At 42.2% G+C, this 111,349-nt stretch overlaps 1 protein-coding gene across 7 annotated transcripts; it reads left to right on the top strand.

Annotated features, from left to right (window-relative positions):
* Positions 1–26,689: 26,689 nt before the first annotated feature.
* On the top strand, positions 26,690–65,733 carry ZNF438 (zinc finger protein 438). Of its 7 annotated transcripts, none has more exons than XM_042817146.1 (7): positions 26,690–26,739; positions 28,491–28,572; positions 29,023–29,077; positions 48,207–48,263; positions 55,768–55,872; positions 60,560–62,420; positions 63,973–65,733. In XM_042817146.1, exons 3-7 carry the CDS (start codon positions 29,035–29,037, stop codon positions 64,583–64,585), a joined length of 2,679 nt encoding a protein of 892 aa, XP_042673080.1. In that variant the 5' UTR covers positions 26,690–26,739; positions 28,491–28,572; positions 29,023–29,034; the 3' UTR covers positions 64,586–65,733. The 7 variants fall into 7 exon arrangements, with proteins under 7 accessions (XP_042673080.1, XP_042673079.1, XP_042673081.1 ...); XM_042817145.1 differs by lacking the exon at positions 26,690–26,739 and adding an exon at positions 27,109–27,245; XM_042817147.1 differs by lacking the exons at positions 26,690–26,739; positions 55,768–55,872 and adding an exon at positions 27,110–27,245.
* The last annotated feature ends 45,616 nt before the right edge of the window (positions 65,734–111,349 follow it).

Here is a 111,349-nt window from a genome sequence, read left to right as displayed (position 1 = left end):
TTGCTATGTGCACACACTGCTATGTGCACACACTGCTATGTGCACACGCTGCTGTGTCCTTCCTACCCGTCGCTCGCAGCCGGACCTGCAGGGCTCCAACACGGTGCCTTTCATTTTCTCCGCTCTATCCTTTTTTTCCCCAAGTTGCTCACCTGCAGACTCTGTTCGTATTGTTTTATGGTACTTTAGACAACGGGTTTTAACAGCTAAACATAAAAGCCACTGAGAGCATAAACAGGAAACTTGTGTTTAGGTGGGAGTGCCTAGGAATTTTATACCTCTGACCACAGAGGCCATGGGAGAAAGGAAATAGGAAAAACACTGTAAATACCTGGGTGACTAATGACTTGTGCTGCTCATCTGGCTCCTCAGCACACGACAAGTTCAGCGTCTTCCCGGCACAGAACCGCGCTCCGTCCCGCGCCCCTCCGCCGCCCCGCTCCCAGCTCCATCCCCACAGTCACCGCGCGAAGCGCCGCACGGAACGCGCCCCTCTGCGCTCGGATCGGCGCGGAGCGTGAGCGCTGCCCGCTGCTGGCGGTCACACCGCCTAAGAGGATTTGGATGAAAGTAACGCGCGCTCCCTCGCCGTGCCGTGAGGCAGCAGCTGCGGCCCGGTGCAGCCAGCGCCTTTGTCAGCAGCGCTCGGCCGCGGGCTCCTGAGGGACCGCCATTGTTCCGGAGGGGCCTCTGCGGGGCCGCTCCCGCTCTCCCGCTCTTTTCATCGCCGGCCGACGGCTTGCCGGCGGTTTTGTCTTCTGCCGACGGCGGCAGATTTCCCGAGCGGCGTCTCCCGTGCGGCGACGGAGCGGGCCGGCCAGGCGGGCCATCTGCGCGGGGGGCAGGGCCGCTCCGCTCCGGGGCTGCGCTGCAAGCGGGACCGCGGCTTCGGCTTTGCAGAGAGCTGCGGTCCCGAACCGGTGCCTCCAGGCAGTGCTGGTGGGCGGCAGGGAAGCACCGGCGTCGCGATGTGGGGCCCGGTTCAGCCACTGTGCTTCGCTGAAATCGTGTTACTGGGTAGGGGAGGGACTTCGCTCAGAAAGTTAAGCGTGTCTATAAGCATTTCTCTGAATCCAGGATATCCATAATGAACTTCTTGTTTAATTACTGCAGTGATCAGATAAGCGAAGTTTGGTGGGGTGCTGGGGAGGAGAGCTTTATTAGGTCAATAAATAATCATTTCTAGGCTGTAAACGCTACAGTTTAATTGATACAGATACGTATATCACATTTAGGTAAAGATACAGGTGGAAGTGATGCAGTCTGTAACTCCTGACGAGTGGCATTCCTCAGGGATCGGTGCTGGGATGGCATTATTTAGAACTCTGTAGGCAATATGGAAAGTGGGATCGAGTGCACCCTCAGCAAGTTTGCAGACAGCTGGCTGTGGTGCAAATGACACACGGGAAGGAAGGGATACCATCCAGAGGGACCTGGACCAGCCTGAGGAATGCACCCATGCCAACAACATGAAGTTCACCAAGGCCAAGTGCAAGGTCCTGCACCTGGGTTGGGGCAGTCCCAAATACAGATACAGACTGGGTGGAGAATGGCTTGAGCACAGCCCCGAGGAGAAGGATTTTCATCAATTTCAGTTGATGAAAGACTCTACATGAGCTGGCAGTGTGCTCTTGCAGCCCAGAAGGCCAACCGTATCCTGGGGTGCATCAAGAGAAGTATGATCAGCAGGTCAAGGGAGATGATTCTGTCCCTCTGCTCTGTTCTCATGAGGACCCCATCTGGAGGACTGTGTCCAATTCTGGTACCCCCACCTAAGGACATTATGCTGTTGGAGCGGGTCCAGAGGAGGGACACAAAAATGATCAGAAGGCTGGAGCACCTCTGCTATGAGGACAGGCTGAGAGAGCTGGGGCTTTTCAGCCTGGACAAGAGAAGGCTCCAAGGAGACCTTACAGAGGCCTCCCAATACCTGAAGGGATACCTGGACATTAGGAAGTACTACTTTTCAGTAAGGGTGGTCAGGCACTGAATGGATGCCCAGGGAGGTGGTGGAGTCACCGACCCTGGGGGTGTTCAAGGAAAGGCTGGATGTTGTGTTGAGGGACATGGTTTAGTGGGAGCTATTGGTAATTGTTGGACTGGATGATCTTTTAGGTCTTTTCCAACCTTGGTGATTCTATGATTCTATGATTCTAAGGGGGCCTGCAGTAAAGCTGGGGAGGGTCTTTTCATAAGGGCATGTAGCGTCAGGATGAGGGGAATAGCTTTAAACTGGAAGAGAGTGGACTTAGACTAAATACCAGGAAGAAATTATGTACTGTGGGTGGTGAGAAACTGGAACAGGTTGCCCAAAGAGGTTGTGGATGCCCCACCCTACAGATGTTCAAGGTCAGGTTGGATGGGGCTGTGAGCAACCTGCTCTAGAGGGAGGTGTCTCTGCCTATAGCAGGGGGTTGGAACTAGATGATCTTAAAGGTCTCTTCCAACCCAAACCATTCCATGATTCTATGATACATGGCTACCCTTCCTATGCAGTTGTAAAAATATACAGGGAAGGTTGCTCTGATCCCAGAGCAACAGACAAAACACCTACAAGCAGATTTCTTTATTCATATATGTAGCGCAGTGACAAAGAATCCTGGGTGCTCTTAAGGAGAAATACAGTATGAAGAATACTGCAACAGAAGCCAACCAGCACTGTGTTCCCATGCTGACCCGAGGAGACCCACTCAGATCCTGTGCTCTCTGCAGGCAATGCATGTCCAGAAGGAAGGAAAAAATCTTGCTGCTGCCAAAGGCAATAGCTAAACTCTTGTCAGGTAGGTGCAAAACTACATTACTAAATGACAGCCCCAAAGCAAAAAGTCTCGGAGGCACTTAATTATAGTGACATTGCAGTGCTGAAATTTTTCTCCTCTCTGTCTATTACGCAATGCACAGCTAGGTGAGTACCTTGCTCTCCTCATGTGCTGGAGGGAATTGCAGTGCTGCAGTACCAGCAAGGGAAGCCTGGCAGTACTGCACAGGTCTGCAGGAGATGTACTGCAGAGCTAACTTGGGTGGGCAGACAGGCCTTCTTCTTCACCTACCTGTGAATGCCGCATCTCACCTGTGGGCTCTGAAATTATGTGAAGAGCAAAGTGGTCAAAGCATTTCTCGAGGTTTTACTTGTGAATCCCATATGCTGCCTAATACTGAAAAGGGGCTCCAACCCAAGGCTCTCTCTTTTCCGTTAAATACCCAAGCTGCCGAGCCAGAAATTTCAGGGATTCCTTTTGAAACTCTTCCCCTCTGTACAAAGTGATTAAATATTCATGGCAGCAGACTAGAAACAGGCCTTCTGGATGTGCACCCCCACCCCAAGCCACAGATCCCTTTTCACTCCAATCCTCTGAATATTTAATTAGTTTGTACAAAGCAGAGCCCTTTCAGCAGGGAAGCCTGAAAGAGACCCGGGCAGTGAGACCTGCTGATTAAGGCACACCGCAGAAGGGCCTTATCCCAGGCCCCTGCTCCAAAGCAGGCAGAGGAAGGATTTAAGCATTCATCACAGCGTGGCTGCTAGCGTGTTGGCTATTCACAGCAGAGGATGTGACACTTCCTTTCTCTTCTCTCCCCCACCCGGCCTTCTATGCCAGCTAGATGTGGTGTAACCACCTTAGAGTCCTGTAGGAAGACAGGATGAGGAACGCTTCATTTGTGTCCTGAAAACTGTACAAAATTAATGGATGAAAATTTGATGAGTAGTTTTCCAGCCATTCAAGCACCTCTCTTAATAATTCAGATGTTTGATTTTCTTCTCCAGTACACAGTAAGGATTAATGCACTTGTGAGATGATATATAAACTTTAGTTTTCAGGAATGAAAAAACCCTCAGATTTTAAAACAAAAATACCACAGAGGAGTACTGTTCTGTGAGATGCTATTACCCTGATTCCCTTTACTGCTGACTGTCACTGTTTGCACTTAAATTTCAGCATACATGGATCTTCTTCAGCCAGCCTCTAATAAACAAAGTGCTCAGTGGAATTGCTGACAGGCTGTGATCAAAGCAGCACCCTCAGGTGTTGCTGTGATACACTGCTTGCTTACTGAAACAGAGCCTGCTTGTATTTAATTGGGATATGCAGTATTTCCAGCTTATACAGCTCAGTCCCAAAGAAGGTTTCTGTTAGATCTTTCACTCTGCTATTGTTCCACTATTTGCTCGAAAAGAAGAGAAGAGAAGGGAAGGGAAGGGAAGGGAAGGGAAGGGAATAGATTCAGACCTTTCTGAAAAGCAGACTGTTAGCTTTCTTTTCTTTCTTTCTCTTTTTTTTTTTTTTTTTTTTAGTATGAACAAAACCGCATCAATCCCCATTCTAAGAATCTGATAAAGACTTTAGCCTAAGGTTTTTTTTCCCCAAAAATCCAGCCTTAGGCATACATCTGGTATATAAAATACCTGCTCCAAAGGTTGAAGTTTGGCAGTGTCTGAACATGAGCTTTTATAATGGGAAATTTTGGGCACACTTCATATTATGTACTATTAGCTCTGCCTATTAAAAATATTTCCTTACATGTAGCAAAGAACTTTGTACTAACTAGTATTTGCAGATATAGTCATCATTTTGTAGTGTGCAATATCTCAGTCATTTTGACTTTTCAGAATTACCAAGTGCAACAAGACAACATGAGTGGAATTGCCCCCAGATGGTTTTAGCTTTTAAGTAAAAGCTTGCCTTGAATTTTTCTGAAGAACAATGTATCTGAACCAATTTCCACTTAATTACATGGATATTAGTTAAAAACAGCTGATCTGACTTTCTTATTTTTTAATTGTGAGAATTCTCTCCCAGGCTGAGCAGTGCTGTGTCAAGTTTCAGTGCCGACACGTTTTTACGGTCTAGTTATAAACCCTAGAAAAACAAAGTTTATAGGAAATGTTGACACAACCTTAACTAAAGTGGTGCTAGCTGACACCTCTATATTTTCAATTTGGGGATTTCTACTGGGAAAATATAAACGCTAATGCAGTAAGGAAAGCCAACTATAATAAAACCCTCATAGTCTTCCTGTTCACTCCACGAAGGCCTACTTCAAAAAGCACCGAATCAGACTGGAGATGAGTTGAAGTTAACTGCATTCCTCTGAGGGTACTAAAAATTACCTGCAGGTAGTTTGGCCTTGCAGTTATTTGCAAGACTGCAGTTTGGTCAAAGCCATGTGAATATCCATTTAAAAATCCGGAAAAGAAAATAAGAATGTGCATAAGCTTTAAAAAAAGGGTGCTAGTCCATTTATATCCCCCCTAGCGCAGCATAAAAAGAGGAAAATAGACTTTATAGATTGTAGTGAAACAAATTTAAGTATACACAGGGGACAAATACAAGGAAGGAAACCGAAAAGCAAAGTTAGCTTTCTTACCTGCATCTTTTAAGTCTTGCTGGCCCAAAATGATGAATAAAGGAAGGGCTGTGGCTTCTGCTCACTTTCTTTTTAAAGGTACCTGGACAATATGCCAGAAGGCACGCTCAGCACATTTGCAGACAACATCAAATGGGGATGAGTGGTCAATGGAGTTGAGGGTAGAGCTACCACTCAGGAGGACCTTGACAAGCCAGAGAAATAGGCTGTAGGGAAACTTACAGCATTTGCCAAAGGAAAATGAAAGTCTTGCAACTGAGCTGAAATCACCCCATGCATCAAGACAGGCTGCAGTTAGCTGGTGTGGATGTGGCTGGTCAGGAAAGAACTGGCATTCCTGGTGACAGTGGTCACCTCTGCTGCTGCAGGTTTTGATGAGTGTGGCATGTAGGCCCTTGTTCATTGCTGGCAAAAATGCTTAGCTCATGGTTGCAACTATGTTGAAAAATAGTGTTTTGAAGCTGAGAATTTGCTCTGTCAAGCAGAGTTACTGTGCTTGTACCTGTTGTAGTTTCCATGGAAATAAATAGGAGGCATTACTTTCAGAGTGATTTATACATATGTGGCCCTGGACAATTCCTCTTCACTCAGTGAGGCCCAGGTGGCCCAAAAGGTTGAGCACCCATGCATTCTGAAAAGTAAAGCCAGTAGGTTGAAGGAATTGACTGTTTCCCTTCACTTGGCCCTCAGGGAGCTTGTATGAAGTATCCAGTTTAGCTTGGTGGTACTCTGGCCTGCTGCACTGCAGATGCTATTCAGATTCCTCCTTCAGAAAAAAAACATCTGCTGATGGAGCCTTCTGAAAGTCCAGCCTTCTCTGTTTTTATAGTAAGGCAAAAGAAAGGCATGCTGAACCCTAGTATCATTGTAAAGCATTGGTCTGATTTTTTATTTGTTTGATGTTATGCACAACCTTTACCTCTTGAGAGGCAAACACTGAAAAGTTGTATGCAAAGACAAAATGAATCATCCCAGTAAACAAATGCAAAACAAACGTAAACCAGATTGACCTCTTAGATCTTGCAATGACCTACCCTTGTCGATCTGTAACCCACTCTATTTCACACAGTTAACAAACTGGAGTGCGTTGATTCACCAAGGCACTTGCTGCTTTTACCATTACTTTTGTGTTAAATCTAATTGTCTATTGAGAAGGTGATTTGGGTTACACCCCAATTAAAGTCAGACATACCTAACCTTCTGCAGTCCCCAGAGACCTCTAGCCAAGGTATCTCTATGAGTTTTTGGTGACTTTTTTTTTTTTAACCTTGCTAACATTTCAGTCTTGCTGGCAGCAATTTAGATAGTTTCTGTTCTCTGCCTCTTTCTTCTTTTTTTCCCTAAAAGTTTAACGAGATATCAACAGTAACCTTGGCAAAAATGTGCGGCCTACCTAAAGGTTAATGCTAAACTTCTGTAGTACATTATTTTAAGGTTTAAAAGAAAGATAGTAAGTTTCAGTGTGTACCTGTCAGTACTAAATGATTGTTCATTTCCTGTGAATTGGGAATAAAGTAATAACATACATCTGGCTAGCTAAGACATGTTGCTTATTTCTTTTTCTTCTCTGAGCCGTATCCTTTACCAGCTGTGAGGCATCACCATGCTGAATCTCCAAACACCTTTGAGGAAAATTCAAACAAAGGAACAGAGGGCTGGAAGGGACCCCCTGTGTCTCTGAGCCCAGTCCCCCGCTAGTCCCAGGCCACATCACACAATGCCTTTCATCAGTTGTTCCCACTCCATCTTACAGTCGTTTATGTGCCCTGATACTTGAATTGGAAGTCCAGCCTTGATTGCTCAACTGGCTGGAAAACCATCTTTCAGTTTCCACTTAAAATACATTCATGGGCAGTTCATGCCCATTTGTTCTTGTGCCAACACTGTGCTTTATCTTGAAAAGATTTTTCCTTCCTTGATGTTTAACCTCTTGATGCATTTATAGGGAGCAATGATATTATATCAGCTTTTGTTTTGCTGCACTAAAGAAGCCAAGCACTCCCAGCCTCCTTGCAAAGGCAGGTTTTCCATTCCCCATCATATAGTGAATGTTTGCTGCACTTGTTCCCAGGACACCTTTGAACCAGAAGGCTATTGCTGTACATGGTGTTTCAGATGAGGTCTCACCAACTTGTTTTATCACTTGCTGATCATTTTCTCATGCAAGTTACGGCAGAAGATGACATGCTGAAAGGATATACATCAACAAATGTACCAAGTACCTGGAGAAAAATCTAGTTATAAACCTCCTTCCCTACTTTAATGTAATGTTTCTACATGTGAGGTGCTTGTAGTCTTTGCAAGACAGTGGTGTTCTGAGGATGGATCTTGAAGCACATATTAGAGCACAGAAAAGAAAGCTGAGGCTTGAAAACAGCCACAGGAATGCAGTGAGCAGAATGAAGGAAGAGGTGAAGTAGGATTTATTACTGCACTGCGAGGTATGATAAAGAAGTTGATCAGAAATTAAATGTCAAATTCAATTTCTTATATTCTCCAGGTACAAAGATCTCTTGAAACACAACAACATATATTTGTATGAATAAAAATCTTAACCTGTGGTATTTTCATAACATCTTACATTTGAAAGCATAAAAGATATTAAGTGAAATTTACTTCATGCCATACATACGGTTTTCTTCCTGCGTGTCTCTCAGTCAGAACAATAGAAAAATGTAACCAGAATGATTAAGTGGAGAAAATAAGGTCTTTAACGTTTTTCTCCGCATGCACTCAGTCTACTCAGCTCTTGTGTAACTTAATGTAAAAGTTTGAATTTTATGTCCTCATTGTTCATTTCTGAGTATGACTTGAATAAAATGCCTGGGAGGAAATAAAACAAAAAGCCAACAAGATCTTATTTAATGAATGCTGGTATATGGTCTTCTACAGAATAAAATTTAAATGCGTACATTGTTTATTATGATAGTAAAATAACAAATCTCTTCAGTTTTTCACAGCAGTCACAGAAATTGTCTCTTTCATGCTTCCTGCCAGCACTGAGCTGTACCCCAGCAGAGTCATTTTCTTTAGTATCATACACTGCATAAAAATCTTTTTTTTTTTTTTAAATTCCTGATAGTAATGAATCTCAGAGGCAAAGAGCTCTTTTCCATCCTTTCAATATTACGACTGTAAAGGTATGAGGGCAGCTTGAATCATTAAACTGAGGGCAACATTCAGGAGAGACCCAAATGGGACCTCCCTGATGGATTAAATGTAATGTTCTCATTGCAGAAAACGGCTAACATGGATGCAGGCAGGAGGTTGGCTCAATGCTCTGCTAGTTCTCAGCCTAAAGAAACTGGTTTGTGCAGTTTTTCTTTATGTAAGAAGCACATTCACAGTCACTGTTCAGACTCAGTGGCATTATGCAAACACTTAGGACCTTTTCCACCCTTTGTGGTTCTTTAGACACGAGTGCTGTGTTACTGCATGTATTCCTCTGCGTGTTCTGAAGGTATTTTTCCTTAGTGACCTGCTTACCGGACTGGCTAAAACTCAGATTATGGTGGCTTCCAATGGACATTAAGCACATATGGTACTTTCTCAGGCAGGAGTGACCTTTTGAATTCGGAGCTGTAAAGCGCAGCTACTGTGTTTACTCTGTTGAGGGACAAATCATACTCCGCAGGTCTCGTACTCCCAGGTTGGTTGTAAACCTTTTCCTTATGTTTACACTGCACTCTGGGACTCAAATTTCTCACTCTCATGAGGTCCCTGCGTGTATGAGGCTCTCTTGACAAATGTGACTGATTCAGCTCTTGTGCTGTCCTCCTGTGCCAGACACATGTCCAAATTGGCATGAGCTTCACTGTAATGCCTGATAAGAGATAAGTTAGCTGCACTGAAACAAAGTTGCCACACGGGATCATATTTTTTGTTCTCATGTCTCCAAATGAAGCTATTTCAGGAATTGAGAGTAATTCTCTTGGAGAAACAAAGTTTATATAGCCAACATAAACAATCCTATGCCTGCTTCATGCCAGGGAAGGAAGAAAGGGGTGATATTTCTTTTGCTACCAACATAGGCTCTTTTGCTTGAATAGTATTTTTGGCAGATGCTACCATATTTAACTTCCCACAATGGCACTGTTTACTTAAGGCCAATATAAAACATCCCTGGCCCTTCTCTTAGATTTTTCAGTCCCTCAGTGGACTTTCCCGTATCCTTTTAAGCACATTTTTTGTGGTGCCTTTGGAATCACTACTTGGTGCCGTTAAACGAAATACTTCCAAGCAATAAGAACTCCATCTCAGCAGGGCAAGGAAATGTGCTGTAGCAGCTGCGCTATTGTTCATATATTTCATGACCTTCTGTACACCCTGTTCTCAACAGTAGTTCTGAGGAACAAAATAACCGCCGGAGGTTACCTAGCCAAGTACCTTGTCACAGGCAGAGCTCAGTTGTGATTACTTAGAGAAGAGAGTAAAAAAAGGACAGTGGTGCTCTGTCTAATATGTATGGAAACGTCTGGCAATCACTTTAGGCAAAGCTATGCAGTTTTGTTTTATCAGACTGACATATGAGAAGTTTGCTCTCTGCATTTTTTTGCTATAGAAAATGTATTTGCATCTACAAATGCTTTGCATTTGATTTTAAAATCAAATATGTGTAGCTGTAAAAATAAGTTCCAAATTTTTATAGGAAGCATGCTAGGTCCTTCCTGATAATGGCTTACGGTCAGCCGACACAGCCTCTGCTTTCAACAGAATAGTCATTTTTCACTCATGATTTCAGGCTGAAGCCTCCCTCTCCAGATGAGCACAATGGCACTGCTTCTGTTTGTGCTCGCCGTGTGTCCATTGCTGGTCTATGGCTTTGCAAATGTTGGAGTAGAATGGCACTCCAACCAAAGCTCCTTCCTTACCCTGTCTAGCTGCTCTGCAAGTTGGCACTGCTGCTGATGAGCCATGAAGGGCTGTCCCAGTGAGTCACTGAAGGCAAAGTCATGGGACTCTATAGGCTTGGAGAAACACAGTTTGGACAGCCAGCATTTTCCCTGGCTTACAGGGACAGCCAAGGAATGCAGTTTTATCCTTTATGTGCTTGCCTAAATGTCCTGGGGTTGGCCTTGTGGTCACCTATCTATGTTATGCCTAATGTTTCTCCCACATGTGCTATTTCTGTTGAACAGAATTGATTGCTGGCATGGAGGTAAGGACCAACAGCTCTGGCTCTTGACACTCAGAGCTTCTGGTCATGTTTTTCCACTGATTTTCTCAAGTAAAAATACTGCCTATTACCTTAGAACCCTCACCACCATCATTACCTTTTTCTGTATTTTCCTGTGAAGTACTGTGGGTACCAAATACAATCCAAATAGCCATCTGCAGAAATAGTGTCTCTCAAAGGCAGTGCAAAACGTGTGCAAACGTGTTCTATTTTCCCAAGGACACCTGCCAGAATCCTGCTGATACATCAAACGCAGGAAAGTATTTGGCACCAGCCACGTCTCCAAAGATTTCTCTTCTTGCAGGTAGTGGAAAATGCTCCTTTTAAAATGTATTTATTTCATTTTTTTGTTCTCTCTGTGTATGTGAACCACTCTGACTTTCCCTGCCACAGTGTCCAATAAGCACAGCCACACTGGGAGGGCTTTTTGGATCCCTTAAAGCAATTACCCAGTCCCTCTCAGTTCCTGCCTCGAGGTGTGAACTCGCCTTGCTGCTGTGCCGCACTCTCTTTGGTCTGTCTCGTGCTTCTGAGAGCTTTCTTCTTCCCCGGAGGACATCCTCTACCTCATTTTCAGTTTTTTAAGTGCTTGGGTTTTCCAACAAATGCATCTTCTTAATGGCATTGGGATGCTTCAAACCCATGGATGGGTGTTGTTTTCACTGGTGCACTCACAAATTGTGCTGAGGTGGTAGCATGATAAAATACCAACAAACAAAGCTTTTGCTTGCTCAGGCAAGATTAGAGGGAATGAGACACACTGCCCTGCATTCACAGGTACATGTGTGTGCTCTGAGATACAGAACATGGAGAAGTCACGGTGTGTGAAGATAAGAGAAAAGTGCATGAGGGGTTTGACTGCAGGAACTGCTAAGCATGAACTAAGGAAGGTCTGAGGCTTTTTGTGTGCAAAATGCAGAATCAGCTGAAGGACAGGATTTTGTAGTAATGAGGGATGTTAACCAGGTATTCATTGGTGAAAGAATGCTGCAGAATGCTGACGGTCCAGTGGGTTCTTGGAATTACTGGCGGTGTCTTTATAAAAGTGAGGAAGGAAGCAGAAAGCAGGCTTTTCAAAGTTAATGCTAAGCAGTAAAGAATTACGAGAGTGTGAAGGTGAAAGACTGCATGTGTTGGAGTAACCTTGGAGTCAAAGGTATGTGATCTCTAGAAAGGCAATGAAGGGAACGGAGAATGGTAATGGCCTAGAAGTGTGGAGACTTTAATAAACTCTTGGATAGCTGGTAGCTAAGTGAACATAAGCATTAAAGACGGCTGTAAATGCCTCAAAGAAATATTTCTAAGTACAGCAATGTACATCATTTCACGTCACAGGAACTACAGAAAATGTGAGAAGAGATCAAACTGAGTAAGCCGTGATCATTCATAATATAAGCTCAAATTCGGAAGTAAATTGAAACTGCGTCAGATTACTTGGGACTGAAGAAAAGTAGCCTCGTCACACTGGGTCAGAATTTATGTTTTATCTTTTCTTACTCTGTTTTTCTGAGATCCAAACTTAGATGCAAAGAGCAAGAGTGATGAAGCTGATAAGTTCAGCAACACTGGGGGTGAATGCAAGGAACATGACAGTTTCTGCTTAAAAACAAAGGAGAGCTACAAAACCAAGAAGGCTTAATTGGATCGTTTTGCATCTGTTCTCATTCAAATGATTGCTCTAACCAGTCCTCCAGCACAATTTTGGCTAAGGACTGTGGGGTGTGGCTTCAACTTAGAAGAGAAAATAGCCTAAGGAATTCTTATGTTAGGTGTTTTCAGACCAGTTGCATCTGCTTCATGAACTTCATCTGTGGTTTCAACTGTAACAAGATGGCACAAAGCTTGGTTCGAGAACTGTATCTGAAAATCTGTCATTCGTTCTCTGTTAGAGAATAGATGTATTTTCAGAAGGATTCCACAGGAATCTGTTTTGGATCAATTTCTGCTTGATCTCTACCCCGAAGACCTGAATATTTAATGTTTGAGAATGACATGGAACTGGGGGAACTGCAGATGAGCTGCACAACCAGCTTGCAATTCAGTGTTCTTAAAGGAACTTCTTAAAGAAATGGTCTGAGAAAAGGCAGAATGAAAAAGAACAGGGATAAGGGCAAAGCATGCTTGTGCAGGTATGATCAACTGGGTAAATACCAGTTGTGGGTGCTGCCAGCTTCTCAAAAAGGAGTCTGGAAGAGATAGTGGATCATAAGCTGAGCGAGGCTCAGTACAGGCGTTCCATTTCAAAAAGGCAGACTCAACACTGAGCTACGTAAGCAGGAGTGTGGCTTAGTATTGGATGATTTTATCCTGCTCTCCTCAGCACTGCTGGGGCATCAGCTGGAGCATCATGCCCAGTTTTACCAATGGCCTTCAAAAAGCACATAAAATAGCTTGGAGCAATCCAGAGGAGCCTACAGAAATGATTAGTGCTGTGAAACACAACCTGGGAGGCAAACCTGAGAAAAATGTGCTTGTACAACCTACATAAACAACAGAGAGAAGATAGAGTGAAAAGGAAAGTGATAACTTCTCAAACGTGTGAAAGACCACGTTAAAAATTAAATAAATTTAAATATTAGATAAAACATCCTGCAGATAAAAATAGAGACAAGCTAGATCCAGTTGGTGAATGTGGTGAAATCACAGTATTTCTGTGACTGGTGTGACTGGATGGAGTCAGGAACAGATAAGACAAAACAAACAAACAAACAAAAAAAAAAACACTGTCAAAATTCACCAATAAATAATTTTTCCTAATTGTGGGTAGAGAGGTGGGCTACACAATCTCTTGATTGTCTTCTCAGCCACATATTCAGTTGTATGGATCTTACAAATTGTTTACATCCTCCTTTTGGGTAGAACTCATTACTAAGAGGCCCAAAGTGTATCACTTCTTTCTGTTTTTTGTGTTAGAATTCATGGTGTGTTCTTCCATCCTTCTTGTGGCTGTTCTATTTGCATTTTATATTCTTGCATTTTTGATGACATTTTCCACTGATCCTACACAAAAATCATCTTGGCTGTTAATGCTGCCATTGCCCTTTTTTATTCCTGCTGTGCACACTTCCCTGACACTTGCAGACTCTTACACAATGACGTAATCTTTTGGTCTTGCACCTCACTCCGTAGTTCAGCATTAATTTCCTTATTGTCTTCACAGAACACAGCTCCATTTACAGTCTTGGGGGCACTACTTCTTAATACTATGTAACTTCTTCTACATGATCAAACCCATTCCAGCTGTAATAAATAAAATTAGAAAGGATCAAGTGGATCACTGTTTCTATTCTTATAAGAGAAATGCTATAACTTAAGACTGTGATTAATATATAGCTTAAGACTAGATTAATGCTAAGTACAATCAAAATTTTAAGACGACAGGTGCTTGCCCTTCAAAATATAAAGAAGAGAGTGATTAGAAGAATGAAGGGTGGAGGCGGGAGCACATGGCCTGAAAGTAAATTCATGCTGCGGTTGCAGACTGTGTTCCCTGTAACATTTTCACTGGAGTAAATTGCAGGATAAGAATGAGAATCAGGGGAACTGGTGGCTGAGGCCAGCTCCTTCTGCTTTCCTTAACCCCGCTCTTCTTAGCAATTATTTCTTAGAGAATCAGACTTATGCTCAATTTCCCTAGCAGCAGAGTTCATATGTACTTGATTACTTACACAGGAGACAATTTAACCATGAAAACCTCATACGTGAGGGATTAGCTGAGGGCAAAGTAGGGCTCTTAAACTCTTAATGTAAGTATAGTCATGACAGCACAGTTTGATTAAATTGAAACATTGAACTTACTGAAGTATAGATTTAATTCTAATAATTTTAAAGGTGTCAAAAAGGAAGGGGTACTCATTTTACTCTGCATACAGTGTATATATGTCTCCCAGAGGGAAACAATGAACAGACCATGCAGGGGAAAGAAAATAAACTATTCTGTTTCCTGTACATCATTCTTCTTCTGGTACTCACAATTCTTATGGACACATCTGCATGATTTCTACAAATCCTGTTGCACCTCATAGACAGAAATGAGATTAGTGAATCAAAGTTTTATTTGAAAGGCAGAAAGCAGTGTTCATCTGTCTTGAGATAAAATGCACTTATAAAAGTGTTACAAGTTCTCATTTTCTGCAGATGTAAAAAATAACTCATTCATAATGTCATGCAAAGGGTTTTTCGAGATATGTCTGCCATCTTCTTCTTATTGTCACAGTTTCTGACTTCATGCTTAGTGTTTATGTTTGCCATCCATCATGCAATTCCAGCTGACATATGATTTGATTTTTCTGCTACATAAACCAATTGTACATCGCTGTAGTTTCAGTAACAGGGGCTACTCACACCATAGGAAGAGCACGGAGCCTTTATTTGTTTTCTTTAGGTTCCTTTCCTAAAGTTCTGGGGCCAGATTCTCAGATTTTTCCCTGGGGTCTTCAGTGTAGTTCTGTTGATGCTCTGTTGTTGCCAAACTCACCTTTCATCTCTACAAATCAACTTTTAAGTGAGTCATTCGATATTTTTGTTTTACTGAAATCTTTCCTCTGGGTTGAATGCTTTGAGATCTCTTTCTGTACTCATGGGCACCCATGTGATTTGCTAAAATAATCTGTGCGAAATTATGAATCCAACTTTAAAGACTGATGCCTAAAAATAACCACCTCAGAATCAATAGCCAGTTTGAAGAAACCTGGTTTGTACATTTTATGTGCTGTGATAAATGATTGTTGCACTGTATTAAGTTTACAGCGAGAGTGACTCAGGTGGATGGCATGAAGTGCTTCATTCACCAGCTACAAATCCGTTCTCTTTTGCCTTGAAGAGAGGGGAAAAGCAAACATGATTTCTGACCATTGCACAGCAAACAGCCGCACAGGTGTGTGCGGAGATGGATAAAGTGTGCAACTGTCACCATTGTGCAATTGCTCACGATTTAAGAGTCAGCCAGCAGCAGAAACAGGAAGAGAAAAGGTCATGGGAGGACAGTGTCCATGGCCAGGGTCAGGTTTCAGAGTGGGGTCCTTAGGGGAGAAAATGAAAAACATTTGGATGTAATTAAGGCACTAATCTGGAAAAATGAGGAACAGTTGAAACCTGCAGAGTTGGGACATTGTACAAACTTCTGTCCTTGGTTGCAGAGCAGCCTTGCAGTAGCTTCTGCTACCGAGAATAGGAAAGAAAGACTGGAAGAAACTATGGTTCCCAGCTCAACCCTAAGGCGCTATCATTTGTGGTGCAGTAGCATCAATAAAGGCAGAGAAAGGAATACAATAGGAAGGGGGTCTGGGAGGAAATGACATGCATTGCTTAGAGCTTTGCTTCTCTGAGGATAGCACTTTCACATCTCTGAAAATGTGTATTTCTCCTAGAAGTGGCTTTCCAGTTGTCATCTTCAATTTTCTGCTAGAAAGTTTGCCTTGTGCTTATAAATAGCATGTAAATAGCAGGTAGGGTTTGAGTTATATAAAATAACACTGTGGAGAGTATGCACATACATTTGCTGATCTTTATTTGTTGCTTCACCTCACTCTCACCACCATAAATAAATAAATAAATAAAAACCGAGGGAGGGTGAGAACAGCACAAAACGAGGCAAAGGAAGACAAGATGCTGGAGCTCCTTTTACCTTTTACAGAGCCTATTTACGGTACAGCTGCAAGCAGCTATGGGCATGGGTATCCAGCTTAGTTCCAGTGTTCTGTGTTTTGTCGCTAGGAAGTATAGCAACAGAGTTGAAGAAGAAAATTAGGGCACTTTGTTACACTCAGTGGCCTGCGCATGCTTTAGAAGGCACACTAGAAAACCCATAGTTCTGGGCATCCCAGACAGGCAGACGTTGAAGATGGTAGACTTCAAAGTCTATCTTCAACCACTGTGAACTGGCAGAGCTATACCTCTGAGTAAAGCAATGATGCTCAGCATGACAGTATCATAAATCTTCCTATTAGAAGCCGTATGCACATATATGAGGTTATTGAACAAACCAGGAATCTAGTTAGATGTGGGTCAGAATGGGTGTTGTATATCCTGTTATCTACTAAGAAAAAGAAGTATGTAATAACTTGATATTATTAAATGAGAAAAATGAAATATAGCTTAACATTTGATAGAAATATGTACTTTTCACTAATTAGATCTAAATGTTCATGAGTTTCACATGAAAGTAATTTTAAAATTTCATTTTGTGGTAATTCTTTCTAAAAGTAGCAGTGGCATGCAGCAAGGACTACAACTGTTGCTTTGAAGAAGTCTGTGTCTGCAGTGGTATGAAAATAAAATCCCACATCAAAGAATACGGTACGAGTCAGCCCTGACCCACAGACAAGGATATTTATGCAAGGATGTGTGTGCGTTTTTTTCTAAGTTATGCCTTACTGTTTTGTTCTTCTGACTTACAAATACTTTTTCTGTTCTTGTTTTCCCCTTGCTGGTGATATGGCTGTAGCAGAAAAATGCACAGATGTACCAAAAGCCCCAAACCTGCAGTTTAAGGGATGCTCTTCTGGCTCACCAGAAGCTGGTAGGGTGTATTCTGGTGTTGTTTGAACCAGATTTATGCTGATGGAACACCTCTGGGTGAAATCCAGGTCTTTCGGAACTCAGTGGCAAAGCCTGACTCCAAGGACAGCCAAATGAAATCAGCTTACAGAGAAAGCCTTGGAAATACCTTTGTTATTTATGCATTTGACTCGAGCCAAGTGATCTAACTGTTGATGAATTCCAGTAACGTAAGTCCCAACTGATGCCATTGAAGTAAACTGAGTTAATCTTGTTTTACATACATGGGACTGAGATCAGAATTTGTCCTAAATAATTTTTTTCATTTGTTTAAGTGGAAGAAGTGGAACTAAGGGTCCTTATTTACAGCTGGATAAGGATGTAAAGGTAAGGGGAGATGCAGGGAGAAAGGAGGAATAACAGTAATTTCTCTGAAGCATTCAGGCGCCTGGAGCAGCTGTTGCTGCCACTGCTGCCACCAGCCTGCACAATTACAAGGCATCCACATATTTCTTCTTAACAGAAACGTTACCTTGCTCACTTAGAATATCACAGCAGGTTTTTTACTCATTTTTGGCTCTTGAACAGACTGGTGACATTTTGGTGCTTGTAAGTTATACCAGTGTGAGAGGGCTACATGGGAACCCCTTATTTTATCCTCTTCTACTGCCTGAGGTAGGCTGAGCCACAGGTGCTGGGCGGCAGCAATCAGTGCTCTGCCATGCATGGGTGTGGGCTGCTGCAGAAGTGCTGGGAGCTCAGTCCTGTCCTGGATAAGTGGTGTGTTTACTTCCATCTAGCTGTCACTGAACACGGGCGTCTAGAAAGCACTGTCAGAGCAAATGAAGCAGAAAAGGTGCTCCCCAAAATCAGTGGAGACAAATACCTCCCCTCTGCTTTCTGAAGAGATGCCAGTTCCTCCTGTGTATGCACGTGGATGAGCAGCATCATTCAAAACAACATCTCAATCTCCCATGGCACCAAGCCCAGAAGGTGACCTGCCAGCCCCAGCCCAGTTAACTGCTAGCAGGCAGCAGGGCCTCCTGAAGGGTGAGAAGAAACAATTTCTGCCGCACTGTGGACAACTCTCACATGGTTGCTCTGGAGCTGCATCCCTCTGACCTCTGAGACAGATTTCTAGGAAGTGTCCTCTGTCTGACACCTGCTGTAAACACCAGGCACCTGAGTTCTGCTTCATGCCTGTCCCAGCAGCCTTCCTAGTGGGCTGAGTCCACGGGCAGGTTTCCTATCATGTGCAGTGATTCCCGAAATACAGCCTTGCAGACTTTGCCTTCCTCCCCCTTCCACATTAAACATATTCCCATGTCTTCAGAAGCCCTAAGAACCTACAATGTCAAATCCACCTGCCTTTATGCCTGCCAATGCCTATACACTGATGGACATTCTCGTGGCCTCCAGCAGCATCCCCTGCACTGCCTGTCAGCAGGTTCACCATGGCACTGGCAGAATTGCTAGGTGCCAGAAGAAACATGGGATTTATTGGTTTTAAGTCTGGTCTCTGCCGTTTCTTGTAGATATCCTAGAATTAACTGTTAGAAAGAAGCACTACAGAATAGCTGCATGGAATAGTGAGGGATTTATTCAAACAGAGCAGTGGAGACCCTACCTTGACTCCAGGGTGAAAAAAAGGTGGTATATGTGGATTTCCATGTGTTGTAGTGAAATCCTTTCACTTTTAATGAATGAATAAACTTGCTCCATGTAACAACCCCAAGCAGACATTGCCAGGAATTCCCCATCGGTGTTCCCCTGGCATACCCACTCTTTGCATATTTCCTGTCCATTGGCTGTAAAAAGAACTTCCAATTTTGTATACTTAGCTTTCCAGCTTATTCCAATTAGGAGCACCCCTACAATGACTTTCTTTCTTTCTCTCTTCTGTGGAGAGGAAAGCTTTTATGTTAAAAATCAAAATAACCCTTCTCTCTTATTCTGGTTTTGTGCTGTGTGTACTCTGGCATCTCAAATTTTACCACTGCAAACTCAGAGATGTGATCCCTCTGCACAAAGGAGTTCTACTGCTGAGTGTGCTCAAAAGCGTAACCAACCGAACAAACTGGCAGCCCGTGTAATGCTGCTGGGAAGGCTGCTTTCCATTGTGCACCTCTTGCATAGCATCCAGGGTCTGCTCCACTCCTCTGCTGCTCTTTGTACTGGAGATGCCACAAATTTTCCCAGGGCCAGCATCTCCTTCCTTTCCTCTTATGTCTGCTAAGTAATCCAGGCAGAGCACTATATCTCCCCTCATTTGTGTTCTTGTTACCATGCAGATTGTAACTGGTAGGAATTCCCTAGGATATCCTGCATCCTTCTGGTCACATATTTTGCCCTTAACCCAGGAGACAAATTACCACAGTGGTCTCATTTCTTTCCTTTCAGGACACAGATGTCTTGGCACAGGATTCTCAATGAAGAATCCCAGTTCAGAATTGCTGTCTTTTCCTTCCTCTCATTGCTACGCTACTTGTGGTCAAGAGCTGGACAGTCACAGGCCCGGTTGGCTTCTTTCCTTAACCTGGCTGCACAAGGAAATGAGACATTTACCACAGCACTTTTATTTTTATTTTTTTAATTGTTTTTTATTTTTATTATGACTTTTTTTTTTTTTTTTTCCTGTCTGTCAGTGCCCTGATAGTAACACAGAAATCCACCAAGAAACATCTGAGAAAGGCAGAACCTCAAGGAAAATCACATTCTTACTATGGTAATAAACAGATAGGGGAAGAAAGAAGAGTTAATATGTGGTCTAATACCATCACGGAGGATTACTGGACATAAATGATTACACATTTTAGGTGGCAGCAAGCTCAGGCAGGCTAGCCCAGCACCTTACCATCCTAGCCCTGGCACTGGCATTCCCTGCAAACCAGGAGTGCCAGCACGGTCCTGAGTGCAATGGAGGTGGAAAAATGCAGAGGAAATCAAGGTCCATGGATTCTGCTCCTGCTGGGACCTCTTTTCTTGCCTTATGGTATCCTTTTAAGAACACACCATTGTTGGTTTTAAAACTAGAATCAGGTATTTTATTTGCATAGCTTCTATATTTGAGATCACAATCTCCTATGTGAGTATTAGATTATTTTGCCTTCTGAAATGTAGCATTGGACTAATTAATAAATTAAATATGTAAACATTTGCTTAATTAAGTACAGCTCCATTTTTTTTTGATGGACCTTACTCAATCCATTTTTAATATACCTATGTTTATATATACAATACATATGAAAAAGAAAATACTAAAAACTAACGTGTTAACTATGTAAAATGTTCAGATAATGAACTATGAAAATTATTAGGCTTCACCATTGATTAAAAACTAAAACAACTGGTTTCACACGTGTGTGTGACATTAACCTTGAAAAGAGCTACTATAAAGAATAAAATAAATGTTGAATGCTTTCAAACTACAGATTTTAGGAGGGTTCAGAAGACAGACTTCCGTTTAATTGTATTTTTGGGCTGCTGCCAGGTTGTCATTATTCCCTAGAGCTGAATCTGTGGACATCAGAGGTTCTCCCCTGGAGCTGCATGTATAGACATTAAGGATTTGGAGTCATTACATACCTTAAGCTAGGGGAGACAAGGGACTACCTTCTAATTACAGCTTGTACCCATTTAAGGTTATTTAAGCTTGATGCACAAGGCTTGTTGTAGATGAAAATCAGCTCCTCAGTCAGTTCAAATGTACTCACAAAAAGGGTTACAATTCCGTTTAACTTCTTCTTCTTACCAAAATCTTGGGAAAAAAAGGATCTTTTCATAACCACCAGGGCTCTGTGTGTTTTATCTGAAATCTGCTGTATAAAAAAGGTGATTGATGTTTTTTTTCACATTAAGGGCAAAATGGCAGGAGCTCTGTGAATCACTAACTGTTAAACACATACCTGCCCACAAAAGAGCTCACTATTCAAATAAAAATGGGATTTCTGCATTTTAACTGTATGACTTGCAGGGCTCAATTATTTTGGATTTGTATTAAATTAAAAGCCTAAAATTATTTTCCCATGAATATTCAAGTCAGATTTTTTCCAAGGCCATGGGTCACTTGACTGTGCCCAGGAGTTTACTCCAAACTCTGCTGGTGATGTCTGACTTAATGATGTTTCAGTACACAATACTTCACAGTGACTAAAGCTGGTTCCCATGACTTTTTACATTCAGTTGGGGAGTATATCTTTCCCAGGCATTACTCCATGTTATTGTTTTCCAGAAATGCAACATTTTGTGATGATGCTTGATTTCTTACTTCTGTTTGTAGGCTGTAGATGTATTCATGGAAACGAAACTGCCATATAGAAGCAACAATGAGAAAAAATGTTACTAGTTAAATGTGGAGTGACATGTGTAACTATAATAAAAACTCTTGGTAATACACCTGGCCACTGTGGGACAGAATGTCATGCTCCACATGCCAGGGATGACAGTGTGATACCACAAGCATCCGAGAATCGATGGTGAGTCAGTACTCTAGCTCAGTGGCCTTGCTGCAGTGGGAACTGTACAACTGCAGGAGGCAACCAAGTAAATTGAGGTGTATTTCTAGCTCTCTTGTGTAGTAAGGTAAACTGAACCAAGGGATGTAGAAATGCAAAATTGACAGTAATGGTAAAAGAAAATAGGAAGAAACACAACTACACAAATAATTAGGTTGCACTGAAAGTAATGCCTCGTGTTTATTTCCATGTAAACCACAACAGATACAAAGAGTACAGTAACACTATTTGATAGAGCAAATTCTCAGCTATAAAGCACTATTTTTCAAAGTCACCACCATTGCTGTGCATTTCTACCAGCAATGAACAAGAGCCTGCATGCCCTAATGGTAAATATCTGCGCCAGTGGAGGTGACCACTGTTTCACAGCTGTTACAACAGCGTCACTGCCAGGAAAATGTTGTCCATGTAGCCCAGCTTTCTTTGAGCCAAAGAGACGGCAGTCAGAAGGTGCCAAATCTGTATTATATGATGGCTGTAGTAGAACAGTCCAGCCAAGATTGGACTGTGGAACACCCATGGTCTTTGAGCTGCTATGGGGCCTGGCATGATTGTGTCGCCAGAGAAAGGTTGTTTTCTTCTCTGGCCTGACTCTGCAAGTTTGAGCCTTCAGCTTAGTCAGCGCTGTAATGTAGCTGTCAGTGTTGACGGTTTGTCTGTGTTCCAGGTATTCCAGAAGGATCACCCCTTTCCTATCTCAAAAAAACAGTGCACATCACTTTACCTGCTGAGGGCTCCGTCTTGAACATCTTCTTTGATGGGAAATTCACCTGTGCCATGGACTGCAGTTTTGACTCTGGCTCAGAGCCTAACCAGAAAAGGAGAATAGTATTCTTGCTCTGTGGGTTCCATATAGAGAAAGCACTTGAATGATTTTGTTTTTAATCAAAGAAATTATATGTAAGAACTACCTACCTTAAGAGCTATTAAATTTAAGAGGTATTTCAAGTTTCTTGATGTTAAAATGAAAACAAATCCTCTATGCAGGAACCCTGCTCTGGCCACTGCTTCTCTTCCTGAGCTGTGTTCTTCATTCCAAGTAGTTAATTTTTATGACTTTATGAGGTTTCTCTTCATCATCAATGTGATGGTTTTACGAACTAACACAGAATTCTAAGCAAAAATAATGTAATTTAACACTTCTCTAATTACAGTATTATCTATTGGTATACTGCATTTACGGAAAAAGATGTATGGAGTATTATTTTCCAGATTGCAATTACAAGGCCATTTTCTTTGGGAAAAAAAAAAAAAAAAAAGGCCATAGTTGAGGGATGTTTTTAGTTGTCCAGTTTTTGTCCCTCTTTTCAGGCTTCATTAACAAGTGCTACGAGAAATTTTTTACAAAATACTGCTTGTCCCCTAGGATGCACAGCAGCTGGGCTGGCTGACCGGCTTACACATTTTTCAAGTGTTCTTTTAACTGCTTTTTAGGAACAACAAGTTTTATAAGCCTTTTGTTAATTGTAATTTGTTCAACCCTTATGGAAGTTGTTTCCCAAATGAACATAAAACATTGCTACTGCTGAGTCATTCGTTTCTATCCTTTCCATTTATCTTGTATCTATTTGCAGTTTCCATTTCTCTCCTCTTCATTCTGCTTGCTAAAGCCTACTTTCCTCATGGATGTATTATTTCATTTTTTCTGTTCTACCATTTTTGCTGTTTTTATTGACTCCATGTACATATATATGACTCTTAGTTTTCCATTTCCAAAAAATTCTGCTTTTTTATTCCTTCCCATTGCTGATAGTTTCATGCAGAGCCTTTTTATCCTGCAGCTGTAGCAAAACAAAAACAAAAACAAAAATCAAAACAAACCAAAAATAAATAAAAAAAAAACAAACTTAAAAAAAGTGATGCTGAGAGAAGTGAGGTTACTTCTTCCTGCTTGCAAGCTTGCACGTTTCCTCTCAGGTTTTCTTGGCTTCTCATCAAGAAAAATAAGAAAAGAGACAAGAACTATGTGTTCTTGGCTTGTCACAGTATTTTATTACCTTGAAGGATAGAGATCAACTTGTTGGGCATAAAACGAGCACTTTAGAGCAAGCAGTTTGTGGATTTTTTAAAACAATTTTTATTTGGCATCATCAGTCAAACCCTTCATGTTGCTGAAATCTATTGCTGTCTTTGAAAAATCCGTCATTCTAAGCTGATACAAAATCAGTTCAAAGACAGATTTTTCTTTATGAATTTATGATTTCTTACAAGCTTCTGAAAGCGTCTCCTCGAAAGAATAATAAGTACTTAAAATATGTTCTTACTTTCTTCTATGAACCAATAACAATGGATATAAATTCTGGCCTTCCTCATATTACAAAACAAAAACTAGTTTGAAAGAATATTAGAGGTTGAGAAATCACATTTGAGAAGTTAGGAAATGTCACCTAGTATTATTTTGACAATTATGCATTATGATACAATTCTCAGTTATGTTCCAAACATTAAAAAAAAAAAAGTTTCACTGGGTCAGTAACTGCCATGTGCTTACTTTCTTCTTATTGCTGGGACTGTGTGCAAGACTGCAGCGCATATTATCCCTAAATTTGACATTTCCTCCTTCTTTTCCTCCTGCAAGTCCATCTTATTCCACTTAAGCAGACTGAAGTCCATCCTCTGCTTAATGTCTGGATCTTTGTTCAGTCGCAGTCTCACCATGCAGTCAGTTTTAAGGTTAGATCAAAATGACCAGCTGAAAACCCCCATTCAGCCATCCCGTTACACTGGAGGTATCTGACCACTGAAGAGGTGGATTTTGTCAATTTCAGCTAGTAACCTTAGGCCCCTCCTATAGACAGAGAAACAGAAACTTACAGGGCACCCCTGATGACCACTCAGGAGTCTTCAGGAGAGAAACTGCAGCCCAATGTATTGGCCTTTCTAGTTGTGTTGATATATGGCAGAAGTATTACTACGCAAGCATACTTCTTGATTTTAGTCTAAAAATACACTACAGTGCTAAGAAAAGAATGTGAGATTTTGTACATCTATTTTTAATCTGTTTAATTCTCAACTAATGCTCTTCTAAGTAGTGCAAGTTTGTTACTTTCTCATATGATCAGAATTCTTAAATATGTACACATACTTTTCATTTTATTCTACGCGATTGCCCACTACCTTTCTTATCATTTGCATAAAGGATTGAGTAAAAACTTTTCTACCTAATATTTATTCTAAAGAATTGCCAATGTAATCTTTAAAATGGTTATTATCTCTGTCCATTGTAAGGTTGTAAGAAGAGAAAGAAATATTTTCACCAGGTACCATACTGCAATTTTCTTCTGCTATCATTGATTGTTAGCAAGTTCTTAAGTTCTACGTAATTTCACTGCTAAGAGTAAACTTCTACTACTTTGCTTCTAAGAAAAAGTCATTCTCAGAAAACCTCCAAGATGGAACTGAGATCTCTGACACACTTTCCCCTATGATAATCAAAGGGCAGTGCCTCAGCATATCATAAACTATGATGCTGAGGGGCTATTCCACACAAAATACCATCTTCAAAAAGAGTTGCAAGGAAGTCTTTTTCCCAGTATTCTGTTTTAAAACTTGAGGTCCCAGATTAAAATTTATTACCACTGCTTCAAAGTTTCTAAAGCTTATTGTGAAGTGTGGTCTTAGGAAAATTAATATACTCCATTAGAAGGAACTGATCTTTTCTGTGAATAATGAACAGTCTACAATGAAAGTTTATATTGTCTCACTATTCTCATCAGTTATCTTCTTTTCTTTCACCAGCAACAGATAAACCCACTGTAGAATTTTATGATGTTTTTAAATGAAAACTAATAGCTGGTAAAGGCACAGACACATTTGCACATCACAATGAATATTTTGTGTCTCTTCAGATAGCAGGTAAATATATCAACAACCATCGTATGGTAATTATGTCTCATTTATGGTTCAAGAAGTCAGTGCATATACTGAGTATAGCAACATTTTTGCTCAAGTAAGTTAGACACAAATGGCTTCAAAAGGAATTACAACTGTTTAGGACAATTTGAGGGTTCTCTTTCAAATTCATTGTATTTTATAGGCTCTGTAATTGCCAAACACTTTGGATTTAGTAGGCACAAAAAGGTGAGGAATAAATTTGTTTATTTTTAAACTTCAGTTCCTGCTGAAATTGTAAATGACTTTTACATGAAGCAGTTCAGATACCTACATTCCAAGCAGAACACCTAACTAAACAAAGTATCTTATTATAAATGTACTTCAATTCTCAAGTGATTCTAAGTCAATTTGTCTGTCCTATCACCAGATATTTCATATGCCACGATGAAGAAATCTGCACATATATTTACAGACTTAAAATATGTTAATGTACTGTTAACTAACAAAGTTTGTTTTTCAGCCTGAGGTATACATGGAGCAATACGGAGGTTTGGAAAGGAGTACATCGTTCTTGCATCTTCTCCTGTCTTGACCTCTATTTTTGCAATTTCTTGTGCTTTTTTTTCCAAGCACATGACAACAGATAGCAGAATTAAATGCTTCCCCTTCACAACTTCCACTTCCCAGAGATGTGCTAATGCAACTTTACAGATCCATCGCTCCAGCAGTGGCTGGGGTGATCCTATCCTCCTCTTTTTCAGCAAACGGCTGTGACCCGACAGAATAGCTGTGGTAAATGGGCTCAGGGGTCCTGGCAGAGCTCCAAAGAGTTTGTGGTGATGGAGACAGCAGAAGACACCAAGCTGAGAGGTGCAGCCGTATGACAGAAGGGAACAGAAGCTGAGCTAGGCCCCATCCCTGGAGGCACTCAAGGCCGGGTCGGGTGGGGTCCTGGGCAGCCCGAGCTGCTGGGGGCAGCCCTGCCCACGGCACAGGGATAGGACCGGTGACCTTTAAGGTCCCTTCCGGCCCAAGATGTCCGCGCGTCTGTGAGGACGAAGGAAACGAAGGGCCAGAAGGACCAGGCGAGGTGGGTGGCTCTGAGCGAGCGCAGCCACCCGCTACAAAGCGCAGGCAACAGCAGGGCGGCGCACGGGCAGGCAAACGTAACCCCGCGCCCAGGAGCCACCCACCGCAGGCCTCAGCCTCCCCTCGGCGGCCCCACTCGCCCGCCAACGCCGGCACCACGCCTGCGCCGCGGCGGCGGTTTCCCCGCGGGCCGTGACGCCACACCGTCTCCGTGACGCCGCGGCGGCGTGACGTGACGCGGCCACGCGGAGGGGCGCGCGTGTAAGTTCCCTTCCCCTGCAGCGGAGGGAGCCGCGGGACGGGGTGGGGGCGGGCGGGACCGCTCCCGGTTTCTGCTCACGCCGCCCCAGCTTCAGGAAGCCGTCGGCGGGGCCGGGCGGTCTGGCGGCCGCTCGGGGCTGGGCAGGAGGAGGAGCCGGGGCCGTCCGGCGAGGCTCTTCCCGCGCTCCGGAGGGTTGCGGCGGGGCCGGGCGGCGCTGAGGCGCCTGTGCTCTGGCCGGGCCGAGCTGAGCTGAGACGCGGAAGCGCCGCGCCGGGTGAGATCCCATCAGCGCCGTGCCCGGATCCGGGTCCGGGTGCCGTCAGCAGACCTCGCCGCCTCCTCCGGGCAGCGCTGCCGTCCCGTAACGCTGCCGAGGTCCGGAAGGAGCCTGAGGGCGCCCGGCCTCGGCTCTGTGGAAGTAGATGCGATCGGGGCGGAGGGCTCCTGCCCGGCCGTGGCTGAGGCCTGTCACCTCCACAGCTCCTTGGGGCTTCGTGTTAACGAGGTAACGACCGTATCCCAAGCACTGAGCGGTCCTGTGTGGCTGGTGTTGGAAAAGCAAAGAAGGAAGTGTGAGAAGGCTTCCTAGAAGCGTTGTGGGAGGGCTGTGAGCGTGCCCTCAGTGAGGCAGATGAGAAAGAAAGCACGAGAGAGGCTTGCTGCACTTTGTCTTGTCCCACGGTCACGACTGCTGGAAGACTGCCCAGTTCTGTGCCTGAGCTGGATCTGTGGGATGCGCCTTACATACTATCGACAGTCTTATCCCCTTCAAGTCAGGAGCCAAGCAGCAAGTAGCAGTTGTTTTCTCACTGCTCTCCTGGGAGCTGTGTAAGGAGCCCGAGGCTCACTCAGTGGTCCCATATCTGTGGTGCAGTTCACCTGGCTTAGTGTAGAAGTTACTGTCGCAGATTTGCTTACACTGATGCATTTGTAATGTGATATGAGCAATGGAATAATTACTATGCAATAAAATCACAGAGAGATGGCTAAAATAAGGTAAATACACAACTCCCCTGGATCACAGGATTAGCTGAGTGCAGCTTGGTTTTTTGCTTGTTCTTTTTTTTTTTTCCTATCTTTTTTTTTTTTTTTTATTTTTTTCCAGGGCTGCACAGCAGCCAAGATACTCAGTTGCTTTTTTTTTTCCCATCTAATCTTATCATAGCTACTTATTTTTAGTAGCAGTTCTGGTGAAGTTAGCTCTTTTTGTTTATTTTATTTATTTTTATTTTTTAGAAGCTATTTTTGTGCAAAGCAAAATGTACGTATCAGCACGAGGGCATATCTTGTTCTTCTTCGGCTGTTGAAGGAATTGGGTTTTGTCCAAGTTCCAGAAAGATCAGAAAGGGAAGAAAGGAAAAACCTTATAACAGTTACGATGCCAGTTTAAAGTATTTCTCACTAGTGATCTGGTGTAATGTGTTGGTTCAGAGAAAAAAAAAAAAAAAAAAGAGTTCTTGCATAATGATAGCTGGAGGGTCAGAATAAAAACAACATGAGTCAAAGGTTTTCAGCGTTTGCACAGTCTGCTTGAGTAACAGATTTTAAGGTGACCAGAAATTCTGTAGCTAGTGTTTACCCAAAAATTCATGAAGGAAATACTAATTTCCTATTTATCTTCTGAGTCTAATTTCTGGGAATATTGGAGCTAGCAATGGCAGTGACAGCATATGATGAGATTTTTGTCGTTGCCAAGTATGACTTTGGATATGGTTAGCAAACGTCATATGTATATGTTTTTAATGTGCAGGTTCAGTGATTGTGCTGCGTTAAACCAACAGGACTTCCTTCACCAGTGACTTGATGTGTTTTGAGGAGTTTTATGTGAAGAGGTAATGTTTATGGATGTGGCTTAATGTTTAAGTGTTTGTATGAAAATGATGATAGTTTTGTGTATGTGTTTGAACCTGATGAGATAGGTATTGACGGGTCAAAAGAAAATGGTCAAATAGTGAAAGCTGTAACGTTATTACCGTTACAGAAACTTACTTTTAAAAGTAAATGGTCAAATCAGGAATGTGCTTACTTACAGTTATTTCAGCAATATCGATTCAAGCATTTATTACTATGTTTTGTAACCTAAATGATGGGAAATGTATGCTGAGCCTCGAAGAACATGGTGTGTTTGCCCCAACTGAGAACAAACACATTTTAGGAGGAGTCTTGTTTATTTACTGCTTTCTTAAACGTATACCTTTGTTTCTAATTTAATATGATGTCGTGACCTTTGTGAAATACATTTTGTGAGAGATTGGGACTTTTCTGTTTTTTCTTTAAAACAGGAATTTAGATGAATGAAATACTTTATTGGCCATAGGAGGGATCAGGATGTGCAAGGTAGGTACTCTGAAAGAATACAGTAAGTATCCTTGCAGAATATTCAAATGATTGATTCAGTATTTAAGTACAAATTAATGGTGTACTGTGAGGGGGGGTTGAAACTAGATGATCATTGTGGTCCTGTTCAACCCAGGCCATTCTATGATTTTATGATTTTTTTTTTGGTGTTTGCTCATTTGAATGCATCTTTGACTTACCATAGTGCAGTGCTTGCAGGTGTTGGTTTGTCCTTAATAAGCTAATTAACTGAGTGGGGGAGGTGTTCAAAAATCTGTTTTAAAGGACTGTTTTCCAGGGTATTTATAGCATAATTAAACACTTTAGGAAATGTTTTCAGTTTGTGGAGCTGGACAGTGAGCTCAGACAGCATTTGATTCAAGTAGATGCAACAGATGTGGGAATAAAAAGCACCATATCTGACAGTTTTACCTGCCCTTAGCAATGGACTTGATTTGGGTTACTAGGTAGCTTCAGAGTTCATGGAGAGTTTTACCTGATCGGTTGAATTTGGCAGAGAAACATTTGATCTCTGAATTAGTCAGAGACACATTGCTGTGCCCAGTGTCCCATATGGAGTCAGACATTATTGATAACTGAAGATAGAAATATCTGTAGGAATTATTTTATGTGCCCTCTTAAAAAAAAAAAAAAAAAAAACCAAACAAAGTGAGCTCTGCATTCCTTTGATAATTCTTATTTGACAACATCCAAACATCTGGAACACATATATTGATGATGTGAGTAAATGAATTTAGCTTTTCTCTAGCTTGGTTACAAGTGGTTGCATCTCACCAATCTGTGTGTCTGTCTCTGCATCAGGTCACATCTCAGTGGAATCCCCTTTAGGTAAATGACTTGTTCTCCCGGGACTGCCCACTTACTGCTTTGATCTTCTCATCAGTGGGGACACTGAGAACTTTTAGGCAGTAACACAGAGTCCTTGTCAATTTGAGCCACATCAAGAGAGAAGACTGACAAGTCTAAGAAGCTACATTTGCTTTTGGTTTCTGTCAAATTTAAACCTAAATATACAAAAGTATCAAAAGCAGCGTTCAGCAGGAAAAGACTACAGGAATTGGCTCCTGCTCATTCCCGCTGAACTGTTCTTTTCATTCCATTTAATGGAGGTTGCAGTTTTTACTTTTTGGTGTAGTTAGCAACAGACTGTCTGAAACTTCTTGCATTTGGCTCTGGAACAGCAAAGAACAAATGTCAGGGAGGTGCTGCGACAGGAATAAAAGTGTTCAGAAAGTATGTGGGAATTTGGGGGGAGGTGACAGGGAAATCTTCCTCCTATTTCTTCCATGCTGGAATTCATATTGTAACGTTTAGAGTTGGTGTTCAGTTCAAAACTTACTGTGCTGCAAAGGTTGGTGTGTTGACATGGGCACGCTTTCCCACAGCTCAAATAGTGGAGAGTTTATTTATAAAGCAAAATATACCTCTGAAATTATAATTGATACTGTAATTATGGAGAACTTGCCTTAAAGAGGAGGCTTAGTGGCCTGTAGGACATTTTCCTGGCTTAGAATAGTCGAGATTTATACTGCAGCATTTTCTCTGTATGAGTCTTTAACAGGAAATAATCCAACAAGGCAGAAAAACTTCAGTAATTAAGAGGTACTGTGACGGGGATGATAAGCCTAAAATAATGATCAACTTTAAATGTTATTTATGGTTGGAACATCTAAATGGTGAGCTTTGCTTTACTTCGTGGGGATCATTGCTTTTTTAAAATACGCGTTCAGAAGCCAGCACTGTGTGGTGCCAGCCTTTCCATAAACCAGGGTGTGCCAGATGTGTGTGGGATCCTGGGGAAATTGGTTGCATTGGTTTCTCTATTTCACTTTGGTAAAGAGCGGAATGCTTCCGAAGTTGCTGTGTTTTTTTCTTCTTTCAAAAGACTGGGAGTTTTGTACCTCAGCCTTGGGAAGGAGGCCGGTTCTGAATGTGTTTCACGCTCATTTGTTACCTGGTGGAATGGTTGCTTGTTTATCTCATTTATAATTTTTTTTTCCCGCTCATTGTCTGCCTGCACTTCAAGAACACCCATTGCCACTGTGCGGGTTAGAGATGATAAGAACGCAAATACGGGTCTAATTTGCAGTGATTTTGATCACAGGTTGCTATGTTTGAGAGTTGTGCCAACTCTCTCTTGATGTGCGTGTATAATGATGTACTGAATGCTTAGTGGAGCCTGAGGGATTTGTTCTCCTGTAGTGAAAAAGTGCTATTTATTTGCACCGTAATCTGCAGAGGAGGATAGCAGTAAATCTTCTGATTTTTCTTGAGATGGTGCTCCTTTATCTTGTGTTTTATAAAACCGTGCTGCCTCCTGCTCCGGGTGATTGTGGTCTAATAGTGACTGTAGCAGCCCTTATCATTTGCAGGGGAGGTGGGATTTGAAGTAGAGAAGTGTATCCTAATTATTGCACACTTAATCACAAAATACAGAAAAAGGCTGACTTTTTTTAAAAGCAGTTATTATAGCAGAATGAGATGCCAGAAGCGTCGTATCTGCAAGATATGTGGGATACTTGCTCTGTTCTCTCAGGTCTTACAAGATCATGACTGGAGTGGGCTGTTCAGATTTAGGAACAAGTCCTGCCATGTTTTCTGCTGACGAGCAATGTAGACATACTGCTGTAAGAAAACGGGGCAAACCAGCTTCCTTTTTAGCTGCGGCATTTGAATGGAGGCTAGGTACTCTGATTTGTTATGGTGCTGTGCCAAGACCAGAGCTGCAGTTCGATGTCAGAGTTCTGCAGAGAAAGTTGCCCTAATTCTCCACCTGCAAAGTGTTTCATCTCTTGGGTGTCTCCCAGAGTGTGTTGTGGAATTCCCACTGAGTTTAGAGCAGTCTGGTTTCTGTCCAGTGGAGATGACTTGTGTGTTGGAAAACAATTCAGCACCTTTGCACTGCAGGTAAATAGACAAGGGAAAACGTGGGTAATAAAAACTGAAAAACGAAACAACCATTTTCTTTTGTTTCCAACAAAATGGCAGTTATGAACTGAAGAAGAAACTTTGACTTCATCAGCGAGTTTTTGGCCTTCATTTAGTTCTTTACTGCACTGCATCTGCTCCATTCGCACGCCCATCCTGAGACATTTTCATGTGTTGCTTTTGTATTTTGCTTTTGTATGTTGTATATCCCATAACTTTATTTCCTTCGTGGTTCCACTGAATGAGTGACTGCAGACAAGCATTGCTCATGCAGGAGTTCGCTCTGCATGCACAGCTAGTGATGACAGTGGATTACATTAGAAGTGAAAGCAAGGAAAAGGAAACAAAATAGGAATCATACAGAATAATTGAGGAAAGAAAGACTGAATGACAAATGAGTTGTCATACACGAGGTGTGGTGACAGTGGTAGTGCTGTTCTGATTTGCAACTTCAACGATAACTAAGGAAGCATGGCATTTAAGTGGTTTACTGTCTATTTTTAATCAGAAAAGTACTTCTTAAATTCCATTTTTTGGGGAGATTACTTGAAGAGTTTACTCCTATGAGTGTACAAGTGTTCCTCCTATACGGGATCTTATTTTGTATAATGTAATGAGGATACATCCGTTGTAGTTTTTAATCAACAAATTCATAGAAGCGCTGATAATTGATTGCTTTATTGCATCTCTTGTTAGGGTTGTTTGCTAATACTTTACAGTATTATCTATCAATAGATGAAAGGTAGTACAGTTTTCTGTAGTGTGAGCTTAAAAAAAAATAAAATCACCTAATGTGGAGTCTTTGAAGAGCATTTGTGTGTGATCATATTCACTTTCCAGCATGGCACTCGGAGGCTTTGTAACTGGGTTCAGCTGCAGCCAGACTGCTCAAATGCTATGTGTATCTCTAGAGAATAAAAACCTCTTTACCATTAAATGCATAGGATAGCTTGAAGCCATCCCATTGAGCTGTGGGATTTATTTCAGGTTTTGGGAAAGTAAAGTAGATAACTGAGGGAGTGAGTATTCTTGCTTGGATAATGCACTGTTTGTTTTGGAAGGAAGTTTCCTATGACTAAATAAGAACAAGATGTGTGACCACCTTCCAGGGAGGAGGCTGTTTGGTCAGCATCAAATTAAAAGGAAAAATTTAGAAGAGGCAATTGCCCATTTTTACATAGTGTTTGAAATGTTTTCATTTTTCTTCTGAGCTTTAATTATACGGTATGTGAATGGCAACAAAAAAGGCCAGAGGTTTTCTTCTGTTCTTGGAAGTATAGCTTTATCACATCGTTGGGAATTTATAGCCTAGTAATATGTAGTGTTTTTTCCATTCCTGTGTTTTACAATTGGTTTGTAGAGCCTCGTAGTTTGGCAGCAGAGAGTTCAGTTTTTCATGATTTTTTTTTTTGGCATGAAAGGGTTACTGTTCACGTTTCCTGTGTAATTCCTTCTGATCTTGCTGGGCTGTAATTACTTTCTTGATGTTAAACATTCCCAGGCTCCTATAACCTTCTAGCCTGCTTGCACTGGCCAAGTTTGTCCCAGGTGATCGTGTGGGCGAACCTCCTGTTTTTAAGGATAAAAATCTCTGCTTCCTGTGTAAGATAGGCCACAAACTCGTTTCTTTGCTGTGCAAACCCAGGATAAATCTTTTTTTTTTTTTTTTTTTTAAATAATAGGGTAACACATCAGCCTTTCAGAGTCAGATTTAGCAGCTAAATTTGTGACAGGCGAAGTGGGTGGGTTTAGAACTTGCTGAATCTTGGTTGAATGATTTCTGGTTCACATTAAAGATTCTTCTCTTAATTCATTTGGAAAATAGGTTGTGATATAAAAAAGATCTTGACTACAGTGTCTCACGTCTGACCGTATAATTGCCCAGTGGTTTTAAGGTTGTTTAAATGGAGAACTACTTAGTTGAGCTTCCAGGATCTTTCTTTTCTTTTAAATTCTTTGCTGAAGCTGTTTATCTTGCAAAAGAATGAGATGGATTCTCTCCTCGACATATAGTTGTTATCTTGCATTTCTTCTAATTTTTAATTTGTGACATGTAAGCATTAAACAAGGTATTATTTTCCTTTTTAATGTAAGTAGCTGCATAGAGCTGAAAAATGTTGGCTTTAGAGGTGTGGGACCTGCAGTGTTCTGTTCTGCAAAGGCGTTGCAAGCTTCTGTGTGCTTCATTTAAGCTGTTCTTCAGGGGGAACCACCTGTAAGAATGCCAATGAGATCTGCTTTCTGCGACCTTTGTGCCACTTTCTCACAGAGTCCAGAAAGATGTGGGGTGGTGATGGTAACAGTGACTGTCTGAACTCTTGTGAACGCATAACAGTGTGTCAGCTCAGTGGGGCACAAATAAATAAAGGTAATAAATAGTGACTTTTCTTTGCTTAGTTCTCATACGTTGCAAAGCCTATGCTTTGACTGTGCAAATAGAAGTTAGACCAGGTGGTGATTCTGTTAACTGTGCTGATTTGCTAATGAAGGATAGGATGAGTGTATTTTAATGAAAACGTCTTTTTATCAGGAGATGTTGAAGTTGATGGCTTAGTTATAACTGTGATGCAGTAGGTGTTCTGCCCTGTTCTTAACTGGGTCCTTTGTCCTGTAGTTGGTAACGTGGCTGTCACACACGTAACGTGTGTGTATTTGTTGTTGAATTTGGAGGTTCTTACCAGCATGTTACTCAAACGCGCAGGAAACAGAGCCTGGAATAAAGTTTGAACACACTAGCAAAGGAAGTGAAGGTGGGAGGGAAAGCCCCCAAGAACAAGAAAACTAACCAAGAAGCACTAAATGAATATGGCTGAACAGGCAGGAGGTGCTGCTGGTATCTTGAAATAAAGCAGTTTGTCATTTAGTTGTTTATCATTACCTTTATGTGATTTCCCGGTGCTGAGATTTCGTAGGAACTCCATCTTCACACAGGGCTCACCTAATGCGTCTGGTTGGTGTTGCAATCTGGGCTTCCTGTGCAGCAAGCACAGCTGGGCAGTGCTTTTGGGTAAAGCCCTTTCAAAACAGCTTGCTTTTGACTTTGGATTAGGAAAACACTGAATTCAGAGTTAGTTGAAAATACGTACAACTGTACCGAAGTCTGCTTGCCATCCAGTAGCAGATAAAGACCTTCTTTCTCTTCCTGTCTTGTTCCACTCCCGTTCAGATGAATACAGTGAGAAATTGTGTGTTATATTATAATTAAAGGTAATCTGTCTTAAGTTTGCTTTATGAGGAGCTTAGAATAAAACAAACACAACTTTCCACTATGAACTTCACCTTTGTGCTAACAAATTCCCTCAGAGGTGGTGAGTTTTGTTCTTTAAAAAGTAAGGCTTCAGAGTCCTGTGCATTGTGTTCTGCTTTCTGTGTCAAAGACAGGTTAAAGGACATAAGCTAGTGCTGCTGATCTTGTGCCATCTTCTGTATGTGTGTGTGCTCGTGTTCTTGTGGTTTAACTTAAATAGAGCTCTTTGATTTAGTTGCCTTTGATGTGCTGGAGGCTAGGTGATGTTTGTAGCTGTGATACAGGGAAGAACTGGGCCTAACATTATTGTATTCAGTACAGAGAAAAAGGGTGATTGGTTTTAGCAAGCTAACATGAAATTAGGGAGTAATCAGAATGAGATGAGTTTCTTAAGCTTTCAGACAATGAACTCAACTGTATTTTTATATTTAGTTCTACAAGTTCTCTCCTTGAGAAGACATGTAAATTACTGTTGTGACAAAGTGCATAAATATTCCTAGGATTTGATAGTAATTAATTCATTTAACTTATCTAAGGCACAATTAAGTGGCTCAGTTTGAAGCAGGCTATAAAAAGTAACGTGTAAACAAATGTAAGACACATCAGGTTCAGTGGCAGCCGTTTTTATAGAACTGCAGACATTTTGTTTTTAGGTGCAGTGGTTTCTCACTTTCCAAGCTCACAAACTGAGGTTCAGTTGCAGTGCTGCTTGACCAGATCTTTGAGGGCAGTTTTTTTTTGTTGCTTGAGTGACTTCATACTTCATCGTGTATACTTCAAGTACTGCTAAAATATTAATTAGCATTCTGATAGAGTTAGTTACCACTGCTGCATAGTTGCATACTATACTACAAATGATAGTCTTTTCCAATTTTCTTGTATTTGCCTTAGTTCAGAAGCAGCTGTCTATCCACCAATGCAAAAATCTCAGGATGCATGCTGCTTGTGATGGAATAAAATCAGAACAAAATTGTCTTTCAGAGTCTCTTTTATAGATAATATTTTTGCTGGGCTACCTACTTGAGTTTGACATCATGGACTGCAAAATAGATGATGTGCTTTTCAAATTGCATTCTGTGCTTTCTTGGTTCTCTGTATTTGCACACGTACATATTTATGTGTACATATATTAACACTAGTATTCTTATGTGACTTGACTGTAGTTGTTCTTGAATATAAGCATGCACAAAGTCTTTTTGCAGAGCTCTCCCATAATGGGTTATTTACATCCCACATTTTAATTCCACCTAGCTGCTTGCTACGTTTGCTTAGTAATGCCTGCTGACATGCTGCAGGTAGTCTTGCTATTCTTTATTTTAATGTATGCATACTGAAATAATCCCTATATTTTGTCTCAAAACACTCAGGCCTTGTTATGTAATATTTATTATTAAATATTGGCAATGTAATGTAGGTTGGAATGTTGTAAAATTGGGCAGTGCGGGTAAAAACCCTTTATGAATCGAAGTTTAGGGAAAGTAAGTACTCTTGTGTTACCTCAAAGTGAAAATATTTGACCTGAAAAGCTTGAAACAAATTTGAGTTTGTCAGAATATATGTAGGGAAGAAGAGAGGAACAGACCAGCTTGTCAGACTACCGTTAATTCTTGAGACAAAAAACTCTGCAGTTAAGCTACCCAGCTGGAACTTCATGGTGTGAGTGCTGATTTCAAGGAGAGGAAAAACAACAGAAACAAACAACAAAACAAGCAAAAAAAACCCAACCACCAGCTGCCATCTTTCACTTAAAAAGTGGAATGGGTACTTTTTCTCTATCGACTCTTTAAAATGAGGTAATATACTGACAGAACCAACTGTGCTTTAAAGAACTGGCACTGAAAATAGTGATTTTTCAGTCAGATGAGAATCTTTCCTACTGTTGTAAGTGGAGTAAATCCTGAGTGTCGTTTGCTCATGAGATGGACACGAACAGACGTGTATTGGTGATACACTTCCCACCTCTAATATTTAACTGCTCCATTTCTTATTTCTGGACAGTTATTTTTGGAAGTCTCTCTCTTCAAAGTTCACAAAACATGCACTCAGCTTGTATTCTCACGGACTTTTGCTAAACAGAAGTGGAGGCAGTGACTTTTGGAGGCAAAATAAACCTGTCTGCAATTTATTCATGTTTGCAGTACTGTAACTAACAAGATTCCAGGTAGCTGGTATTTCTGATCACGTAAAGGATGCACACACATTCATTGATAGCTTATTTGCAGCTATTATTGACTAGTGAAAATATTTTCTGTTCCTGGTAGATAAATATAGGAATCAGAATGCCTGATAGGCTCAGTTAGTGCTAAGTATTACTACACAGCTGACCATATTTAGGCACTGCTTTCTCAGCTGAAGAAGAAAAGTGGTTTAAGCGTAGGGATAAACCTGTAGGTATTTTGTTTTGTGCCAAGGGAGAATAAAGAGTCATAACGTTTTTAACGTTTGGGATGAAATAAGCACAGAAGTGCTGTCTGTATTTTTAAGACTTTCTAATTGTATGCTTTTAGATGAACAGCTTTGAAAATAAAAATATCTTACAATTTGAAAGGGATTAGGAAACAGAAATCCATGATATTTTCCGTGTAGAAGGACTTCTGTTTTTGTGATATGGTCTATGCTTTAAGTAGTTTTATGCTTTCTGTGTTATCTATCAGAAGTATATCTATTCTCTAGATTTGTTACTTATTGGTGGCTTTCAAAAAATCCTGTCTTAAGTTTTGCGTTTTGGGAACGTAAAGCTCATTCTTCCATCTGTATAAAATGAATTTGGTTCCCATTCTGTGGATCTTCATCATTTTTACATCAAGCAAATGTTACAGCTACTGCAGGGAACAGTTGTGCAAATACTTACAAATTATATATTTATGAAGCCTGAAATACTGAATAAATGAGTTACCTATTCATCTGTAGCCAATGTTAATGTGTATTTTTTTTAGATTAATCAAAGAAATGTGGTTTTTAGTGGAACTCTTTATCAGTGCTATTGCACGTTTCTTTTTTTTTTAAGTTATGTAAGTCCAGACTCATGGCAAATCACTGACATTTACACGCTATGGATCGTGAGGCCTGTGTGCAATAAAGGATGCAGTAAGTAAATTGATGTATCAAAAGACTTGTAGAAGAAAAGTAGAAAATGTCTTTCACAGTTCAACCATTCACTTTCACAGTTAGTACCATAATTTTTTTTTTTTATATCCCCTACCCCTTCTAGAGCTCTTCAAAAAACAAAACAAGGTATTTCATGGAGTGGCCTGGGTTGGAAGGGACCTTTAAAGGTTATCAGTTCTACCACCCTGCTGTGGGCAGAGTTGTCACCCAGCAGATCAGCCTGGCCTTGAACCTGTCCAGGGATGGAACATCACAACTGCTCTGGGCAACTTATTCCAGTACCTCACTATGCTCTGAGTAAAAGATTTCCTTCTCACACCTAGTCACAGCCTCCCCTCTCTTAGCTTAAAGCCATTCACCATTGTCCTGTCGCTACCAGACCATATAAGTCAGTCTCTGCCTTGTTTATAAACAGCTTTTAAATAATGAAAGGCTGCTGTAAGGTCTCCCTGGAGCCTTCTTCAGGTTGATCAAGTCCAGCTCCCTATGCTTTTCTTTGTAGGAGAATGCTCCAGCACAAAAGCCTGGTTGCTTTAAAATCTTGGTCATTGTTAATTGTTTTTTCTCGTGAAGTACTAATTCAGTTTGGTTTTGCTTAGATTGAGATAAAACTAATAAATTAGGAATACAAATATCCTTAGGAGCAGAAGGCAAAGCTGGAGGCGCGGAGTGAAAGAAGAATGTTCCCAGGGTTAGCATATTCAGAGCACCACAGCTGCTTGTTGGACATTAGCCAGGAATAATTTTGACTTGTTTATTTCACATATTTTTCTTCATGAACATATTTAGGAGACACTTCATTAAGCACGTCTAATAGTCTTTGAAGCTCTGTGTCTTTAAACTTTTCTTTTTTCAAAGAGCTAACAGGGTAGTGGATACGAAAATGGAAAAATAATATTAGCAAGGATTATCTGCACAATAAAAAGAACACAGTAGAAGTGAATGAAGGCACTGAAGTAGGACAGGTTAGAATTCAGTTAATTCTTTACGTGTTTATCTGCATGAAGATTTTCTGTAATAAGGTATGTTTTATTGGTAACATTGTGCGGGTATACAATAACAAATCCTACAAAAAAATATAATCTAAGTAAATCACAGAATTTGGATATTCATTTTGTCTGCACATCTTGTCCTGTATGCTGCATGGCAAACGGCTCTCCATACTGAGCAGTAGACGTTATTTTGTGTTGCTTCTGGCTGCTGATCAATCAAGCAATATCTCCAGATGTAGACAAACCTGTGGAATATTTGTGTCTGTCTAAATTTTGTGATTGGTATTAGGAAATGTATTTATGCCAGGTTGACTAAAGAAAAATAATACTGTTTCGTGATGATCTTGTTCTTAAAAGAAATAACGTGTCAGTCTATTTTTGCATCAGACTGCTGGGAGCTCCCAGTCAGGGAATCAGGGCATTCCATGCAGGAGAACTCAAAGCCATGTGTCCTTTCCTGAAAGAAGAGATGAATATGACTGTAAGAGCAAAGAATGCAGACTGAGCAGCTGAACATTTCTGTTCAGAGGACTCTTAGGAGTGAATATAACAATTTGGTTATACAGCAGCAGGGAGGGAGGATGCTGCTGCCTCTGCATGTTCTCAGCACACAGCTGGGCAGTCGCTTCTCTTGGTGCAGTCTTCGCAAGGGCTCTGTGGCTGTAGTCCAATTATTCAGCTCTGCAAGCTGAACTGAATTTCATTTTGCAAGAGAATTTTGAATATATTGGTTGTATGTTTAGAATTCTTTTTGCCTAAATGAGAAAAAAATGATTGTTCATTAGCATTTAGGGTAAGTATGTGTTCTTGGAGTGAAGTAGGCTCTCAGCTATCCTGAAAAAAAGGTCCTTAGTAATGAAACACTGACAGACTGGGTTTGGGGACAAGATCAGTGTAGCACAAAAGCAGTCAGAGCAGTTCTTAATACAGCATGTGATATGGTTTAGTTTTTGCCGAAGGAAAGCTGGGCCTTAGGATCTGTTGTGCTTTGATTGATCATAGGCGTAAAAGTGTGTGGTAGAGGTCAGTCCTTTTTCGGAATCTTGCACAACCAAACATCTTAAAAGTGATCAGTTGGTATGCAGTCACAATTTTAACATACTGGGACTGTGTATCGCCTTGGCCTTCTTGATCAGCCAGTTCTAAGTTGGCCATCTCACTTTCTCGTTTTTGCTGTGTACTGGTATGCTCCTTTTATATTTTTTTTCTTCCCAGCTCTTATTCTGCAAATAAGACTCTTTGAAGTTACTTTTTTAAAATGTACAATATTTTCTGTGTGATGGATATAGCTGCACAAACATAGATGTTTTTATTGGGTAGAGGTTGTATCTTTCTGTAGTTATCTAGTTGACTTTCTAAGAAACTTCTTAGCAGAAATTCTTACAGAAACAACTGTAAATGATGCTCACTTTGTCATGTGGCAAAATTTAGTACTATTCAACTTTGGAGCTGTGAAGGCAAAACCAGTACCGTTATTTGAGTCAGATTTACAAAGACAATTCACCTTACAAATTTGGAGGGGTTTTTTGATTGCTGAATTTTTTTCAGCTGTTGGTTATCTGTCTTCTAATGTGAGTGTTAACAACATCTCCAGACTTCATTAGAATAAGAAAACGTCTGTACAAAATCCTTCCTGAATGGCACAAGAAGTTGTGTCTTTTTTTAGTCTTCCCTGAGGGAATCAGTGTCCAAGTAACCTGAAATATTATAATACAAATAGAAGTAGCGATTAGGGATTGATTGTTTCTCATTTAGTTTTCATGTAATTTCAAGGCCAGCTATGATTCTGTAAGACTTCTGTGCCACATCTCAGGCTTCAGTTGGTTAGCTTTATAGGTGAATTTGTTATATTCTTGACTTAACATTAAACTTTTAATGGAAATGGCTCTGTTATCTGAGATATTCAAATACATTTTGACTATGTGTAAGTTCTGAAGTATTGAGTATATCTAAAATACATTAAGACCTCCATATTAAGAAAACAGAACACCCGATCTTCCGACAGCATTGCAGTCCTGGTTGATTATTTCTGCAGTCTAAGCTGATAATAAGATCCTAAAAGTGAATTTTTGCCAGAAAAATGTCACTATACTACCAGTAATAGCTCATTCCTCAGCTGTTCAAGTTGAAAATGGAGAAAAGGAACTAAAATGCAAGTACTGTTTTCTTGATCTTTCCTTTAGTAATCTTTAATTATTTCTGTTAGTAACTTTGTCGAGCATGTAAGTCTCCTTCTACTCTTCTAAATAACCTGTTTATCTTTAGTGTAAGAATAAATTGGAAAAAAAAAAAAAAAAAAGAGTGTGTGGCACTCTGTTAGAAAGTATCTTTTTTCACTGCCAGTCATAAAGAATTTGATTTCTTGACTGGCTACTGGCTTAGCATGAAAACGGGAATACCTGTACAGCTATTTCTGAAGTCTGGTGAAAACACTGGAAAAGGAATTACTGGAGAAATGGGTCCTACAAACACAGGCTCAGTGTTACGGTAATCTTCAGATTTTCCGTTTGCCAAGTAGTAAACGTAGTTTCATTTTTGAAAAGCATTTGTTGAATTGGAAGTTTTCAAAACTCATCTGGATAAAGCTTTAAATGCAAGGCAGGTTGACTCTGCCTTGAGCAGGGAAACTGGGACCTGCCGGGATCCCTACAGGCCTTACTGGCAGTGTGGGTACTGGCATAAGAAATTATGGCCATTTCTCTAATGTTGAGTAAGTTGTGCTATAAGTGCAGTGCAGCCACTGTCTAGTATTTGTGATATTCTTTATCTGAAAGGAAAGCTAATATACAGCAAAACTACATTATGTATTCTGTGCTTGTTTGGTCAAAGCAGTTATTAATTATGAACATCAATAAAGTTTTAAAAAAAAAAAAGTCTGTTTAGTCAGTCATTACAAACTACATTATAGCTGAAAAGCTTAATGATGTGCTGCAATTCCACCATGAATGATGCTTCATATTGCTAACAGAACATTAAGATCTGTAGGTTCCGTCTCATGGACTTGCAGTCCTCAGTCATGGACTGAGAACTGCAGCAGAACATATTAGTGACTTGGACCAAAACAGTAAATTAGTCCTTAGTCTGGGGCTGGGATAGCACAGAAGAAAGCAGAACAAGAAGGAATTGTACAGTTTGAATTTTAAAATGAGTGCAGAAGTACTCACTGCCAAGTAAAAGTACTAGATGTCTCTGTTTCATGATTTTTAAAAATCAGACCTCTGCGAGAACAGGACAAAGGGAAATGGCCATAAGCTGGAGCACAGGAAGATCCACACCAATATGCAAAGGAACTTCTCCACAGTCAGTGATGGAGCACTGGAACAGGCTGCCCAGGGAGGTGGTGGAGTCTCCTTCTCTGGAGATGTTCAAGACCTGCCTGGATGCCTACCTGTGCGACCTGCTGTAGGGAACCTGCTTTGCATGGGATTGGACTCGATGATCTCTGGAAGTTCCTTCCGATGCCTACAATTCCATAATTCTGTGAATCTGTAGAAACGTGGGAAAAATATTTTTGGTTTTCTAATTGTCTAATGATAGTCATAGTAACAGTTTTTCTGTTCTTTGCTCTTTTTAGTTTTTGAAATGGTGTTGTTTTTACAAATGGAAAATAGATAAATTTACAGACACAAAAGAAACTGCTCAGCTACAATTTATTTTGTGCGCATACATTTCATAAAATGATGAGCTGGTATTTCTCCTTCATTCAATTAATATTGCTCCCGTGCATACTTTTGAGAAACTTGTGTATAATTCTTCACAAGATCTTGAGCTTACTCTCTTGGTGTTGGTTACAATTCTGAAATATAGAATTACTGTGACTTCTTAAGCTGTCTTCATCAGTAGAAAATTTTTGGGATATTCTCATTTCTGGTTGTGTGTGTATGTGAAGTCTTTATTTGTGCAATTGAAGAAATTGGTTTCAAGAGAGAAATCTCCTGAAGAAAAGCAATCACTTTCAATTGTTTTTTCTTTTAAGCCAAAAGATGCAGTCAGAAGCTGAACTTGCACTGCGCCGTTTCCTAAGTAAGCTTTCATTAATGACAAGATATTACTGGAAGTAGCATAGAACCTGTTATGTAGGCACAGTTCCACTCTGACAGATGGGCATAATGTAGCCATGCCAGAGAACCATTATATAGATCACCTAGCAGGGTGTGAAGGAAGGAATTTTTGTCCAGGATTGCCACTGAGAGGTTCTAGTGAGCTTGAAGTTCAGGAAATGTACTCTGGCTGGTCCATCACATAGGATGACCAAACATGTAAAAATAGTCTGGGTTATAAGTTCTGGTGGGTTTTTACTGGGGGCGTGGAGGGGGAAGACCAATTGTAGTGAGGCTTCTGCTTCTTTTCGGCTGTCTGCTGAAGTCACCTAGTGCTCTCAGCCAAAAGAATTCTGCTACAGGCACGCATTTCTCCCTGATTAATTACCTAGGTATGGGAATATTAACAGTAACAGTATGTAATCTGTTTTGTAAGAAAGCTGGTGTTTTATACTGTGTATCTCTTTGGATACGTAGTTGTAGGATAAGGAGCTACTGGTGTAGGGTGAAATACTGGTGTGAAAATAGGATTGAAATAGAAAATTTTCAGTAATAATAAATAAAGCTTCTGGCTGAAGATTTGGATAGTGAAAGCATTGCAGAATTTTGGCAAATGCTGTTACTTGGACAAATGCTTTCGTGTATTCCACTAGTCAGTCTTTATGTATGTCATTGTCATTTCCTCAGGAGCTTTGTCATACTGCATCGCTTCAATGTTCTAATCCTTTGTTTCAAGTCTAACTCAGCCTTTAAATAGTTAGATTTTGCTAACTTTCCTGGAAGCTATTGCTAATCTGTACTTTTTGGGGAGCTTGGTTTCTAAAAAGTTTCTGAATGTTGGGAAATAGTGATGGTGTGGAACCATCATTTAAAAGATGACGCAGTATGTAAAAGAACAGGTGTGAAAAATGAAGTAAATGAAATGGCTTTTTAAACATTAACTGACATTTCATGGGCTTCTGTTAGGAGGATGTATTTTCTTAAGTGTGCTAAGTACTTCATATTTTTCTTTTTGGTGAAATATTTTCCTTCTGAAATGAAATTACATAATACTATTTAACTGATGCTTTGTTACATGCCTTGTTTTAAATTAGAATTTGTAATTAAGCTTAATATGAAATTATAAAATTTGATTTAATGCTTTCTTCCAGTATCTGAACCAGTGTTCACTGCATTAGATGGTATAGTCATCACTGAGAAGCTTTGTTCTTCTAACAAATGTACCAAAACTAAATTCAGTTAAGGTCACAGTGGTTTAGTTTAATACTATTAAGATATTAAGTAGTGTAATTACTTTCACATAGTTCTCCCTTCCCAGAGCATGAGGTTTTTAGTTTTGATGTCTGCTTAAAGCATGAGAATAACAGTAAAATTAATGTCATAACCTTTACAGCCTATTTATCATTTTCTGTGTAGTATCCTGAAGGATTTTGTCTAACATCTAAAATAAACATCCTAGTATGGACAAGCATCAAATTAGGTTAATTGAGTTCACCTGATATTCAGAGCCCATATGTCTGTCAGGACACCAATTTCCTGTAAAGACCTATGAGTGTTTTTCCATGAAGATTAGTTTTGAATAAATACAAGTGTATGCTCTGCTGCCTTTGATTGTTGAAGACAATTTACAGTGTAGTTTTGAGACTCTTTTTCATTTTATTTGATTTTCTTTTTTTCTTCTGTATTTATCCTTTCATTCTTTGGTAACGTAAGGAGGAGTGTAAACATGATAGAGATTTTTTTGTGGCATTAAGATGAATTTGACTTCTTAATTCTATCCAACTTGAACTCCACTTATTTGAAATTCTTAGATCTATTAACAGCAGATTTCAAGGGACTATTCTGTGTTCTGGACTACTGCATTTTGAATGTCTTTTTTAACTATCTTATCTTAGTGTTACAAACTGAACAAAATAGATTTTAAGGTTCTATGGAAATGTACAAGTTTTGTCATTTGGTTGAATGACGTAAAATTGTTTATATTGGTCCATACTTAATGTCATCTTTTGTATTTGGAAAGAAGTGGTATTGGAAAAGTAGGAGTGCTATGAAGTCCATTGATAATAAGAAAGTCTCCTAGAATGATTTCCACTTCAGCAGTCATTAAAAGTTAAAATCAGTAGGACATCTTGAAGTGGTGGCCAACATAACATCTGTTCTGGACGTAGGAGTGTGAAATATGTACAAACTGCAGCTAGTAATTTTGTTTCTAAGATTGGATCTTTTTGAACGTGATGATGTTTTGAGGAGGAAGTAACACAATGATTTAGACTTGCCAGCGAATGAAAAAAAGAAAGAAAAAAATGTGGTGAGGGTGAGTTACAGGTAGCCGTGCAGATGTTCTATCCTTGAATCCTGTGCATTCATTCAGAATTTCAGAACTTTTTGAACTGACAGCAGCATAAGTGTTAGGACACCCATCAAATGTGAGTAGCTATTGAGTAGCTGTTAAGCACATTACAGAGTGGCTGAAAAATGTCACGAATTTTCAGTGAGCAAGGGCCATTAATCATTGTGTTCATACAAAAATGCCAGGGGGCCAGTTCCCAGAGCAGCACCAGGCAGCGATCAAAAGGCAGCATTACTGTTGATGGAAAATGTGGATATAGTGAAAGTGTAAAATCCCCTCCGGTCCCTGCAAGTTTCTTGTTGCCAGGCTGCGGCCCGGCCCTTCCATCGCGGCGGCCCAGGGACGCTTTGGGGCCCGTTGCCGCTGTGCGGAGCGGTGCCGCTGGAGCGCGGAGCAGTGTGAGCGCTGCGGGCCGGCCGTTGCTTAAGTACCACGGACAGGGCCCGGGCGGCCGGCGGTCTGCTGCTGCTGTTGGAGCCGTGTGTCAGTCGGCAGATGGTTCCTTTCCAAAGCCTCCAAAATGAGTATCGGGAGGACAAGAATTTTTATACCCTGTGTGACTCCTGCCTTGCTCTTTAACATGCTGCTCAGCCAAACCAAACTATGATGCAGCCAATCCAGTTGCTGGACCAGGTCAAAGGAAACCAAAGTAGATAACAGCATAATTTGATGTTGTAATTGTATAATGTCTTTCATACTTTACTGTTAAATCACACTGGAAAGAAACAGCCGGTGGCCAAGTAGCCACTTAGTGATTTATGTCAAATGCTGTGCAGTAGAGTGGTAAGAACCAATGTCAAGCTCAGGAGAGATGGCTTCACAAGTGTGTGCTAGCATTCCTCATTGTAACATCCATGGAAGATTCTACTTATCAGTCAGCTATAGAGGATCCATGCAGTCAGATATTTGAAAGGAAACAGATGCTTAAGCCTACATTGTCTGTGTCTTCAGAATACATTGTCCCATTGGAAATCATTACATGTTTTCTTTCTTTGAGTTTAACAGGGACTTTGAATTACAAGAAACCTAAGTTGTAGACAGAACTGAAATATGAATGCATATAAGCAATTTCAGTGAAACACTTGATTTAAAACTCAGGTATGGTTTGCACGAGGTACAAGCATACTGGGTTCTATTCAGGAATAATTTTGGAAAAATGTTGCCATTTTTGTTTTGTTACTAAACCTGGTCTTTTTTCAACAGGTGAAAAAAAATATTTACTTTTTCAGGGACCTTTTTAGTTTTGCTTTTAGTATGGTGTTTTTTGAATGAACCAGCAGGTTAAAATTTGAAAATGTGTTGTCAGTGTTAGTGTATAGCAGTAGTGACCTATTTAGTTTTTGAGAGTGAAGAACTGTTGGGAAAAAGAGTATTAATGGGCATGTGAATGGAGTCTCAGTTCATGTATTGACTGAAATGTGCTTTGAAAATAAAATTGAAGGCTGAATAGATACAGAACTGCTGAATACGCTGGTTCTAAGTTTACTTTTGTTCACTTAGATAAATTAAAAGATTAGTGTGGAAAAGATGGGCATTGTTTGTGACCTCTGTACTGCAGCAAAAGCTGCCAATACCCAGAAATTACTACGATTTGACTAAAGTTTCAGTGTTGAGTCTGCAAGGTGAACATGTAGCACAGTAGTGTTTGAAATAACATGTGAAAACATTTGCATTTTACAGGATACTAACAGTAAATAAGAATTTGTCAAGGGATCTTCAAGTGGAAAAAAGAACAGTCACAGAAAACATGTATGCTGAGTTAACATCATCAAATTACTTTTCAGTTATGCAGTTGATTTGTGTTTTTGCTCACTGTTTTCTTTCACTATGCTATGTAAGGCTTGCATGTAGTACAACACTGGTGTGATGTCAAGCATTTCAGTGAATGAGTCAGTGACTCAGTGAACTAAATTATCACTGCAAAGATTGGCCTTCGAGTTCAAAACATCTTTGCTAGGATATACAAGGAGACTTTTGGTTTTGTATTGATCCTGGATTGTACACTGCATCTCAGAATTAGGGTTACTGACTCGTTCTGTGAGGACTAAAGAAAAGTAAAGAAAAAGTATGATAGCATACAAAAATAGTTGTTACTTCTCATAAAAAGTTTTGCTTAGTGCTAGCTTGTTTACTTTTTTGTACATTGCTTTAAAATAGTTTGAGAACTCAGAGTGAACACATGGTTTTCTTTAATTTTACATTTAAAAATATATAGCAAAGCATGTTAAATAAAATTTTAAGAAATGAATGTATAGAAAGATAAGAAACCTCTTTACATGTTATGGCTCCCTCTAAATTCACACTTGAACTAAAAAATCTTCCCAGCAAGGTGTGGGAATATTATTGCGAGTCTGTGCATTTAACTAGACACTACTAGTAACTTCCTTTAGTTTTTTAAAAAAAAGTATCAGAACTTCTAAGCATCTGTATTTCTTCTTTCCAGGAACGTTGTCCTATCTATTAGTGGGCATAATGCAGAATCCTTTAACTTTTTCTGCAGGTACAGTATGATTTCTATACGTTTTTTCTTTGAGAAATTAGACATTTGTGATTCAGAATGTGGACTAAAGAGTATCCTTGTTAACGAAAGCTTAAATGGTAGGTGTAACTCATGCCCTAATTTTTCATTACTGTTTATCTGTAATTACTATTTGTTATTTTTATAAATAATAACACCTATCACATTTAAGTGATTGTAGAAGCTAAGATTGTTTTCTTTTTAGGACATGGGTAATTAATGTTACTAAGACTTTAACGTATATAACTCTGCTTGTTTGAATTAGCAGTTAAATATTCAGGGTTTGTTACAGTTTTTATCCTTATATATTTGAAAATCACTGCTATATTTGATTCCTGTGTAACTGGGGCTCTGATCTATGTGCAAGTTACTCTGTAAGTCTAACACAAAAAAGAAAGTGCGTATTTTCTAAATGCAAACTTCGCCTTTTCTCCGGCATTTCTATCCTTATTAATGTTAATTGTGTTCAACTGCATTTCTGCTGTTTTGTCTCTTCAAAAGTCATGTTTTGATGTAGTTTTTCAGTGGAGCGTCTTGAATTTTTGTCTTCATTATTAGTGAGTATATTTACACCACAGCTGTGTATTCCGAAGTCTCTAAGTGTTCATCCATAACTTTTGTTTCCTTTCCTTGTTGTTCTGTGTTGTGACACTGGTATTTAAGTATAATTTTTAGCATACACTATTTTTAGTGGTAGCTCTTAAACGTGAATGTTGATGGATATGACATAAAGCCTAATGGACCCTGCTGAATCATTTTAGGCTGTCTGTTAAGTTTCCATTGTTAGTACTTATGTTAATTAAGAACAGCACTCTATATTACTTGCCTGGAAGCACTGAGCTTTTGCTGTCGTATGAGTTTATACTTTACCTCTTCTGTCAAGTCTATGATAATTCTGAGGAAGCTATTCCAAGAGGGCATCACGTGAATTGATCTTTGTTGATGTAGTTCCGTCTAACAGGACTGTTCTTTCAATGCAGGTAGTACGTAGCATTGTATAAAGACATCCACTGTGCAGTGTGCTCCACATCCGTATACTTGGGAGTGAAATACCTGAAATTCCCATAATTTAAAGAAGGTGAATTAAGGGTATTTGGCCATCATGTAGTTAAACTCTGTTCTCTTTAACAAAGTTATTTCTGGACAACTGAAGAATGCAGACTGTGAAGCTATTTGCAAACTCAAAAATAAGTTGGTGGGTTTTTCTTTTGTTTCCTTAAGAAAAATTCTTTTCAGTGTGTATCCCATTAAGAGCTTTCATGCAGAGTGAATTATAAGGGCCATGGTCTAACTTCTGTTGCTCACGATGGAGTGTTGCTCACGATGGAGCTCATAACCACATCCTGACCAAGAGCTGTATCAGTGTGAAATCGTGGTGCTCTACAAACGCACTTGGCTCAGTATATGTTTGGTGTTCTGTGGCTATCACTCTTCTTTGTCCTTAATACCATGAGCAACCTTTGATTCTTCAAATGTTATGGCCCTTTGAAAATATCAAAGTTATTAGCAATTTATTATGTTTTATGTGCAACTGTCACATCAGTTACGTCTCCTACAGATAAAAGGTTTGAAAATGAATGGCGTTGGAAGTAGAACATATCCATCAGCTGCACTTGGTATGGTACTTTTGTCAGCCTCTCTGTACTGTCAACAGGCTCGTTATTTTTCAGCTGAGTATGGAAGTAACCGTGATTGCAAGTGCTTCGAGTGACAGCGTAACCAGAATGTTAGCATTTGTCATATAGAAGCGTGAGTTCTGTAATTTGAAACGTGCTCCTTCTGCACGTATTTTCTTCATGCTAAAATATTATATAAGAAAGGTGATTTTTTTTACATGTACAGTGAACAGCGGCATACATTTAAAACAGGTGGCTTCTCTGAGTAATGAGAAATAGTTAACTTCTGAGATTTCAAAGTTCCAGTGAAAATTATAAAATCATAATAGAAATGTCTATCCATGTAGATATTTGTGTTTGAACAAATGCTGTGTTTGTTTTATAGCGCTCTATAATGACACAAAATAACTTTGAACCTTAGAGAGTTGAAATCCCCTTGGATGAGTGGTACTTTCAGATTCAGAAATTGCTTTTTTTTCTAGGAACTTGTTTAATACTTTCTTGTCATTTTGAGTTATTAATTAGAAAAATATGCTCGTAGGCTGGTAGAGTTTTGCTCCTTGTATGTTTGTTTTAATAAAAATCGTCATATAACTTAAAAAAAAAAATTTGTATAGTTTAATATAACAGTTTAATGTCAATGTTAGTGTAGTTGTAGAGATCTCAGACTTCAATTAACCATGTAAATGTGTTCCTTAGCATCAGACCTCACTTTGCTGGAACCCCTGCTGCCTTTATATCATTAACATAAATGCAGGTGCAAATAGCATTTATGCACTTTGATAGAAAGCAGTTGGAGACATTTCACTGTGGGACACGACACTTTCAGATTGTGTACATCTGTTCAAATAATGTATCCAAGCCAGTGACATGAATGCAAGGATAAAAACATCTGCCCCTGAGACCATTTGCCATGCGGCAGATGCTTACATCTTTATTTATGCAGATGGTTTGTGTGATGAGCTGAGAAATGATGAAAGCAGGAAAGTTTGACAAAGATTTCAGGGCATTGCTTAGGATGGGAAAATATCTTGGCAACAGAACTTAATTTTCAGATGTCTATTAAAAAAAAGTCTGTTATAGTTACTGATGTTTTTAGTAACACAGACGTATTTGAAATATTGACAGTTAAGAATTCTCTAAACTACTTTTTAAATCAATTTTGTGAAAAATTGTACTGCAGTTAGAGAAGATAATAGTTTAATGGGGAAGCTCAAGACTCATTTAATTGCTTTAACAGGAAGGCTCAACAGCTTTGCTTCAAGTTTTTCATGTTTTCAAGTTTATTTAAAATACTGAGTTGAGTGAAATGTTTGCACTACGTAGAATATTTTGCAATACTAAAGTAACCTTGGGAAGCATGTAAAGACTGTATCTTAAATTTTTGTGTCATTTAAGATTTTTCAGCAGAAGCTTATTTACTGTTACAAGAAAAATCAGATTTGTAGGCTAGCCTTTACATTTTTTGAAAATTACTGTCGATTAATTGGCACAAGTTTGCATATCTAAGCTGAGTTGGCACTGAATAAGTAAAAAGCAAAACAATGGCTTAGACCTCAGTGCTTAGGCCTGAGAGCCCTACCCTCCGGGGGTGGATGGATGGGGCTTTGTGCTACACCTGACTCCCTCTGCTGGACTTGAATGACCAGGACTTGCTTTGTTGCAAGTTGCCACTCGACTCAGCGAGCGCTCCAGATAAACAGAAATTTAATGTTAAATTTAATGATATTTTTGCGCGTGGCAAATGAAGGATGTCGTCTCTGGCCTACATTCTTTCTAATTGTGTGTCATCCCTGGCCTACATTTTTGCTAATTGTGTATCTGTTTTAATTCCATTGTATGTTGGTACTCCTTTACAAGCATTGGCTAATGCATTATCACTTATCAGCAGCATATTCGATCAATTTCTTTACAGTACATCCAGTACAATCTTCTGAAAATCAGTGCTGCCTTAGGTAACACGGCGTCTAACATGGGCAAGTGTAATAATGTCATAAAGCACTGAAGATAATGGGAATTATGCTTGGGGTGGGGGACAGCATTCAGATACTCTAATTTAAATCTTCTGCTACATCCTGCTGCTGGAATGGCCTAGCTATGTTCAGGCGTAGCAGCAAGTGATAAGTTTGTTCTGAAAACAAATATTTTAGCCAGGCTCTTTCTGAAGATCTTCACTTTCATTTGCTCTATGGGGGCTGTGTTTCCTTTCAAAAATATTCAATCTATTTGGAGTGTTGTGGAGATCCTATGATCTTCATTTTTGTTTTAATTCTTACTGGAACTGATTATAGGTAGCAATGTTTTGCATGTCTTAGATTAAGCCATGTAATATGTCTTCTGAAGCAAACTTTCTTGTGATAAAAAAGGGTGGGGGAATAGTATAAAAAGCATTCCAGAGCAAAAGCCATAGAGATTCCTCATTCATAGAATCATAGAATGAATTGTAGTATCATAGAATGGCCTGGGTTGAAAAGGACCGTAACGATCATCTAACTTCAAGCCCCCTGCCATGGGCAGGGCTGCCAGCCACTAGACCAGGCTGCCCAGAACCTATCTAAGGATCATTGGGTTAGATCACAACAAAAGGAAATGAGCTATTCACTAAATCCATCTGAAAATACTCTCCAGAAATCCGTCTAAGTTGAACAGTGTGTTTTATATTCCAGTCTCTCCTTTGGAGAAGAGAACTATGAAAGCTATTTGTATGAAAAGACTCAGAACGAGTCAGGCTGTGTCTAACCATCTTCTGATCCTTTGCTCATCTTCAGTGGGGGAACGCATTTTGAGTGCAAAACTTAGCTGATAGATGCTTCTAATGTCTGAAGTAATACAGATTTGCTCTACGGAGAATCTGTAAGACAGAGCAGAGAATTAATCATTTGTCCTCTCTTACACAGGTCTCAGTTCAGACAGAAGTGCTCTGACTTTAGCGTAAAATGGGTACCCTATAAAATGATTAACAGTCTGACTCTTTTTTAGTGCTTTGTTTGCATTTGTGGGGAAAAAAAAAAAAAAAAAAAAAAAAAAAAAATTGAGGTGTTACAGTCTTATTTCCCTTAGTGCAACAGTAGTAGTTTTCCATCCCAGAGAGGGATGGAAGGAAAGTTAAATTCCCAGTGAGATGAAGATTGATTCTGTTCTCAGCTTATTTGAAAGGTGAGCAAGAATGTAGTTGGAAAATATTTCATGACTTATTCATAAAATAGTTCTACTTGACCTTTTGTGCTGCTCAGTTTCTAAAGAATTCTGCCTTCATTTTTGTAGCAGATTCCATCATTATTGTCTCCTGAACTTAACAAAAAAAGAGTCTATTAATTACCACTTACGTTAGGTGTCTCAGGATTTTGTCCAGGTTGATGTGATCTTGATTGTCCTATTAAAAAGGATTTTACATTGACATCAACTTTACAATGAATGAATTAGTGTTTGGTCTGTTTGATTCTTGAAATTCACTTAAAGAAATTTAAACTGGCAGGTCTTCCAAAAAAGAACTTTTGAAAATCCACTCGTTTTTTTCTTTGGAAACTAATGTTTGTTCCCACCTCCTAGAGTACGTAATTCATATTCAGAATGCCATTGAAGTTTTATAAATTTATAAAACAGTGCTTACATCACCTCCCTTTATCTTTTATGAACAATTATTTCCTCCTGGTGGTTGCAGCACTGAAGCCTTGCTTTGCAAATCTCTAGGGATGGAATCCTCTCTTGAGTGGAATGACTGGGCAAAAAGAACAAAGATAAAATAGAGGAACTGCAGTGCTATCTAAATGGTTTCTTTTTTAATCAACTGACCTGTGTCAGAGCAGCATGGTTTCTAGAAAGTGCACGCTTTAGTTTTGATGTGGTTGATGGTGGAATCTAGCACGGAGATGTACAGAAGCTGGAATGCACTCTTTTATCACATATGCATGTAACTGCATCTCTCAGAAGTGTTCTGTTCTTAAGCAGGGAAGAGCCAGCGTTCTCATCTTCATTAAGATAAAAAGTGGTTTCAGAGGCCAGGCAACCTTAGATCTATTTGCATGAACATTATTCCTAAGTTCTCTTACTGTGTTAGAGAGAAAAATGTGTGTGATTTCTTCAGCTGCTAATAATATTACTAATAATTATAGTTGCTTTTCTGTGGCAGTTCTTGTTTCTTGATATGAAAACATTTTGATCTGTTTAAAGCCTATCATATTAACCTTAATAGGAAATGAGTAGTTTATATTTGAAAGATAGTGCCTTCAAAAGGAAAAAAAAAAAGCTTTTTTAAACTTCTCAAACACAACTGTAAGAAGCTAAGAAGAGTCTTTTGGAAGCTATTTAAGGAATACAGGAAGTGTCCTGCTGTTCAGTGTTTTTCTAGAAATGGGCTTTAATCTTGATCCCATAAAATAGTAAACATGCACGGAGTTTAAAGCAAAGGAGGTCTCTAAACGGTAGAATGCCTTGTGAACAACTGTCAAATTATATTGATGCTAAAATCACTATTAATTACATATAGCTCTAAAGAGATGTAATTTCCCTTCTTAGTAATTTAACAAGCTGTTTTGATCTTGTTCCTCCAGTGGTATGTCAGAACACGTTTTCTAGTGTTTGTACGTTATGTATCTTAGACTTTGTGCAAATGTTCTGTGGCTTTCCAATCTTGCAGTAGAGTACTTTGTTGTAATGTTTGATTTTCCAATCTATTTTAAATTGCACAAAAGAATTCCTATGTAAATGTGATTATGTTATCAAGCATTAAAAGGTAAGGAGTGCAAGATATGAGATTATCCTTGCAGTTTAAATGCTTCTCCATTCCAAATTACATGTCATAGTAATGTTCCTTTCTCATCTGAAGTATACTCATAATTCTTTATCCCCATCTGATTTTGTCCTAGACACTTTCCAAATCTCATTTCTAACTATCTTGTCGTTTTTCTGCTTGCCCTCTGTATATCCTAGCTTCTCTTTCATGCTGTGTGAGCCCAACAGTTAAGAGCTAAGGAGAGTTTTCTTGTTTCCAACACTGATATTTGAAACTAAAACTGTACTTTTTGGAAAAATCTGCCTCAGCCTGAAGCACGAGCATGTTTAGTGGAACACAATCATTGGGAAAAGCTAGTTTCTTAAAGTATCTCTTAAACATATGCCGAGAGCCTACAGCTTGGGCCAAGTTGGGGCAGCTTTTCAGTAAGACAGGAAATTATTGTGTCACATGTCAAGGTCTTCCTCTAGTAATGTATTATATTTTTATTAAAAAATAGAAATGCACACACCTGGGGATGGCTGACATTCATTTTCTGTGAGTTTTTTTAAATTATCTGAGGCAAGTAGCTAGAATGGAGTGTTCCTCTCAAACCATTTATATTTGGCAAAGAGAAATGACCGAACATTGTTTCTTATATGGTGTATGTGGTGTTGGACACTCCTGACTTGTGCACTTTATTACCAGCTTCATATCTTACAGGTGTGCAGCAGAAGTAGCTTTGAACATAAAGGCCAGATTCTGTTTTCTAGAATGCTGCCATTCTGTTAATTTATGTAAGATTATGGGAAGTGTCAGTTGGCATAGAACTTAACCTTCGGTATGTAAAAAAAACTCCAGAAAGTTATGGAAACTTCATTTTTCTGAGCTTTTGGTTTTGGTACTGTCGTCTCTCTACCATGATGCTCAAGTTAAAGTATCACATCTGTTTACCACTTCAAACAGCTTTATTTCTTTTTTAAATTGTTGCCTTGTGTTTGGTGTGTAATATATTGGATTTTAAAACATTTGTGAAGATGGGAAAATGGCAAAGACCAAGAAGCAATAGCTTTCTTAATGCATTAACTGAAAGATAATGTTTTATATACTTTCTGGTGCTGGGATTGATTAATTGAAACTGACTGAAGCACTTTTGCAGGTGGTGTTTTTTTGCATGCTAATCCTGCAGAGAAACAAAGTGTTCAACACACTATGCTGGGTCAGCAAAAACAAGAAAGTTGTGCTGGAAAGACAGTATCCACAGGTACTTAGTGTGTATGGAGATGTGGTAAAATCAGTGATATTTCGTATAGCATTGACTGAAATAAGTGCAGTGTTGTGTGTTAGAAAGTAGTTATGCATTTTGTTTCCCAAAGAACTCAATAGTCACCTTTTTGAAGTTTGCAAAGGACTGCAGAGTAAAACGTGCATTAAAATATTGTTAATGTTTTTTTTTTTAATCTGTATTTTGCCTTTTCTTTCAGAACTGAGTGGTCCTTCTGTGTTACGTTCTGCCAATTGTCCGGTCATACACAAATTAAGTATATGCCTGGCCAAGTAAGGAAGGCTTACAAGAGTTGTTTAAAAAAGAAAAAAGGCATTAATACCCAGAGACTGAAGGAATTCTGAGTTGTTTTTTTGTTTTTGTTTTTTAAATTTTTTTTTGTAATTTTTAAGCAGGCTAGGTGGGAAATGTAATTTTTTCTGGTGTTTTCAGTGATGCCTGAGTTCTCCAATGTTGCATGCTATATGTGTAGTGAGAGCAAACAGAAAGACATACAAAAAGAAGGCAAAAAAGATTGGAATAAACTAAATTTGAATGACTTGTGAAGAAAAGAGAGCCATGAATGAGTGGCAGCCCAGTGGAAGGTGTCCATTCTTCCAGAGGACTCTCCTCAGCATGACTTTGTCAGAAGTTTGATACATCATTGATTTTTATTGGTATATCATTGGCCAGTCCTATACAGTTTTAAGGTAATGTGGAAGTACAGAAAGCTTATGACATCCTGCAAGTATCAGAGTAATTTGATACTCACGTGTATGAGTGTGGTAACCATTAATCTTTCAACAGAGACTTTTAAAGCAAATGGATTGAATTGCATTTGACTTAACCTTGTACTTAATTATTTAAAAGTGTCTACCTATTGCTCCAACTGGATGCAAAAGTGAAAGACTGAATACACATCAGTTAAAAATGAGATGCACAGCATTCAGATACTGCATTCAGTGTGTTCATTTGTTTCCTTTATTTCTAAGAAAGTATAAAAGCTGCTGCTCTGCAATGACAGACCTGTAGACTGTGACTTGTAAAAGGAATGTGTTCTAAAACAAGGGCCATCCTTGAAAGTGCCATCACAGTGCCTCTCATAACTGCCAGTTCCCCTTCTCAGATCCCGGACTTCATTTGCTCAGCTCACAGCTGGCTAGTCCTTGTCAGAAAAGAGTCCTTCTAACTAATGGAAGTACTTTGGAAGATAGAGTGGAATAGAAGTGGAATGACCCTGAAAGATGCGTATTAATTATCCAGGTAGCCTTCTGGAATGGTGGCAGCCAGAGCATGTTTAAGTCATTTGACTTTTTCAGTGTCATGGCGGCAAAGACGTGAATAACTTCACCAGTGTCCAAAGTACGTTGAAAGTATGTGTATGTCTAAAGGTTATTGTTGAAACTTCTAGCAAAGTATAAATTAAAGAGATAGTTTTGATCATTGATAATACTTGGGTGCTCTGGGAGGGCTCAGTAGTACCTCCAAATTGTGGACTGACTGGGTCCTTTTTGCTGATCCAAGATGCTAAATTGTCTTCAAATTAGTGTTCCTAGTCCACATCACAATCTTAACTCAGTCTGAAAGATCATCAGAGAGCTTCTCTGCATCTAGCCCATCTCTATGTTTAGGCACTGGCTAAGCTGCTTAACTGCAGCAGCTGTGTGGGATGAGGAGGAAATATAGAGCTGAGTATCTTTTGCATTCTAGAGGCATGGCAATGAATATTTCTGCACTAAAAGGTCTAATGTAAACTTGGCAAAACAAAACAAATACAACTTGTACTCCAGGCTGCTACCAAACATGGTTAGCCTGGAGAAAGTATTCGTGATAAAATTACATTAAATGGAAAAGGAGCATTTGTGTAAAGATCCCTTCTGAGACAGTCGTATCAGTACTTTAGCATTAGGGTAGCTGGAGGAGAAAGAACAATGTTGATCTAAATGGATCTTGTTTCTAACACCATTTTGTGGTTAATTTTTGTGAGAGTCTTGGCCTCTTGAATGGTACTTTCTTCTACAATACTGTGAAAATAATGTAGATGGTCCTTCTGTAAGTAAAAGTGATTTTACATCTTGAATTGCAATAGGCAAATCAACATATTTGAGAAGACTGTGCTTATTTTTATACCCAGTACAATGTGTTATTACTGCAAGCATTTGCTTCTAACCATGAATTAAACACTCTTGATGCTTCAGCTGCCATCTCAGCATCCTTGTAGTGGCATGTCCACTGCAAAATCTGTTTCCTGAGCATTTGCTTCTATTAGTTGGAGAGAAGGTAACCTCCTAACTTGCAGCATGAAGCAGCTCAGTCCTCTAGAAATCTGGTGTTCCTAGAAATTTTATGTAGATCAGTGAGTGAAATTTTGAAAAACGAAGAAGGGAGAGACACAAGGCTGACCTGAAGAGCAAATGGAAACTGCTTCATCTTGCTTACTGTGGCACACTGAATAGCTACTGGTTTGGAAATTTATTATCCTTAAATGGCAGGCATAATCTGGGGAGTAAGCTCACACTCCATCCCCTAAAAGAAAAATACCCTTGTTCAATAATCTGATGCATTCAGATTGTACAGTTTGACCTGTAACTGGCTTTGAAGTTCAGAGTCTAGTTTGGTTAATATTTAAAATACTTCTCAGAAGCACTTAAAAATATTGCCTTAAAATCAGCAGCAGGAAGATACCATGGAGGGCACAAACAATTCTCAGTGCTTTTAGCAATCCAGCAGTTGAAAAGATCAGGATTTATCTATGTGTAGTGATTGGAGGTGGGCAAAACAGAGGTGCTTAGTGAAAAAACAGTGCATGCTTCTAGCTTTTGGAGCATAAGGAAATAATTTTTACATTTCTGCTTCATCCATGTTGCACAAACTTCTTAGGCCTGGCTTTATTGTTGTGTGTAGGAATCTCTTGGTATTTGTGCAGGATTTGCACGTATGCTGTAGTGCAGTCTTCACAGAATATGTTGTTGTGAATACGAGTTGTGAATAATTCTACAAGCATCAAGCAACAAAGAAAAGTACAGTTGGTGCCCAGTAGATTCACTGAACTGGGGGGAGGATGTACAAGGCGATGTATGATAGACTTGGATTTTGATGCTTTAGATGGCAATAAAGGATCAAAGGACTATGCTCTGTATAGCTGCTCTATAAACATGCTGTAGGTCGAAGGCTTTGAAGAAGCATCAGCCCTACCGTGTATCATCTGTACGGTTTCTGTGCGATTGAGCAGTGAGTCTAATGTGTCCTGAAGGCAGTGGATTTATTGCACATGTGCTTACCATGTGTGTGCACGTGCATCTGTCCAGGAGTCTTGGTCATGAAATGTGATAGCTCTGTAACTTCCAGTGCCTGTTGCAAAGTGTGTAAAGTCTGGAAAGAACATCCAGTATTAAAACAAACTTACTGGAGTTTCCAGTGTTGGTAGTCACTCACAGTTACCTCTTTAAGTCTGTAACAGTCTGTAACAATGTATAAACACATTCATAATACAGGGTTTAAAAAGGAATAGATACTTCTCTATGGAATTACCTCATTGCCATTGCAGTATTTTGGAATTCCAGCATTTATTTTTACATATATTATTCATGTTATCTTTTCTTAAATTTATTTTTTCTTACATCCATCGTTGTTTTTCCAGAATGGTTTTTATATCTGGTATCCTAGTATCTTTGTGATTGAATTGTCAGTGATTGAGATTGCTGGATTATTGTTTCCTTTGTTGTTTGAGAAAACCTATTCCAGTTTCTGTGAACTGGAAGCATCATTAATTGAATTTACTTGAGAGTGGGTAATGAGGCTGTTATATGAAATGGTAACAGTGCAATTTAGCTTTATATTAAGCCTGTTTTTTATAGAGCGTGTGAAAGGTCAATATACGTCTCTGCAGCTGAATGTGGCTTTTATTTTATACACTGTAGGTTTTCCTTTTTTTTTTTTTCTCCTTTTTTTCATTTTCCTTAATTATCCTATTCTCCCTTAAAAACATTTATGACATTTACCAACACAAGTAGAAACAGCAAAGAACTGGAGTATAACTAAGGCAAATTGCATATTTAAGAAAATAATTGAATAACTTACATCAACATGCAGTTCTGTTGTGCTGTAAAAATGGATGAACGTTGTGTGTGATTGGGTTTTTAGCAATGGTTCATCTTCTCCTAAGTCCTCATTGATTTATTTATTTTTACACATTTGCATGTTTTATTGCAGTTGGTTTTTTGACAGCTTCATTGGGTAAGCTGTAGCCTGTATCTAACAAAACCCACAAATTCTAAGTGGTACGAGAATTTTGAAAGATAGCATGATGTCCTGTTCTTCCAAATCGATACTGAAGCCATGCTAGCACAGCTTTTTGCAAGTAGAAGAGCCTTATGCACACCTACGTCCTGAAGTGTCATGTAGCTTGTAATCTAGAATGAAACATACATTTAAAATTAGAATAAAAAATGATTATTTTCTTTTTTGTTTGTTTTTGTTTTGCATGTGAATATTTGCATTGTTTCAGAGAGTAGTTTTGTCTGAGACTTTTGCAGTTATAAACTTAGTGCTCATTTAAATAACTAATATTTTTAATAGGCTTGTGTTTAATAGTATCTTTTGTAAGCAGTTTTATTTCTGCTGCAGCAGTATAAAAAAAAGAAATACTATACAGTTTACTATTGTCTGTGTTACTTTATTATTACAGATAAACACAAATCCCCTGTGGACATAATACAAACTTTTCAGAAGAAAAGTCAGTTTAGGACCATTGCTCCAAAAATGGTGCCAAAAGTTTTAACATCTGGAATGGTTTCTTGTCTTCAGTCATCTTTGCCTGAACAACGTACAGCGATTTCAGCAGCAGGTTCTAAACCACTGGTGGTACCAGCTCAAAACTATGCCATCATGCAGGTTGCTGGGCATCAGGGTAGTTTTTCTCTTTTGGCCTTGCCATACATTACCCCTGCCGTGATACAGCCAAGCCAGCCAACAAATGTGGCCCATTCTGAAAACCAAAAGTTGCCTATCCCTCGCTACCAGTCTGTGAGAAACAAATTGCTTTGTGACAATAAAACAAGCCAAGCCTCTGTTTTGAATACACAGAGCAAGGTATCTACCAAAGGACAGATCTCATTGCAGACTTCCCCCGTGACTACCTTAGCTGAAGACTGTCCAAAAACTCATTGTAGCTCAGATTCAACTGAGCCAGTGATGCTAACAGACCATAATTCATCTGAAATGATGGTTTCTACATTACAAAGAAAGAACACTTGTGTGGAATCTGGATCTCCTTCAGTGAACAAAACAAAAACTGCTATCAGTAATGTTTCTGGACCATCTATAGTTAAGGAGTCTTTAAGCAAGCCGGAAAATTCAAGTAATCCTGTGAAATTCAGCCTTGACTCTGTGAAGACAGCATCTGCAACCACGAAAGAGTCAGTCATTATGTCAGAGAAGCTAAAGGGAGCACCCACAAATTCTGCAAATTCTGTTTCTATCCTGTCACCAGCAGTTTTTGGCAGTACAGTACAGATGACTCCACCAGCACCAACGGGAAAACTTCCTATTTTGCCTTACTCAAGAATGAAAAATTCAGCGTTTTGTAAATCACAAAGTACTAACGCAAAGGATACATCCGGTATTTCACCGAGACCTGAATGTGAAAAGACACCAGCTTTGGTGAAAACCTTTCACGCCCCTGCTGAAGCATCTGATAAACAATTGGCTGCATCTTTGACTCAAGCCCCCAAACAAACCGTTCCGGAAAACACTTTCTCTCCATCCAATGAAGTGGATGTTGACAGCCTTAAAAAGTTGAATGGTGCACCCTCTAAAAGGATAGGCAGGAAGAGAAGAGTCCAAGATGATTTATTGCCTTTTCAGGCCAAGCGAAGGAAATGCATCGTTAATAAATTCAGAGAAGTAAGAGAGAGGGTGAAAGCTGATCTTCAGCCACCTGAAGACAAAAAAGCAGAGGCAGTGAAAAAATACCGTAATATTAGACCCAAACCAGTGGTAGTTGTGCAGGCAATTGCACCGCTGCCTTCTACGGCACTGGTGGAGGAAAGGTCTCCTGACCTTTCAAACAAAGGTGTTTTTTTAAACAGTTCACTTGCCAGTAAATATTCAAGTTATAAATATAACGATACCACATCAGCTACATCAATTGATTTGGGTAGAAATGTGTGCTCAGCTGTACCCAAGCCATGGCATAGGTGTCATGTATGTAACCATAAGTTCCAGTTCAAACACCATCTTCAGGACCATATGAATGCACACACAAACAAACGACCCTACACGTGTCGAATTTGCCGGAAGGCTTACATTCATTCTGGAAGCCTGAGCACGCATATGAAACTTCATCACAACGAAGGCAAGCCCAAAAAGTTTGTGTGTTGTGAATTCTGTGCTAAGATTTTTGGCCATGCAAAAGTATACTTTGGTCACCTAAGGGAAGTGCACAGGGTTGTTATTAGCACAGAGCCCTCTGGTAGTGAGCAACAGATGCAAGATGCGTTGAGGAACAGGGACACGAATATAAAAGAGGCAGAAGAAGCAACAGAAAGGTGAGTGTTTTCAGTGATCAAAAGCTAAGGAAAATAGATTTCATAATAATTTCATAGAAATTCATAAACATCACCATTATGAAAATTGTTGATTTTTATAGGTATGTATTTTCTCTCAAGTAAGATTGATGATAATTTAAATATTTTTTCTAGTGGAATCTAGTCAATGTATTAAACTATCTAGTGTATTGTAGATGATCTATGGAATATAAATTATTACTGACACTGGAATTTCCAAAGTAGTTTTGCGTGTATTCTAGGAATACCCAACTGGCAGTGGAACAGTTTTGATCAGTTGATAGCTTCTGACTGTATCGTATCCACTTTGTGTTTTTTCCCAGAAGATAAGTGAACCAACTGCAATAAGTGAAAAGCAATTCATATTTCGGTATTAGCTTGTAGTTTGTTTACACTATTAAGTATCATTATTCCATTTCCTTCTCTGGAGTACTGTGAGCTAATCTGTCTTGTGTGCTGATTACCTCTGCTTTTGCTTTTGCTTTTGCTTTTGCTTTGCCAAGTCAGAAAGTTGGTATGCACCATATTAAGATGGATAGAACAGTATTTTAATTCTACTCTATGAGTTTGAGGAGAATGTTCTTGGCACAGTAAAATGGTTAGCGTTTTTGCTAACTCCATTGTGCATTTACCTTTAAGTGTGCTTCATTAAGCCCACTGCTTTCACCTGATGCCTCCGCACTGCGCTGTGTGTGTCTGCTTTGCGTAATTCTACTTCTGGGGCATCACATAGAGAATTTTTAAGGTACTGAGGCTTAAGAAGTACCAGTACTTTTCTTTCAGCTGTCACTAGTTGTCATACAGTGAATCATTTAGTATATCCATTTTGTTAGGTAATCTGTCCAAAGTGTGTTGATAAATGCATACAAATAAATGACGGTGTGGTCCTTTTTCGAGATGTTGCAAGAGGGGGGATCTGTTGAGTTTCTTTTGATTGGCTTAACTTAAGCCAGGAGCATATTAACTCATACATACATCTGTTTCCTTTCTACTACAGAGCGGTTCTAAATTAGCGAAAGGGGCTGTCCAGTCGTAAATTACCTTTTAAAACTTTTTTAATGCTCTTACAAGCTTTTAGAAAAAGACTGAGATTTGAAGTTTTCCTGGTTCCAGTTCAGAGTGAGAGGTGGGACCTGTGCTTTTGGCTTCATGTCAGTCAGGTGCAAACATGATAGTTTCTGTTAGTAGTCAGCTACTGGAAATGCTTATTTGCACTTCTCTAGCACAGAGCTAGAACAGTTTGAAATGACACCACCAAATTAAGAACTTAAAAAAATGTTATTCACCTTTTATTAAAAGGTTAGTGGCATTAAAAGATTATTTTTACTGAGATTACTTTGCTATTATGAAGGCAATTAGCCTTACCGTTATTTTATTGGGTTCTGTAGCTGCGCCTAATAAATTGGATGCTGTAGTAACAGTGCCTGTTTTTAATTAAAAGATTGTTTCATAGATGTCATCTTGAAACTTGCGTGGATCATCTCTTTAGTGCATGGCTGGTTCTGAAATAGTTTCTATTTCCTTTTTTTAACAGGGGAAGTAGATGCGATTTTGAAGATCTATTCCATAATCCAGGAGAAGTTAAATTACAGATCAGATGTGGTCAGTGTCAGTTCATTGCACAGTCTTTTGGTGAAATGAAGTTTCACTTGTTATGCTCTCATGGAGAAGAGATCCAGGGAAGAGTAAAGGAAGGAGCTCTGCAAGGAAATAGAGGAACTAGGGGAGAACTTATCAAACATGCCGCTCACTTCTGGAAACAGCGCAGTGAAAGAAGACTCTTGGCAAAATGCAGTGACAACGAGGAGGAGTTGTATACTTTTCCAAAACTGAAAAGACAGATATACCTTCACCATCAAAGTGATGTTGATACATTAACTAAAAGTGAAATGACTCAGTCAGGAAGCAGTGAAGCAGACAAGGGGATGCAAAATGTAGGTTGTGGGGCGCCAAGCAAAAAGATTGAATTCTGGTCTAAAGCTGGATATAACTGCATTTTATGCAAGCAGTTATTTGGAAGAAAGGAGGATCTTTGTAATCATTGGCAAAGTCATCATAACTGTGAAGACTCTTCTATTTTATGGACAATTTTTAGTTTGTTCTCAAAACAGGGAATTTTTGAACTTTCTAGCATTGGTGAATATTGAGGCTCAGTTCTACAGTGCTGCGTTGATGAACGTGTGAGGAATTTGCAGCAGCAAATACTCAATGCTAATGGTTAAAATGAATAAGATGCTTAAGTTCCATTACACTTATACACAGAAATAAATCAGTTTATATGAAGTAATCCCAATCTTGAACAAAATGGCAAACCAGATTGAAAGTGTGATTTCAGTCCCGACTGTGCTTCTAGATTTCATGCTAAAACTCTGTTACTGCAGTTCAGTAGAAAATTTTGAAGATACATACACACAACCTGCATTCCAGAGCATAGTTATCTTTAAAACCCCTTTACATTTTGTTTTCTGAATTTCAGTCTTTTTGGACACTAAGTTTCTTAGGTGTTACGTTCAGTCCTTGTAATAGCAGGGATTTTTGGACTTCAATGTGAAAAATCTACAGTTCTTTTTTTTTTTTTTTCCCAAGCCCTTTGAAAACAAGAGTTACTCACTACCTGTGGAGATGGAATTCTCAAAGCTTGACTGCTGTATGAAAATGAAAAAAAAAAGTTGATTTTAAAAATAGTAATTTGAGCTTGTTACTGCAGGGAAATCTGATGTTCTGCAATAGATCACATGCTTCACTGTGAACTTTAAGCACTTTCCATGTTCCTCCAGTGGCAGCAGCGCTATTGCTGAGAACACCTTTAGCAGCACTCTGCCTTTAACACTCTTGATATATCTCTTCTATTTTTGTGTAGTTGGCCCACACATAGCTGCAATGGGAAATTGTTCCTCTGAGTCTATGATGCAGGTAATAAGGTTTTTTTGCTTGTATTTCCGCATCTACTGTACAGATGGATCCAGAGGCCTTTCCCAGCCGTTCTTTGTGAGCTGAGAAGTCACTGTATCACTGTTCAACAGAAATCAGCATATCAGAAGGCAGACTGAAAAATACACCAGTACTATTTCTAAACTACTGCTCCATTCATTTCTTCTTGTGGTCAAACTGTAATTGAGGGATTGGAGTGATGAAAGAATCATTCCTAAAATGCCTTGCGTGGCCTCTCACTGTTTTGCAAAAAAATTTTATGAAGAGATCTAAAAAATGTTGGGGATTTCAAGGGGAATTCCAGAAGCTGTTGGAATATTTTGTGTATGTTTTTTGTTTTTAAACAGTAAAGGCAGCTTTCTGAGCCAGTGGTTTTGAATGTTGTTTCTTGTACGGTGCTGTGCCTGTGTTGGACTACAAGACTGAAGCTGAGAAAAAATAAAAAAGGAAAGGTCTCATAGAAGTGCAGGGCTGCTCGGTGAGGTGGAAGAGTCCCTGTGGATTTTTACAACTTCTTTCTTACTATCAGTTCCATTGAATACACAACTGGTTTGTTCACTGTTTTAGGATAATACTTTGTGTGCTGAACTGCTGTAGGAACACAGTTCTTATGCTTGTGTGAAAAATATGTTTTAATGCATACAATATACTGAGTATAGTTGAAAATGCACTGAAATGAGAGCAGCGCTGACACCGAGTTCCCCCTATGCAGGAACAGCACAAATGATGGCTGGGCAGTCCTTCTAAAATACTTTCCAAAAGTGTGTTTTAAAATGATGCATCAGAGCCAGTGATGTAGATGAGTGATTTGGTGCTGTTTTATTTATTTATTTTTTTACCAAGAAGAGTCACTCTCTCATTTCCTTAAAAGAGGGGCTTGCTGTGCTGCTGGGGGAGGTTTGGGACTCAGGAGCCAGTTTTTTTTTTTTTTTTTTTTTTTTTTATTTAAGTGGAAACTCTCATGTACAATCTTCACTTTCATTATGTTCCTGAACTTCTTTTTCCTTCTGTAGTCCAGGCCAAGCGGGTAAACACAGCCCAGATTTCAGCAATTTAAAGCCTGAAAATATGTTTTAAAGCATAGTTCTAAGCTGCTTCTCGGTGTTCTCATAAATGTTTAAAATTAGAAACCTTTTTTTTCTGAGCCTGAAAGCATTCTTACATTTCAGGCTATTAGGATTATGGTAGATCATGAAAGCTTGGGGTTTTTGAAAATACATCTGTATTTAATGCAGAGCTGTTCTGTGTTTCAAAAATGCGTTTGTTTTGAATTTGAGTTCAGTTTGATAGCATTTGGAAGAACGAAATGAGCTGTATTTACAGTACCATTAGATAGTGCTGTTCAACAGAATGGTCGTCATGAGTGCCGTTTGTTGTTTACCTTCAAGTCGGACAAGGTAACATCTGGCTTTGCACAGGAATTATAGTTTTAAATTGTTAAAATGAATGTTATTGTTTTTGTAGTTTCTTTCCCCTCTGATTTTTTATTAAATCTCTGTTTCAGCTTCGCTCTTAAACTTGAAAGCAGTGTCTCGTGTGGAAAATTGTTCCTTCATCATCACACCATAAATAATCAAAGCTGGATGAGTTCCTCTGCTTCTCTGGCTTGCTGAGTATTGCCCTTCTCCAGCTGCAGAGCTGCAGTTTCCTATGGCTAACATATGGCTAACCTATGGCTAACAACTACGCTGCCAGCATGGTTGCTGGCAGTAAATTTTTACTTCATTTATTTATTAGAATTTAGATGTCTGCTGTTTTGCTCCATCAGAGTTTCTGTCATACCTCATTAGATACTTATTTTATCTACTATTCACTGAGCTCCTTAGAGTCAGTGTCATAAGAAGGATGAACAGGTATTTAGGAGACTAGATTTCAACCCTAACTTTGTGCAGCTGATGCTGACGTTTGAGAATCGCCAGCTTATCTAGGCTCAGCCATGTAGTATATTATATTTCTACAACACATCTACCTACATACGCCTCTGTTTTTGAAAGAAGTGTATACTTCAGATTCAGCTCATGTCAGTTATGATTACCAAACCTGTACAATGTAGGTTTGCGATTATTATGCATAAAGATTAACACACTACTGACTATAGTAGGTTGACTTGTCAAGTTCCTTATGGCTCTAAAAATGAAAATCTCTTCATGCTGAGTCTGACACAGAAAAGATCTGTTCTCGTGGAGAAAATTCTCATTGCTTAAAAAGAATGGCAAAGTTTGTCTTCATTTCACTGGGTGGTTTTGTAGCTGATCTCCACTTTTCCTTAAAGTGCCCTAATTTTTCTTTGTTACTGAGACTAAGGAGGACCCAGGCAGGCAAGAGAGTTTCATGAAGATGTTTTGATTTCCTCTCCCCTTGCAGGCAGACACATCTGTGGATCGAATTGTCTGGGTGACCTTGCTGTGCAGGCACAGTGCAGGGCAATGTGAAGATCTGGCTTCAGCGTGTGACTTTGTGGCTGACCTTTCTGCAGTTCCTAAGTAGAAGTTGTGAATTTAAGTGGAAAAAATAGCTTACTTTTCAGACATGAGTGAATTTCTAATTCCTTACTGGCAAACCCTTAAATTCTAAAATTGACAGTAACATAACTCTATATTTGTGGTTTATTTGGCAATTTTATTTATGTGGCGGTACCAGCAGCATTTTAAAACTTGATAGTTCTGGGGCTGTCAAGTACAAAGGGAGCTTTCTCTGCTTCTTTTACATTTTATTGACTTTCATGTAAGCATTAGAAACGATGGGTTGAACTACGACTTCTGCTGCTGACAAAAACACATACATTATTCTTAAGTTATTTGGCAGAAATTTGCAATTTCATCTAGAATAACAGATTAAGTCAGTGAAAAGAAAATTCTTTCAAAAAAGATACGTAAATGAACTGTCCATGTGTGGGTTTCTCTGCACACTGTAATGGATGAAATCTGTGGATGACAGACCTACTAGTGAATGCCAACCGTTTCCTCTTATCCAGAATTACTAAGAGTGGCCAAGGGAAGTGAGAATTAAAAAAATCCCTTGCTGTTCTGACTTGAATTTTATTCAGTATTGCTGCTGTGCCAGTACACATCGTGGACCAAGGCATGATATTGAGGCATTTTGTAAGGCACTTGCAGCATTTAGTGTAGTTCAGTGGAAGAAAGGAGAAGCAGTGTGCAGAGCAGAGAGTGATGATGGAGAGCAACACAACCCATTGAATGCAGGATGTGTTACTGGCCCTTCGTGACCTGCGTGCATAGAAGTTTCTGCTGTAGCCTGCCTCTGAACTTCTCCCTTTGATGCCTGTAATCATGTCGCTTGAGGTATATGAGCCTGTAGCATCCCTGGCTTCCCGGGACACAAGCTCATCCAAACAGCAGAGCTGACTGTATTTGCCCCTCCTTTGGGGGCCTCATTTACAGACTTGGAGTTAGGTGAGCTCCATCCAGGCTGCTAGACCAGTCCCATCACCTGCCAGTTTACCATGGAAAGCATCTCTCAGCTTTTTTCCAAGAAAGTGAAATCTAAAGCTATGTCCTGCAAAGCAGGAACATGACTTGCTCAGTTTCCTGCAGATACATCACTGACGAGTAGCAGTAGGAAAAAAAAAGCTAACTGTAGCTGTAAGAAACAGAAATAGTTGAATGTCATTTGAGGGTTTTAAGTGCCACTGGAAAAAGACAGAATGTCCCATCGGTAACATAGAGGTGTTTCATACAGGTGTGGTAGCATAAAGCAGCAAAGCTGAGATACTGATCTTTTTGCCCCTTTTTCCTTTCCTCTCTCTCTCTCTTCCTCCTTTTCCTTTTCTCTTTTTAAAGCAGTCTTGCCTTTTCTGCATCCTCTGTGAACCATTCTGGCTGAACGCAGTTTTGAAATGACTCAACAAAGTCAAATGGTGCCATATATGATGTCTGTGCTGTGGCCGCAGCAGCTGCGCATGGCTTGGCAGGCTGGGGATGTGTGGGGCTGAGGCAGCTGCAGCAAGGCCCGGCAGCCCCATTGCAGCAACCCTGGCCTGCTTGGTGTCTTGGCAAAGAGTTCTGTCAGCGGCACCGCTGGCCTGTCCCCAACGGTAGGGCTGCCAGCGTTAATGAGGTGTCAGTGTGGGAGCTGGTATTTTAAGCACTGCTACAAGCAATTTTGTGACATTCGTAAAGAAAGAACCGAACTTGGGATAAAAAATCCCCCCAAGACCAAATAAAGTGATGGTTTCAGCTGGTGATGTTTCAGTAGTGAGAACATGTTTTGGCACGAAACCGCATCCTTTCTGTTGTTGTAGAGCCTGGCCAAGGCCTTTGTATACCTGCACAAAGGGCTCCTACTCGGAGCGCTCTGTGCTTTCTGGGGCTTCGGACTCTCTGCCTTTCATTCACAGTGAATACACTGCTTTTTTCTACAGTTGATTCAGGATGAAAATAAAGCATTTTATTTCCTGTATGCTAAGTAATTTTGTGCAGCTTTGGGTTTAATCTGACTTCTGAACATATACCCGATCAAGGAGATCAATGTACCTTTCTACAGCTAGAAGCAATAAACGACACAGCAAGGGAGGAAAGCAGTAAATATCCCTTTGACCGTACCTTTGAAGCAATGCAATTGCTTTTCAGTGGAAGTTTAATTTCTTCATGTTTTTACTTAAAAGCTTTTATTAATTTTAACTGAAGTAAATACGTTGTGCTTTGCTTTTCAAATCAATCCTTTTACAGCTTGGAGTCCTTGGAGCTTGAATCCTCTCCAGCCATATTCTGCTATCTGCCAATTCCTTGCTAAGTGCAAATCTGACACTGCTGCCAATAAATCCACCTTCATGCCGTTTAAAGTCATCTGCCGTATTTCTGTGAAGCTAATCAAAGTCTGTGAGAAGACATTTTTTGAAGGGGACTGAATTCTGGCCATTTCAATTAAGTAAGTTAATTAAAATTAATAGCAGTGAACTATGAAAGAGAGAAGTGGTACAGTTTGTTTGAACGCTCACTTATTTTTATTCTCTGTTGCTGGAGGAGTTTTCCAGACCAGAACTGATTTTTGCTCTGCTGCTGTTTGTGATGCTCTTCCTGTCCACTTTCAGACTCCTGAATGCAGTGAGCCCCGGCTCTGAGCTGATTCCATCCCTGTGAACGCAAAGCACTGTTTTATTTTTACCTGGTGAGACAGCTGGCCTGATAAATGGATGGGATGCCAGCACTGCAGGAGACAGCGATGATGTCTGCATGGTTCATGGTCTGCGGTTTTCCAGGAGCAGATTTTCCAATCTCTTTACACGCACGCATGTGCCACCGAACACAAACTTACAAACGATTGGGTCTGTGGAACATTTTTGAGGGGCTTGGTAGAGCCTTACTGTACACTCTGTACTCCAGTTATTTTTTATTAAGTGCACTAGCAGTATGATTATTATACCACCAATATATTTATGGCGGATCTGATTCCTGAAATACAGCATGGCCATCTGGGTTCTTCCAGGAAATTGGATTAATTATTGAATTGTTTGAATTTCATATAAAAAAACGTGCTGCTCTTGCTGGTTAGCAGTCCACATAGAGTTTAAACAATATTTCTGAGAGTGATTTATTGGTAGAGCGGAAAAGCCTGGTGCTGAATCCATCCACTGGGATTTGCTTACATTAGGAAGCAGTGCAGGTGGCAGTCTGTTTCAGCACCGAATGGATTTTTCCCTTTTCTCTCTGATAAATGAAGTGCTTATATAAGGTGAAAGATTGGAAAAGTAAGCGGTGCAGAGCCCCTGGGGAGCCCTGCGGGCACGGGGCTGGGGCTGCTGGCCTTGCTGGGCTGTGCTGGCGGCTGCGGGGCCCACCTGGGGCTGCTCCGTCTCAGCCAGCAACATGGGGATGTGGCTTGAGGAGAGCTGCTGATGGCATCATAGAATCATAGAATGGTTTGGGTTGGAAGGGGCTTTTCAGATCACCTAGTTCCACCCGCTATTGAAGTGTTCACCTGGAGCTCCCAGTGTAGTTGCAGCACAGGAGGATGTTTCAAAACCAAACTCATTTTGTCACTTGAGAACAAATCGTCCCCAAGGCTTTGTTGTTGTCAACTTCCTGTAAGCTTTGAGCTTCAGTCTCGTGTTTTTGTTGTGTGCGTAATGGGTAGGATCTGGTTTTGAATAAGTTCTCAACAAATTATTCTGAGTCTTTATTGTACGTGAGGCCTCTCCTTTTCTTTATTGCTAATGTACAAGATGTTTCTCCCAAATAATTATTTTGGTGTCATTTAACAACAAACATTTGATGGCTTTTACTGTCAAATACTATATATAAATTCCTCACAGTGTCATATTTATAAAGTGTTTTAAAGAGGCAGATATAATCAGCTCTAAAAAGGATCCAGGCTCACTAGCAGTGTTTCCTGCAATGCACATCTCTGGAGAAAACTGAGATCGGACTTTTACAGCCAGGACCAATTAGGCTCAGCACTTAGATGAATCCCATTTTTCAGGCACAGCTTGAGCAGCCTGTCAGGTGTCTGGGCTGTCTGCTCCTGGGCACCACGTTCCCACTGTCAGCCATGACACGTAGTGCCCCTTGTGCAGCCGTGTCTTAGGAAAGCACGATGATGAATCCGCAAGTTGGAGTTAAAAGGAGAAAGTGCAGTAGTGATTACTCAGTGCTGAGTAAGGTTTTGTTCTAGTAGACACATCTGCTGTCATATGGGGAATTGTTCGGATGTCTATGGCTTCCTACTTCATGTAATTATGAGGATTCATCCTTACTTAAAAGGAAAAACAGGTTTTGCCCTTAGTTCATCTTCTGGGTGTGCCTACAATGAGGCAGGGGTTTTGAAAATTAAAAAAAGGAAAAATAGAGTTGCAAATACAGCATGACAAAGCATCTAGAAAAATACGGGCAGGAAATCTCTGACAAACACTGGCAGTCCAAGTGTGAACATTTCCAGATAAAATTCCTGATAGATTGGAGTTCCTGCTCAACAGCTCTGATGACACTGAAATATAATTAAGTCCTTTAGAACTGAAGGAGAACAATCTTTTAGCTTTGGAGGACTTGGAAGAGACATTCCTGCTGATGTAGAGGCATAGTGCAAAGTTTATCATTTAGAATTGCTGCTCAATTCTATATGCAGTATTTGTTTTCAGTGTTCCTCTCTGACATCATACGAGTGTGATCTTTCACATGGAGCAGAGATGCTACAACTTCCCTCTCCTTTAAGCCTATGAAGAAAGTGAGTTTTTGAGACAGTGAGTTTACACTGTCAGAAGCCTTAAAAAAACCAAGCCATTATAACAAAGCCTCTTGCTGTTCACCTTTTCAACTTTCAGGTTTCCTGCCCCTCATTAAATTGGTGTTAGATGTAATTCACATCAGTATCAGTTCGGCGCAGCCATCCTGAAGTCTCACTGTCTGCAGGCAAACCATGTCAGTGTTCTAATAAACCTCTAGATGCATCCAAATCCTTCTAAAGGCTTTCAGACAACACGGCAAATAGTGCTTAGCTCGCTGTCAAATTGAAGCGATTACTTTATTTCTAAAAGCCAGGCTAAAGCAGTGTGGTAAATGCAGCCACCTTCCTCCTCTAGTGAGCGTACGCCAGCAGGCGGTGCGAAACGAGAGTTCGTTTGAATTGCAGAGCGAGTGTGTCTTATCTCATTAACTATGAGAAAATTGCATGTGTAGCAGGAAAAGCCCCATTCCTCGTGCTGATTGCAGGGATCCCAACAACGGGTCAAGAAATCCCAGAGCCGCCTTTTGAGTTCAGTCAGTGAATGTTCTTCCTGTTGGGTTACCCTGCAGCCACAGGTAGAAGAGTGAAGTTCCATCAAGAAGCCTAAGCTGAGAAAAGGGAATCAAGGAGTAGATTTATTTACTGAGAAAGAGGGCAGCTGCTGTGTACAATAACAATTCAAACTGAAATAAATTGGTCTGGACTCACTGAACAAATTGCAGCTTGCAGAAAGCACCAAATTAGGTCAATAAATGCTGGAGAGGAGTTGAAAAAGTTCAGAATTATCTTTAGAGCTGGTTATTTTAGAAGGATGAAGGCACACAAAGGTAACTGAAAAGGGATGCAAATGTTTTTATATCCAGCAAAGTAAGTCACTGCAAGGGATTAAATGTAGACTGTTTGGTTCCTTGCTCTGTTAAATCCCCAGGGCAGCTTTCCCTGCCCTCCTATTTGCTCTTTCACACATGAGAGCATCCCATGGGAGCAGCAGCTCTGCACAGACAGAAAGCACAGGGTCCGAGCCCGGTGCCTGCTTGGGTGGGCAGAAAGCACAGAATCACAGAATCACCCGGGTTGGAAGGGACCTCAAGGATCATGTAGTTCCAACCCCCCTGCCTAGCAGGGCCACCAAACACACACATTCAGATCAGGTTGCCCAGGACCCCGTCCAACCTGGCCTTAAACACATCCAAGGACGGGGCATCCACAACCTCCCTGGGCAGCCCGTTCCAGGGCCTAACCACTCTCCTTGTATAGAACTTCCCCCTAACATCCAACCTAAATCTTCCCTCCTTCAACTTGGATCCATTTCCCCTAGTCCTGCTGTTGTCAGCCCTTTTGAAGAGTTTACTCCCCTCGTGGGTGTAGGTTCCCTTCAGGTATTGATAGGCTGCAATGAGGTCACCCCGCAGCCTTCTCTTCTCCAGGCTGAACAAGCCCAACTCCCTCAGCCTGTCCTCATAGGGGAGGTGCTCCAGCCCCCTGATCATCTTAGTCGCCCTCCTCTGGACCCTTTCCAAAATCTCAATGTCTTTCTTGTACTGAGGGCTCCACACCTGGACACAGTACTCCAGCAGAACATTCCTGTATTGTAACATTCTATATTGTAGCCTCTACAGCACCAAATCTTGGCTAGTCTTTGCCAAGGGCAGCAGTGCATCAGTCCAAGTAGAAGTTACTGATTTAGGAAGGAGTGGTCACGGGTGCCCAAAGCATTTCTTCCTCACAAACTGTAAAGGCACTTTGCTATAGATTTTTCTCCCTCATACAGTTTCCTTCTGTAGTGTTGGTGGTTGGTTGATATTTTATAGATGGTCTGGGAAAAGTAATTAAGCAGGTCTGGAAGTATTTTCAGGGATTTCAAAGAGAAAAACTGAAATACTTTGGAAAAATGGCCTCGAAAACTAAACAGCAGCTTGATTTTCTTATGTGCAAATAGCATTCTTTGTTGCCTTTCCATTCACATCCCCTTCCTGTCTGGGTGTAACAATCCTCTACAGCAATTAAAACAAATTAGAAGTGAAAAATGACGAACCAGCTGAGGCTGAGCAGCAAGGCTGATTGACATGGGCCAGGGGAGGGTGTGTGATCCTGCCCAGCCATTTCCCCATTTCCTATCCCTGCTGTGTTCATGGGCACAATGTTCAAACCAAGGCAGCTGTTTGCAGTCGCCAGCAGCGTCCCAGCAAGAAAGAAGTGACTTGTCATTGGGTACTTTTTATCCCATGTAAAATGCTTTGCTGGGGAAATCTGATACAACTTTTATGTTAAAATAATCAATGTACTTCTCTGCTGTACTTTGATACCTATATCTTGAAAGGCTTTGCTTCAGCTGCTGAGAAAGGGGGGAGCCAAAAGCCCTTGGGCCACCCCAGAACAAAGGGGAGGAGCTCCAGAGCTGGAGGCAGAAGGGAAGGAGCAGCCCATGGCTTTCCTGGCCTGGCCAGGGCTGCAGGCATCACTGACAAACTCTTCCAGTGTTCCCCTCAGGCTTACAATACCTGCTAACTCTTCACAGATTTCATTAGGATTCTCCTAATGTTTTAACCGGTTGTTATTAAAAACATTCACTGAAGTGTCTTCAAATGCTAGGCCCTCTACAGGCCTCTTGCCCATCTCTCCTTGGTGCCTCCCAACCATGCACTGACGTTCTCTCAGCCAGCCTCTGCCCACTGTGAATGCACTTCATTAAATAACCATTTCTTGCATAGCATCTCTTGACAGAGGCACAGGTTGCTCATACTTAATGCATTGCACTGTGCAAAAAGTCATTTTTCCTGATAAATAATTACAGTAAATCAAATTGAGGGTAGATGACTCTTGGGACTATGTGCAGGACTTCATGTCTTTAATTACCTTTTGACTTCAGAAATGTTTCCAAGTGTTAGTTCAGTACTGAAGATGCAAGTGCTGAGGTTGCTTTTCCCCTCTTTGTCATGTGTTCTGGCTCATGCATGGATGAGCTCTTCATTCGATAGATGTTTGCAGTGGAGACATGCCGATCATTCCCAGTTTCTGTGCCACAAATCCGGTCTGTGTGGGATGTGGGCACTCTCAGTTTTACACCTGCATTCCTGTTCAATTTCCTTTGAAAGATTTTACTGGGTTTCTCATTTTGCAGCGTTTGCACCCTGTACCTTCTTACCTGTAACAGTTAATTTTGCTTTGCCAGTTTTGTTCCCAAAAAGACATTTGGTGTTTCTTCTCTCCATCCTTCCTGCAATGGCAGGATAGGATATTTTCCTTAGAAGGAAAATCCTTTTTGAATGCTGACATTTGAATAGCATTTTTGTTCCTGATAGAAGTGTCATGCCTGCACCATACTGAGTTCCTCAGTCCAGTTGATTTCATTAACCTCTTTCATTTCTTCCTTGAAGTCTGCCATTAGAAATTGAAATCCTGACTTGAATACTCACTTTCTTGATCACTTCTTTGCTTTGAATTTGAAATCAAATCATAAGGAGGTGGCATCAATGTTACCTGTTACAGATGTCAGCCAAGACAGTGTAGCTGAATCCCCTGGTGTTTCTGCACACAGCTGGGCCCAGCACCAGGTGGGTGCAGAGATCCCATGGCAGGCAGGGAAACCGCACCACAGAAGGAAAACATTAAGCATTGTGAAACAGCCATGGAGCCCCCGCAGAATTTATGGCCTCTGGGGGCCCGTGAGAGGTTTATGAGGCCGGAAGGTTTCTGGGGAACAGTTTTGTGTGGGATTTTGCAGGTGGCTCCCTGAGATCACACATCTCCTCTCACTGTAATTGCTGGAGCCAGCGCCAAAAAGGATCAGGAGCTGCAGCCGTCCCACTGGGCTGTGTGTGCTCCTCCTTGGCTTTGCTTTGACTTTCTGAACTGCTGGCCACATCTTTTGGGGAAACATGCAGAATTTTGCACAGCCATGCTAATGTTTGCATCGCCAAGAAGAATGGCAGGCTGCATTTTTTCTCTTCCTGGCATCAGAAACAATAACCAGTCAGGTTCAACGTGCTCTGTCATGCTCATCAACCACAAAGTCTTCATTTGCACATCCAATCTGACACTCCTCCTGGGATGGGTTTTCCCCTCAGAAAATGACACGGGGTGTCCATGTGCCCACTTCCTGACCAGCGCCGTCTCACAGGACACGCCTGCCTCCTGCCCACGTGCACCACTCCGGCCGTGGGGCCCTTTTCTGGCTTTGGCCAGAGAGGGGAAACTGATGGAGAGGCAGAAACTCCAAATTCCCCGTTGGGGATTTGAGTTGTAAGTGATGGTCGTGTCTCACCAAAGCCTTTATTTATACAAATGGTGCAAATATCATGGGAATATTACTGCGAAGGGGCGGATGGGGGTGGTACAAAGCGGATTTCAGGAAGAACACAATGACTGATAATTCAGTTTTATGAGCTGCAAAACTGAGCAATTGGAACTCAAAGAGTGGTAATTGCAAGCATAACCTGCTCACCAGTTAAATGTGTTATCCTCTCACAGAGAGCTTTCTCTGGCTGCTTTTTAAGGGACATACCTGAATGTAGTTATTCCTCCTGGGTCTTTCTCTCCAGAAGGGCTGGCAGCTGGAGAGCATGCTTTCTGATTGTATTTTGCCCTTATTTTTAATTCATTTTGCTACCTTCATGTATCCATCAGCCACTGCAGCCCGTTGTTTCAGACAGCTGCTAGGGCCCGGCTGATGGAGTTCATTGATTTCTGACCCTGATCTTACAAGCCTTATTTCAGATGTGCTGCCTGCTGTCTCCGTGGCGGCGCACTGCGGACAGGGGATGGCAGCCCCATGCCCACCCCCCCCAGCATCTCCACGCTCCTTGCACATGAATTGGGTCCTCGCTGAGAAGCCTGGAAACCTGATCCAGATGCCCACATCTGGTTTCACCTGTGTTTACAGACGGGCTGGAAGCAATAACTCCAGGAGGTATAAACGTTGCCTTTCATCGTAATCAGATGTTAACGGGGGAAAAGTCCCTCTGCTCTCAGCGGTCCCTATTAACGCCACGGCAGCAGCTGGGGGTGCTGGCTGGGAGTCAGCAATGCCCACCGCACACGCAGCCCCGTGCCCAGCTCCTGCCTAGGGACTGCTGCAAAGCAAACATCTGTGTGCCATTGCTTTAGGTTGTTTATAACATCTTGGTGCGCCATTTGATTTTTAAGATTCTGGAGATCCTTCCAAGCAAAGCAATTTGGAAATGTAGCTCGCTCCTGGTTTATGTATTTCGGTGAAGTTGTGAGGGTCACAGAGCAGGTTGCTCGCTGATGCAAAACCAGCCTGGCCCTTTGATATGAAATGAAAATCACATCTTTGCTTTTGAATGTGGGTTGCAATTTCTGGTTATGCAGCATGGGATTAGAGGAGCAAAGCCAGCCGGTGCCCTACTCTGCACAGCTCCCTCGCTGTTTGCTTTTATGTAGCAGAAAGCCCATGCAGAAGTACAGGCACCGTGAAGATAACAGGGGATAGAAAGGCAATGTGCTTTCTGCTGGGCACCCTTATCTGCGCTGATGGTGCTGGATTTTCAGCTAAGTGCAACTGTGAAGGATAATTACCATCATGTGTTACCTGAGATTACAGGGTTGCTTTCCAACTAATGACACCAGGAGAACCAAGCAGTTGTTAATATTTAATCAGACTCTTGGCTTAACAATTGGATAAATGAGGTGTGTAATTACACAATTATAGAAGACATTTCAGATAGGAACTGTGCTGTTATTAATAGTGAAGGTGAAAGCTGGTGTACATACACTGTTCAGACCCATCGAGCATGTCATTAAAAGCGATCTTCAGCAGGAGAGTCTGACAGTATGTCCTACGAGATGGTAAACAAAGGTTTCAGCTGCTTTTGAGATAAAAATTCCTGCTCGACCAAGAGCTTTCCATGTCAGAAGAATACCTGACCAGATGTGTAGTTGATGTGGCAAGCTGTTAGCAGGGGCAGCTAGGGAACGTATAAATATGTACACAGAACATATCTCCCATTTGTCCCTGTGCTGTATGCATAATTTCTCAGCAGCCAGGGGATTATTTTCCCTACGTTATTCATTTCATGTTATCTAGGAAACAGGGATGTACTTTGTAAGTCAGTGTAGTACTTACCTGCCCAAGTGGAACTTCTCTCTAACATAAATGCTTGTCACATAGGACATGCAAAGTTTGTGTGCTTGATCACAAAATATTGGGCAGAATTAACCAGACAAAGGTGCTATTAGAAATAACAATAACACTAATCTGTTCTTTTAATCCTGTACTTTGTCTCTGCTCCTTAAAAATATTTTTTTCCAAGTGATTTTGATCTGTGAAGATTGCAGTAGTGGCAGTTTGTTTGTGCTCCACCAGTGGGTGTGAGCTGCAGTTCTTGCAAGAGTCACTTCGTGGGATACTGCAAAGTTACATCAAGCCAGAAAACAGGTTGACCAGCATGACTGCAGCTTAATGAAACGATTCTGAATAATGCAACAAATTGGACCTCAGAAGTGCTTTGCACAGTGCCATGAGCTGTGTTAGCGTGGTATCTGCACGAGGGGCTGTAAAGCCAAGCAGTGTTCGTTAGCAGATGCTGAGGGCGGCGGTGTTTCGGTCCCCTCCCCACTTAGCACTCCTGAGAGTCTGAAGGGACCCAAATCTAGGCACACAGATGTTGAGTTTCTTGAGTCTGTTTCAAAGCGTGATTTCGTATCATGACTTTTAGAGTGATGAGGGGAAGAGGCATCCTGTCCAAGTGACATTAGCATGTTTCTCCTGGAGATATCTCTATTAAGGAATGGTGTGATCAGCAGAGTGGCTCGCATTGCCCAGCCGCATTGGTTCCATGCCAGCAGAGCTGTCAGGTCCTCCTCCCGGCGTGTGCTGAACATGGGCTCATCTTGAACAATTTGTACGTGGTGTCGAGTTCACGCTGTGAAAAGAGCAGAACCTTTTTAATTATAGTGATGCTGAGCCAACAGAGGTAATTAGGAAAAACAAGCTCTCAGCCCCAATGAATTTAAGATTTACCTATGTGACACATTGGCTTGGGAATAATGAAGTAAGCAGCATGCCAGGCTTTCTGATCGCACGCTACACACCTATGTCAGCTGTTCCTTCAAGGGCTGAGTGCCCAAAGAATGAAATGTCTTCTGGCAGCACTTAAGCAGGCAGCAGAGAAACTGCTGTGTGCTGGTGGGTGTGCGGTGGGGTCAGGAGAGAGCAGCTCCTGGGTCCTGCCTGCTGGGAGCAGAGGCACGGTGAGCCGCCCTGTCCTGCCACGGATTACAGCCTACTTTAAAAGATGGTTTCATTATCTCTAAAGCTTTTTATTGCATCACATCCCGTTAGTCAAGATAAAATCTGTGCCCAGTGCAACTCCAGCAGTTCCGATAAAGGTCTTTTCTGTTGGCATTAGGGGAACAACCATGACTGCCAGAACTTTCCTAGCTACAGCAAGATCTATCTGTTAATTAATGTGTGCATGACACTTCAAAAAGGGAAAATGCTGTGTGTGCATGCCCTTTTTTTCTTGCCAAAACGGCTTGCATTTAAACCTTTTGAAGCCCTCATACTTGGTCCGTGAGTTCCTGACCTGCTTTATCTATAAAATTGAAAATAAAACAGGAGGATATTGAATCCTGGTGTCTGAAGAACTCTCCTTCCACGTGTTCCCTATCACAGAAGTTCAGAAAACTGCACAGTCAATGACCATACAGTATTTATGGGATGAACGCATAAAAGATGGATTTAATTAAAGTGTTAAAAAAAGTGGAATGCTCCAGAGATGCTGCTTTGTAGGTTTCTGCAGATTGGGCACGTCAGTGATTTACACACTGCCTGGTTTCACACATTGCATCGTTCTGTTTCAGCCCCTCAGCATGCGCCACAGAGGCCCTTCTGCTCCATGCACACCCTGGTGAGGCTGACTCCTTTCTGAAGGACAAATGGTGACAAATACAACGTCCCAGATGTTTGAAGTGGTGCACGCACACAGACAGGCACAGAAGCGGTTCCTGAAGGAAAACAAAGGACTGTTCTTTTAGAGCTCAGGACTGACTCCAGTTTTCTGCTCAGCTGACATCTCCATTTTCTCTAGCTTTTATTTCCAGTGGCAGCTCTTGTGGGTTTCATCAAACTCATTTGTTTTTCTGTCCTTCTCTTTGAAGGAAGTTGGTGTCACCCAGACCTCGTGCAGCTCTCAGCTGGATGCATGTTTTGGCTCCCCATTTGGTTCCCACTGAACTAAATGTGTTTGTTTGCATTTTGCATCCTTTGATGGGAGCGAGAGGCCGGCAGCTCAACCTCTCTCTGTGCACCCCAGATGTGCTCTCCCAGGAGAGTCCTTCCACTGGAATACAGACCCCAGGGGTGGAGGGGATGGGCATTTCCAGGCTCCTGGGCAGCTCCGTGGAGCTGTTAGCCTTTGCTTTGCATGGGGATCTCTGTAGTGAAGTGCTTTCCTTAAGGAATATTTCTTTGTGTGCCTTCCCAGGAGATCAGCACAGAGGGTGGCCCTCAGGTTGGGCTTTTGTGGTGGCAGCTTGCATCATCACAGTGCTGCTGCTATGGCGCTCTGGGGCATGCGTGGGATGGAGCAGAGATGGCTGCACCCCGTGTACAACATGGCAGCTTTGATCAAGAGGCTTATTCGGCTTGCTTTGGTGGGAGCAAAGATGACTTTTGGTGTTTCATATTCTGATGAGTAGGTGTGTTAAGTCAAATGCAGACAGTTAAGTGCAGAGAACATGCGTGGCTGTGGATGCCCAGGGATGGTGAAGATGAGCAGTGATCTCACATTTTGGCAGGGAGGTGACAACAAGGCTGAACTCAGTTCAGCATGGAGAGAGAAATGGAATAAGGCAGCACGGGGTTCTCTAGGCAACTCAGGGACCTGCTTATCTTCTATCTGTGGAATATAATTTCTGTTTGTAGAAAAATGGATGGATGTTACACAACATTTACCTAATACTGCAGCTGTGGAAAACAAACTACATCTGGTACATAAAATAACAATGAAATTATCTGAAAGCTGCGTTACTCTTAAAAGCAGCTATGAGTACATGTCCAAATAACTTGCTGGAAAAGAATACATCCAATTTGTCAGATGATAATGTATAAGCACAGAAGAAGGAGAAAAAATAAGCCAAAAGAAATATTGCATGTCAGGGAGTTGAAATAAAGAAGTTCACTTCCACCATACTTCTGTGGTCTTGCAAGGCATAAATTACATAAACAGCGCTTAAAAACAGGAACGTGAGACTTAAAGAGCAGAATTAAAAGCTCTGTTCATGTTCCAGCCATGCACCAAATGTATGGCAGATGTCAGAGACCAACAGGGGAGAAATGCTGCGGCCTGGGTGCACCCTGACAGTGAGTCCTGTCCTGCTGAGGGACACACCTGCAGCTACGAACAGCACAGGTCCATGAGATGGGCTGGTGCTGTGTGTTTGGATGGGATGCTCTGACCTGCGTGCTCTCTAGCAAAGCTGCTGCCACCTGGGAGGAAATGTATCAGGAAGACACGTGTTGAGAGGACACATCCCGTGCCTGCTGCACCCTATTTGTGTGACAACACCTCATGCTGGGCACTGCTGGCCCTCAGCGAGCCAATGATGAGAGGGAGCAATGAAAATAGACACAGTGTGATGGAAATGCTCCCAGCACAGCGCAACGACTGCACAAAGCCCTTCCTCCAGTGGGATGGTGCTTCACTGAAGTGTTTGTATCTACCAAACAACGATCGTGCAGCGGTCTGTACCGCACGCAGCTCCCAGCTGAATGCGAGGCTGAATGAAAGCAAATTAAAGGCCTTGCTGGCTGCCTCAGCGAGGTGATGTTTCAGGTGGGTCTGGTTGCTTAAAATTAAGGACTAGAAATTAATTAAACAAATTTCTGTGACATCAGGCCTGTTTAAACAGTTTTTGCTGTGGAAGCAAAGGGCACAGTCCCTGAGCCAGATGGGCTGGGGTGAACAAGGCTCATCCCTGGGGTGCTGCCATGCTGCCATGGCAGGGCAGAGCCTGGGCCAGCAGCAGGCATTGGGGCAGCAGGGCTTGGCCCACCCTGCAACAGGATGGGCAGCCACATCCCACAGGAGCTGGCAGGGCTTTAAAAGGGTTCCTTCGCATACACATTTCTGACAATGTGTTTATTAATAGGAAAACTATAAAGATCTGGGAGCTCCAGCACCGCAAAGTGAGGGAAGGTGGACACAAAACACCCTGCTTCACAACAGTGGCAGCTGCAGTTTCATTTCTGTGGCTGGGTGACAGAGGAGAGGAATTCACACTTCTCTCCCCACTCCCTTGGAAGATGTATCCTATAGAATGAGAACAGACGTGCTGAATTATTGAGAACCATCCTCTTTGCATATGAAAATGGTATGGTGACATGTTAAATACACTGTATTAAGAGGTCAATTAGAGACCTATTTTGTGTTAATGGACTTAGTTCTTTTTTATTTTACATTTTAAATGCAATATTTCAAGTTGTACTGGAGAAGGAAAGAACAAAAAATAGAGATCAGTGAAGGGCAATTAATTACTGCCTGCAGAATGCCTGAGAGCACTGCAGGAACCATGGGGCCATGGAACAGCTGAGAGCAGCCCGCAGCTACTATCTGCTCCCCTCCACTGTGTGTGAATGGGAAATGCTGGGTTTGTAGTTAATTCTCTATGTCTGAAAAGACCTTAAAGTGAGGAACAGTATTTCTGGGGGCTGGCTCCCAGCCATAGCCTTAATTTCACTGAGTCGTACAGCACTTTCTTTAAATCCCACTTGGTTCAGTGAAAGCCCCAGTGTCTCTATCAGAGGCACCATACTGACCTCAGCGCAGCCCTGCTGCGGTTCAGCCCCCATCAGGCAGCACAGCTCACCCTGAGTTCACCCTGCCTGCTCACCTTCCAGGTTTCCAAAATGCTTCAGACTGAGGATTTTTTTTATTCTGGTAATTTGCTCTCTGCAGAGCCTATTATCAATACCTAACAAAGAAAAACATTGAAACTCAAGCAACTGCAACACTCATACAATGGCAATTTGGAAAGTACCTTGGGCATAAGATTAATCATAGTGCAATTCCAGCTGGATGTGCCACGTAACTGGGTTCTGTCTGCAGCTGCTGGGGCAGGAGGTGGATGTCAGAGCTAGCAGAGCTAGCATCTGGGGCTCGGCATCACTGCACCATGAGTCCCACGGGTGCTCTCCTGCACCAGAGCAACGCCATGAGCAAACCACCCCTCCCCATGGGGGATGCAGGTTGCTCATTTTCCTGTAACCCAGGCCACAGCACCACTCATTTCCTGGCATTTTCTGTCTCTTGATTATATTCCACTGGTTTTGCCTTACAAACAACGCGAGAAAAGCTGGGAAAGCTGTGAAAAACAGAAAGGAGAAATAGGTCATGCTAGAAATTCTGAAACCTCAGCAAAGCTCTAGTTTAAAGTGATTAATTCAGTGACCTCTGACCACAAGGCAGACCTTCAATTTGCCAGCAGAGGATAAAGGAGTCAAAATGTGAATGAGTAAAGCAGGGATGAAGGGTGAGTTAATCCAGCAACTGTGAAAGAGCGCTGGAAATAAAAATACTCAAGGTATATCCTCCTTCTCTTCAGTCCTATTGAATGTGGTTTATTTCTGGATATCCTGGAATATCAGGAGCATTTATATTCTTTTTGATCCACACAGTTTGATCTGGGTCCTTCCAGAAGAGCAGACTGATACGTAATGTTGTTAAGTAGCACAGTCTGCCTTTATTTACTTTTTAGAAAGGGAATAAAATAAAATATCTGTAAAATGTTGTAAAAAGGAAATGAGGCATTCTAGCAGCTTGTAACATTGCTATACCTATTTTCTGAGGATTCTTATCCTGAAATACACATCTCTACAATGCAAAGAGACGAACTTGTGAGTGACATTACACTTTTTTCCCCCGAGTTCTCTGCCAAACTCGCATGCAGAATATAATCTCTCATCTATACTTACAAGCCCTTAAGCTGCTTACACTATTTTTACTCTAAATTCACCTTTCGTCTAGTTAGTCTCCAACAAGTCAAACCAAATTTGCACTTACAAGTTCCCAAGTAATTTCCAGTTAACACCATTAAAAAAGGAGTAGTGAAAGCAATACTGAAATAAATCATCACTGTAATGTACAGATTTTTATCGCTGAACAATAAAGCAGATACCTAATGTGTAGTATCCTTAGTACAATACCTTTGATTATGCCATTTTCTCCCAAATTGAAATGAAGACATGAGGTAAATCAATTTTTAAAATGCCTCCATCCATCATTACTAATGGCAGGGAAACTCCTCCATACACTAACTGCCTGTTTAAGCCAGTAGCACTTCAAAATGAGAGAAAGAGAACCTTGGAGTAATGTAAAACATTGGATCGGTCCATTATTTATCCAAGGTTCAAGCACAGAGCAATTTTCCACATTCTTGTGTGGTTCAGGTTTCATTTTACAGCATAATACCAGGCTTTTGATGATTATTTGATTTTACTGCAAGGAATAAAGGAAGAAGTGAAGATAAAATGTATAATAAACACATCTTCACAGCATCATGAATGTTTTATGATTCAACCATGAACATCAGACCAACCCTTTCCTCAAAGAGAAAAATATTTATTTAAAGTGTGTATTAACTCTTATTTATTAAGTGCAGCATTTTCTTTATCGCTATCAAAAAGGAATCTAGAGAAAACCAATAATTCTGCTGAGGTCCGCTCAGCAAAGCGATCGTTTGAGTTGCCTTTGATTAAATCATTATCTTCTTTCTGCTACTTATTCTCCCTGGAGACGCAAGAAGTCATTTGTAGCAGAGATCAGGTTGTTGAGAGTCCAAGAAACAAAAAAAGGAGATTATATATGTTCAGCAGCCTGCTAAAAGATTGGAAACCCAAGTAATTTCTTAGATGGAAATCATTACCAAGATGAGCGATGCTGTTCTTACCGCTTCCCTGCCTTCTTTTCCTTGACTTAGTCTCTCACTGAGAGGTTAAAAATCAACTGAAGAACCGGCAGGAAGGTAATTAATGTTATAGTAAAGGATGAGGTAAACTTTTGGCTTTTGACAGGTATGGTGTGATGAAACCATAACTGCCTATAATGAATATTTATTGTTGTTATTTACTGAGCGTGCTGAAAAGTGGGTACTGATTTACAGGGAAATGCGCAGATAAAATCTCTCAGACAGGAACTTCATGTAACAAAATAAATTGTAACAAACTGATGACAGCAAGGAGGGTCAGCGTGCCTTCTTCTCAAGGAAGAGCCCTACAGCTTCTTGGAGAGCAAAAGTTTCTTGTCTTGTGCTAATTAAGCTCATTGCTGACTCAATGTTTTTTCTGCTAGTTAGGAAGTACTGCTTTTAGTACACATTTTAGTACTGCTGTACTGTAATTGCAAGGAGCGGCCAGCAGGGAGAGGGAGGTGATTGTCAGCCTCTACTCAGCTCCTGTGAGGCCCCATCTGCAGTACTGCATCCAGGCCTGGGGCGCCGGCACAAGAACGACGCAGAGATCTTGGAGCGGATCCAGAGGAGAATGCCACCAAGATGATGAGAGCGCTGGAGCACCTCTCCTGTGAGGAAAGGTTGAGGGAACTGGGCTTGTTTAGCTTGGAGAAGAGAAGGCTCCAGGGAGATGTCATTGTGGCCTTCCAATACTTGAACAGAGCATATAAACAGGAGGGGAAAGGCTGTTAACAAGGGTGGATAGTGATAGGACAATGGGGAATGGTTTTAAACTGAGACAGGGGAGATTTAGGTTAGATATTAGGAGGAAGTTTTTCACACAGAGGGTGGTGATGCACTGGAACAGGTTGCCCAAGGAGGTTGTGGATGCCCCATCCCTGGAGGCATTCAAGGCCAGGCTGGATGTGGCTCTGGGCAGTCTAGTCTGGTGGTTGCTTGCACGTATCAAGGGGTTTGAAACTAGATGATCACTGTGGTTCTTTTCAACCTAGCCCATTCTATGATTCTGTGATTCTGTGATCCTCCAAAGACAGTAACACTGATTACATCAAGCATGGCTGCAAATGCAAGTAGAAGCAAAACACTGAGACTATCAATCACGACAGAACCTCAGCAGCAGATATTATTTATGATGTCAAGCCTATAATATAGAGCTGTTAATGAAAACAGAAGATTGAAAGAATACTGATTTATTGGACCAGAAACATAAAGATTTTAATGAGAGCGTTTTCCCACTGAAAGGCTACTGGGAGATGCTCCAGTAACACAGGGCTCTCAGCAGCTCATGTTCTCACATGTTGACCCCTCTACAATTCTAAATGGAGTTTTGAACAATTTAGGTTTGGGGGAAAAAACTTAAACACTGTGGTTATGAGGCTGCTGATCTTCAAATATTTTATTTATCCACTTAAAATTAATAGTAAAAATCACATATAAGAGTTAAAAATTGCCCATAAATGACAAAAATATGTGGTGTTCAGGACAAGCAGTCATGTCCCTGCCTTAAAATCAAGAGATCTCTTCTCCTCTTTCCTCAGCCTTCAGCAAAAAGCCAAGCAGCTGGAAGGCAACTGGGCTTTCCCAAGCAGAGCGTTGACCCCATGCTTTCCTAGCACTGGAGAGTCTCATTTCATTGTGATCCTCACACAGCCCTGCTGCTCCCCCAGCTTGTTGGAGCTGGAGCTGATGTTGTAGCCCAGGCACTGAGGATTGCTGCCGCAGGGAGCTGTGCTGCCTGTCTTGGTACTAAGAAGTAATGATTTTCAAAGATAAAGTATACAGTCCATGCCAGCACTATTACACTGATTTAAAGTGAGAGGAGCTGTGCTTGGCCTCTCCTGCACATTAGTGGGATGAAGAGTTGTATGAAGCCACGGGCCCTGAGTCCAGAGACAAGGAGAAAAGCAGGCCCACTGCAGGAGCAGGCTTCTTCCCCTCTGCTTTGCTCTATCAGTGCTGTATCTTTCAGCCTTTCCTGTGAAGATCAAGGCCTGTCACACCCATCGCGTTTCCCTGACAGGCCCTCTTACTGGCTTTTCAAATCTCCAGTGCCTCCTGGTGCTGCCTGCACATGAGCCACACAGCATGTGCCCGCCTTGGTGTCCCTCCTCTCCTAGGTAGGTGTTCCTCGTGCCTCCAACCCCCCGTCCTCAGCTCACACTTGACATGTTTCTCTGTGACTGCTTTCCTACCTGGCAAAGTGTGGTGGTTAACCCATGGCATCTTTCAGGTGTTGGCTGTAACTGTGCTGGAAATGTGATGGTAACCTTTTAAACAGAGGCAACACCATTAATAAATACTCACAATACTGTGTGACTTAGAGGAGTCAGTACTGCTGCCTACATTTAACAGCTAAAAAGGTCAAAGAAGGGGAAGCTGCAAAGATTCGTGCCAAGCACACAGAGGAACACGTAGTTGGGATTAGACTGTAGGAATTCCTTTTTTACTAGCATTATTATTAACTGTTGGACCAAGCCCTACTCTCCAACGTGCCTTTTACGTGCTCTATAAACACACAAATTTTCCAGCTGATCATCCAATAATTTGTCCTCCAACATTTGTGTGGGGCACAAGTCAAGCCAGCATGATTTGGTGACTGAGGTGGCTTGAATCCTCTTTGTCAGCGGTATTTACAAAACTCACTTCAGTTTTGAGACACACACCTAGTAACAGCAAAGTTGGACTGTGGTCATGGCAAGAAAGAAGTGTTTGACCTTTCACCATCTTCTATTTTAGTTATATTATAGCTTAGTTTGTTTTTTCAAACTCTCTTAATGCTAATATAAAATGGAATTCAAGCTGAAATAGTTACCATCTGCCTGAAAGAGGACAGGAAAACGTGGTTATAAAAGAATGTCTAAAGTGTGGAGCAAAATATGGTCCTGCTAATGGTAACATTTCTGTCATTAGCATTAAAGATTAAAGGCTGTAATGTACAGGAAAATATACTGCATGGCTTATCACATTTTTAATAAAGGATTCAGTGTTATAGCAGGCAAGTGCTGAGAAGAAAAATGGACCTCTTGGATTTTATTTGCTCCCATGGGAAACTCCCCTATCATGACTGTAGCCTGTAGGATCAGCCAAATGAACACCAGGCAATAAGTCAGCAGTCTGCAAAAGGTTAACAGAGCTTCTTCCTAATGTTACAGCAATGATTAAAAAAATTAGCTCACATTAACCTTTCCCCTTTCAGTGGATGGTTCAAATCTAGTGTGGGTTGGTAGTGACTGAAAGTGGTTACTAAATTTAATGTTTTTTGGTGGTTTACACAGTGTGAGTGGGGGGGTCTCATACTGCCTCCCAGGGAATGTGTATCTGCCCAGTTAAAACCCCAAATTGGTGCTAATTGGAAACTTTGCTGGTTGCAGAGCCCTGTGTGGGCACAGGCATCGAACCGGCTGCATCCCAGAATGCTCCCTCTGACAAAACAAGACAAAAATACTGAGACTAAGCATGGAGGAAGCAATCTTCATTCCAGGACCACGTCCTGTTCCCCAGAACACCCAGACACAGTTGCAAAGTAGGCTGCCCTTAGACATTTTGACTTCCCCACAAGGTTACCAAGTCCTGCAATTGTTAAGGAAGGTGGATTTGCCCAGCTTTGTTCCTGAGCCTTCCCAGGGGCCTTATCCAGGTGCTGGGGTTTTTGCCTTCTCCCTCTCCTTCTCCTTTTCCCACCCCTCATCCCAGGGGTGCTGCCCGGCTCCTTGGGATATACTAGAAAAAGATCTGATGCTGTGTGTACTTTTGCTTGTGGGGTGAGAGAGCAAACAATCAGCACTCAGGGCTTTTTCCTTCTTGGGTAAATAGTTCCTGTGAAACCAACCTAAGTAAGGTGATTTGCGCTATGGATTTTTCCCATCTACATTATAAATAAATTCAGTCAGCACATACAATCCTAGTCTCTGGTGGTACATAAATTTAATGCAATGCTCAGCTCCCCTTCAGTTTTTATTTTTGGTGGATACTGGAGTTTTTCTTGGCACAAAGAGAAGCGGCAGGTGGAACGATCAGAGACTTTTTTCCATCAAAGTGAGATTAGAGTTTTTTGGGTTCCTTTGTTCTGTAAAAGCCTTGGTGTAATTCTCTTACAGGCTATCTAGCATTGAGAATGCCATTTCTTTACTAATTTATATGTTTGGTTTAAAGCTGTGCACTGATCTCAGCAGAGTTTCTCTATTTTTAGCATCCTGCTAAGAATTTTTAACCAAAGGGCTTAAAGCAGAATAAGGGCAGGCTTTGTTGGGATTTCTTTATTTTTGTGTTACACTACCAGAGGCGATCCTCTCTCTTCCCTCTGCTAACTTCTCAGCAAGCGAAAGTGGGACATCCAGGCTCCTGGAGGCAACAGAACCCACCAGCAGCTGCTCAGGACAGTGCTGGCTGCCTGCAGCCCAACAGTGTTACAGTTAAAGCCCGTCACTGCATGTGAGGAAGTCTGCTTGGGAAGGAGAAATAGGAGGAGAAGTGGGATCTGCAATGAGCTGACTTCTCCAGGAACAGGCTAAATAGAATTCACCTGGCAAAGACAATCGCAGCACGCATGCAGCTTGCTTGGCAGGTGCAGAGAAGGCCTCTGACATGATTTAATGGTATTTTAAAAGGCAAGCACTCGAAACAAATGGGAGTGTGCTGGGATGAATTAGATGGATTAAGATTCAATGCGATAACCCAACCACCTCAGGAATAACTAATGACCTACACTAACAGAAATGTCTGCTGGGTAGGGAATGGGCAAAACAGCTCGCTTTAATGATTCTGCTGGCACCGAAGCCTCTTATTTGGGATGTTCAGCAGGAACAGCTTATAAAAAGTATTGGCTTAAGTCTTCGGTTTGTGCAAATTGAGTTCCTTTGGTATCAAATGTGTGGCCCTCTGCCCCATCAGAAATCTGCCACATGCCGGTATCAAGGCTGAAATCATTGCTAGCCCACATGCATATAGCTGAAATATGCTTCTCTGTACCATCTTACCAAGAGTAGGCTCGCCTAGAACTTAGCATCCACAGCATTAGGGATAGCCCCAAATGTAGTACTTGTAAAGAAGTGATGGCAATGCTTAAAGCATCTGAAGGGGCGCTGCGATGCTCAGGTGTCAGTTGGACACACAGAGAGAGCCATGTGCACAGGGTGGGTGATGCGTCGCTCCTCTGACGTTTGGAATGAGAAATGAATGACAGTGTACCCGAAAACTGTCCTTCATGTGAGTAATTCACTGCAACCTCTTTCCACTCTGATAATTATTCACTGCATTGGTTCAAGGGGAAATTTATAGTTATTTTGGCTGAACAAGCTGAAAAAAATATTCTAGCATAAATTAGCAAATTTACCTAAGGGCATTGCAATTACTTTTTTGAACTGAAGTCTGTATTTCTTGGTGGTGATGGGCTGATTTAGTGTCCTGGGGTGCACAGAAATGAGCAGAATGCACAGGTCACCAGAATGAAAGTCCCCATTCTACAGTCCTTATGGGAGGACACCCGGAGAAGCAAAGCATCTATAAATCTCAGCCTGGCCACTGTCCTTGCCAGGAAGATGGTCAGAGCCACAGAAACTAGGCTGAAAGGAGGGTGTGCCTGGTAGTGGGATCACCGCAGCCACAGGGGCTGCAGGGGCTCTCCATCAAGAGACCTACTGAAAAACTGGAGACAACCTGGATTGTTAGAAATAACGCCACAAACCACAGTAGCATGCAAGCATGAATGATGTAAGACTGAATATATAAGACTGGATATATAAGGCTGGATATATAATGAAAATGTTTTTCTACAGTAAGGGTAGAGAGGCACTGGCACAGGGTGCCCAGAGAGGTGGTGGGTGCCTCGTGCGTGGAGACACTCCAGGTCAGGCTGGACGGGCTCTGAGCATCTGATCTAGTGTAGGCATCCCCATTCACTGCACAGTTGGACTTGATGGCCTCCAAAGGTCCCTTCCAATTCAAATGGTTCTGTGATTCTATGAAATCTTTCCCACAGCCTCCACTGATAGCTGTGGGCAGCAGCACTTGAAAACAAGCAAGAATACATTCAAAACTGAGGTGGGATGGGGTGACCTCAGTTGCTCTCCTTTCCTACGGTTTTACTGTCTATGTTCTCTACCAGCATGGGCTCATACAGCGTTGTATGACCCTGGCTTCTTATTGCAGACAAAGTTACTGAGCAGTGCAGAGCTTCAGAGCCACCAAGCCCTTGGTGGTGGGAAAGCACGTGTGTTTGCAGCTGTAGGTGCTTGTGGGCAGCTAACTGCAAGCTGTGGCAGCACAGGGCACATGCGGTTCAACATAGCTGAAAGCTCAGAGCCCGACCTTCACAAAGCCAAGTAAAAACATTTCCCTGTACCAACCTCAGCCCCAGTTCCAGCTGCTCACCCCCGCAGCACTGCTCTGGCTGTGGGAGATGCCCATGTGCTGTGTGGGGCTGGATGACAGCACACGCTGTCGGCCATCAGCTCCTTTAACGTCTGCCAGGTATGTCAGAGAGCAGCGACCTGTCATCGGGCTGGAGTGCAGTTACAGCGATATCTGATCTGGGAATTTCTTCCAAAGCTTTCCTTTTCCACAATGGTTTTCATTTCCTGTAATTTAGAGCTGGAAGCATTTATGGAATATCACATGGTTTTAGTTTACACAGGAAATCAGCTGCAGTTGTGGGAAGATACTGACTTCAGGTTTTTAGGTTTTATTGTGGGTTTTGTTTTGTTTTGTTCTGTTTTTAAGACAGAAAGATTGCTTCACAGGAAAACATTGCAGAGTTCTACCTCTGCTGTTTGAAGCCTGTGCTCTGCAAAGTGATCTATGATTATATAGGAACAAGCAGTTTATTTCTGTTACCCAGTAATCACTTAACATGAATGCAGCAATAAATGCCTCTGCTTTTTACAGTGAGGAGATAAACCTAGAGCAGGACAAGCTGTGAGGAGGCAAGGGGAGGAGATGCCGGGCAGCCGCAGACAATCTCACAGAGCAGGAAGTATCAAGTAGTGTGCATGAGGAGCCGGAGACAACCAAATCAGATTAAAGTGGGAAAAGGTGGTTACCCCTTTTGACTCACAGTCTGCCCTCTTAATCTCTCTGTGTGACTGCTGGGGATGGGCCATGGCAGGAATAAAGCCCAGTAACGTGTGTGCCATGAAAGCCTTCTCCCCCCGGTGGGGTGAGGGCTGCTTCTCCTGACAGTGCCAGCTCCTTTATACTTTGGGTTGGGGCGCAAGGCCTTTGGGGGGACAAAGCTGTAGAACTGTTCTCCCACTGCTTGTCAACAAATTGCTCACTCGAGTTGGTTGTGCTCTGACAGGCTGTGCGGGGTGGCAGCCAGAAAGCAGTTCGTCCCTTCCCAAAAGCACCCTGCCCACTTTGGGCCTCTCTGGTACAAGAGGAGGGGGAGATGGCAGGCTGTGAGGAGAGAGATGGAGCAAATGGTGTCTAATGAACCGTGCTGGAAATGCTGTCAAAAGCAAAGAGCTGGGTCTGCATGGCTGCAGAGCAGGGGAGTGCTGGCTGCTCTCTTTCTGCACACAGAGGTACATTATGATTTTAAATGAATCCAGAGCAGCTGAGGCATTTTTGGACTAAACGCCAACATAACCATGACCATCTTAATCATCCCCTTGTAAAATGAGCAGCCATAAGCGTGAAATCAGCCCATACGTTTTATGGAATATCTGTTGTAGGCTGGACAAGTACTTGGACTGAGGTTTATTTTCTCAGGACTTCAACTCCTGAAATATAAACCTTGTAACCTTTCTCTTAGTGAAAACAGAACTTAGAGAGAGGAGGGGGCAGTGCCCCAAGTGTGCACCCTGGTGTGCGGCCTCACGTGGCGCCGTGCTTTGCAAGGGCCAGCGCTGTAATGGACGCTATAAACACTGATTGCTTTACAGTTCTGCGTATCAGCCCTGGACTTGTTGGGGACGGAGGTTTAAACAAAGGTGTGATGGCTTATAATATTTGTTAGTGAGATATCAAAATATTTATGCACTGGGTATTTCTTCGCTGTGCTATTCAAAAGCCTGAGGTTAATCAAAGGGAGCCTGTTCCTCGTCTTCCGATTTTGTCCCGAGATGCCTGCTTCCTGATCCCAGAAAGCAGTGTCACATTTCTGGTTGTTTCTCAGCTAATTGATTCAATATTAGTGGCAGTACTGGGCTATGTTAGGATTTCTCAGGGCTGGAGAGTCCCTCACTGGCCATACATAAGCAGGGCTTTTAACCATCTGTGCCACAGCCGTCCGCAGGTCTCGCAGCGCTGCTCGTGTGCATCATTACGCAAACCCACGAGTCTTTGCAGGGCCACAGCCTGATTGCATTTTATGTTGTACCATATCCTGTAATATATCACCTTGTCACTGGCTTATATGTCACAACTGCCTCCAGCTACCTGAACAGACTGTTAGAGGCATGGGGGTTTGTAAAGGCCACGGAGCACTCCTTGCCCTTGTGGCCTTGCCTTGACCTTTACTACTTGTTTCTTTTTCATCCTCTGGAGGAAGACATTCCTCTAGAGGAGGAATATTTGGGTGGGATGGTATCTTCTTCCTGGTTTTGGCTCATGAGCCAGAGGACTCTCCGTTTTGCTTTCCTAGCCATCTTCTGGAGAACATGAAACTCTGCTGTGTGGTGCCACAGCCTATTTTCCCAGTAGAGGAACTGAGGTGGGCTGGGGTTTTCCAGTCACCTCCTTGACCTGGTTACTGGGAGGAGCAGGGTCTTTCCCCTGTGCAAAGGACTGTAGATGTGGCCACCAGAAGCAGCCTGTGCCACCGCAGGAAGACACCATGCAGTGCAGTGAGAGAGTGCTGAGTCCCCAGTGCAGCCCTCGCTGTTCCTTGTCCTGGGGACTCCCACCCAGACACACCAGGTGTGCTGGGGAACAGGACATGGTCCTGGAATGAAGATCGCTTCCTCCGTGCTTGGTCTCAGTATTTTTGTCTTGTTTTGTCAGGGGGAGCATTCTGGGATGCAGCAAACTAAGGCTGTACAAGAAGCTTCTCAAAGCTCTTCAATGTGGCTCAGCAAGAACTTAGCAGCCCCCCTTCACCCTTCCTTTAGGCATCCAGGCAGGACCCCTGCACCCCATGTCTTTCTCTAAGCCTCACCAAAACGGCCTGTCTAAGGAATCTGCGTAGACAGTGTATGTTGGAACACGCTGGGTTTATGCAGATGTATTTACCAGCCTGAACTAGGTTTTAAACAAATTGACATTTTAATATGCATTTATTCCTGTCACATTAAAAAAAACCTGCTGGTATTATGCCGGAATGTGATATATAATGATGCTGTTTAGCAGCAACTCTGTCATTTGGTGTTGTTGACAGTAAAATAAATTAACATAATAAACATAATTTGTTCAAAAACAGCTAAGTAAAAACAGATGGTTACAATATTTTGGCAGGACCCGTTAGCCCAGGTTTACATGTGTGTTTAGACATTAGTTCTGTTTGCAACATATGCCACATATTTTCTCTATCCGTTTAATATGCAAATACACACCCTCCTGTACTGCTGTATAAATGGGTCCTCTGAAGAGCAGGTGAGGGGGTGGATGGAGGCAGCGGTGGTGTTTCTCACTCTTCTGAGTTGGGATCAGATCTCAGCTGCGTAAATGGGTGAGGAGAGTATCCATAGTACCGCCAGAAACAAACAGGAGAGAAGGTGGAATGTAGCAACATAGTTGTGCACTGACACAAAGGCTGTCACTGGCTGCTCCCATCTCCTTGTAATGCACTAGCCTGCTGCTTGCCCCCCCCGAATGTCCTGTCCCATCCATCTGCATCTCCCTGAGCTCTGGCAGGAGGAGCCCAGGCCCAGCCACGCACCTCCCTTCTCCTCTCTGGGGGCTGATGTGAAAAAAGAGGGAACTTCGCTTAAGCATGGAGCATGGTGGGACTATGCTCTCTCTTCCTCTTAACCTTGTCTGAGCAGTGGACTGATAAGGCATGTGACTGTCAAGGGATTCTTGCTGGTGCCTAAAGTTTAAATGTCAGACACTTACAAGGTACATCAGCTCAAAGTAGGCTTTGTGCTATGAGAGAAACCAAGGGCATCATACCTGGGAATATATTTTATGTAAAATGTATACCTGTCTGCACACATGTAGATAAATGGCACCCTTCAAGCAACAGCTCCAGAGCAGCATGGAGCACTGTCCCCTGGTTGCTCTCAGCACAGCACTGCTTCTGCAGGGGTTTGGGCTAGAAGGCAAAGGGATCTGCAGTGCCCTGCCAGAAGAGCCTGGGACATTACCATTCCACACTGTGCCATCAACATGAGCTGAGGTTTGCTCAGACGTGGACTGGAGAAGCTCAGAAAAAACAGAAAGGGCAGCAGGGAGGGTTGCACAGTGGTGTGAACTCCTTCCTCTGAGTCAGTAGTGAGTAGCACATGCTTCAGGGCGTAGTGCATGTGCGCCACGGTAGCTTTATGCTGCCTCTCTGCTCATCTTGAGAAGCTGTGGGTGCCCCATCCCTGGAGGTGTTCAAGGCCAGGTTGGATGGGGTCCTGGGCAGCCTGAGCTGCTGGGTGGCAGCCCTGCCTGCAGCAGGAGGTTGATCTAGCTGATCTTTGATGTCCCTTCCAGCCCAAGCCATTTTATGATGCCTCTATGATTCTTTCTCAGCTACCTTCCACTTGTAGTCCTGTTTGACCTGCAGGAAGGGCTCTGGATGGGAACTGCTCTGTGGAGAAGTATGCACTGCATTGCTACAGAAGCGTGTGAAATGAGGGAGTACTTTAAAGGTTCCTCAAAATGTCATTGTCCCTTCCTGGTGTGGCTCTGTGACATACCAAATATAAAATGTTATTTGTGAAACTTCCTTTTAACTGCTGTTTAATGGCTCCTAATATATTTCAAATAGGCATCTGCAAGTTCATTTTGACATTTATTAGAAGCCATTAGATACCAATCTAACGGTGATTTTATGACAAATGTCTGACATCATTAAAAATGTGATGGTTGATAAATTATAATGTGATGTGCTTTTGAGTGTCAGGAAATTAGGCTGTTTCCAAATGTGACTGTTTTTGATGTTGCAAATTAACTTTTATTTCCAGTTGATTTGTGTCTGCGGGCACTTAAAGTGAAGAGTGTCAGAGCTGAGGAGTCAGTGAAGAAGCAGGTTGTGATGAGGGTAAAGGCAGTCAGACTGGTCAGCACAGGTCCTGATAGCCTGGTCTGAATGAAGGAAGATATTGGGAATAACTTATTTTTTAAAGGAATTTCTTGATTTCTCCTACCAGTGCTCCAGTAAGTACCTTCCCCAGCATTGCTCTGAGCACTTGCTCACTTCTTTAATTGCAGTCTTACACAGTATGGCTCATGCTGCACCATCCCCTCCAGGTGCAGTGCAGAGGACAGACATGACGCTGGTCTTGCAAAGGCAGTGTACAGTACAGGCCCAGGGCCAAGGGACCGTGGGACACAATCAGCCTCATTAATACCAAACACTGGTGTTTAGAAAGCTTTTTGTAGCCACCATAGTAGAAGATTTTTAGAGAAATTGGCAAATGTTCGCAGGAAGTTCCTATTGAGCGCGATAGGAGAGAGAGCTTTGCAAACTAAGAGTGGGGGCTGGACGCTGCCAAAGGACCCTCAGTGACAGGGTTCAGGCAGGTCACAAATGTGGTCACCAAAGCAACTCCGTCTCAAGTTGCATGGAAATCCCACAGCCACTAATGCTAACATATGCAGAAAGCAATGGAGCCAACCATAAGTGTATCTCAGATTTCAAAGTGATTGCAAGAACTGCAGATGTGGGAAAAGATGCTTTCTCACAGAGGGACCCCAGCTTTACGGACAATAAATTGCCCAAACCGCTGTGTATGCCTGGAGGGAAATTTTGTGGAGACAAAGGTAACAAGCCAAAGGATGGCAGGGTCACCTTGGCCTCCAGAGGTGGTAAAGGAAATGTGGCTGAGGAGAGGATGCCTCTGGGATAGGTGATGTGTGGGATGAAAGGGCTGAGGCATCCCTGGGCTTTGATGCTGTGGGCTCTGCTGGTTTCCCCCATCTCCAAGTACAGAAGCAGATGCCCACAGCTCGGAGCTGCTGCTTACCACAGGAACGCTGAAGGACTCTCTAGAAAAAGGCTGGAAATTGGGCAATTGCACTTCCCCATCTGTATTAGGGAGCCACCCCTTCGGATACACACTTTATGGAGAACTTTCTGTCTCTGTCACAGTACAGCACCTCAGCAGGCTGGCAGGACAGGCACAGGCCTGAGTGGGCGACAGTGCTGAAAGCACAGCAGCACCTGGTTGGGCTGAAGTGTCTGTAGCCCTCTGGGTTGCTGGCTGTATGGATCTGGGGAACTTGGCCTCATTAATGTCCACAGCACATCTCCATGGAGGCCTGCATCTCTGACACTGAGCCACATGGCTTTCTATAAACCAAGAATTTTTGTTAAATAAGTTGCTGTTTTCAGTGATTTGCAAATGTAAACTGGAGGAGATCCATTATGTAATTACACAGTGTCAAAAGCTCTGATAAAGATTTTTTATTTTATAACCCATCTGGGAAGTGTTTTGCTAAGAAACTAAGAAGGCAGTTTTGGTCCCATTAACCTATTTTCTTGTCTATTTTTCTAGACTTTCTTTTGTGTAAATATTGTTTCACAATTGCACAGTGAAGTGCATGGGTTACTTGAGACAGATCATGCTGGAAAAATAAAGGCTTGAAAAAAGAACACTTTGCATTTCCATCACCACCACGTTTCAGAGCCTTCAGAGTTTATAAAGCTGAGCCTTGGTTTTCTTGACTGAGGGCTTGCCTCTGCCAGAACTGCTGTACACAGTGCTGAAGGGGGGCCAAGTAGTAAGTCTATCATGCCATGTCTATTATGCCATATTCATTGTGCCGCATCTGTTGTTCCACAACTGCCTTCATGCATGCTTCCCCCTCATGGCAGAGGCAGCAACCTCAGTCCCTCCCCAGGGCACACGTGTAGGACACCCACCTCTGGCAGACGTTCACCCTGCACCCTGCAACACTTTCACTTGGCAGAGAAGCCCAGCGATACTAAGGTGTCATTGCAGGGCAGTAGAGCAGAGTGTGAGCTGACCCCATCTCCTGAGCCCAGCCCCTTGCAGGCACCTTGCAGCCACACAGCCACCCCATGCCTTGTACAGAGATACTCTGCTCAACAACATTTGTTTGGACTGCACTTCTCTGGCCTTTTTTCCTTCTCATTCTCTCCCCCTGACTTTCCAGAGAGGGAGAGATGCTGGCCAGAGCCAAACACACCATTCCAGGAGAGGAAATACCATTATACTGGCATCACGAGTGAGAAGAATCCTAGTGTTGTATTTAAAGCACAAGCCCTTGGTACATCTGGGCTCTGTTCTCAGCCATTATACAAGATTTCTGCCATTTGTCCTGTTTACTCAGTCTCCTTGCTGCATTCCTTCTCCCTGTAACACCACAGCTGTAGTATTTTCTCTTCATCTTAAAAGTGTTGGGGTTGTGAAAGACTTGGATACTTGAGTGGAGATGTAATTAAAAGTGTAAGATAGGGCGGATTAATTATATCCCAGATAGCAGCAGCCAAATTCCCCATTCTGTGGTTTTCAAGGAACAAATACATGTTTGGGCCATGCTGTGCCGTCAGCTCCTGCTGCCTGAGGCTACATTTGGTCTGAAGGTTGAGCCGGGGGCTCAGATAGCCCTGGTCAGTACGTGGCTATGGACAGCCACGGTGCTGCCTCCCTCCTGTCTTGGTGTAGGTATGTATGACTACAACACACATGCCAGAGGGGGATGCCTCTGTACATTATGGTGTTAGCTGGGAGAGAAGCAGCCAGGTATCTTTAGCCTCCTAACAATCCCTCACCTCCTAGGCAGCTTCCAGCATTTCTGCGTTCTAAGAAGGAAAAGACACTGCTACGAACACCAGATCTGCCCTCCTGTCCTCACCCGAGTGTTTGGCAGTTATCTGCAAATCCTCTTGTTCCTCTTTCCCTGTGCAGGATGCACTCTGCAGCTGCTGGGCTCACCCTCTTCACACAGCACAGGGTGTCACAACCCGGTGTCCCAGCTGTGACCAGTGCTATGCGTCTGCTTTCCCCCCTGGACTTCCCTTTCCCAAGCTAAGTGCCTCTGCTGCCAGCACCAGGCTACTCACCCTTTTGCATACCAGTTAGGATACAGCAGACCCCAACCCACCCCAACCCACCAGTAATCTGAATTTGATTTTATTCAAGTCTTTATGTGATGATATGGCCCAACCCCACCGTATGTACACAAATCTATTAAAAAAAATTAAAAATTACAAAAAGATGAGATGCTTTAAAATAGAGCTGGGCTTTCAAAAGGCCTGCTTAACGTGTGGGAAGTATGGACTGTCTGCTGGGGATTTTCATATTCAAGTGAAAATGGAAATCCTCTTACAAGATCTGTTACGTTACTGAGAAATTATAAGTTAAATAATAAAAAAAAAAACAGCTTTGCTGATCCTCAGCTAGCAAGCTGTCAAGAAAAAAGCGCACAGACAGTGCCAGATTAAGAACACTGAAGCAGAGCTCTTTGGGGGAGCAAGCAGCCTGTGGGCAGCCAAGGAATCCTTCCCGCAGGAACCCATGGCTCACAGAATGGAGACGAGCAGGAACTGCTCGCAAGCTGCGTAGGAGCTGGCTGGGCAGCACAGGCCTTATTTTCTCTGGATAATTTTTTCCTGAGTAAATGCCTGCTATAGAAATGTCAAACATTTTCCAAGCAAGATTCCAGGTAGAGAGTGTTGCTTTGCGTATCTGAGAAATCACTTAAGCTGCAAACCTCACAAGCAGATGTGGGTGTTTGGGGTGCGTGTGGCATTACTGGAGGTGCAGCTGGCACAGTGGCACACTGGTACCACTGAGTCAGAGCTCGGCAGTGGTGGGCACTGCCTGGAAAGCACAGTATCAGGTCACTCTTCCCAAAACTGCAGTCGTTGTCAATGAGGAAAGCTGGGCTACAATGGAAGATACATCTCAAAATGCATATTTTAGGTAAAAATTGGGTGTGAAGTTCAAATTAAAAATATATGTAATAATATTGGTATTACTGCTGTTATGCCATTTTTCATGTGCAAGAGGAAATACGCCAGATCTGTCATGTCAGCTTAGGCCAAAGCACTGCAAAGTCACAGTGAGATGTGCCTGCAGCCTGGATGGGGAAGGCAGGACAGGCATTCCTGGGTACCAGCCTGAGCTTCCTCCATGGCTGGGAATAGGCTTCCCAGGCAGGAGGTTGAGTCATCAGCCATGGATGTGTTTAAAAACTGTTTGGATGTGGTGCTCAGGGACATGATGTAGCAGAGGGTTGTTAGAGTTAGGGTAGTATGGATAGGTTATAGTGAGACTCGATGATGTTCAGGGTCTTTTCCAACCAAAGCAATTCTATAATTCTATTTAACATGATAATTAAATGGTGTGTGCTGGCCCCCTGAGTACTCAGCAGTGCCTGATGGCTGCATGGGACAGCGCTGCCCAGGCCACCACCTCTCCTGGGCGCTGTCCCCAGGGCAGTGTGCCCGAGCTTGGATGGCAGCCACTGCTGCTCCCTTCGCTTCTCCTAGAAATGTCTCGGCAGAAAATGAAGGCTGAAGCAGGAGCATTAACTCTTGGATTTCCTTTGGGGAAAAAAAAAAAAAAAAATTCCCTGGTCATATTGTGAAAGAGTGGTTCACATATGAGGTGTTTAACAATACTGAGAATCATTTGCACTTTCATGCAAAATAAAATGATAATTTATTACCTGAGGAACCTTTTGATTATGCTTAATGAGCTTCCTTTGTATCAGTTTAATAGAAGTGAGACAGTCTTCATTAAAGATATATCCAGAGTTAAACTGGAAACATTATTAGATATATTTGGGGACAGAAAAGTCCCACATATGGGAAACTATGCCTTCATCTGAGAGCATGAGTATCCTCGTAAATGTGAGTAAGGTGACAGCAATTGGTCAGCTTTCCAAACTGAAATGTCAGTGCTTATTTTCAGGTACTGCACTATTTCTGCATGTAGAAACTTGTTTACACACTAATAGGTTAGCTAAGGTTTGGAAGTACAAGGAGCCCAGCTGCAAGTGGAAAAGCAGAGTTTGTAGTAGATGCTGACTACATTCTGTAGGCTGAAAATAAATAAGGGAAGAGTTTTTCCCTGGGGAGGGACTTTTTGTAAGGTCCTGTAGTGACAGGACAAGGGGATTTAAACTGGGAGAAGGTAGATTTAGACTAGATATCAGAAAGAAACAGGTTGCTCAGTGAGATTGTGAATGCCACCTCCCTGGAAGCATTCAAGGTCAGGTTGGATGGGACTGTGAGCAACCTGGTCTAGAAGGAAGTGTCCCTGCCTATAGCAGAGGGTTGGAACTAGATGACCTTAAGGGTCTCTTCCAACCCAAACCATTCAATGATTCCATGAGAAGCAGAGTGACAGCTTTGTGCTCAGCTCTCAGAGCACCTCCAGCTTCCCTCAGAATGATTTATTTCTCACTTTACTCAGTATTTATTAAGCGGTTTGTTGGTGCTGCGCTAGGGAAGCTGGAAACACAGCAGAAATATCCATTTTCCCCGCGCACTGCAGATCAGCAGCGACACAAACACTTTGAAACCCAGTGCCACCACGCATGGCTGTGTCAAACACACGTCTATTTCCTGAGTTACACAAGAAGGGAAAGCTTACAGAAATGTTTGCATGTGTATGTTGGACAGGACAGCCTGAAAGCTCTGCTTAATGACATGAGCGGATTTTAATGTAATTTAAAGTTACTCTGATATCTAATCGCACCATAAGGAATGCTGTGGGATTTTTTCTACTTCCCCAGTTCCCACTGACCATTGCTGTCAGTAGGAATGAGTGCACTGAGTCTGCAGTGGTGAGTCTGACTTTAATGAGCCAATGTGCAGGATTTGCAGCACTGACTATCCCGGCCTCTATTGATGACAGATTTCAGGGAATGGAAGAGGAAAAAATAGAAAATAACACCTTTTTTGCCTCTTTTATACCAACTGAAGTTGAGAGAGACATCAGCAGGTGATAGGATTGGATCCAAGTCTAGAATCTTTCCCTCGAAATGCCTTTAAAAGCCTCACTTGCAATGGGACTGAATAAAACATGAGTTGAAACACTGTGCCTTGCTCAGCTGTGCCATGAGGAAAAGTTAGTGGTGGAAGAGGGGTGACCCTTCCCTGGTGGCTGTGGGAGCTGCAATCCCAGGAATTACAGCTTGGCCACACCGTAGTAGACTGACAGATACTCCATACACTGGAAAATTTCTAGATTTGTTTGATCATCTCACCACTTTTTTTCTAACAAAAATATTTGCTGCACCTAAATCATATAGTGCCTGGCCACAGGCTTCTTTCAGAAAATAAATAAAGATTACAGGGAATGTTTGCACTATGTATGTTAGATGGTCACACTGCAGTACAACTCAGAGCACCTGAAGTTGAGTACCTGAGTTGTCTGTATGGTCATGGAACCACAAGTGACACCCAAAGGGTAACTCAGAGCATCCAAGATAGGTGATGGAATGCAGAAGATGGGGCTTCACCTTGCCTGCAGCAATTCAAGTGAGAGATGAAGGGCTCTATGTCCTCTCATGAGCCACCTTGTCATCGGTAAGGTGAAGTAAATCTTCCCTCCCCTCCCTTCCCCTTCCATTCCCTTCCCTATCTTGTTGTCCATAGCTCATCTGCCACTGCACAGTGTAAGACACCACTGGCAGTACAGCTCTAGCTAGGCTGACAGCCCTGTAGGATGCTCCTCTTAACAGAGCAGCATATATGCATATCCCGTCTCTCTAAAACTGCTTCCCTTCATCTCCTCACTTCCCAGAGGGCAATCAACTGCCATAGGACAGGAGAAATATTTTGCTGCTATCACCCAGATTTGATTTTCATTTCCAGGAAGAATGCAGTAGGATGAAACCACCTTGCCACTGCTGGGACACTGCCAGTACTGCAGGTGATAGCAGATTGTAGCCAGCTGCCCCTTGCCATGTCCTCCTGGCTGTACCCAGCAAAACCCTCCTTCACGGTACAAGCTGACTGCAGGGAGAATTCCAGGTAATGATGAACATTCTTTTTACACCCAGAGCAGTTCTGTATATGCCAAGGAGATTTCCACACTACTTTGGGAAACACTACTATCTTCTGGTACCATTCAGAACATTGTGTCCTCACATATAACACATTTTTCCTGCCCATAAATTCACTCAATTACATCTAATCTTATCCTAAATGAGCCACCCTTGGTGTTCAGAGCTTCCAAATACTTGTGGAGGGCTATCACATCCTCTTCCCTTACTCATCATTTGGACATATTATTTGTGCAGAACTACTTCAGCCTTCTCTCACTGAGCCATTCCCTCCTACCTCTGGTTTGTGGTGGTGTTCTCTGAACAGTCTCCACTCCACCTGCATCACCCCAGGCCAGAGGTGCACAGAAATGCACAGGTGTGGCTTTGGTGCAGCCCTATGCACATCTCCACCTGCGATGTGACACCTCTGCATGCAGCCCCAAATCACAGTGCCTTGCCTTGCACTGCAGCAGGGATGCTAACCAACACACCTGCCAGCCAGCAGTCTGCTTTCCAGGTTTCCCTGTCCTATCAACTAGCAGCGGTTTGGATTATTTCCCCCAACAGTATTAACCTCAATTTTCCCAGGCACAATCTTATTTTGCTATCTCCTGCTTCTATTTCCAATCTCTCCAGTTTCCCCCTGTATGGCTGTATCTCCCTTCCTTTGCTTTAGCCCATTTAGCCCAAACTAGAGAGAAAGGTGATAGGAGCCCGGATGTGTCCCAGGAACTCTGAAAGCCACTTTGCAAAGAGGTCACCCAGTCCACAATATCCCACCTCTCCAGGCACACTGACACACTGTGTGTTAACAAACGTCCCTTCCCTTACAGCCCTCTGTTGCTCAGGCAGGAGCTGTCAGGACAAAGTGTGGTGTGCAGGACAAAGGTTCCAGGCTCCCTGCGAGGTGCACTGATCCTCAGGGGAGATGATCAGGCAGTATTTCCAGGCAGTTCTTTCAGGTCAGACACAAAAGTGAATGTGCTCTGTTTTTCAGATGTTAAGTACTCGTTGTTTCCACTAGTGTTGTTGGCAATCCCACTACCTAAAGATTCGGAGCTTTGGGTGTGATTTAACTGAGAGCAGAAACGTTCACCACCTTTGAAATTACTTTTGTGAAGGTGACCAAGTTTCAACAGTTTTGGAACTACTTGCACACACCCACGATCATACACTGCTTGTGCATGAGTGTGTGTTCTGGTGTGGGGGACAAAGAGCGGGCAGAGGGACGCTGGTACTGCCAAAGAGCACCATGACTGAAGGGAGATGGAAGTTGGCCCTGGGTGCCTGCAGCCTGCCTCGGGAGCAGGAGCACAGTGCTTTGGCCAGCAAGCTGTTGCACATCTTCCCTCTTCAGAAACAGCCTGGGTCGTCTCGCACCTCCTGCTCTCCAGGAGGTGGCTGATCTTCTCGAATCCATTTAATCAAACCAGGCTTTAATTTTTAGTTCTTTATGTAGAGTTTCTCTTGGTTCACAAACATTTTCAGCAGCTGCTCATGGCCTTTCATCATTGCAGCTCTCACTTCCCCGGGGCTTTTTCCCACTCAACAACTGAGGCATCGTGTCTGCCGACACGCAGTGCACGTTATTAATTTCCGTGCCTTGAGCCTTTAGACAACCATCTCTTTAGCAGGAAATGGCTTACATTTCACTAGACTGCAAATGATCTTGGAAACTAAGTCTGACCTAATCTGGGGAAGGTTCCCAGCACCCAGCTGTCTGACAAGCAGGGCCAGCTCCACAGAGTGTGGTGTGAGCCCAGCCCTGGGGCCTGGACAACGCACAGAGAGTCGCACGCTTGAGCTCCCTATGCATTAACCCGGTCCCTCAGCTCTCCCCTTCCTGCTCCCCCAGCATGCGGGGTACAATGGTCAGCAGATGGCCATCATCAGATGGTCAGGAAGATAACCTGGAAAGCAAAGTCTCTGCACTACACACTATAGCGTTACTGGGTAAAGGCACATTAATGCTGTCTCCACCAGCTCTGCTTCATCATGAGAGGAGCCAAGGCTGGTGCGCTCAGTGCAGAACTCATTAGTGGAGCATTCTGAGTCCTTCCAAGGAGAGAAGGAGTATGCTGAGCTCCTTTACAGCTTCAGATAGAGCTGAGGGGCCCTGATCCAATGGCAGGGGTTTGAGGTAGACCTTGCAAAGCCCTGAGAAAACTTCAGTACCTGTGGACTTCAGCAGTGGGATTGCCCGCTCTTCACTCAGACCTCCATAATGGTGTCATGTACGCTGAGCCTCTTTACAGCCAGTGGTGAGAGAGAAAAATCATTTGGGTACAATTCACCTGATTGTCCTGCTTCTTTATGGATGAGATAATTCAAAATCCTAGAATTGAGCAGTGGCAATGAGTGGAGCTCTGCTGACTACAGGTCCGATCCAATGCCTCTTACCAGCCCCAGTGTAGAGATTTGAGGCGGACTCACATGCAAAGCATCTCTGCAAATCTGAAGACTGAAAACAGACAAAAGTAAGAGTGGGAAGGCAGTGAAAAGCTGCTTGTAGCTGGTCCCATGCTCTCCCTTAGCTTACCTCTTCCTGGTCATCTCCTCCTCTGTAAGCAAGAGGCAAGACAAAAGCTGAGGAACTATTTCATCTTTCTGAAGTGCTACAGAAAGCGAGGAAGGCAGTCTGAACAAAGTAGTTACCCTGAACGTGCACTTATAGCCACTGCTGGCTTCAGATTAAATGTGCAAGGCCCACTTCTCTCCCACATCTATTTACACAGTAATAAATCCTATAAATAAGTCATAGCAAGTGAGAGACAAGAAGATCCAAACCTGGTTTTGGTCATCCACTTGGATCTCTGTCTCAGGAATGAGCAAATTGCCAATAATCACCCATTCCCAGTGCTCCCACCTCAGGCAGACGCATCCTACCCTCCTTGCCCATTCCCATCGCCTCTGATGTGCCATGCTTCTGCCCTCCCTTGCACGAAACCACTCCCAGCTTTCAGGTCTCTGGGGACTCCTTTGCTGTGCCTCATTGCCTCCATAGGAAGAGCTCTGGGGCACAGGAACTGCCCCAGTGTGTGCCTGACCTGAGGGGCTGATGCTCTGACATAAGGGGCTGGGTGTTGTGGGCTGGGCATCACCAGCATTGCTTGAACTGGGGACTCTCATTCTGCCTTCATTCTCCCAGTTCTCTTGTCCTAGACTCACCACAGAATCATTAAGGTTGGAAAAGACCTTAAACTGAACAATTCCAGCTCCCTCAGCTGCTCCCCATAAGCCTTGTGCTCCACACCCCTCACAGCTTCGTTGCCCTTCTGTGGACACGCTGCAGGGCCTCGATGTCTCTCTTGTAGTGAGGGGCCCCAAACTGAACACAGCACTGGAGATGCTGACATTCCCTTATCCCCTGATGTCACAGACCTCCCGTCCCCTCTTGGGTACTAAAAGCTATCTCAGAAGTTGCAGATGTTGTGGAACGCGATGAAAGCACACCGCCACTAGAGCAGCGGGGCAAAGCACTGCTGCTTGTTGCTTCCTTTAGTCCTTTCCGACAGGATTCCCACCGCACAGTAGGAAGCCCTGAACTCAGCGCCTCAAGCGCTTACAAATAAGGGCTGTGCGCGGCTCGCCCGCCCCCGGCTTCACAGGGCCGCCCACCCCACGCAGCGCCGGGCCCCATAGCCGCCCTCTCGCCGCCGGCCGGGGGTGGGCGGGGCGGAGGTGCCACCTGCCGGCGGCGGGGCTCCACGGCAGCGGCCCGCGGGCTTCCCTGCCTCCTCGCCGCGGCCCGGGCTCAGGATCCCGGGCTTTGACGGCCGCTTGTCGCGCGCGTTAGGCGCTGCCCGGGGCGCGGGCTGGCCGTGTTCGTGCTTCTGTGGTTCGGACTGCGGCTGCGCGAAGTTTGCTCCCGAGCTGTGCGATTTCGGCAGCTCTGGTGGAACGTCGGCCGGTCCGTCTGTGCCTCACACCCGCGGTCCGTGCTCGCTGCTGCACAGCACTCCTGTGCGCCCGCCGGGCACCGCGGGCTGGCGGAGCTCTACCAAAACTAAAACCGTTGCAAAAGTTAAGTCTGGTGTGCTGGAAATTGTGTGAACGAGCGGCTTCTGGATAAGGTCAAAGCCTGGGGCTGTTTCTGTTAGTTTTCCTTCGGTGAGCGTGCTGATTGGCCGGGTTTTGTTCCTGTGGTGTAGCGCAGCTTTGCTCCTAAGGCATCCCAGTCCTTCCTGGGCTGTCGAACTTGGGGTCAGGAAACAAGCGCTGCGCTGCTCTGTGCGCTGAGGTACCGGCATGCAGGTTCCAGAATGGAAAAGAACCACAACTGTGCATCCAAGTGATAAGGCTTCCGTGAAACGGAGGTACTGACTGGAGTTAGGAACAGCGTTAGAACTAGTTTTTTATTAGATTTTGCTTGGTGACTGCTTGCATGAATGACTGAAGTTCAATAAAACCATAGAAGTAAAGGAATAAAAGGTTGTAAGTTACAAGCAATTCAAAGTGCAGAAAGAACAATGCTGTCCATGAGAACAGAGGCTCTTGAAGTGTTACCACTTCCATGGCAGCGTTAGGTGCAGCACACACAGTGGGAGCCGTCCTTCGCAGTGCTGCCATTGCTGGGGCATCCCAGCATCCCAAGGCTGCTGCGTGCTCATTGCCCACGTAAAGGCAATTAATAACTACAGGAGTAAACAGCCACCAGTTTGCAGAGTAAATATCTAAATTAGAGGGATTAGATATGAGTGCTGCTGTCGCAGCACAAGTGGCTCATTGATTGCCACTGAAAATAATACGCTTATTAGCACAGCCTGGGAGCGGGGGGCTGCAGGGCTGAGTGAATGCAACCACTCAGTGAGTACGAAATTGAGCTGAACAGCTTCGGATCTGAGTTAATGCACTGGGTATCAGTGAGCAGGGTGGACAGTGGGGATGTTATAGGCTGTTTCCTTCTCTCTCCCCTTGCTCCTCCAGCAATGCATTTGTCTAGGACTTGTCCCTGGCTCATGGACACAGTGGTTGATCCCAAGGATGGGTCCTGGAAGAGGAGAAAATAGAAGCGTGGGGTTGTTCAGATGATGTTTTGCAGCCCTGGTGTGGGCAGCCAGGCTGGGTAGCCCTCAGGTTCTCTTCCTTGCTAACTGTGAGGAGAGAAAAGATAGCAGATCTGTTATTGCTGTATAAATATTGTGTCTTTTAGCAATGGGATGTAAGAAATTCATCCCCAGCCGGTCCTTACTGTGGAAATAGGTTCCTACTGCAGACTAACAAGTGGCACAGAAGAGTTACAAAGCTTTACATCAGCTGCAATCCGGGGTCCTGCTGAGAGAAACTGGTCTGTGAGGCATGACTGTATATGAACTTCTGGTTGTGGGGCTGCGCTCCATGAAAACTGTGGCTTTAGAAACAGAACAGGGCCATCTTCACCCTCTGGGCTTCACCTCCTGGGTGGAGGAGTGTGAAAATGTAGATCATGGAATGGTTTGGCTTAGAAGGGACATTAAAGCCCATCCAGTTGTGAGTATAGCTGCCACTCAGCAGATTAGCCTGCTCAGAGCCCTTCCTACCTGTCTTTGAGCACCTCCAGGGTTGGGGCATCCACAGCTTCTCTAGGCAGCCTGTTGTGCTGCCTGCATGGCTGCACTGATGGCCCAAGGCAAAGCCACCCAGCGGCAGGAAGGATGATGATGCGCACACAGTGCATGGGGCTCTCTCTTTTGCAGAGGAGCATGGACAAGGGCTGTCGTCCCACAGGCAGGGCTGCCAGCTGCAGGCTGAGGTAATGCTGCCACTTGGCTGCACACTCCCACAGGTATCACACAAACAAACCGCACAAAATGAATGGCATGGAGCTGCTTGAGGGAAGGGTCAGGAAGGGGTTAGGGAGAAGTTCTTCACCAGAGGACAGTGGGCATGGAACAGGCTGCCCAGGGCAGTGGGCACTGCCCTGAGTTCCAGAGTTCAAGGAGTGTCTGGACAGCACTCTCAGACATTGGGTTTGAATTTTGGGTGGTGCTGTATAGAGCCAGGAGCTGGACTCAGTGATCCTCGTGGGTCCCTTCCAACTTGGGATATTCTATGATTCTGTGAACACAAAACCAGCATCAACATAACAGGGCATGTAAATATGAGAACAGAGGAGGGAAAACCAACTAGTCATTCAAGAACTGCACTCCAAGCTCCTTTATCTCCATATTTGATCTCAAAGAGAAGGTTAAAAATGTTCATTTACCCATGGCAACTTCTTGGATTCACAGAATCAACCACAGATCCCTCAAATGGTAAAGATGAGTAGTTTTTTTTCCCCCCCTCCTCTTCTGGCTGAGTACTATGAGTACTGCAATTTTTTCCATTTTATTTGCAGTTTTTGCATATCATATGTCAAATGTCCAGCCCATTTCACTGCTAACAAACCTTTACACATGCAGGAATGTTTGTGTAATCAAAGAAAATATTTTTAAGTGTCAGGACTGAGGAGTTTTAAACCATAGGAGATAAGACTCTGAATCCTGGCTCAAGGCCTGGAAGCTGTGAGGCAGACCAATGGAAAATGCAGAAGGTCGTGTTCAGAGTACTGGCTTTTTCCAAACACAGAATCCCAGGTACTTGGCCTTTCAACTCAACCTAGACATTGTGTTTTTGTGAGCTTATTTGAAACGAGCAAACGGCATTAAGCAAACAAACAGACTCCCTTCCTCCCCCACACTCAGACTAACCCTATTTCAGCCCTATTTCCTATGCAGGGCTGTAAAAACTGTTCAAGAAGATGTTAATGGCCTTTTCCAATTTCTAGCCATAAATAGCATCCCTGCACTGAAGAGGAATGCTAGCAAAAAGTTAAAGTATAACCCAACCGTTCTGTCCAAGGCCTCACACTGCCTAACTTCCCATTGTCAGCTTCGCCTTTCAGGAAAGCTATGTTGATAAATAACAGGAATATTAAGGACAATACAAACATTTGCATTCTTTCCACACCTTCAAGTTGCTTTTGAAGCTTTCCTATACAAAGTTAGGAACAAAGCACGAAAGGAAGTTGGGTTCTGTCCCAGTTTCAGAAAGTGGGCTGTAAGATACCAAATCGTGTAAGCGCTGTGGAAACTCCAAAAGCTGGCACCACTGAATTACATTTCTCTGCCTGCAGGTCTCTGTTCCTGCTTGCCTGCTCTTTTAGCTGAGTTTCTAAAGGCTTCAAAGGTGGATGCTGCCCTTCAGTGGCACTTGGAGGGCTGATAGTGTTTTCAAAAAACAAAAGCAAATGATGCTGCCCTGACAGAGGGAAGAACAAGGTCAATCATGCTATGCAAATCAGCTGTTAGAGAAAATCAAAACAGAGGAATCTGCCAGCCCCACAGCATAGACTGAACATGAATAAACAAAACTTGATTCCTGCTTAATTTTATCATCGGAGAAGGGAGAAGGTGAAAGAGGAAAATACGTAAGTGCAAAAGTACTTAGGTAATGCCATGAATTCAGCAATGACTTTGGAAACAAAGCTTGAACAATAATCATGTTGCTATAAAGCCCTGCATGTTCAAGCTAAGCGTGCATCCCATCCAGAAGACATAGCTGAGGACTTCTGAGGATCTGGCAGATATTAAATGCTATTGGGAAGGACCCTGGCTCTGAATATCTTTGCTCTCCTTTTATTAGGTTAGTGCTTTTTAGTTCTTGACAGAAACTTTCATAAAAAAATTCAACCAGTTCTGAAAATCCACCTGCAGTGTCACACAGCAGCTGAAAACTATTTGTGAATTTCAAGACTTTTGTTACAGAAATGCCAGGTTGTATGGGAACTGCTGAATCATGGCCTGAACCTCTGATTGATCACCTGAGGTGAGCACTGAGTCAGCCATGGGAGCACAGGTGAA

This window comes from Centrocercus urophasianus, unplaced genomic scaffold, assembly GCF_019232065.1.
Source record: "Centrocercus urophasianus isolate 14NV4802_14NV808 unplaced genomic scaffold, USGS_Curo_1.0 seq_16, whole genome shotgun sequence".
Lineage (NCBI taxonomy): Eukaryota > Metazoa > Chordata > Aves > Galliformes > Phasianidae > Centrocercus > Centrocercus urophasianus.
This window is presented reverse-complemented; position numbering and strand designations above follow the sequence as displayed.

Bases quoted from the DNA above. Each gene is read 5' to 3' on its own strand.
- ZNF438 (XM_042817146.1), top strand. From the start codon at position 29,035: ATGAAATACTTTATTGGCCATAGGAGGGATCAGGATGTGCAAG. The intron at 48,264-55,767 runs GTACAGTATGAT...GCACTTTTGCAG, and splicing joins TCCTTTAACTTTTTCTGCAG to GTGGTGTTTTTTTGCATGCT. The intron at 62,421-63,972 runs GTGAGTGTTTTC...TTTTTTTAACAG, and splicing joins GCAGAAGAAGCAACAGAAAG to GGGAAGTAGATGCGATTTTG.